General features: G+C 44.5%; 14 protein-coding genes and 1 non-coding gene across 16 annotated transcripts in view; 7 read left to right on the top strand and 8 right to left on the bottom strand.

Moving 5' to 3' along the window:
• LOC128712352 (kinesin-like protein KIF21A) overlaps positions 1–26,432 on the bottom strand; it is a 29,635-nt gene extending 3,203 nt beyond the window's left edge. The window contains exons 1-8 of the mRNA XM_053807246.1: positions 26,386–26,432; positions 7,420–7,558; positions 5,470–5,553; positions 5,161–5,397; positions 4,621–5,089; positions 4,348–4,550; positions 2,311–4,274; positions 933–1,406 (exon numbers count right to left, since the gene is read on the bottom strand). Coding sequence (XP_053663221.1) covers positions 933–1,406; positions 2,311–4,274; positions 4,348–4,550; positions 4,621–5,089; positions 5,161–5,397; positions 5,470–5,553; positions 7,420–7,558; positions 26,386–26,432 — 3,617 coding nt within the window. The remainder of the gene's footprint in view (positions 1–932; positions 1,407–2,310; positions 4,275–4,347; positions 4,551–4,620; positions 5,090–5,160; positions 5,398–5,469; positions 5,554–7,419; positions 7,559–26,385) is intronic.
• Positions 26,433–37,511: 11,079 nt separating this feature from the next.
• Positions 37,512–39,092, top strand: LOC128711775 (probable aminopeptidase NPEPL1). The gene has a single exon (XM_053806662.1). It carries the CDS (start codon positions 37,512–37,514, stop codon positions 39,090–39,092), a length of 1,581 nt encoding a protein of 526 aa, XP_053662637.1.
• A 474-nt stretch (positions 39,093–39,566) lies between these two features.
• Positions 39,567–40,397, bottom strand: LOC128714331 (ankyrin repeat domain-containing protein 49). The gene is made up of 2 exons (XM_053809207.1): positions 40,143–40,397; positions 39,567–40,078 (listed from the first exon to the last, which is right to left on the bottom strand). Exons 1-2 carry the CDS (start codon positions 40,333–40,335, stop codon positions 39,567–39,569), a joined length of 705 nt encoding a protein of 234 aa, XP_053665182.1. The 5' UTR covers positions 40,336–40,397.
• Positions 40,398–40,764: 367 nt separating this feature from the next.
• LOC128714987 (peroxisomal membrane protein 11A) lies at positions 40,765–41,565 on the bottom strand. Its single transcript, XM_053809869.1, has 3 exons — positions 41,510–41,565; positions 41,324–41,436; positions 40,765–41,258 (listed from the first exon to the last, which is right to left on the bottom strand). Exons 1-3 carry the CDS (start codon positions 41,563–41,565, stop codon positions 40,765–40,767), a joined length of 663 nt encoding a protein of 220 aa, XP_053665844.1.
• Positions 41,566–42,029: 464 nt separating this feature from the next.
• Positions 42,030–43,547, bottom strand: LOC128714690 (uncharacterized protein C19orf47). The gene is made up of 3 exons (XM_053809564.1): positions 43,529–43,547; positions 43,129–43,452; positions 42,030–43,066 (listed from the first exon to the last, which is right to left on the bottom strand). The coding sequence occupies exons 1-3, from the start codon at positions 43,545–43,547 to the stop codon at positions 42,030–42,032; spliced, it is 1,380 nt and encodes a 459-aa protein (XP_053665539.1).
• An 884-nt stretch (positions 43,548–44,431) lies between these two features.
• LOC128711032 (DNA-directed RNA polymerase II subunit RPB1) lies at positions 44,432–50,334 on the top strand. Its single transcript, XM_053805900.1, has 2 exons — positions 44,432–46,747; positions 46,996–50,334. The coding sequence occupies exons 1-2, from the start codon at positions 44,432–44,434 to the stop codon at positions 50,332–50,334; spliced, it is 5,655 nt and encodes a 1,884-aa protein (XP_053661875.1).
• Positions 50,335–58,486: 8,152 nt separating this feature from the next.
• On the top strand, positions 58,487–64,259 carry LOC128712350 (protein Gawky-like). Its single transcript, XM_053807245.1, has 7 exons — positions 58,487–61,549; positions 61,632–62,045; positions 62,264–62,796; positions 62,883–63,018; positions 63,100–63,588; positions 63,692–64,025; positions 64,114–64,259. Exons 1-7 carry the CDS (start codon positions 58,487–58,489, stop codon positions 64,257–64,259), a joined length of 5,115 nt encoding a protein of 1,704 aa, XP_053663220.1.
• A 14,520-nt stretch (positions 64,260–78,779) lies between these two features.
• On the top strand, positions 78,780–81,432 carry LOC128714227 (DDB1- and CUL4-associated factor 11). The gene is made up of 8 exons (XM_053809103.1): positions 78,780–78,967; positions 79,062–79,149; positions 79,230–79,665; positions 79,758–80,041; positions 80,245–80,479; positions 80,554–80,709; positions 80,804–80,910; positions 80,995–81,432. The coding sequence occupies exons 1-8, from the start codon at positions 78,780–78,782 to the stop codon at positions 81,430–81,432; spliced, it is 1,932 nt and encodes a 643-aa protein (XP_053665078.1).
• Positions 81,433–86,359: 4,927 nt separating this feature from the next.
• On the bottom strand, positions 86,360–89,927 carry LOC128711490 (F-box/LRR-repeat protein 20-like). Its single transcript, XM_053806368.1, has 10 exons — positions 89,721–89,927; positions 88,694–88,804; positions 88,525–88,608; positions 88,018–88,290; positions 87,814–87,916; positions 87,361–87,446; positions 87,091–87,282; positions 86,923–87,024; positions 86,635–86,847; positions 86,360–86,544 (listed from the first exon to the last, which is right to left on the bottom strand). Exons 1-10 carry the CDS (start codon positions 89,925–89,927, stop codon positions 86,437–86,439), a joined length of 1,479 nt encoding a protein of 492 aa, XP_053662343.1. The 3' UTR covers positions 86,360–86,436.
• A 6,430-nt stretch (positions 89,928–96,357) lies between these two features.
• On the top strand, positions 96,358–105,657 carry LOC128710886 (myosin-2 essential light chain). 2 transcript variants are annotated; one of them, XM_053805740.1, is made up of 4 exons: positions 96,358–96,381; positions 98,223–98,250; positions 105,154–105,482; positions 105,574–105,657. In XM_053805740.1, the coding sequence occupies exons 1-4, from the start codon at positions 96,358–96,360 to the stop codon at positions 105,655–105,657; spliced, it is 465 nt and encodes a 154-aa protein (XP_053661715.1). The 2 variants fall into 2 exon arrangements, with proteins under 2 accessions (XP_053661715.1, XP_053661716.1); XM_053805741.1 differs by lacking the exons at positions 96,358–96,381; positions 98,223–98,250 and adding an exon at positions 103,595–103,643.
• Positions 96,605–96,706, bottom strand: LOC128716566 (U6 spliceosomal RNA). Its single transcript, XR_008410049.1, has one exon. It is a non-coding gene; the product is annotated as a U6 spliceosomal RNA (small nuclear RNA).
• Positions 105,658–106,978: 1,321 nt separating the features above from the next.
• On the bottom strand, positions 106,979–108,179 carry LOC128714804 (STE20-related kinase adapter protein alpha). The gene is made up of 3 exons (XM_053809684.1): positions 107,332–108,179; positions 107,130–107,260; positions 106,979–107,064 (listed from the first exon to the last, which is right to left on the bottom strand). The coding sequence occupies exons 1-3, from the start codon at positions 108,177–108,179 to the stop codon at positions 106,979–106,981; spliced, it is 1,065 nt and encodes a 354-aa protein (XP_053665659.1).
• A 372-nt stretch (positions 108,180–108,551) lies between these two features.
• Positions 108,552–110,218, top strand: LOC128712349 (zinc finger protein OZF-like). Its single transcript, XM_053807244.1, is given in 4 exon segments — positions 108,552–108,665; positions 108,784–108,938; positions 108,976–109,056; positions 109,114–110,218. Coding segments are annotated over 4 exon segments (1,455 nt in total).
• A 1,024-nt stretch (positions 110,219–111,242) lies between these two features.
• LOC128715603 (protein Gawky-like) lies at positions 111,243–117,567 on the bottom strand. Its single transcript, XM_053810512.1, has 7 exons — positions 114,292–117,567; positions 113,485–113,901; positions 112,780–113,402; positions 112,521–112,680; positions 111,942–112,451; positions 111,558–111,870; positions 111,243–111,409 (listed from the first exon to the last, which is right to left on the bottom strand). Exons 1-7 carry the CDS (start codon positions 117,565–117,567, stop codon positions 111,243–111,245), a joined length of 5,466 nt encoding a protein of 1,821 aa, XP_053666487.1.
• A 15,507-nt stretch (positions 117,568–133,074) lies between these two features.
• Positions 133,075–138,809, top strand: LOC128715446 (protein Gawky-like). The gene is made up of 7 exons (XM_053810345.1): positions 133,075–135,876; positions 136,219–136,605; positions 136,677–137,338; positions 137,405–137,546; positions 137,626–138,171; positions 138,232–138,595; positions 138,670–138,809. Exons 1-7 carry the CDS (start codon positions 133,075–133,077, stop codon positions 138,807–138,809), a joined length of 5,043 nt encoding a protein of 1,680 aa, XP_053666320.1.
• The last annotated feature ends 3,089 nt before the right edge of the window (positions 138,810–141,898 follow it).

The raw sequence follows: 141,898 nt of genomic DNA, 5'->3' as shown, positions 1-141,898 counted from the left end.
ATTTTATTCAAATGGCAGTGGCGTGTGTGATCACATAAAATACCCAGCATTAAATATAACTCTACAAAAGATACCTCTAACTTAAAGCTTTGTGTGCAATCCCGACCTGAGAGACAACTTTCTGCAATGAAACAGTGGAAAATCAAAAAGGAAAGAGAAACAAAACAATACCAATTCCATCGGTTTGCAGTGGTAACGCTAATATTTGGCTGTAGTCTCCAATGGAAACGAGAATAAATTGAGCAAAAGCAAAAGGGCCAATAACATTGCTTCAAACAAACTCTAACAAATGTTAAACGGGAAGCTGCATAGAATGGTAGAAAGCACCTTACAAACATCCATACAAAGATGCTTTAATGTTTAGTAGACAATCCATTTTCTCTTTTGGTAGTGGTATGCTCTCGGTAGTGCAATGTTGCAGGGACGATATTGCTTCGGTCCTCCAGCAGTGCAACTGTTGGAGGAAGCAACTGTTCTCCGATGGTAGCCAAACTGCTCTCTAGCAGCCGTTTAAGCTCTTGAAAGGCCTGTATTGGTAGCAGACGATACAATATATCGATGGTGGCCAGCAGACGCAGCATAATTTTTCTAAAACAAAGGAAAACGATACATAATGGCTCTAGTGCGTCAAAGAGAGAGAAAGAAAAAACTGGCACCACGAAACGCAAACATGCGGATGAACAAACGGGAGAGAAAAAAAGCAGCATTCTGATTAGTGTCACATCGCACTCATTCCAGGCTCGGTGATCCTTGAATGAAAGTACTTCAAACAAACTCAAGCTACATTACCGTAGCAATAATACGGTGATAAACATCCCCGTATATCCATTTCCACGCACAAACACACAGTAACAGTAGTAAGGTTAACGTCAATACATAACAAAATTCCCATCATTCAAAATCAAAGAGTTTTACATTCCGCGACTACTTACTTAAGCGAACCGGGTGCACTTGGAACACGCGAAAGCGGTACAAACGTTCGAGCGGGAACGGGAACCACCGGCGGCGGTGGAGCAATTGGAAGACCGGCATTAGCAGCCGCGACCGGATCCATCGCCCCGTCCAGTATCGTGTACGAGCGGGTCATAACGTCCGACCTGTCGTGCCGGTCCTGCAGAGAGGGCGGGTGCTTCGTGTCATCTTCATCTGCGGAATCCTCGAGATAAATACAAATACCCACTTTCTCAAGCTTACTGCCGCCACCGCTCACTCCGTTGCTAGCAGCGGTGCAACCGATACCGGTGCTGGCATTACTATTCCTATCCGGCATGCCACCACCGTCACCGGCCGGACCGATGTAGCCGGAGCTGCTGCCGTACAGCAAGTCCTGAATGGCAGCCACCGAGGGCACCACGGCAGGGTTTCGTCTTTGTTTCGAGGAGTTCCTGTAGGTGACGATAGAATCGCTATTTTTTTTTCATTCAAACCCCCAAATGCATAATTAAAGGGCCGGGGACATAACAGACGGACGGAGCCGAGTGAAACGAAAATGGAACAAACACAAATTGGCGGGGATAGAGGTATGTGCATTTAGGCCAGGGAACGATAGAAAAAGCGAATTGAAGAACCCGAAAAGAAAAGAAAGAAAACATAAGAAATGGATACACAAAACTTAAAACTAAAAAAAATCGTAATGTAAAAATCTAACGTAAATTTTCAAACAAATCCAGAATTTCACTGAAAAGTACGTAAATGGAAACATAAACGAAAACATTGTTGCATCGCATATTGATCCTCGACCAATTTCTTCATAAACTAAATTTATCCAAAACATGTAAGCCACATATATCCTTTCTTAATATTCGTCTTCATCCGGCAAGATTATCGTGGAGTAAATCAGATTGAGACCTGTATTTGACAACTTCATAACCAATGTTCAAACGATTTCGGTACATTTGCGAATATCTTCGATATCTGTGAAAACATTAAAGCAAAATAGATGATGACATAGTCTGACAAACTCGAACTAATTCACTTTTTGGTTATAAAGAAGATTCACAAAGAGAGCGACGAGTAAGGGCTTAAGAGACACTTCGGTAGATGGAATATTCCGAGTAAAAACATTTACAAGAAGTTAGCAAAACCCAATCAGGACTCATTCAGGAGATAACAGCGCTTTTGCTAAAATACAAGACTATTGCGTCATTTTAAAAAGCCAAAAACTGATTGTGCAACACACTCGCTCACACATTTACACATCCATCGCACCAACTAAGAAATAAGCTTGCAGATGATGCGTGCGTGTGCGCGCTATTTGACGGATGGTAAACCGAATGGAGCAAACGCATTATTACGCATATTATTACTCACAGATTCGTGTTGCTGTTGCTTGGAGAAGGGCTTCGCGTCGTAGAATCAACAACGTGTGGCAAACGGTACTGCGATGAGGACGGTTGTGGTTCACCATTTTCCAACAAATTCGATTGCGATTGGCTCACGTACGAATTAGCCGATTGCGCGGAGCTGAAACTTGTTTCCGACGTTGAAGTTGCCGGTGCACGCGTCAAAATGTACTGCAGCAACTGCTCCTGAACGCTGGTATCACGCTGGAGTTCCGCAAGCAATGCCTCCCGTTCGCGTAGCTTAGATTGTGCCACACCTGCCTCACAGACATGCCCAACGGTAACGCTACACACTCGTTGCAACATAAACTTGGCCTCCTCAACGGTACCGATGTTATCCATTATGGTTTGCAGCATTGCGTGCTCTGTGTTCAAATCCTTGCCGTCTTCTATTTGGATGATGGACTTCTGCAATTCGGCGATCGTATCGTGCAGATAATTCATGTTTGCTATTAATGTGTCTTCCTCCGAAACTAGATCGTGCAGAGTTGACTCTGCATTATCCTTTCTGCGCTGCCGCAAATTATTTAAATCACGGCAAAGCATATCACGCTCCTGCATAACACGCTCTAGCTCCATTTCCAGCTCCAGTATTGCTTGACGCGAGCGGGCCGCTCGCATGATCGTACGCTGCAGCTCTTCCCAGCGCGTCTTGAACCGCTTGGTACCCTGCAGCATGCTATTTATGGAAGCAGTAGCCGGCACACGGCCAGCCGCCTTTAAGCTCATTACACCACGCTGTGATTTTCGTAGATTGAAAACCTCCTCAGTCTTTCGCTTCAGTACCTGATCCTTGGCGGCACCCTGCGCCTGCAAGGATTTTATCATATTCTTATGCTTTCTGGTTTCCTTTCGCAGTTGCGCGATTTCGCGCGTCTTTTTACTCTCCATTTCCTTGTGCCGGTTGCTTTCCTCCTGAATTTTCTTCATCAGTCGCGTTTTTACTTGCTTCAACTCTGCCAGCTCTCCCCGTAGTGTTTTAATCTTTGCATCCTGTGCCTGCATATTACGCTGTAGCCGTAGATGCTCTTTATTGGTCGCTTGGAAATGATTCAACTGGCGGCGCATCTCGTTCAGCTTTCGCTCGTAATCATCCTTAACGCGCTTAATAGCAGACTCATTGGTTGTGTTTTGTCCCTTGTTGTTATTAGCACCCATTCCACCGTTACCTATAGTGGCCAGTACTTCATCCCGTTCACGTTCGGTATTGGAAATTTTTTCCTTCATTAGGTTAAATTGCTTTTCGTATTGCTGGCGCATAATTTGCAGCCGCTGCTGAGATTCTTCGAGCTGTTCAATAAGGCGCACCTTCAGTTCAATGTCGGAGTTGACGTCAAACATTTCCGCACGCAATACTTCGGCCTTATCGTCGGATTCCGTATCGGAATCGCTGTCGGAATTTTGTTCCAAACTGCTCGATTCATTTTCCAGCCCCGGCAACGATCGAGACATCAGCGTTTCACGTTCTTTCTCCATTTCGTGTTTTAGCAGGTTGATCATCGTTTCCTGATTATCCTCGATAAACGGATATGCTTTCAGCCCTAGCTTGGACTGTGAGTTCTTTGCCTTTTTAAACTGTTGGAACATTTGTTCTGATTCGATTAATTTAGCCTTTAGCTTTTCTATCTCACTTATATAGCCAACAATCAGGTCCTGCATTGCTGATTCATTGCCACCTGCCGTCGAGGTCAGACTAGAGTCATTTGTCGCGTTTGACGGGTCAGCGCCATCACCGGCGGCAGAGGCCTTGTTCAGCGAAGAAATTGTCTGCTGTGCCTGCAGCGCAGCGTTCTTTTCCGTTAGCGCGTTTATTGTTTCTTGCATCGCCTTCACCCGTTGCTGCAGCCGCTTGTTGTCCTGCGAGAGCATCTCATTCTCAAGTGACACATCTGATATCGCTATATTACCATCTGCATCGATGCTACGTTTGCCCTGAAAGTTTAAAATAAAGCACGCTTTTATTAATTCCTATTCATATTACAGTGCGTTTACGCATTCTATGTACCTGTTTGTATTCGAGAATTTCGAGCTGTAGGTTGGCAATTTCACGCCGCAATAAAGATATGGTCCGCGAGCTTTGATCTTGGTTAATTTGTACTTTGTTTTTAATGTTTCGCGCTCGGTTGGCATACTTGAGCGTGTTAAGCGTTTCCATAAAATCTCTATCACTTGGCGATACGCAAGCGATCATTATTGTTTGACTGTTACCTGGGAAAAGATAATACGTTTGTCGATTGAAAAACATCCATTTTCAAATATCGAAATCTATCCTACTAACCCCCAAGCGAATCCTGCAACAATCGAGTCAACTTCGAATCACGATACGGTACATGGGACACCTTCTTAGTTTTATCTCCCAGCGCTGATATTACGTTGCCCAAAGCCAACAGACCACAGTTGATGGAGATTCCCTCGCGAGCCCGCTCGCCCGTGGCACCGGTCCGCTTCAGCCGTTCCGAACCAGCCAGATCGACGAAATGAAATTTTGAGGTAAGCGTTTCCGTATCACCATCCGCATTGCCGCACTGTTCTGCTGTCATGACACGCTGCCTTCGAATTAGTATTGTGAACAATGCGTGGCTTCGCGAAGATTGCTCATTCATCTGTGTGGACGCCGTCGTACGTGCCAGAGCGCCCTGCTGCAAACAGTTGAGCGCCTCTTGCGGACCGGCCAATGGTTTTATGGTAGCGCCCGCTACCGAAATGCCCCCAGATGAATCTTCAAAAATCTTAAACACACGTGCACCCTGTAAACGGAATCGAAAAGTTAAACCAACTGTATCACAAAACCACATATTCATCCCTAGTGACGACTTACTTTATTGTAAGGGTCGAGCAAATCTATAATTTCCTCGTTGTAAAGCTCCATAAACTGTGCGGCCACACTGAACGTTACGGAACCAAGATATGTCCCGTTTTCGTCGTATGGATTTTGCTGTAGCTGTGCAATACCTTCGAACAGATGTCGCACGGCCCGTGGGATGATACCTTCCTGTGCTTCCGGTACGGCACGTTCAAACCCAGTGCCCATCGTGTAGGTCTTGCCAGAGCCAGTCTGTTAAAATATAAAATAGGACATACATTACGATTAGTTTAAGCAATCATATCGTTTGAACGCTCAGCATACCTGTCCATATGCCAGCACTGTAGCATTATATCCTTGAAGAGCTCCATCTACCAATTTTTCGATGCAGTTATTGTACACTGATACCTGCAAAATAATCAATTTAGATAAATCAAATGTAATTTAAAACATAAAAAAAACGAATTCTTGCCATCCTATTCCATTTTATTTTTATTTTTCCATTCCTAACATAATCCTTATTTTTACTTCCTTGTGGACATTTTTCTCACACATAACGTCATATGACCTATATATTCTGATTCTGTAATGCTTAGAGATGTTTTTCCCTAGTCAGCACCATCTCATTCTGGTAATACATCCGACGAAATCTGCCATTTCATACCAAATAAGTAAAACCTGGATGGCTTTTTCCTAACCTTACTCCAGCTATGGTTTGATGTACAGTAAAGACAGCATTTTGTAATCATTTGCTTTGCATATTGTATGACGAAGCGTAGCAACAAATCACGTACACAGCACATACATCCCATTCACCCTGTGTTAGCGACATTCAACGTGTGGTTCCTACACCCAACATGGAACCTGGGAGGTCGTACACACTGGCTCGCTGCTAGCTAGCTGCTGTGTGTTGCTCCAAACACGACAGTTCCGTGCGTTCACAATTTGGTAATGTACAAAATGCCGTGGTTCCCTGCACAGTTGCCGGAAATAAACAAACCTCCCAAACTTACACTGCCACCGGCACATTTGCCACCACTGTCAAACGATATTTTGAACGTGGCAGCGATGCCTCATACTGCGAGCTGGAGTTGTTACTTTTTTTCCATAAATGCATCAACAATACCTACGGCCGACAAACGACGTCTCATTGCGGGCACATCCGTCGGCTGGGTAGTTTATAATGCCATGCTGGGCAACTACCTCCTCGCAGTATCTTGGCCGCTCTCACCCATCCCTATTCCTATTGTTAATATCTCTCTTACGCGAACGAATGAAATGAAATGTCGTGTCGAGTGAGACTCTTTGGATATACTTCTATCAGGCTGTAAGTAGGTTTTAGAACCATATACATCATGCACATCCCGGTGTTGTCTGGAAATGAACAACTCACATCAAGAGATTCATTTCAGACTGTTTCCTTTCAGTCGCGATGCTCCAGAATTTCCAGCGACTGTTCTCAGCCATCATTCGTCATTGCTGGATGATGGAGAAAAAAAACTACACGTGTGCCATTATACGGGCGCTATCTACAACTTCCATGCCCTTTTCCACCTTCAATTCAACTGTTCCTACCGAAGGCGTGGCATTTGTCACATAACAACAATGCGCAAAAGAATGGTTTCTGTATATTGTTAACAAGGTAGAGAACTTTTTGATCTTTTCTTCACAAACAGACACTAACGCGCCGCAAAAGATCACAAAAAGGATCAACAACTATAACGACAGGAGAGAAATGTAGTGTAAAAGTTAGAAAAACTAACATTCCGTTTTAACAAAGCTGTTTGCACCAATATTTGGATAAAGTAAACAAGATAAGATACATCTTTTATACGTTTCAATGCTCTCGACACTTTTAGTACAGGTAGTAAGTGCATTGTTATCGCTTATCGTCCAACATACACCTGTGCCCTACAACGATAACAACGTTCAACATCGATTGCAAAGTTCTCGCCGGCGATCGATTGGTCGTGTTAGCGCGTAACAAATCGTTCTCCCAATGGAATAGGACGCAGATTCAACGGCTCAGCTGATTTCTCTTCGCAGCTTATTGTAAAGAAGGCCAACCGCTACCTAAACCTGACCATGGTATGGAAGTGATCCGACGTCCTACGCAACCAGCAGAAGAAAGAACACCCCTCGCCACTACATCCACCACACACACAAGCTCATGGACAACGCCATGTCCTCTGCCCACTATCTTGGATATCTCGCGTACCTAGCACACCGTACAGTTTCCGCGCCGCCGTTGCGGCGCAGTATGTTAACACTTACCTGCGTCGTACTCATATCGAACACATAGTCGAAGGTAAAGGCCTTATCGGATCCGAGCAAAACTTGCGGCTCACCAGGCGTGACCTGCGTGCACACCCGGCACATATCGATTAGCTCACGCGGTATCTGTGGACGAATTCTGAAACGATGTCGAGCAAAGGGGAGAAAACATCAGTAAGCTGAAGGTACATGTTCGTGCGGGTAAGGTGAAATAGGTGAAATATGTTGTAACTGAGGCGCAAGAGGTACGCGACCGGGTGGACACCAAATGTTTGTACACTGATTAACGGTTAATTTTGCAATTCTCATGTTTATGTTCACACCACGGAGGGGGATGGGTTGGTTGTGGGAAGTTCAAAGATCATCAGTATAAAGGCACCATGGCTCACTGTGCCAGTGCCCGTGGAACAGCTGGTTTAGCAGGGTATTGCTACACCTCGTTGCCACGATGATTGGGGGTAACGTTTCCGCACGTATATGCAAATTAATTGAATTAGCGGTCAAAGTCATTGCAACGGGATGGTCACCTTTTTTTTTGGTCCGCCCGGCCACACATATGTCTACCATGTTTCGTGCATGTTGCAACCTGGTACCACTACTTCCTCTTTTGCCTACGTTTCTTTATGTGCAATTCATAAACGGGAAAAACTACTTGGGCAAAACGCTTCACGAAGACCCCTGTTAACAAAGGTGGCCAGTAGGAAATTCAAACCTACCCTCCCCCACTTTACGTATATGCACACAACGCGTATTTCAAGTTTGCATAAAACTCAGTCAGCCTTTGTCCGCTGCGCGATCGTTACATTGTGGGGGTCTTGACATAAACTTGACTGGCGGTTTGAGGAAGCAGACACAACGTCGCACTTCACATACCGGAAGATTAAAACGGCATCGACAGTCACAGGTTCTCATCCAGTGGTCCCCCATTGCCTTAGGGAACGCCCGCAGTAACAATTCAAAAGATATATCGAAAAGCGGTTGGTGCTGGTTGGTTGTTTCCAGTGCAGTTAATGGTGGACAACTCTGCCTCAGAATAAATAATAGCGGTTAGGCGAGACATTTTGCCGACGTAAAGGATTGTTGTTTGGGCTGGGAAGGAAATCTTACACACAGAGTTTGCGCCTTTATTGCCTCGGACTAATATCCGGATCATTTGGACCACTGTTTCTACCGTAAGATGTAGATTTTCCATTGATGAATACACTTTATGATTAGGACGTTATTTTGTTGAAATTGCCACATTTCACCATGTCGTGTATGGTCGATTACTCGACACATTGACAACCAATTTAAGTTCTTCAACTTGTTGCATACATTTCTTTTACTTTACTTTTACTTTTTCCCTTAGTTAGACGAAGACACGTATAGTGCCGACATAAGACTATTAAAATCTCATCAGAACTTCCATCACGGAGAGCCATCCATAAATAATGACGAGAACGTGATCGGTCGTGAACAGCGTGGTACGTGAGCCTCAATTTTCTCTCTCCCGACTTTTGCGATTAATTTGTGAAAGAATGCATTACGGTATGGATTAAAGCACAGAGCTAAGGTTAAAAGCTGCATCCCAAAAAGGAACGAAAGCCGAATATCGCATTGCGAATTTAAATCCGGTGCAAAACTCATTCTTCTAACCAGTAAGTGCCCAGTAGCACAAAGAATTGCAACTCCCATCCCAAACCACAAGTAATTTGAGATGCGGGATGGTAAAGGTAGCAATGCAGTCGGGATGGAATTCATAAGGGCATGACTTATGCACACCATTATCCACGAAAACACACGTTCGAGGTATTCGAAACGTAATTTAACCCGCGCCAGAGCACCTTTTGCTGATTAAGTTTTGCCAGCCACACGTGGCATCGGGGTCTAAATTTGCCACCCGCTCCACCCAATACCTCTAACACTATATCCTGATTACGGCTGATATCAAAAGATATTACGGCTGTGGTGAGCTGGAGCTGGGGTATCGAGTAACGCCATCCCCGTCGCCAAATGTCCGTTCGAATGAAGACAAAGTTTCATCTTCATCTGAACACGATACCGAAATATCATAACAGGAAATGTGAGGCAAGTTAAACGGAGTGTTATAGCCTTTGCTTGACATTTTTACCACAGTCTTCTCACCGTACGTGCGCGCCACATCGTCAGGGGACACATAACAAACGCGCGACTAGACGCCGGCAGGGGGGTTTTTGTCTTCTTTTAATGCAGTTGATAGTTTCACACCGAGAGCTTTGGTTGGTGCAACGGTGCAGTGCATGCATAAAACTGTATATCCCGCGATGCTCGTTTAGACTGTTGCCCTTTTCTATGCACATCTGTTTCCTTACCGGGTGATAGCGCCGTCTTAGCGGTCAAAAGTATCATAAACCGTTTGTTCAACCAGCAGCAGCAGCAGCAGCAACACCGTTCGCCTTTTTGGGAATTGCACACAGGAAACGAACTCCCCGTCAGATCCCAAAACTGGCAAAGGGTCTCTACGTAGCGAATAATTATTCTCCATTAGTTTGCTTCCACTGTACCTCACGATGGCAATGACATCACTGTTCAATCAACGTGCCACGCAAATTCTTGGTCTGTATCTTGGAGTCTTGGAGAGAAAAAAAACTGACATCTTTAAGACTGGATCTTTTGTTGCAAGCAACATTTTGAACTACCTAATTCCTTGAATGCTTTAAATATTTCTAGGGAGTGAGTTAATTCAAATCTCCAAGGAGAGTATTATTTATAACACTTTGCGATTTAACTCATTCACAAAGAATTAGATCATGCAAAATAATTAAGATTTAACTCTTCACCTTCAACTCATGATTTAAATCGTGAGTTAACTCTTGTGGAAGTTGACTGGCGATTTAATCATTCACGGCGACCTGTAACTCACGATTTTATAGACTCCCGTGGCTTATTTAAAATTATTGAAATCATGAAGAGTGAGTTTAAGAGTTAATTCTTCATTCCAACTCTTTAACTCTGATTTTAATTCTTGAAAAGAATTATATTTGACATCTCTTCTCAGGACGTCTAGAGGCCTACTATTTCTGATCTTCTTTGACATTATTTACACGTAGTTGGACAGTCAAGTCCTGCTTACGGGGGAATGGTCCGGATGAGATTTTGGTCCGGTCCTGTCGTGCGAAGACCGTCCCCAACATATCCACTACCTACGAAAATGCCTTCCTACCCCATCGCAAATTCGCAAATGATCGTAACAGCACACTTTCACAGAAAGCTTTCTTCGTCCATGTGAACGTAGCCAGGTTTCCCAACTCTAGGTGCACTGAACGCATAATGCATGCGTGACGAGGAATAGGATGATCTAGGTGCGCGATATGCAATCAACGAATGATGGCTCGTGATCCAATGTTCGCCACCACCCACAACCCATCGTTCGCGATTGCTGTACACCAAATTATCTATCGTTACCCATTTGGGCCGTGGGAAGTGAGCAAACAGTGAGGATTAATAAATTCACATGTAGTAAACAAAAACAAAAACGGCAAATGCGAAACAGAGCCACTTACATGATTCATAATGCTACTCAGGCTTAGGTGTTTATAGGGGGCTTCATAATCACGAGAAAGGTTTCGTTCCATCACGACGGTATGGAAACAAATACAATTGCATCCCGCAAGGAATTATTACACACGAAAGTTTAGAGTGAATCAACAAACGAGATTGGTTGTTACAAATCAACGAAACGATCCCAAATGCGATGAATAATTTCCGGTAGCCATGGGCCTAATCGTATGCTACATCAAAAGGGGTACACCTTGCACGTTTTTAGATAGACCGCACATGTTCGCCTTGAGCATTAGATAAGATGTGTTTTTATCAATACGCTAACGAAAAAAATGTCTGATAAATGAGCTCGTCGCTCAAATACTCTCCAGTCATTCCCTGAAGGAAGATGTACAGTCAGAAGCTCGGACTGCAGGTCATTGTCGTGGTCTCTTAAAGGAGAATTTTTATAACTGCGATATTTATTGGAAAAAACTTTTAGTTACAACGATGTTGTAGATTTGACAAAGTATGAGCATAGTTTATACTACATCCAAGAGGATTATAAGAAGCACAACGACTTTAATTGATTTAACATGTTCACATTCACATCGTCACAGTATTCAAACCAGTCGCTTGTTATTACGGAAAACAAATTTCCATTTATCCTCCCCACATTACTGACGTCACTGTTGAACATGGCACTTAGTTGCTCGTGTATTCCGTGCACGTTTGCCGTCCCATTACAGCGCCCCGCCAAAAAGATAGCTAAGTTGACAATGCATGTACAATGTCAAGGTTACAATGTGCCAATGTACGCGTGTGTTCCGCTTGTTTTACTCAATTGTCGATTACATTCGTGAGAAAATTAATTTCCTTTCCACACAAAACCCGCGGCATTTCCGGCAGTTCAACATTGACATTTTCTCGGCCAGCAATATTTCTGCCCCAAAAGCGGAAAGTTGTCTTCCCACCTTTAGCGTCACCCTGTTTAACGGAAAATTTTCTAGCAAAACTATCCAATTCCGCATGGCTTCTCCTACTCCCCCTTATACCCCCCTCGAATCGGGGATATTTATCCTAAAGCCCCAGGGCGCATTCACATTCCATCCACCCAGCAAATAAGTTTGATATTTGCATATATTTTTTTTTCCTCTCTCTCTCTCTCTCTTCGTCCACAGTTGCATAAATTATTCTCACGTCGCCAACCTTTTCCGCCAATTGCCCACACACGCGGCGGCATCGATTCTACGATTGCCGGCGAAGAAAACAGTGAAGGTGGAGCGAAAATAGAAAATAAAGCTGCTCCCACAATCGGCGTGTCAAACATGGAAATTTGTACCGATGAATTATGCATCGACAGCGAATGCACCTAAGTGGTACCGTTCGGCTACACGAACTCTATCAGTGTTGTATGTTTATATGGGTATGAATATGATTGTCTATTGGACACGGTTAATAAGCTTCCCCAAGCGCCGCGTATCGTCGTCGTTCCCGTCGAGACGCCTGGAGTGTTTCAATCCCAACTTTCCACGAAACCATTTCACCAAATTACCAACAAACGCAACAAAAGGGAAGCAAAAAAAATCTTTTCCACCTGCTAAAGCCATTTACCGAAGGAAGATATATCAGGGAAAATGATAACAAAAAGAATATCCGATTACACACTTATCCGATGCACGCAACTAACGGTCACAGCATTCATGTATTTTCCCCGGGTTTTCCACCTTCAAAAACAAAAAAAACGGTAGATTATGCACTCAAATCTAGATCGTGTAACCGTCACTCCCCAATTCACTCAAAAATCCACCCCCTCGTCGCAATGCAGGCGCGCTATAATTAATTGGCCATGCAACATAATTTAATCCGCGGAGTCAAGCAAGGGGAAGATTTTTCCCTTATTTTCCAACGAAAACTGTGATCTTTGGTCTGGCACAGCTTATCAGCAGCTTGCGGTTGTGACGAACTTAGCGAAAAAAAAAACAACGGTGGTAACCCCTTTCCGGGCTGTTGACCTCGGTGGGAACTATCGCACGAAATAGCATGCGATCTGGAGGAAGTCTTCTGGTGTTTTTTTTTCTTTATGTTCGGCGAAACGCATCTTCCCTGTAGATACGAAAATACATCCAAAATCTTGTGTCAGCAGCAATCAACGGCACTGAACACGGCCGGGGGTTTATCGTTTAATTCATTCACAGCATTATTCAGGTTCACATATAGGCTTTAGCAACTAATTGCCCATCAGTCAACGTCGGGAGAAAGAGATGTTTTATCGTGCAAACAGAAGGTAATTGAGATAATATCTTTTCAAATGTTTGATTCTCCTGTACGCGAGCCTAAAATACATTCCCGACACAGATTAATTAGCAGTTTTAAATGTTGGACGTATTGGGAAATTTCTCATTCATTAGAAAAGGCAGAAGAAAAGATAAAGCTCTTTTAATAAAATCATGTTTCATAAGCAGCACTAACAGTAGCCATCCATACCGGGAGGAAACGAAAACAAGGTTAATCGGTACAGGGAAACTCCTGCGTAGGTGCTTTCACGGCAATCCATTTCCATTCATAACGCAGCACAATGTCACTCAACCCTCTGATGTCGATCTGTGTCCACCGAAAAATTTACGTCCAAAGGGATGACGAACGAAAAACACCAATCCCACAACCTACAGCGAACAATCGACGACCGAAATATCACGCGCGCGCATGAATGAAACCATCTTGCACGTTTTACGGAGCACAGAACTTTACGCAACCCCTTCGGCTAGTGGCCGGTGCACCGAAGTCGTCGTAGTTTAACGTCGTACGTCGTAGGGGGGAGGAGAAAAAACCAGTCGTCCTTGACCAGACCATATGCACCAGGCCAGCCCACCGACGCGAACGAGACAGCAACTTCAGAGCACATGGTTGATACCGATCAAGCATGCGCCCGAGCAGTCACATGTCGTCTTCTGTGTTCCTTCCCAAATGGATCTTCATGCGAACAGCTGAGCATGAAAAAAAACAACAACATAGTGGAGAATGCCCAGTAGTAGATGAAGGGAGTGTGCGATTGGCGCCGAAGACGGTACGACAGTACGAAGGCAACGCGACACCAACGACCGACCGTCACCCAAGGAAGAAAAACGACGAGCGCTTCCTTCCTTTTGTGTGTCACTGTAACGCCCACGAATCGACAAATGATCGTTTATATTACGTCGTTTAATCGACCGCTCAACAGATGGCACTGTTCGATTCCGGCCGAGATGGCCGTGGATAATGTCGTTAAAGAAACCTGCTGCGAGCAAACGTGAGCAGAATATTGTTTATATTGCGCAATTAAGCTTCAACAGCTAATGGCTGTCCCAGTGACATAACTGATGTCTTCTTCAAGTGTCCGACAGAAGGTGTGCTTGTTCTACCCGTCATGGACATGCGTTCTTGGACGGACTACCTCAAGACATGTGGGATATTCAACTCAGCAAACAACTTCTTCAGCAAACCGAAATGGATTACCTCTTTAAAGCAAGGATAATTCTCCATTTAATATCGTTGAGGTAAAAATGTCAAGAGGCGTGAGCCAAACCAAGCACATCCTGATCTTTTGGTGAGGTACGAATATCTCATTCGAAAGTGCTCTTCCATACGTAAGGTCGTTTGCATGACCTCTCATACCTATTACCAGATATATCGAGTGGTTGCAACTCGAACTCTCAGTGCGCAAAAAGGTAAGCTTACCCGCCGTAATGCCTTATGCTAATCAATACACAATCCCACTGCAACTGCGGCGAATGCTGCTACGGTGCTGGAATCACATCAAGCAGTACCCCACACCTACGGCTGCACATTCCTGATGTGAGGCTACACAACACCCCAGAACGCAAGGTTTGTGGTGCGGCGGGTAGTCGGGTGGCAGAGTGTGCGTATATGTGGGCGAAAAAATCGATGCTTGGCCTGCTGCCAAAAACCGTCTGCCATCAATCGCACATTATGGTACCCCCACGGCACCCACCATCACGCTTCAACATTTTCTGGGGCGACTCCTGACATACACGCCCCTCTCTTCGGTACGGGGCATCGCAAAGACTGCCCTCGAGATTTGTGCACGTGCTTTATTTCTCGACGATGACGTGCAACACACACGGTCGCTTTTCGATCGGTGGGCCGTAAGCTAATTGGATCGATTGCATTGCGTGTCGCTTGCGAAGATGTGCTGAGAAATGCATCGCCAGAGAAATAGCACTGACGTCCGGTGGTTCGGGTATTGCTTGGTGTGTTGATTGAACGAACTAATGAAGGTTATTTGAGGCGCAATTGATGTCTGTTGCGTGCACTACATTTCATCATTAAGTATCTTTCTTCTTTTCGATGCTACAACTTCCGAGATCAAAGACCACAAGCCTTAGGTATAACTTTTTACGTGAGAAATCGACATCACAATCATTGTAACTTTCACATTCACTCTTTCGTCGAAACTGTATGCAGCTATCAAGCCTAACCACGTGGGAGATCCTGGACTAGATGGCAGAATAGTAGCATCAAGAGTTTTTTTAAACACAAAACAACCTAACCTAAATGGTGTCTGGGGGTCAGGGTCTTATGTTACCTGTCACATCTGTTGTATAAAGAGCTTGGTCAAGACATCGGCATTGATGTTGAGAAAGTGAATGGGATGCTGACTGTCACTTGGTCAGTGACAGGTTTGCAGAATCTTCCTCGTTCAAAACACCTGTCGCAACAGTCGAAACTGGGATTATAGTCTGATATGTGGCTGAGATATGGACCCTGTCGAAGTTCGATCAAAACCTCTTATCCCAAGGATTGTTGGTTCTTACTGTGAAATCACTCTCTGAGTTGTACGATGAATTGTAATCTGCAACGAATTAGTCTCCAAAAGTTCCAGTGAACTGATCAAGTCATTCAAATGTCACCGAAATACCCTGCCCGGAAAGCCTCGGAAGATCGTCCACCTGCACCGAACACCGCAGTCCAACCGGAATCAAAGTGATTGCATTGATGCGTCTGCTGGAAGAGACGCGATTGGATAACGACGACCCTCGAGGTTCAAACTCAAACTTCGGGAATAAAAATGCGCTTGAAGCGCTTGTTAAATAAGTAAATATGCGACAATTATAATGATAATAAGATAAAACGGTTACCAAAAGTTGCATCAAGTAGAGCAGAGTTTTAGATCCCACGAAGAAAATTTATATCTTAAAGCAAACAATGTCACATAAATAGTTTTGTAGGCAATTGAATAACTCTTGGGGTTCAGCATTCGAGAGCGACAGTAAGCAAAAAGAAAACAAAATTGTCAAAACTCATCGCTAATGATATTTATTTCCACAACATCAGCAACAATCCAGCGGCAAACAGTGAAGGTAAATGAAGAGTTTATTCCCTTCACTAATTGGAAATGCAAGAAGCAAACAGTAGCTAATTGGATCTTTAAGCAAATATCGTTTGATTACACCATAAACTAAGAAATACAATGTTGTTTTTTCTGTCAAAACAGATCTAATCACCGCAAATGCAACTGCCAACGAACTCCGCCTATTTGCGCAAGGGTTCGATAATCACTGGAGAAGAAACAAGGGAAAAACACACATAAAAATCCATGCCGGAAGCTACAACGCACTACTAGCGGCGGGTGGCCACAACGACACATTATCGGTCGGCTGGATGAAAAAAAAAAAATGCGTAATTTAATCATTCTGCTAATCAATTATCCCCTTTCAATTTAGATATCGCTCTAAAGAGCCCAACAATTTGTGCCGGCTCTTTAGGCTTAATCACAAGCTGACCCCAGGGGCCGTAACATTAGCATGATAAAGTGCACGTTACTTAACCTCCCTCGCTTCGCACCCTGCCGAATGGGTACCGGGGACGGGTCGATCAAAGCGACGACAAAGCGGGCAGGCTTTGGGCGACAACGGTAGCGATGTCTAACAAATTCGCTTACGTCGTTTAATTTATCGAACCGGTCGAACAAACGCGATGCCGCACATGTCTGCCCCAGCTGGATGTCGTCGCGATCCGCGGTTCATTTCGTTTTATTGACATAAGCCGACTTAAAACGACGCTTCCCCCTTCCCACTGGAATGCCAACCACCGATCGTTAAGTGAAGGCTTTCCTAACGAAGGGAGAGGAGTGTGTAGATCATAACCTCAAAGCATCAGACAACTTAACCTTGCCATCGATTACGTTTAGGTTGTGCTCGGAGATGACTTTGTATGGACACAAATTTAGTTTACGATTATTACAGCGAATTAAATCGAACGAAGGGTTCAGACATTTCGGGAGCAAAACATAATATTTTAGACAATATTCAAGTCTTCGAACATTAAAGCGTGCTGTCCTCGCTCTCGAAGTCTATTAATAGAACACAGAAGGTAGTGAGTAATTTATGGCGTTCAAGATTTTATCTGACACTTTCAAGCGCTTTCCAGTGCTGGAGTACATCTACCAGCAACGCTTTTTTTCTTAGTTTTTACAACTGCATCGCTAATGCGCCGCCAGAACCGGTCAGCAAAATGCCAATTAGTTATTTAATGGTTGCGTGAAAGGGGAAACAAATCATACACCATCGAACATCGCATGCAAACCGGCAAACCGTTAATCTATTAAATGCTCCTTAATGCCACTTAATCGTGCGCACCGCACTTATACGTGTGACTACAATTTGCATGCACATTAAGGGCCCCTCCCATAAGGTTTTGCACATCCCTCCCACTTGGGTGGGTTGCTTCCACTCGCTAGGAATGCAAACGCCTTCCGGTTTGAAGCTGATGCATCGGGCCACAACCATCCGCCATCACTCGAGTGTGCCCGGCCTTTCCAACCATTTCCTGTTCTGGATCGATTTTCCGCTTCCGTTTCTGTTTTTTTTGCCACCCAATCGAAGAAAATGCTGTTAAATCAGGCCATCCGACGCACGGCTGTTGGGTGGTACATTTTCACCGACATGCGAACTTGAGCTTCCCTGCATTTCCATCCCGGACACCCGAGGAAATTAATGGCCGCGCTGCTTGTTGGTTCAAGTGGCAGTGAGCAAAAACCACCTCAACAAAACGCGATCGATCATCGCACCCAACAGCCATATTGTGCGAACAGCACATTTTTCCGCGAGGAAAGTGAATAAATAGAACGTGTAGCAGCAAAAACAAAAGCACGTAGGTACGCGTAGGTGACCGTTCCCTTTTGTTTCCATGTGAAAGTGTTGCACGATTCAAGGGTCGATGAACCCAAGGGGGAGATGACGGAAAAACTCCAAATATGTTTTGCACAATCCGCTCCGTTTTTGCCAAATTCAGCGTGAAAAAAAAACGCCACGGTAAAGCTCACTCACCTTAACATGCCGTAAGCCTTAACAGCCGATCATTGATGGCCGACGGCGCCTTCGAAACGGCGGTGCCAAAACGGGGCGTTTAATTAATGCCCTCGGCTGTCCGCCCTTCAGCGTGAAACGATGATGGTAAAAATATTCGATAAATTCGTTGTTCAATGCGATCAACAACCAAAAAAAAAATTGCAATTAATTATAACTATCCTCTTAAGTCTGTTAGAAATCCCGAGCAAGCTGCAGGATCCTCGAAATAAATTCTTATGTCTACATAACCCAATGATTTATCATAAGACGCTGAGATTTTTTGATCTTAAAAAGCTCCCAAAAATAAAGGAACACTTTTCGACAATCAGTTGACCTTTAAGGTCAAATATTTACACAGCGATCAACCCTGGCCTGTACGTCCCAGACACCAAGCGGTAGATAAAGCCAAACCGATTGAACGTGGCTGCGGTACACGCCGTAACAAAGTGGACCCGCATTTCGGCGGGTTATGAAACGGTCACGGTGGTAATATTCCTCGTGTGGCCGCGACCGCACTCACTCACCCGACGACTAAGCAGCATGGGCCAATCCTATATTTACCAAGCATCATTGCCACACGCAAACATTACGCCTAAGCCTCCGTCCACTTGGGCAGCGCGCGCGGAACAACAGGCTCACTGTTTATGCGCGCACAAGAAAACACGTTCACTGGCTCACGCTTTGCTTTCCTTTCCGTTGCTTGCCTGCACACGGCCGACTTGAGATCTACATTAACTGGACGGTGTTGGGCTGACGAACGTGTCATACACCACCAACTGCGCGCACTGTGTCACCTACGGCTGCGCTCGACAAAAGCATAATCACCGACCCATTCCTGGGGTACACCTTGAAGATCTCCGATCTCCCAGCATCTTGTTGAAAGTGGTTTGTTTTGAGGGTGGAAAAACTAAAGAAACGAGCTAGATGACAATATTTAAAGAATCAATTGTCACTCGCACGCTACTGCGCGTCACCCTTGGGGCGCGTTTGTTTCAAGTGCCAAACAAATCCGGCACGGCAAGTGAACGTATGAAGGAGGAGCTATGTTTTTTTTGCAATTTTACTTAGAATGGATAAAGCGCAAATAGCCAAACGTAGTGAAAATGTCACGTAATGGGTGGTCTCTTGTCCACACTTCTCGAGCGGGGTGTCCAGGGTGCTCATCATTAGTTACGAATCGTTGCAGCTCAAGCATTAACGCAACTTATTAGACAAAAACCTTGAGCGTTCGCCAAAGAAGCACAGGTAGCAGCAACCAAGACAGAATGGGGCATCTCGCTCAGTGACTTATTTAAATACTTTAGGTGACATCTTCCATCGGCAACGTCTGTCCTGTTGGGCCGCAAATGCTTTAAGTGACGTAACCCAACGGTAGACACACACTTGGCGTTTTGTTTGGTGCGATTGAACGATTACTTACCACCAACCTCGTCTACCAACCCAGCTCTAAAACACCCCAAAAAGACAAAGCAGAACCGCAAAGGGTCACCCCAAAAACCTGCGCAGGAAGGTCGTGTGTGCGCAACTCACCGGGACGTCTCTTTGCTACGCGTAAATAATGATCTATTTTAATCCAAAAAACCTCATCACCACCGAAGAGAAGCACCACTGAGGCGAGCGGGGTGGGAAGGGTAGAAGACCCTGCGAGGGGTGTACGTGGTCAAAAAAGGCGGGATTTCGACGTAAACGGACGCTTATTTTCGGTGTTCCCACATGATTCAATCACACGCGGTTTGGTGGGGCGCGCGTTGAGCTACCAGGTTTCAATCCGACGGTTTTAGCGCAATCTGATGTGATGGCACACATGTGGCTGGGGGTAGAGATGCCGATGTGTTTGCTCTTGAAATTCTAGCCCTCCCCAAGGTCTGCCGACCTCGTCAACTAAGTGCGCTGGTGGTTACGCTCGTCGCGATTACACACACCGTTGGCCTGTGTACGCCATTTTATAGGTCGAAAGGGGTTTGAACTAGCGGGTAAATTAATAAAAAAGGAGAGGGTGCGACTCCAAACAACTGCTGTTGCCTATGCTGTTGAGCATTATTGTGCCTCTATACCTCACTTTATTGAAATTCGATCGCAGGCATTATTCGCGGTAACTCACAAAGTCCGGAAATTAGGAAGCCATTCAACCATCTGCTATAATCCATACACCTGTTACTCCCTCTCTCGGCAATGCAACATCGAAAAGGTATCATAAATCCCTCACAATGCCACGTACGAAATTCAACAGGTGCTACAGAAAGATCATCTGTGCTCCACTTTGAGCGTCTGACCTTAACATTGCACCATGACGGTAGCGTTCAAAGCACATCAAAGCTTGACATTTTCCGACAAACGGAACAGTTCAGCAATGGCGATAGAAGGGAGTGCACCTTCTCTAGTGTGCTATCGGCGCCTACCACCACAACGATTAAGCAAACATATCGTCGACAACTGGCAATCGGCAAGCGGAGATCTCCAAACCTCAAGCCAAACAAAACCGCAACGCATCGCTCTTTTGAGGTGACAATTATGCCGCCCGTATCAGCTACCGCATCAGCTCTCTCCTGCACAAATCGATCTGACGATATCAAAAGAAACCGCAAACGATTGATGTACGCCCAGTGCTGCCTACCGCAAAAATGACACCCGACAGGAAGACACGGATATTGGAAGTAAACGATTTCGCAAAGCAGTAGAATTGCTAATCGCCCATGGATCGCGTTACGTGCCGCAGTGTTGGAGGTATATGCGAGGTTCATTTGCATCCGGTCCCTTTGCGTCGTTCATTACTCCGATGCTGGTCGGTATGTCCAGCACCGACCAACAACCCGGCCAATTACAAACCATTCGTTCCCAACTGAACATTGCGTCCAGCGTTATGGTCTTGTTAAACCGTTCAGTTTTCCCAAACCCAAAACCGTTAGGAAATCGATAAGATTAAAGACATGCTCGTGGTGTACAGCTTTAAGGGTGCACATCCCAACACTGCAACCACTGCAACGTAACGTTGCGCATTGGTGCAATCGTTGGCAAATGCCGCACACCCGATGCGGCATCTTCAATCCCGGCGCACCAGCAATCTTCATTAAAACTCCAATAAAATACCTGCAATCGTGCACTTACAGCCTGCCTGCGTTTTTCTTTGCTGGACCCAACCGGGCGGAATCGAAATTCGATACAAACCGACCGCCTCCCGATGGCAATTCAATCTTTTATCTACCCCTATCACACGGCGAAAACGGTCCGTGCGCAGCAGCCAGCAGTGAAAGTACTTTCACCAGGGTTGCGAGTGGCTGCGTGCTGCGTGTTACTCGAAACATTGTCATTAGAGACGGTACAGCAACAACACACACACACAAAAAACGCCGATGAAAATGTCACCAAAATCGATTTGGAAAAATGTTGGCGACTTCTTTTTCCACTAGGGTGGATCAAATCGATTTTCTTTCCTCGACTGTGGCTTTCCACTTTCATCTGTTTGTCTGAAAGGACGGTGAAACTGTCACACTTGCTTTGGGACAAATGGTAGCGCAAGAGCCAGCGCCGACAGTTGAGCGTTAAATTGTCCACTTAACGTGGAGTTTATATGACTCATTTGAACGTCAACAGCTGTTCCACGTTGCCATTCCGATGAATAATGGGAGCATTTGATTTTGGGGCGAAACCATTCCTTACTAACTATGCGCCCCTCCATACCTATTGCCCACAGGTTGCCGGGCAGTGAGTGGGCTTGTGACGAAGGCACAATATCCAATTAACTCCCCCTTTATGTGCATGCACCTTGCTGTACCGGCCTCGTACAAGTGATCTTCATTCTGCAATGCTGGGCGCAATCTGCATCGTACCAGCAACGAACATGATTCATTGCACAAATGGACCCACCGAGTAATTGCGTTAGGTTTGCGGAGGTCACGCAAGATTGATGCCTAATTTTAGGAGCCGCTCGTAGACCAGACAATCTCCATTTTGCGTCGAGTCCTATTTTCATGTTCGTCTCGTTGGCCCGCAGACACAACCCCCAAACGCACACGTTTGGCGTTTGTGCTAGATACATTCGATGACCCGCTTGTGCACTCACTGTCAAAAGCGCAGCGTTTGCAACTCCTTGCCCTAAACGACTGTCCCACTTATGATCGTGTCGCTTAGAAAAATTATTCAAGATAAGGAAAGTGAGTGAGATTGTTCGGTGTAATTTAGTAACAACAGCCAACAAAACGGATGGCAACATAAATCTTGTTGCATGAACTTCATCCATCCGTCTTCTGTCAAGGAAGTTAATAAAAAAAGAAATCAAAAACTTAATTCCAGGCAAACAACGCTTTAAATCATCCCAAAGTAAAACAAACAAAACTTCACCGTACAGGTTCCCAAACGGCAAGGTGGAGGAAAACGGAAAACATGTTGATCCACTGCTCAGTTCACAACACCTGAGCAAAGCTCTGCGCAAAACAAAACGGCCTAATATTTGCTCAAATGTTTCCCAGCTTTTCTTTCCCCCCAAAAAAAAAGCCGACATCCATTACAGAACGGTACAGGGGGCGAGAGCACGATTGGGAAACAAACGAGCAGCCATATCCATTTACAAACGGTGCGCGCGTCCCGTCGATAGAACTTCAGCACGTCGAAGAGTCAACAACTCCATCAACGGATGTGCGCACCGTGTCTCACTGTGTCTTTCCAGTTCTTTCGATCGGTAAATCTACATTTATGGATACAACCGTCGGTTTCCTGCAGAGATATTGAAAGATCGACAAATGTTTTGGTACATTGACGAGACCAAACAAAAACCACCTCGGATCGTCATCGATCGAGCGAATACTTTGTTTGGCGGTCTCGCAGTCATCCAGACACCAGACGAGGCTCGATTTGCGTAGTGCGAAACGCTCACGTTCCGGCGCTCGATGTCAGACAGATGAGGTAATCGTCCAGTTCAATCCGTCGCCCTGGTCTCACCCTCTATCCCGGGACCCCGTCCTCAACGCCATGGAATTCGACATACGGTGCCGCGAATGTGATTGACGAAGTGTGATATGACCATGGGGCGTGAAATTTGCCGTGTGTAAAAGAAGCGTCTGTTACCGCACACGCACATCCATTACACATCCACAGCAACGGGGGGGGGGGGGGGGGATGTGCGGCTGAGGACCGCTTTGCAGGTTGATAATTCGAACCGAAATTTGGGCAAGGTTACAAAAGATAGCATTCCGTCCTTTCGTGGGAGATAAACTACAACCGTAGCGAAACTTCACTTCTGGGGCCGCGAATAAGCCGCGATGAGTCAGACCATACTGTCCCTGCATGAAGTCGACAGCTAAGTGACCTTAGTTGGTAAGGGTGTCTATCAGTTTATCGGCCGATGATACTGATCGCGCTGTTCTTCATCACGACGCAGTTTCAAGCAATTGAGCGATGTACGGCGAATGCGTGCTATGTACACCTACAGATACACAAAGGAAGGATCATTTCAACTTCAACTTCAGCATCCTTTTCACAGATACAAAATCCCAAAAAAAAAGGTCACCAACCGACCATCAAAGTGGAAGAGTCTATTTGATCTCGTGGGTTCAAAAATACATAGAAGAGGCGTTCGTTTAATTTGGTCAATGGTACGAAAATAAGCTTCGCAAACATCGCACGTCCTCCCACCGAACGGTCAAGGAAAGTTGGAAAAGTAAACAACTCGTCGACATGGTAGCGTAATATTGACGTAGACGAATATCTTCTCGCGAACGACCTTGAACATGATAATGTGTACTAGAATCGAGCATCGCGCGCAGTCGTAAATCGTAATGTCGTGATGGAGTGTTTTGATCTTATAAATTAGCGAAGTTCAGCAAGTGTGCTAGAAAGGGGAATGGCAAAAGTAAAAGGGAAATTACATACCAAACCCCCGGGGCGCATTACCATAATGTATGAGCTGAGCAGAAATTTCGTTACTTAAAAATCGCTATTCGAGGCACTTCTGGTGAAGCTGGGGAAGATATACGATTTAAAATGTAATACATTCTCCTTCTGCCAAGCGAAGCAACATTCACCTCCTCCAAACCGTAGCAGCTTCCGTTTGCTCTTTCCTAGTGAACGTTACCGGCTAGCATCGCGAGTCGCTCAATTGAAACATAATTTAACGTTTGAAAGTCCACCGCAAAAACGAATAGAAGTTATATGCAACGACGATGCCGCTGTTGCACTGCCAATTGCATCTGAAGGAAGCGGATCACACGACACGGCCCAAAGCGTACATCATCATTTTTATCAACATCATCATCACCAAGTCGTGAGCGTCACTGCAATCATGATCACTCCGGTACACAACAGAACATTATGGAGAATGGGCTGGTTGGTGGTTGCCTCCCGGAAGTGGCAATGAAAATGGACACCAGTTTCACTGTTACGGGTCGGTGCTGCGGCGACGGTACAATACACTCAAAACAGACAACCCGAACTTGCTGGCGAAGGACAAGACAAATATAGTGTGGGACCCAAGAATGGGACGGTTTGATGATGACGTATCTCCAAAGGCAGAAACATTAAAACACCAAATTAATATAGCCTGAATACAGCTACCCAAATCAATAAACTTCACCAATACATTGTTGTATTCCAGATAAGACCACCTCGCAGTCCTACAACATTGATTAAAAGATAAAAACGCAATATTTTAGTGTGTTATTTATTGTGTACAGCCAAGTTCCTGGAATCTCGTGGAATCCATTGAGGTTACTCGTATAGGGTTAGCACGCATTTTGCCCTATAAGCTACCTGGAGTAAACATGACAGACCTCAGACCGCAATTTCATGAAAGAATAACAACGACGCTTCCCACAATAGAACGTTTTGTGTATATCGCTAGTTCAATTTGATATGTTAATGGGGTAGATCACGGTCTAAGCCAGTTTTTTGTATGCGTTTTGACGTTTCCAGGCTTATCCGCTTACAGCTCGCCATACAAACGGCAAGCCAAGTTAAGCCTAGAAAAGAAGGATTAGATTGGTTTCTCAATGAAAGTACCCAAGTACCCAAAACCCAAACTCGACAAATGTCAAAACAAAGAATTTCGCTAGCTGGTCTGAGCCAGGTTAGGCCAAGTTTCCAGTGTGCGAAAAAGGTAAACAATTTTTTTTAACGAAAAGAGCTGAAAAATCATTATTTTGATAATCAGACTTGAATATTATTTCAAATACATTGAAATTAAAATCAAATTACTAAACTTAAATCAATTTTTCTCAAATTTTAGTTTTACAAAAATGATCCCTTGTGTCATTCTTTATGTCAAAATGCTATGTCCTGTACGAATCTGTACAGAATGATACCGCCCGGTACCTGGATTATTTGACAGATACAGGCTTAAAGCTTAAGCTTTCTAACTTTTGGGATGATCTTCCCCAATGATAGATGTCCGGGGGTGGCTCGGTGGTGTATTGGTAGCGGCGCCGGTCTTCACACGACAGGACCGGTCCAAAATCCCTTCCGGACCAAACCCCCGTACGCAGGTCTGACTATTCCGCTAGGGGCAAACAATATCAAAGAAAGCCAAAAATGCCAGGTTTACACCTCTTGAAGTTGTTGTGCCGAGGCAGAAGAAGAGAGATGTCCAAATATATAAATATGACTCATGAGATATGGCATTTCTGCCCGTAATGTTCCGGTAATGTTTTCTTAGACTTGTGGACTTAACTTGTGAACTAGTGTGGTGTTTAATGTATCTTTTGAGACGAGTCATTCGTATGTATCTTTAGTGAGGAGTCAGGAATAGAATCTCAAAAGTTTAATGAATCCTCAGAGCAAGAGCAGAGTGGCTGATCAAGCCGCTTGAAAGTCCAAAGCATGTTGTATATGACGAATGCGTCGAGGTCATAAATCTTGAATCATCAATGAATTTTATAAGATTCATAAATGTTCTATGAAATAGAGATTCAAATTGACGCAGATTCACCCAACATTATAGTGGACACAATCCTTCCAAAGCTTAGTCCGTTAAGAACAACCCTAGTCACTTGAGTACATTACATCAGCAAACGTTTGGTTATTGCCTTAAACGATAGGACCGAGCGAGTGAATTCCATTAGCATAGAACCTCATCGAAAAATCACACATTGGGAAGGTTTAACAGTTCTTAGACATGGTATGTTACGCTTACCTGAGGGCCACCCGTACAGAGGAGGATTCCTTATCCTCGTCCGGCATGTTTCCGTTTTTGTGAAACTTCCTTGAATGGTCGGAACAAAAATTGATTCTAGCTGGCTTCTGTAATGTTGGTGCCGCCTATGCACACTACCGTATATCAGTGGAGGGCAATGTTTCGTCCAACAGCGGCAGATACTCCAGCTGAATGGTAACTTGGTCTTCCTCCCGCCTAGCTATGCGTTGAATCGTAAACTTGCACCGTTGTGTCTCGCATTGATTTACGTTACTTTACAGCGCTCCGTGCCTTCCGCACTGATGGAATCTTTCCGGCAGTTGTGGTTGAATTGTGGCGCTGACACTTTACGGCAAAGGTAACTACGCGGCATAGGGTGGAACGTCTGTAAAAAAGAAAAAAATAACGCACATATTAGAAACTCGTCGCAGGCAATCAATGAACAAAAGGGAAAGCACTAGCCCCGGGTATAATTATCCTCCCGACACGACTTGTTTGAGAACACAAGTGTTCAAAATTCTAAACCCATCAGCCAACGATAACCGGTGGAAGAAGCGCATACACGCTCATGAATATTTACAACGACACCCGAAACCGCAACAAGCATCAGGGACTCAGGTGGGACTTGCTGTAACGGGTGCCGGTCGGTAAACTCTTCAATGTACCACACTTTTTCTGTCCGAAACCGAAACGATAGCTGCAACCAAAACATTGAGCTACTGCGGAAAACGAAGATCACACCCGCTGATAGTGACGGTGCGTCGGTGTTCGTCTCGGTAAAGGAAGGGAGAGCGTATGGGACTGCGTCATAAATTACCGCCATGTATTTTTACTTCCGATGGCAGCCAAAGGTGACAAGGGGTGAATGTTTTCAACGGCCGCGCCACAAGTAGTGTGGCCGTCGAGAGTAGCTATAACACATAATTTCTTTTGCTGAGCGTTTTGTTTCAGTCGTCTAAAATAGCAGTCCCGAAAAGCTAAGCGTACGCTCAGTTGACACGTCCGTTCCAAACAGTCTTTAAACAGACTGAAAACAGTGTTCACAGAACAGACGAAGCAGAGGACTTTTGAGACTTTCCACATTTCATACGACGGTGATCGACAGAAACTGTCTCTTTGGACGATCTCCATAATACGCACGAGATCTCTTTGATCCCAAGTTTGAGCGTAAAGCTCTTTTTGTTTTCTTGGAGATAAATTTGTACTTAAACGTAACGAATGGCGGCGTGTACCTTTGGAACACGCATAAACCCGATAAAAATGTTAATACATTTTCATTCAACAAATCCTTCTTCCCTACCCATGCCGGGGCTCTGTGTGTGTGCAATGTCATAAGCAGCATTAAAAAACATACAAAATAAAACAATTTTATCGATGCCGTAAATAAGGAGAAAATAAGTGACGTTTCTGTTATGCCCCTCTGGTGTGGACTGTTAATTGTACACGGCGAACGCAGTCCACGCATGACGGGACCCGTTGGTTTTATGAGTGGTACAGGTACGATGGGAACGGAACAAACGCAACGAATTAAAACGAACTCCCCATTGTGTGGTTTGCGCGTGCTGGGAAGATAATGGTAACATTTTTAAATTCAACTCTAGAAAAACCTTTTTTACTTTCTTACGAGCATTAACTTTTCGTTGCTGGATTAAAGCTGCCTGGGTAGTCTTATTATATTTTTAAGATGCTTACTTACTTATCCGGTGCAACAACCGTTTTGTGGTCTTGGACTACTGCAGGAGTCCTCTAAACCCAGCTCCGTTGTCTGCCAATCCATTATCCCGGTCTTTCTGACGGACATATCAACGCCATCACTCTATCTCAATTTAGGACTACCACGACTTCCTCTGTTCATGTGGACGATCTAAAAGGACTTTACGGGCTGGATTGTCCGGTGTCATTCTCATGGCGTGACCAACCCACCGGATCCTGGCGAGTCTAATCCGCTGTACGACTCGCTAAGCTCGCTCATAAAGATCGTCACTATAGTGGCTCCTCCATTGTCCTTTCATATATACGGGGCCACAAATCCATCTGAGCATCTACCTCTCGAACGCGGCCAAGAGGGTTTCGTCAGTTTTGAACAAAATCCATGTCTCAGAGGCGTATGTGAATACTGAAACTATATTGGGTCTATATAGTCCCTGCTTCGTACGTCCATATTATGTATTTTTTACATATTCAAAATGCCTCTTAAAAAAGGTGGATTCGAGAGCCTTTATAAGACAAATATATAACACCAGAACAAAACAAACGTCTCCACCACACTGCCCCCTACAGTAACATGCCGTATGCCCAAATAACAAAGTAAACAGCAAGAGAAGGATGTAAAAATACATATTTTACGATCATGTAGCTACCAGAAACGTATGCCAATACTTTCAAACAGAAAGTGTGGCTTAGAGCACACACTTCGGTGAGGGGGGAAACAATTCAAACCAGACTGACCAGCTCCTAATCAACCCATAAAACAATGATAAACCCATGAAACTAAATATCGGTTGAAAAGCGTGCCGCTTCATCGTTTATCTAACATATTGTTTCGTTCCAGCTCGTGTTACCCTTTTTCGACCCAAATGATGTGATGCTTCTTAATAGCTTCACCATATAGAGAGCGAAGTGCCTAAACGAAGGTAAAAGCAACTTCCCTGCTAATCGATGCGATAAACGTCAAGCGTAATGGGACGTAGAAAGCGTTTGCGTTTATTGCTATCTTTCCCCAATTCGATAGTTTTGTCCAGTGGATATAAAACACCCAAGACTGTCTGTACTCCCATTATTGAAGCTCTAAGTTGTATTCTAAAAAATGTTTCTAAATAATAAAATAAAAATCCTCCATAAATTAGACGACAAATTGATAAAATTGCTACCTCGTAACAGTTGTGATCAACAAGTTACAGATTTTCGCATCTTATTGTTTGAGGCAACATGGTATTCTACTTTTAGTCTAACTCATCACGTGTACCACCCTCCCCCCGGGTATGTTCCACGAAATATGGCACCGAAAGCAACCGAGAGTTGAACGAACTTTCCTCGCGGAATTCGTGACACAAGACGCGGAAAACGTAACATCTAACGTGCCCTAAACACTCACAGACCATCAAATTTGGACCAATCTCGTTTGTCACATGCGACGCTTTTTTTTTAACGTTGAAATTTGTTTCTTCCAAGGCGAGAAAACGAAGGGGGGAAAACCCCAAGCTCCAACCCGCATCGGACGTGATCCCGTCCCAGCCCTTAATCTTGCCAAACGAGTGTGTTTATAGTTTATTTTAGACGCACCATCCGTACAAGGCCCACTCCGGGTGTATACGAAGGAAGTGGAAGTAATCAACAGCTGTTGGGCGCTGTTTGATCTAAATCTCATCCGATCCCGACTGCAGCTGATTGATTGCCACTGTAGCAAATGCGAAGATCGTGTAGGGAAAATGCAAAGAAGGAAAAACTGTTATCTACATGTGGTTTTCTAATATTACATTTAGCAAATCAATTACATTGCCCATGATATAAATTGAATTAATTAAATACATTTCATAACCAACGCCAAATGAAACTAGCCCAATGAATAGATTAATTTGAACGATTGCATAGTTATGATAACCTTTTATTTAACATTTTTTAACACCATCCCTTATCGTGGCTCTCCTGTGGTGCGAAAGCAGCAACAACCACCCGAGCGGCAGATACGCTCGATAAAACATAACGCAAGCACAATGCGATGATGTAATTTCCAGTCGATTTCTCAATGTCGCCATTTTGCTAATTGGGCAGTGGCCCAATGCGTCGTCGACGTGTTGCAGTAAACATAATGAAATTTTATTGTTTAGTTGTTTTCAGCGATGTCGTAAAATATTGTACGCTATGTTTAGAGTGTTTTAGATTGCATAATAATAGAATGTACGTATTACCCCCCCCCCCCCCCCCCCCCCCCCCCCCCCCATACTGAAAAGGAAGGTAAGGTAATAAAATATTAACTACATACAACCCTCTACAAGTCACACTATGAGTATATAAATAGATTATTTTGAGTGGAAAAAAAAACCAAGAACAACCAATGTCCCATACGCTTATTCGCCGAAAGGGGCCATCACCATTAAAACATCATTACGAGCGGACATTGATCCATCACAATCCATCACATATTGTATGGATGATGGCTGATTGTGGGTGCTTTTAGAGTATTCTGCCGAGACCCAAGCAATCGATAAAAGGCAATTCAATCGGTAATTGCATAAATGAACAAATCGTCGTGAGACACACCAGGAATACTACGAAACAAGTGTTGATATTGCTTAATATTTTGATTGCTATTTTTTTTTTGTAAACTTTAAACAAATTCTATGATTTCATTTATATCACAAACAGCTTAACGTTGTAAATAAAATAGGACAGCATTGGTGGCATACTAACCACCTCCAGATTAACTCTAAATCTAGCTCAACTAGGTGCACAGCTTCGGTACACTGCATTTTCCACCGCATTTAAACCTACTTTTGCTTTGCAGTGAACTGGTTTCGTTCAGCATCTACCGGTGGCACGCATGCATCTCTTTCAGCCTTCGCTGCAAGTTACACCCACCAATACCACCACCAAGATTTCTCCAACGTCCCGCGGCTTTTCCAGTGCGGAAGTGCGGAAATGTACGAAAGTGACCGGCAGGGAAATGGCAAACGGCACGAATATTGCACCGAACGAAATTGATTCGATTTCCTACCCAATACCGCACCGTATACACCTAGACCCGTGTACAAGCAAAATTCTTCAGATAGTCTTTAAGCCTGCCAATGTTCCAAACGGGTGCTCCCAATAGGGGTTTGCATTGATTTAATTAACATTTAAAACGTGAAAGTTGGCCGGAGTTTGTCAGGAGCGAGATGTCTGATCTAAACAATACAAAGCTTACCCACAATAACAAAAGAAGCTATAAATATCATTTTTGCAAATATTCAAAACGAGAACCTCCTTAAATATTGGATTGGTAATCGATTTCATGGGAAGATATAACCTCAAAAGTATGAGTTTTTTTTAATAAAACTTTTAAAAAGTATAGTTTTTGTAGGACTTCCATTGGAACGCTGTAACAAAATGGAGTTTGAAGTATCTTCTAGAGTTTCATAGCCATAAAAATCTTAAAAATACTAATAAAGAAGGTGCATATAGTCACCAAGTGCTGGAAGTTCTTGAAATTCCTCTTCTTGGAGATCCCAAAGATAAAATAGCCTATCTTTGAAAACAGTTCAATAAACGGTTATTGACTAAAACTGACGCAGAGTTCTATCTGTAAAGCAAACAAAAATAGCAAAGAATGCCTGATGAACATTTCTAGACATTTCGGTTCTCAGGATTTTGAAGAATTCTAGGTACCGATTTGCAACACGTTGTTTATTATTTGTTGGTGTATTTTGTATTAATTTGATTTATTTGACAGGTGGTTATGAAAAATTAAAGCATCAAGAAAACATGCTGACAGTATATCTCCCCTTGAAAGTACACTAGGGCCAACAAATGCATCGCAATAAAGGTGTGAACACGATCCCTTCTCCCTTTGATCATTTTTTCTGTTATTTTTCGCTTAAAAAGTGAGTCAGAAATGAAGGGTACACTATGAAGAGGTGAAGAAAAAACATATTGAAGAGAGAGCAAAATTACCCCAGCAGCTTCCATTTCCTCATTTTAACGGTAAGCAGATCATATGGCTTAGGCTTAGACTGTATCGCAACCCTGGACCTGGGATGGCCGGCTGGTTGGTGCAAAGTAATGCAAAAACACACCGCCGCCTTCCATTCCCACCGTCATCGCCCGCATTAACGGCAATTTTAAGGCACAGTCAGCACACCAATGCGCTTTTCCAGCCAGATTCACCAATATGCGCACACAGGGACGGGGAAAACAGTATCACGCGTGAAGGAAATTTCGCGAAGCTCTTGCGCATACAGCCGTGATACGCATACAGCTCCACTTTTTGGAGCTTTTGCCATGCGCATTATTGCTGCATAGGTGTGTTTCCAATAGCCGGTACGCCATGTGGCTCGAGACTTCCCCCGCGCAAACGGTTTCGTTTCGAGGCAAGAAGGAAAAAGGAAATTTGAAACCGAAGCTTCGAACGGTGATCAAACAACGAAACAGCAGCAACAAACATTGAACACCAATAACACACAAAAAAACCATACACTCGTTTTGAAGGTCTTTGTGACTCCGAAATGCGCTGCGAAGCAACGATCCGTACGAATCCGTGATTTGAGAAACGACGAACCGTGTAAACACATTTACTGACCGTGGGGATTAGGAGCCGATTTTTCCCGTGCGGTAGTTACGGTTAGTATAATTTGATTCAAAATAGATGCAACAAAAAACATTATTGTTTGGCCCCTTTTTTTGAAAAGGCTTTCATGAGGTTTTTATATTGGTTGACCTTCAAAAATGTGCAGCAAATGATTTCCAATACGTAGACTGTGAAAGCTAACCAGAGAAACACAGAACAAATTACTAAAACAAAGTCATGTTTTTTTTTGTAAGTATTCGTTATACAATTCAAATAAGTTGTTTTTTTAACTTTAAATCCAATACAATAAAAAAAAAACATCCCGTTCGGACCGAACAAAAATATCGCGATAAAAGGTCCCAATCAATATGATGACGCTAAACAGAAATAAAAAAAAAACTCGCGTTTAACCGCGCACATCCGCCAGAACCGGTTTGCTGTTAGCATGATTTTGCCGATTATTTGATTCAGCTGTAGTGTTATTGTTTTTCTTCGCTTGTTTTTCATTTCGCCGAGATGCCAAAGCTCACCACAGCGATGAGTTTTAAAGTTGTTTAATGTTTAATGTAGTTTTTGTTGATATCGTCCACCTGCATATTCAATGAATGTAATCCAGGTTTTGTGTTAATACATTTCTTTAAAACATTTCCCTAAATAACAAATCACAAATAACGAATGCGACAAAATGGAATATTGCAACCGCGCGCACCTTACCTTGGCAACCTGCTGATCGGCGGACATCATATAGGTCGCAACGTTTTTTTATTGTGTTTTCGTTAAAACGGCCTGGTCGTATCGACTTATTTTACCCCTTGCTACGGGAGATTGGTCCGGAAGGGAGTTTGGTCTGGTCCGTGAAGAACGGCGCCGCTACCATCATTCCACCATTTTTATTATATTATTATATGCCTCATGAAGTTGGGATGAAATTTATAAAACACACACTACAAAGAATTCTTAAAATCAGATCAATTTCTATCTTCAAAAGGTCTTAACCTTAGAATCTTAGTATTTGTCTGAAAGGTAAACTTTTCTGGAATGGACCGAGTGTTTATTAAATCACCAACAAGCTAAAATAAGTCTTGAAAACGACATGCACGTTGACGCATAGAAACGTGATTAACAGATCCTTTTCTTTACTCACTGTGTACTCCCAAATCTGCAGACAAATATTTTATTTAGAGAGCCGCTTTTGGGGGAATTCTTTCCTCGAGATCTCGTCTAAAATCTTGAACAAAAAAAAACTTTTTTGGCAGATAGTGATTCCGCCCTGATTTGCTTAGCCAACTCTAGAAACCGATGCCGCTTATATTGCCACGTTGCCAAGGATGTGCCCTTGAAAATGTATCCCATTCCATAATAAACACACTCCCCCATTATTAGTTCAGCAGAACAGCAGAAACTCTCAAGAACATCCAAAAACTTGGGAGACTTGCAACGTCCGAAAAATGAACGAATCACAAACGTATCTTCCCTTCAAGTTTGGCCACTGTTCCCCGAGGATTTTGCTCACGCTTTGTGCACACTGCGCAGCACCCAAACCACTTCATCGCACCCTCTCGCCTAACTGGGGTACACATTGAAAGCGAATCAACCCCCGCAAAAATCAGGCGAAACTACTCAATGAAATACAGGCAGGCACGGCGGTTCAGTGTTTATGTAATGGCGAACACCGTACCGGACCCTCAAACGCCCGCTTGTATGGGCCAGCCCGCGCTTACGACAGACAGAACACGCGGCGGACTGGGTTCGGATCTTTTGTCATCCACGTACAACCCTGCCGGAGATAGCGGATTCTGCACATTCCGTATTTTACAGGGTGATGTAGGGTGTTAAACACCCCATCCCTATTTTACCACCGAATGTTCGTTTCTATACCGAACGAGAGACGACACAACCCACACACGCAGAAGAACATCAGGTAGTGTCACGTACAGTACATAAACCGGACCAGCAAAGTGGGCAGCTTATCTGCTGTGATCAATAAATGTGCTAAGCTTAACTTGTGATGCAAGCGAACAATAACTCTAAAAGATGTTGAATTTGGCGAGAAGAACCATATAAGCGTTAAGCTGGAAGATATATCTATTCTCGAAAAAAAGAAACAAATTCCAAGTTCCAAGCATGGAAATGTGGTCAGCTAACGGAACATTGGTTAGGATAATCCATAAAGCAATGTTTTTGTAACACATGAAATAAAAATACTTTCTCATCAAACAACAACGCATTGCTAACATCAACCCATACAGCGTCGATGTAACTTGGAAACGTTACAAAAACCCCCTACCCATTTGGTTGTCATGGAATATTTTGCACGGTCCCCTGTTTTTTTTTTACAAACACATAGACGAAATCACATACACACAGAGAGGTTACAATTAACACACGCACACGCCATATGTAAAATGTGCGGAGGAAGGCCCATTCAAGACGACGATCCACCTCCCGACCCACGGTCGATTGGAGGTTTCCGCGGAGGAGGACAAAACAACCCTTCACACCGACCCACCCCTTTTGGCAAAAAAGCTGACCGGCCGACAAGCTTCACAACTTACCCGGTGCTGGTTCTGCTGGTGGTCGTTGCGCGTCGTTTCCACTTCCGGTTTTGGTTCACCGAAATTTCCTTCTATTTCGAACTTTCGGCTTTCCCGAATGGGGTTTACTTCTTTTTTTTTATTTGAAACAAAATAACTCACGGTTTTCTCGACATTTAGATTATGCACACGTACACACGAGCGTTGTGAATTGATGAATATTCTTTCTTTTACAGCAGCAACAACATGAAACTTCTTCAATCAATCACAAAACGGCTCAATCACCCACACCACACGGCTACTTTAATGGGACGAGAGGATAGCACGTTAGGCACCAAATTCTATTAAAACTGCAACCAAAACATGACCCACAGACTTTGCAAACACATATTTCGTTCACCTCGCGTACAGAGACTTGTTGCGATTGCTACTAACTTGAATTTATTTTCCTAACATCTTTTTTCTTATTACCGGTTCTGGTCGCATTATCAAGTTGGCGTAGAAAACAGTTCTCTAGATTACGATTGCATCCTTCAAACACGCTGCAATGTATGAAAATCTGGATCCCTGGAATAAAAGTTCTGGAACAACGTAGAGCCCCAGGAACGTCTATTGTTCCTAACTTCTTTTTTTAGAACTGTGTTATACTGTAGTGCCCGAAAACACACACACACAAAAACGAATAAAACGACACGGCAGCCAAGTTAGGTGGCAGAAAAACAAGACTCTCAATCACCTATCCATCAAAAACCTGTTTCATTACGGCGTCCAGCATCCGAAAGATGCAGTAATGGGTTTAATGCACGGGCGAAACTTACCGATAAAACGTTGCAGAACTCACCCCATTCGCAAACAAGTTTTATGTGCTTGTAACAAACGGACAAAAATGCAACACACCAAATGTTTGGCATGCAAAAAAAGCTCGGAAAACGATTTGCATTTTTTATTTTTCTTTTTTTTTTGCTGAGGGCTGCGACATAAAGATATTCTTGTGGGCCCACAGTGCATTATGCGTTGTAAATAGAGGGGTGAGATTATAAAGCCATGTACACCTAAAATCCAATATGTCCCTTCAATGTTCAGCGAATTCATTTGTTTTAGCAGATTGGCTATTCAAGATCGTTAGCTCTTGGAAGTTTCTTGTGGTGCCTTATGTCGAGACAAAGCAAGTAACGAAAAGGTACCTAAAAAGAATCGGGAAAAAGCTATGTTATTATTGTTACAGAAACTCCACGCTTCTATCGAAGCATATCCGGCAAAGTGGGAGTTTTTCCAAATTCATCTTTTTGATGGCTTTCGCTTGCCCCTTCGTTGTTATTGATTTTTACGCGTACCCGAATGTTCAATATCCCGTTGCGCTTGCCTACACTTGCATTTCGCTTCTAATTTGAAGTTTTCGAGGTGTATGCATTAATTTTCACACGCAAAACATTTAACCAACAGCTTTCTTTTTCACTGCACATTCACATTTTTCACAAGCTTTTCGTACAATAGCTGAATCTTCGGTGAAATAGCGAAGCTAAGGCTGTTGCAGACCGACAAAAAAAAAACACAAAGCTATCGAATATTTGAAACATCAACGAACGATTGGACACTAACTCCACTATGCAAGCAGCTGATCCGCAATGGAAACCCATTTGATTGTGGCCGTATTAAAAGAAAAAAAACACACACACAACACATAAAAAGCTCACTTCGATAACAATAGAAAATCCACCGCGGTATAACGACGGTGGACGGTGAGAAGCGGAAAAAAAAGCACGCACGAATACGACCGACATCCACACACTTACGCGGTCGCTTTTGTTTTGGGCACACTACGGAGAAATACAATCGAGAACGGTTCAAATAGAGAACGTGCGGCAGGTTGTACAGTGTGACCGTGATGGCTGCAGTACGTCAGTTTGATAGATGCCGACCATTTATGTTTCGAAACATGTGGAATTATCGAGGTTTTGGTTTATTTACTTGGAAAAACTTGACTATTATTCTATTTTTTGAATGCCCTAATCAAATTTCAAGCAAATTTGATTGAAAGAAAAGATTTTAATTTCAACGTTTCGATAATTTCGTGGCCTATCGTCAAACCCGGTAACGGCTGCCAATCGGGAAAGTACGCAGCCGTTTGCGGCGCGTGCTTGACAGCCCGAAATTTTGACAGTTTAGTTGAACCACCGACAGTAGGGGTTCATGTATTTTTTGCCTGGTTTCTTTTTTCTTCTGCTTAAGTACCCCTCCCGAACGAATCTGCAGCACTTGAACGAGATTATACCATTGTTGCACCGTTTCTAAGGGACCCACCCACACTTCAGTGTAAGAGTGTGGTAACGATGAGCCTGCTCAAGTTTCACCGGACGTTGCAAACGACCGATCCGCACGTCGTGCCGGTACTGATCATCGGTCAGCTTCGCCACCTCACGGAGCTACCGTTCGAGCGGATCAGCCCGAAGCTGGAACCGCGCGTCGAACGGGAAACCTATGCAAAGGCAGTCTCCAATCTGCATCCGGCACCGACTGACACGTGTTCACTGTACCTCGATCTGGCCCGTGTTGCCGTACTGCCGTTAAAAGCGTCCCGGCACAATACGGCCTCCAGGGCACATTCGATCACGAAGCTAATTCAATCGAACACAACCGGAGTCAGTGAATCGATTGTAATCGTGTGTGAAAAGCAAGATTTACTAGCGTCGGCCTGTGCTGTGGCGAGAGCTTTTCCGCTTTATAGTAGGAAGACATCGAAGGGCGCTAATGCGGAACCACCTCCGACGGTTCACATTGAGTTTGTGCTGGTGGGCGGAGATAATCCAACCGAGGCAGAGATTACGGAAGAAGATGTCCTGGTGCTTGCTAACGTAACTGTTGGTATTCGGCTTACGGCACGCATCGTTGATGCACCGTGCAATGAAATGAACGTGTCCGGATTCCTGTCCGAGGTGGAAGCAATTGCGTTCGAGCTTGGACTCAAATCGAAGATCATCCGGGGGGAAGAGCTGCAAGAAAAGGGCTTCGGGGGAATCTACGGCGTCGGTAAGGCAGCTCTCGATCCTCCTGCACTGGCCGTACTGTCTTACGAACCGAAGGGTGCTACCGAGACGGTGGCCTGGGTAGGCAAGGGCATCGTATTCGATACGGGCGGCCTTAGCATCAAGGGCAAGACGGCAATGCCGGGCATGAAGCGGGATTGTGGCGGTGCCGCTGCTATTTTGGGCGGTTTCTACACTGCCGTCAAGAGTGGCTTCCGTGAGAATCTGCATGCAGTTTTCTGTTTGGCGGAAAACTCCGTTGGACCCTTGGCGACCCGCCCGGACGATATCCACCGGTTGTATTCGGGCTGTACGGTGGAAATTAACAACACTGACGCAGAAGGACGGCTGGTGCTGGCCGACGGTGTGGTATACGCGGACCGTGATCTCAAGGCAAATGTTATCCTCGATATGGCCACCCTTACTGGGGCGCAGGGTATTGCAACGGGCAAGTATCACGGTGCCATCCTTACAAATAGTGACGAGTGGGAAGACAAGGCATTAGAGATTGGACGCCGCACCGGTGATATGCTATCCCCGGTACCGTACTGTCCAGAGTTACACTTCAACGAGTTCAATTCGGCCGTAGCCGATATGAAAAACTCCGTCATGGATCGGGGCAATGCACAGGTCAGCTGTGCCGGACTTTTTATCGGAGCGCATCTGGGTTTCGAGTACAGCGGCACCTGGATGCATGTCGATATGGCCGCACCGGTACACAATGGGGAACGTGCGACCGGATATGGTGTGGCACTGTTGGCTGGTCTATTCGGAGAGCACAGCAAGGCAGCAATCCTTCGCGACATTGCCAACCAACCGACAGTGCTGAGAAATAAGGCGGCTGGGAACGGGACGGAACCACCGCTCAAAAAAGCCTGCTTGGATTGAACAACGATTGAATTGAGCAAAAGAGCCTGCTTGGATTCGTCTCGCATTTAGAAAAGGCTTTCGCATCACAGGCCCCTACGATTGATTCAGGACGCAGATAAGCCAGGGAAACTGAACTGATAAACGATCTTTCTTAATTTACCTTTTTTGTTTTCATTCAATGCATTTTTCGGTCGATACATTGCAATTGAGTTGAGTTTAGAGTTTCTTTCCAATAAATGAAATAAATTTCATTAGTAATGGTTCATCTGCATTTTGTTGACATGAAACGTATGATTACAAAAAAAATCTATATTTTATAATAATTTACATGATATCACTTTCGAGGAAGGAATTTCATGCCATGATAATGGCATAATGATTGAAAGAAACAATACACACCTGCTTCGATAACACTTTGTTTTACCAATCAACTTGTGTTAAACCGTAGCATCGAAATTATATTGTCCTGACAGCTACTGAAGCGACCTCTCGTTAATCGATCACGCCAGTTTCGACTGTAAAGGCGGAATGAGCCATTGCAAACATTGGAAAACAATCACCACTACGTTTCGCTATCTGCTCAGCCTTTTCATCCGAATTGTTCCGCTGCTCCGGATCACACCGTCCATTCATGAGAAGTGTTAGCAAAGTTGACCGACAGCTCGATACCGTAACGGCAATGTGTAGTGGCGTTTGATCACCATCTGAACGAGCATTCACTTCGGCTCCGTGCTGTAGCATTAACGCTGCACACGCCGCATTATTCCATTTGCAGGCCGAATGCAATGGTGTCCATCCCATTTGCGTGCGAGCATTCGGATCGGCTCCATATCGCAGCAGAAACAGGGCCATTTCCCGGTTATTATTGTAGCAAGCCTTATGAAGCGGTGTGTAACCATCGCTGTCGACCGCATGCACCACGGACGGATTACGGCTTACGATGTCTTCTACAATGTCCTGCTTGTTTTCACCGGCCGCCCACAGCACGTGTCTTACGAAACTGGCTAAACATAAGTGAACAAATCTGTAGTATAAGTTTCTTGTATGTAAAGAAAACAAACTATCTACCTTTGGGATCTTTGTCTTCTTCGATCAAATCGTCCGGATCATCCCATCCGCTCACAAACATGCCGCGGGGAACTTTGCTCATCTTAGCCTCCAGTGCTTCGAGTGTGTCCATCTCCTCGTCCTCCTCGGCGGCGTCATCCTGCGTTAGTGTGTTTGCGATTGCTTCCCAATCTTCTAACGTACGGTTGGACATTTTAACGAGATAAGTAAACCGTGCACTATGCGGAACGCACCATTCGTTGCTTGTTTGTTTGTTTTGATGAAATGTTGGGTAGTTTAGCGAAATGTCAAAAATTCCCCGTAAACTGGCTGCGTACTTATTACCGGTACAAACCTACTTTTGTACGTTGTGCAGGGATTATTCCGTTTGTTTTTCTCTTGTCCCTTTTCTATCAGTGGTGTTATTGAACTAATAAAATATGATTTCTCTATACAATGTCTGGTCAAAAACATTCTCTCTTGTACATCGGTATCAAATTATGTATTTGTCCGTGAAAAATAGTTTTACAAAAAAGTCCCACGCCTGAGTAAATATTTATCCCTGCAGCTGCAAATAGATTTCAAACTTTACTGCACCAGATTGCGCACCTTTCACCAATTTCAATGTTTCTAACTCTTATCGCTAAAACTTTAATCTTGGGTACAGTAACGGTAACAGTCCCATTATGGAAGAAATTGCTCCTAGCATGCCAATGGTTTCATTCGACACAAGCACGATTCCGAGCCCGTTCAGTGGAATAAATACGTCACAAACGTTCTTGAGCGTGTCGACAAGCAGCGGTTGGTTTTCGCGGTAGAATGCATACAGTGTCCTTTGTAGATTCCGAACGTTTGATCTGCTGTAATACACGAACTGCCGGTACAGTTGCTGCGCGTCCCGGCAAAGATTGAACAGGATTGAAATCAACCAAAAGCGATTCGAACGATCGACCCATTGAGCTGTGTTGATGTCTTTGCTTATTCCGGACCGTGATAGCCATACGACATGGTCGGCTAGCAGAAAAAATCCCGACGCTAACTTTCCAAGCACAATAAACAGTTGGTCGCAATGCTCTTTGGACTTCAGACTTCCGATTGCAGCGTACAGCACTTCAAAGCCTTTTCCGAAGCGTAGCACTAAGCACAGAAGGAATGGTAGGAATTAGAACGTAAGCCTTTATCTGGTTGAGGTTTATACGTACATTTGCGGAATGAACTTAAAATGCTTTCAATGTGTTTCAACAATTTAATCGTTTCGAGCGATTCCGATCCTTCTTTGCTGGCCCATAATGCTCGGCAGGAATATTGACACAGCCTGGAAGATGATATTCAGTTTTGTTTTGGATTAGTGAACAGTTCTGACACGTAGGTACGCATTATTGTTTTACCTTGCGATTTTGTCTTTTCCTACCGTTTGGCTGTTCAATTTAATCACGATATCCATTATCTAGTTTTTGCGACTGTTTAGCCTCAAATGATCAAAGACGCAAATTACACACTAACTAAGAATGCAACTACCGTGCACAGAGGCGCAAACGATGAGCGATCGTCGCTACTAACATGCCGTTACAAAGTTCAACGCAATCAACTGGAACGGAGTAGCAAATCGTCACAATCTTCAGCAATAAAGTAATTTTGGAATTTGCCGATAACGAAGATAACAACAGCAATGTACACAACAATCCAGGAAAGCAAGCGGAAGCTCTGACAATGGGACTTTGGATTTATACGTTACGGTTGAAGGTTTGGATTAGAACTGCCTATCAGATCCATAGATCTGGTTCCTTATTATAATAATTCTTTCCCATTACATCCCACGGAGTCAAGCAAACGTGAAACCGACTTATCAAGTATTAAATGTTGATTCATTTATTTGAGGGGAAATTAAAACAACACTGATGTATCTGCTCATTTACGGTTATATCCTAGTCGATCAAACACGGTTCCGCTGCTGTTGCCAGCCGGTGCACTACGTCTATTGTTGGTTGCCTTAGAATCGAGGCTAAATCTATCCATCCGCTTCACAATGCTGAGCTTCGATTCGTTGACGGCAGTCTGAGAGCTTAGGTTGAGCCGAGCTTTAATCGGTTGCTTACTACGCGCCGCTCCGATCGAATCTGACTTCAGTCCACTTCTTACAGGAGATACCTTGGGTTGTGGTTTCATGTGCACCACCTTCTTCGTACCGCGGAAGGACGGTACTCGATTCACAGGACCGGCAGTAGAATTGGCTCCCTTTCTAGCTACACCTCCGAGGCGCTGTTTCACAGAGACTTCCTGCTCGTTGAACTTCAACCGGCTCCCGGGTGTGCTGGCGCTAGATTTGTGGGGTTTTCTAGGAGCAATTTCGAGCACTTCGTCCTCCCCGGAAAACTTGACAGTCTTTATGCCGCTTCCACCGAATGCTGGATAAGCGCATATTTCATCCTCGTCCGATGATGTTGGTAAAGCCGCTTTGGCGGGCATCTTTTTAATCAGAATAACCTTCTGCTGTGATGGAGGGATATTCGTGACAGCTGATGTTGTGCCGTTGTTGGTGATGGAAGTCTTCAAAATGCTCGATGCTGTGCTCCGTACTGTGGAGGAACTTCCGTTGGCATCTGCTTGTCGATCGCCCAACCGGGAAAAGATGGAGCTCGATACGACGACGGATGATGTTACGTGTTGGAGTGATGGTGCTCTCGGGGTCACTTTGCTCGGTGGTTCGCTGTCATTATTGAGTCGGTCAAAGATGCTGCTACGCTTGGTACCTACTTTTGAGGTAGCGCCAACAGCCACGCTGCTATTCGGTGTATGCTTAGTTTCCTGTGTCTTTTTTTGCAGGATCTCGCGACTTCGTGGAGTGTTACCGGAAGGGAGTGTGATTTTATACTTTCCTTCGTGTTCCGGCAGTACGCGTCGCGCTTTCGATTCGCTCTTCGCTGGTATGGTTGCTGACACGGTTCCTAAAAGGGATATGGTTAATCAAAACAAGCCTTGCAAACATCATTCTATCTCGGTCGCTTACTAGTCATCCCAGCTTTTTCCGTCTTTTTCCCATTGCTAACTGAGCTTGTACTCTGTGTTGCAGAAACCGTGGCCACCGGTAAGGTTATTTCCGAATCCGGTACGCATAAAACCCTATCTCTTGCACTCTGTTCGTGAACTTTTTTAGCGTGGCGCAATATCGCTATAATGTCGCCCATCGTCGTTATGCCCATCTCCCGAAGGTATTCCTTGTTTAGATCCATCAGCATATCCATCTGAATGCGATTTTCGACAAATACGTGCGCATACGTAGCTGCTGCAGGCGACGGAATGTTCGCATTCGTGAAGAATTTTACCCATGTTGCTGGAGGAAAATCCAAATTACCAAAATTAGACAACATTCACCAGAAACAACAAAAACAAATGGCCTTGCAACAAACCTGCCGTAGGTGTCGGCATTGTATTCGTTAATTCGTTGCGTCCTTCGGCTGCTCGCGAACCGCTTACATCCGCCGTGTTTATCAGCTCAGTTCGGGAACAACCAATTCCAGCCAAACGCTAAAATCACAAATTTTCACCGAATTTGATGCAAAAATAAAAATTCTTGGCTTGGAAAAATGACACTTGTCAAATCGCACGCAGCGGCAAACATCAGCGCATGCTGTCAGTTGGAGCCAATGCTGTCTGCTGGAACGGCCAGTTGGGGTTATTATTTAGTTTCTCTTGGTTTATATCAATGACCCTATTGTCAAAATATGTGAATTTTACCTAAAATGATCGTTTCTAGTGGGTTTTCTGTATTAAAACGTAGAGCGGTAAAGAATTAACCATACCATATCTCGTCAATTTGATACAAAATCATCGACCACTGTGCGTTTTGCTGTGCTTTGAAAGCTGTCAGTTGCGTGGCGGTGTGCGTGCGTATGAGCGGAAGTGTGTGTGTGCGGCGCAATTTCACATCAAATGGACGCGTGTATTTCATCACAGGCAGCTTGTCTTTCTCAGTGAAATTTTCTTTTCTACGCGCTGCAAACTGTTCAGATCGGCCCAAAACAACTGACAACAGCCTTCCGAGCACTCCGGGCACGGAGTAGTGCTAAAGGCAGCTCGGGAAACAGTGGATTCTACGCAAGCGGAGTCTTTTTCTACTGGCTGTTCCTTGGCTAGCTGCTGTACCCCGTCGTTGTTGCTGTGCGGCGAAGAAGAAAAAGAAAACACAATGTGAGTATTTCCCTGTGTTTGTGGTTGACCTTAGTCATGGTTTTGTCGTTGTCACAAGATTCCGCTTTTTTCTAACAGAAAAAAACTTCCATTCGGTGCAAAACGTATAAAACGGCGTTAAAATGAGTGGAGATTCGAAGGCGCCATTGCGCACGGTGAAGCGCGTACAGTTCGGCATCCTGTCGCCCGATGAAATCCGTCGGATGTCGGTAACGGAAGGCGGTATACAGTACGCGGAAACGATGGAAGGTGGTCGGCCGAAACTGTGCGGTCTAATGGACCCACGGCAGGGTGTGATTGAGCGTACGTCACGCTGTCAGACGTGTGCAGGCAACATGACCGAATGCCCGGGACATTTCGGACACATCGATCTTGCCAAACCGGTGTTTCACATTGGGTTCATCACGAAGACGATTAAAATTTTGCGTTGTGTATGCTTCTACTGCTCCAAAATGCTCGTTTCGCCGCAGAATCCTAAGATCAAAGAGATTGTCCTGAAGTCGAAAGGCCAACCTCGCAAGCGCCTTGCATATGTGTATGATCTGTGCAAGGGAAAGAAAATTTGCGAAGGTGGTGAAGATATGGACATGACCAAGGAACCCTTACCCGAAGGCACCAAAAAGCAGGGCCACGGAGGTTGTGGTCACTATCAGCCATCCATTCGGCGTACCGGACTGGACTTAATGGCCGAGTGGAAAGAAGTTAACGATGAGAACCAGGAGAAAAAGATCCAGGTGTCGGCAGAACGGGTGTACGAAATTTTGAAGCACATCACCGACGACGAATGCTTCGTGCTCGGTATGGATCCAAAGTTCGCTCGTCCCGATTGGATGATAATCACGGTACTGCCGGTTCCACCGTTGGCCGTACGACCGGCTGTCGTTATGTTCGGTGCCACGAAGAATCAGGACGATTTAACACACAAGCTGTCCGACATCATCAAAGCAAACAACGAGCTGAAGAAAAACGAATCAACCGGTGCGGCAGCACACGTCATTGCGGAAAATATCAAAATGCTACAGTTCCACGTAGCAACGCTGGTTGACAACGATATGCCCGGCATGCCAAAAGCGATGCAAAAGAGTGGCAAACCGCTGAAAGCGATCAAAGCACGTCTGAAGGGTAAGGAAGGCCGTATTCGTGGTAACTTGATGGGAAAGCGTGTGGATTTTTCGGCCCGTACTGTCATTACGCCCGATCCGAATCTGCGTATCGATCAGGTCGGTGTGCCCCGATCCGTTGCGCAAAACATGACCTTCCCGGAGCTGGTGACACCGTTCAACATCGATCGGATGCAGGAGCTGGTGCGCCGTGGTAACTCACAGTACCCGGGCGCCAAGTACATTGTGCGCGACAATGGCGAACGTATCGATTTACGTTTTCACCCGAAATCATCTGATCTGCATTTGCAGTGCGGTTACAAAGTAGAGCGTCATTTGCGCGATGACGATCTGGTCATTTTCAACCGTCAGCCTACGCTGCACAAAATGAGTATGATGGGGCATCGTGTGAAGGTGCTGCCGTGGTCCACCTTCCGGATGAATCTTAGCTGTACCTCACCGTACAATGCCGATTTCGATGGTGATGAGATGAATCTGCACGTGCCGCAGTCAATGGAAACGCGTGCAGAGATCGAGAATATTCACATTACTCCACGACAGATCATTACGCCGCAGGCCAACAAACCCGTCATGGGTATTGTGCAGGATACGTTGACGGCGGTCCGTAAAATGACCAAGCGTGATGTGTTCATCGAAAAGGAGCAGATGATGAATTTGCTCATGTTCTTACCAACGTGGGACGGCAAAATGCCACAGCCTTGCATTCTGAAGCCGAAACCATTGTGGACGGGTAAACAGATCTTTACACTGATCATTCCGGGCAACGTGAACATGATTCGTACGCATTCCACACACCCGGACGAGGAGGACGATGGTCCGTACAAGTGGATTTCGCCGGGTGACACGAAAGTCATGGTCGAACATGGTGATCTGATAATGGGCATTCTCTGCAAGAAGACACTCGGTACATCGGCGGGATCGCTGCTGCATATTGTGTTTCTCGAGCTGGGACACGAAATAGCTGGTCGGTTTTATGGCAACATTCAAACGGTCGTTAACAACTGGTTGCTGCTGGAGGGTCACAGCATTGGTATTGGTGACACGATTGCTGATCCGCAGACCTACGCCGAAATTCAGCGCGCTATCAAGAAAGCCAAGGAGGACGTGATAGGCGTGATCCAGAAGGCGCACAACATGGAATTGGAACCGACGCCGGGTAATACGTTGCGTCAGACGTTCGAAAATCAGGTGAACCGTATTCTGAACGATGCTCGTGACAAAACTGGTGGCTCGGCCAAGAAGTCCCTTACGGAGTACAACAATCTGAAAGCTATGGTCGTTTCCGGTTCCAAGGGTTCCAACATTAACATTTCTCAGGTAGGTTTTCAGATGAATATTTTCTTCTAATATATGTCACTAAATCGAACGGCCCGGTGGCATGATGGTAGCGGCGCCATTCTGCACACGAACGAACCGGACTTAAGTTGGACTCATCCCGACCAATCTCCCGTAGCAAGGACGGACTATCCGGCTACGTGTTAAAAATAGGTCGAAACGACCTGGCCGTTCTAATGACAAAACAAAAAAAAAAATATCACTAAATCGCAAAAAAATTCTTCCAACAGGTTATTGCTTGTGTCGGACAGCAGAACGTTGAAGGTAAGCGTATTCCATTCGGTTTCCGCAAACGCACACTTCCCCACTTCATCAAAGACGATTACGGTCCCGAATCACGAGGTTTCGTGGAAAATTCGTACCTTGCTGGTTTGACACCCACCGAGTTCTACTTCCACGCTATGGGTGGTCGTGAAGGTCTGATCGATACTGCTGTCAAAACGGCCGAAACCGGTTACATCCAGCGTCGTTTGATAAAGGCTATGGAGTCAGTGATGGTAAATTACGACGGAACTGTGCGTAATTCGGTTGGACAGCTTATCCAGTTGCGTTACGGAGAGGATGGACTGTGCGGCGAGACGGTCGAGTTCCAGAATTTACCCACCATCAAGCTCTCGAACAAAGTGTTTGAGAAACGGTATCGATTCGACCCGACCAATGAACGTACGTTGAGGCGAATCTTTAATGAGGATGTCATCAAGGAGCTCACCGAATCTTCCTCCGTCATCCAGGAGATCGAAGCCGAATATGAGCAGTTGCTGCGCGATCGAGAGGCACTACGGCAAATCTTCCCGAACGGCGATTCGAAAGTTGTGTTGCCCTGCAACTTGCAACGCATGATATGGAATGTGCAGAAAATTTTCCACATCAACAAACGTTTGCCAACGGATCTGTCCCCGCTGAAGGTAATTCAGGGCGTGCGTGATCTGCTGCAGCGCTGTGTGATTGTGGCCGGTACGGATCGTTTATCGAAACAGGCAAACGAAAACGCCACCTTGCTGTTCCAATGTCTCGTCCGCTCGACGCTCTGCACAAAGTACGTGGCTGAAGAGTTCCGACTGAACAACGAAGCGTTCGAGTGGTTGATTGGTGAAATTGAGACACGCTTCCAACAGGCACAGGTCAACCCGGGTGAGATGGTGGGTGCCTTAGCTGCCCAATCGCTCGGTGAACCGGCCACACAGATGACGCTCAACACGTTCCACTTTGCCGGTGTGTCGTCCAAAAACGTAACGCTCGGTGTGCCGCGTCTGAAGGAAATTATCAACATTTCCAAGCGTCCCAAGGCACCTTCACTTACCGTCTTTCTCACGGGCGGTGCTGCTCGCGATGCAGAAAAGGCCAAGAACGTGCTTTGCCGACTGGAACATACGACATTGCGCAAGGTAACGGCCAACACGGCAATCTACTACGATCCCGACCCACAAAGGACGGTTATTGCGGAAGATCAGGAATTCGTGAACGTGTACTACGAGATGCCGGACTTCGACCCGACGCGCATCTCACCCTGGCTGTTGCGTATTGAGCTTGACCGTAAGCGCATGACGGATAAAAAACTCACTATGGAGCAAATTGCCGAAAAGATTAATGCCGGCTTTGGGGATGATTTGAACTGTATTTTCAACGATGACAACGCGGACAAGCTCGTGCTGCGCATCCGTATCATGAACGAGGACAACAAGTTCCAGGAAAGTGAGGAAGAAAATATGGACAAAATGGAGGACGACATGTTCCTGCGGTGTATCGAGGCGAACATGCTTTCGGACATGACGCTACAGGGTATCGAAGCGATCGGTAAGGTATACATGCATCTGCCACAAACGGATGCAAAGAAGCGCATCGTCATTACACCGGAAGGTGAGTTTAAACCGATAGGCGAATGGTTGCTGGAAACGGACGGTACCTCTATGATGAAGGTGTTGAGCGAGCGGGACGTCGACCCGGTGCGCACGTACAGTAACGACATCTGTGAGATCTTCTCCGTGTTGGGCATTGAGGCGGTACGAAAGTCGGTCGAAAAGGAAATGAACAACGTGCTGCAGTTCTACGGACTGTACGTGAACTATCGCCATCTGGCGCTGTTGTGTGACGTTATGACAGCGAAGGGTCATCTGATGGCCATCACTCGTCACGGTATTAACCGACAAGATACGGGCGCATTGATGAGATGTTCATTCGAGGAAACGGTGGACGTGTTGAATGATGCGGCGGCCCACGCAGAGGTAGACCCGATGCGCGGTGTGTCGGAGAACATCATTCTTGGTCAGTTACCCCGAATGGGCACGGGTTGTTTCGATTTGTTGCTTGACGCGGAAAAGTGTAAGCTTGGTATGGAAATTCCGCACACATCGATCCTGGGTGGAACGGGCATGTTCTTCGGTTCGGCAGCGACACCGAGCATGACGCCTTGGCAACAGTCCGCCACTCCGGGCTACGGAGGATGGTCTCCATCGGGGCCGGCTAGTGGCATGACTCCCGGTGGTCCAAGCTTCTCGCCATCGGCACAATCGGACGCTTCCGGAATGTCACCATCGTCGTGGTCACCAATCCGTGGATCACCGAGCTCACCTGGTCCATCGATGTCGCCGTATCCACCATCGTCTCCGTCAATGTCTCCGTCATACTCACCAAGCAGTCCGAACTACGCACAAAACTCACCCGGTGGAGCTTCACCGTCATACTCGCCGACCAGCCCTCATTATTCGCCACCGAGCCCACAGTATTCGCCGGGAAGCTCAAACTACTCGCCGAGCAGTCCAAATATCCATTCTGCCACGCAAAACTATTCACCGACATCGCCAGGGTATTCTCCAATGTCTCCGATGCATCAGACGAGCACGTCCAACTTTCCCAGCCCGGGTTATTCTCCGACGAGTCCCAACTACTCGCCAACCTCCCCCAGCTATTCACCATCATCGCCCGTCTTTTCGCCAACCAGCCCATCATATTCGCCGTCGAGTCCTTCGTACTCTCCAACAAGTCCCTCGTATTCACCGACGAGCCCGTCCTATTCTCCAACAACGCCCAAATTCACACCCGTCACTCCATCCTATTCCCCATCCAGCCCGAATTTTTCGCCCACTTCTCCGCGCTATTCGCCCACTTCTCCGCGCTATTCGCCCACTTCCCCCAGCTATTCTCCTTCATCGCCGAACTATTCGCCCACATCGCCAAGCTATTCGCCGACCTCTCCTTCGTACATCGGAAGTCCACACTACACTCCGGCCAGCCCACAGTACGGTCAAACCAGTCCGAACTATTCGCCTACGTCGCCCAGCTATTCGCCGTCATCGCCGCAACATTCACCGGGCAGCAGCAGCAATCACTACAGCATCGGATCGTCGTCGTACTCGCAAACGCCGGCACCGTATTCGCCCAACATGTCTTCGTACTCACCCAGCAGTCCGAGGTATTCGCCAACAAGTCCGGTCTACACTTCCAGCTCACCAACTTATTCACCCTCATCACCGGCCTACTCACCAACGCCACAAGGATATAGCCCTTCGAGTCCAGCCAGTCCTACCTATTCACCGACCAGTCCCTCATACGATGATAGTAACGAGGATTAAGGGTAAGCTCGTAATCGAACCACAAAAAACCGGTTTTAATCGAACGTATTTGTCATGTTTTAGATTTCTTAAAGGAGGATAACGGCAACGTTGATAACAGATTAACAGTTTCCATGTCTTTTCGGCTGTTAAGGATGTCCTTCGTAATCTGAGTAGCAGGCATATTACGAACACAAGTCATTTCATATCTGTGGCGAATATGTTACATCAAGGGGTTTTAGTAATTCTATAATAATTATTATTTAATCAATATGTTTACTTTCGTAAGATTATGAAGAAAACGAATGCAGCACGAGTTTTGATTTCAATACAGATGTAAATGGTATCGAATAGGTGAATCCGCTATTAGACAAGGCACTGATTAGAGTGTCCACACTAGGCAATGGTGCACATCTCTGATCATGCAATATATGAAAGATAGGTGTGTTCGGTACGGTAATCAGAGAAAATACTGGTACGAAGTAGAAAGAATCATATGTAAATGGTATTTGTAAGCATTTTATAACCATAGTACTAAATGCCCAATACATTATTTCAATAAAAATCGAAAAACACGATCTGTAAACTTCTCTTGTACCGCTCACAGTTGAACAAGTTGTGCTGACATAGCCAATGACATATCCAATCCGATCCAGGGCTACTCTTCTCCATCCCGGGTTGCATCCTGCTCTACATCAGGTTAAGCTACACTTGATGAAGTCAACGAGTTCGTTATGCTCCTTCATACCTTGTGCCGTCGGAGGTCGTGGACGAGCCTTCCTGCAGGAAGCATATTTTCCTGGTAGGATATGCTTCCCTTTTCTGAAACACCCCAACCGGACCGGACGTTCCAGAATACAACATATGCTATATTTAGTGTCCTTACGGTGTCTTCTGAATTGCAGAAGTTTGTGATGGTATCACGAGTAAGTACGATTCCCCATATCTATGTTGCCCACCGATATTCTGCTCCTCAGGGAGTCCTGAGACGGTCAGAATCTCCGGTAAATTGGTACTTTGTATGTTTCTTAATCCTACAGGCCTGACGTTTCCGTCGGATGTGCAACAGTATTTTTCAAATTGAAAATGTAACAAAATGAAAAAAACACGAGTAACGGAGAACAGGCAACAAATGTCAGCAAGTGTTGAAGCGGTCAACCCACCGTTAACAACGGAACGGTCTGCAAACGAGCGAGAAACGGTCAGAACGATATTTGCAAATGGCCAATCGTCGAGAAATGGCTACAGTATATGTGAAGTATTTTTCCTTCTCAAAAATCGACGATAAATAGTAGTCTAATCGGGCGAAAGTTATTCGCAAGTGATACACTGACTGATTGTGCGTAAGCGTAAGGTGTTATTTAGCGTATCCGCGTCGAGGCCAGTGCGTAAAAAGCTGGCAGCAAAAAGGTATAATTTTCCTCAGGCAAGAGAGCGAGCCAGGCTGTTACCAACACGCATACACACACACACACACAAAAACGCACTTACCTTTCTCGGGGTGGCCTACGGTCTTTTAAGGTGTGTGTGTTCTGTGAACGAAGATAGATAGTGTGTGGGGATACACGGCGTGCGAGCGAGCCAGCGACGATGGTGTGCTGCGCGGTTTGTGAATGAGATGTGCAGGGCGTGCGATAGTGTGTGTGTGACGATCGCCTGCTAGGCAAGTAGAAAAAGAAGAAGACGTAGACGGTGGGTCAGTAGCAATAGTATTGGCCGCAGAAAAAGCACCAGGAGCAGCGGAACATAATCAGAAGAAGCCACAGAGAGAAGAGCAAAGCTAATAGCAAGGGCGAAACGAAGACGTTAAAGAAAACGCGCAAAATAAGCTCGCCAAACAGCAGCGCAAAATTTGCTCCGAACTCCCCCCGTGTGTGTGCGCTCGGAGAAGAAGCGAAAGAAGAAGTCGTTCGTTGTGTGTGTGCCTACGGTGTATACGGTGGTCGTCGACGTTGTCGAACAAAATTCTAGTGACACCCAGCTCCTTCCAACACCGTGGTCTTCATTGAAGCCGCTCGTCACTTCCGCCCGCGTTAGGTAGCGACAGAGTGGGACTGCTGGAGTCCAACAAACGTGTGACGACTGTGATTGCATTTTGCTGAGGTAACACAAACACACATCATATTTCGGAACACCGATTTTCGTCCAGCTTCAAATTCTTCGGGTTGCGAAACTGCGCAAACATCGCACACAGAACGTTTTTTTTTCGCAAAAAAACTAGCTAGAAAACCAACATCATCAACAGCAACGAGTGTGTGTGTGGTAAGTGTTCCAATTGTACCATGGTAGTGTGATTTGATTTTTATCTGCATAGTTTTCTTGTAGCAACGCGATGGGGCTGATGTCGAAAACAAGTTAGTAAAGACAGTTAGCCGTGAGAGCGACAAACGAGTCTTCGAAGGTGCCAAATATGTTGGTTCACCGCGTGATCAGTTTTGTTCTCGACGCTCGACAACAGAGAAGTCGCCCAACCCCCCTCCCAGAGCAGAGCAGAGAAATTCCCGACCTAATCGAGCGTACCTTGCACAGTCCAGTTTGAAGTTTCTAACCATCGCTAGTAAATCCATCCATCCCAAATCTCTCTTCGAATTCGCTGCTGCCTTCACTCCCCATCGGTCGCTCTTTTGGGCACACGGCCAGATTTGTACGCACGGGATCATCTCATTACTGAGCGAGCGGGGAAGGTTTTTTTTTGACAATCTGGCTGTTTCTGTCCCGTTTTAGTGATTCATGCTCTTGCTCGCTCTCGAAAAAAAAAATCGTGCAAAGTGTCCCCAAAATAGAAATTTCAATACGGTGATGATGCACTCCGACACACGCAGTACGGTGCTGTTTTCGATAAAAAATAAAAACCTTTGCAAGTGATCCGGTTGCGGGCCCGTGTTGTCAACGTCGGGTCTTCCTTGGTGTACAGAGCACCGCAAAGGTCGGCACGCTTTGCGGTGGTAGAAAGAGTAGGGAAAATTAGATCGTATACGTTTTGCGAGAACGCGGAAAACCAGGAGCAAAAGAACCTCGAAAACCAAAACGATCCTCCTCTGGTCCGGTGTGGTGTTTTGTGTCGGTCAAAATCATCAATATATTGCGCGCCCGCAGTCTTTCTATCAAACAGCGCGAAAAGAGAGAAATAAAAAGACAGAGATAGACTGAGAAAGAAGTTAGAATGAGAGCGACAATAGAGAGTGCCAGAGCTAGAGAGAGAGAACAGTAGGCGAAAAGATTTTTTAAGGGTCACCCGAAAAAATCAGCAATGTTGTTGATTATTCGTGCTGGTGTACCGTATTCGTAGAAGGCTCATCAGGATTCTGCTAAAAGGAAAATTAACTTATTTTCATTTCTTTTAAGTGCGGAATAATTTTCCAGCGCCAGGAACGTGAAATTTATTAGCATTCTGACTTGTTCCAGAACGGTATTGAAATGTACAATGTGCATAGTAGGGTGAACATTATCATGGTGGTTGTGTAGTGTTCCACGATGATACGGTGAAATTGAAAGCACTTCCTGTTAGGTACTGATAGCTTGTTCTGGATATTCTACAAATAATGTTCACAATTCGGAGTTCTATTTTTCACGACTCCAAACCCTATGTCGTTCGAGTGGGCAAGAGAGAAAAGTTGTATGCTCTAGAAGTATGCACACTACTGTTTGGTGCCATCGTGTGCGTGAACTACATCGATAGATTGGTGTAGTGGTATTGCGCGGCCATGTAAACATCGCAATACTCCCTTACTGTTTTTGAAGAAATACTTATCATTTCACTGTAGAAAACGCGGTACAAAATGTAATACCAGATTTACTGATATATCTTTTTGTTAATTGCTTTCTTTTCAGAATCACTCGAATCGATCACTCAAAGTATTGCAAACGACGTAAATCTGTCATCTCAACTTCCGACTAAAGTGAGCTGTGAATAATCTCCCCGTCCCCACTCACTGTACGGTTTTCAAACCAACACGCAAACACAGCGACGCGCTAGAGTAATACGGAGCGCTTACCGTTTGCACACTCGTCTCAGCTGTCAGCCAGAAGGAGGGGGTTGCATAATTGCAGCGCGATTTGTTCGACGCGCAAAGAAACTGAGTTCGTTGCGCGGAGCAGCTGTACATTTTAGCAGACACAAAATCACCAGCGCAAAGTAAATGAACAACGCAGAATAATCATACATTGCAAAAAAAAACAACACTCAGAGTATACCCCCAACATCGAAAACCGTTTCTCGATCGATCTATTTGGTGCCCGTACATTTGTCCTGCTCAAGTGGTTCCCGAATATGTCCTGTGCCGGTAGGACAAACGAAAACATTTGACCGAAAAATCATATAATAACGTCCCGAAAAATCATATTATAACGTCGTCTCTAACCGTTCCCCGGTGTCGTGTGAAGGAATTTTAATCGCGATCGAGATAATAGTGAACCTTTATCATTTACCTAGTCTCTCGTGAATGGTGTTTGCAAAGTGGGGGGAGGTACAGAAAAATTGTTTGTGAAAGTGAGTACAGGCGTGATTTCACTACGCGCTGTAAAAGCTATACATATTGCACTGTGCTGGTGTGAAAGTGGACGTTCTGCGGTACGCACAAATCGGGAAATCACATCCCCCGAATCCAGAACAAGCTATCTGAGCAACCTCGCCAATTTCGTATATATCTAAAAACAAAACAAATCACAAGTGCGTTTAACACTGAAGACAAATAATACTACCAAGTGCAGAACAGCTGAATCGAATGGACATAAGAACGAATGAGCTACGCATGCATGTAGTCCTTCGGGAAGCGAAAGAGCTCTAGTTAAAAACAAATCAACCAAATCATCGATCCTACCTAATACGCAACTCGTACTCAGAACCAAATTTTGTTGGAACAACTAAAGAAACTTACATCTAGATATAATATACAGTGTGTTATATCTAGGACGGTTAGTGGAGAAAAGCAACAACAACAAAAATAAGGAAGGAAAAGCGCAACAGCGCAAAAAATACCCTACTACCAAGCACAGAATCCGCGTCGATAATAACACCAAAAGAGCACATCAACAACAACGGTCCTTTGTGAAAGGAAACAAAATCATACTGCAATTCCGAGTGAAACTAAAACAAAGATCGAATAATACAAAATACTAGTAGGCTGCAGGAAGGCGGCAAACAGGGCTTTTCCGTAGTGGAAAGTTCGTTCCACACATTTTTCGTGATCTTGACAATATATCTTGGTAGTGCTTAAAAGCTAATAATTCTAAACACTAGCAAGTACACGGAATACGTTCGTAACGTGTGTCACTCATATATAGCAAGTATAAAACCACCGACTAGAGTAGCGCGTATCACGGAATATCTCACGCGATTAGCAAACGGAAAACATCTCCTGCGAGTGTGTGTAATTTGGCGATCTTGCGATCTCACCAGCAAACAAAAGCGACAGTGTTTCGGTCTCGGAGGAGTCTGTGGGCTAAGCAACGCGATTTGAACCGGGATCTTAATAAACTCCACCAGCACAAATTTATATCGCCATCCAGCAGTGCAGCACACCCAACTCCTATCATCATCATAATCATCATCTTTTTGAAAGGTAAATTTTGGATGTTTTAAATGAATAGTATGATTGCACTTCATTCGTTACGTTTTTAGGCCATTCTCAAATGCGCAGTTTTCTCGGGTTGAATAATGAAAAAAAGAGCAAAAAACCATGACTTATTGTGCAATGTGCATAGATGAAACTCTCATCGTCTGGAAATAACAGGGCTACAGCGCTACAATGCTGTTTTTTTTTTGTTTCTCTGAAAAGATAGCAAAAACATTCGTGTGGTTTCAGTAAGAGAGAAGTGTGTTGCTTTTTGGTAGAAGTGCCGCTGTATCTCAGTATCTGGTTGATAAGGGTAGATCTACTACAACGTTCACTATCGAAACCGCTTCGTTATCACGCACGGTGCTAACGCTGGCACGGTGGCGATGGTAGTGTACATCAACATGACAACTGTATGAAGACAAATTTGCTTTTAAAATGTAATGTTTCAACAAAAAAAGAACGGAAAGACGATCGTTACTAAGTTTGAGAAGATCGAAAAGGTCAAGAGGATGGCGATACATTTTAAAGCATTACGCACTGATACGCACCATCATTAATTATTTGGCAGAGTTGATGAAGGTCCTATTCCTATAAACGAAATAAAAGTGTGCTTTAGATAAGATTAGCGTTAGCAGACGGGTATCATGTTAATAATTTTCGATAATTTCAACATGGATTTGAGATAAGCACATTTGGGAGTGACTCCATCAAAATTGCAATCGTTTATCATTTCTTGTTTGTTATAGAACTGTTTCTCGGCTTGGCTAGCCTAATGACTGGTTATCTGTGGCTCTAGTTAAGAGATCTTGAGGTATAATTAAGTTTATGCTTGATATTGGATCGATTTGCTTTGTATGAAACATTACAACACGAATAATAGGTTTTACTTACAATCTAATCATTTTTGTTTGTGTATTTGCAGATATTCTTTGAAAATTTATGCCGTTCAGTTCAACAATATCATGATTTAACGATTACAAACGACTTTTAAGAATCTGACGTGTAAGTAATCGTGAATGAGCGTATAATCACATTATTATTTTGCATCTTATATTTTCTTCACAACTCTGCTCCACAGAACACAGTACAGCGCAAACAATAAGTTACATAGCAAATAGGATTGAAAGTGATACGTTAAGCAATCCCTCTCTCCGTAAGCAAACATCCCTGCGTAGGATCTAGTACAACAGCGTGTAACAGAGCAGTTGGAAAATCATAAGTAAGGAACGTTGTGCATTCTCTAGATTCGAAAGACGACGAAACGCGACGAACGAAGCAAAATAACACTATCCAGCCTGCCAAGCAATAGGTTTAGCTCTCCCAGCAGCAACCTCCCATTGCTCTTGGCACAGTGTGGCGTGAAGCGTATAAAGTCAACCAAAAACTCCAATAGAATTACGATTCCTAGCAGTATTGCCAAGTTTCTTGTCGGTTGTTTGTTGTAAAAACACTCCGTGGTAAAACAAAACAAACAAAAAAACGCTTAGCAGGCTGTAGCGCACTGCAATTGATCTTATTACTAGTACACTACCGCAACTATATTACTATTACTTCTAATACCTTCTACTACAACCAACCACCAGCAGCATATATAGTCGAACGTAGCATAATAATTGTTGCTGTGTTGCCATTACTCAACACTACTTCACCAACAAGTCTGAATACGCTTTTATGAATTTACTTAAACAAAAAAGGAAAACAAATTATTGCTCGATGTTACAATACTGCATCAAACTCAACCAGCATCACCACTATTGACGACTTACTGGTCGTTGTTGAACGGGTTGGAAAAAAACGGAATACTATTGTAGCAAAAGTCCAGCAGTAGTGTGAAGGAATCGGTAGCAGTTACGACGATAACATACGTCACAAAAAAGAAGGAGTAGAACCACATCGGGAACTGCTATACCAAACCTATTATCCATTATTACTACTACTATTACTACTACCACACAATCGATCTATGAGTCTGAAATCACACACAATCAGGGATTGTTGCATCGACATCATCCTCTCTTAAAGTAGCTAACTGTTTTGATCGTGGTTAACAACCGCCAAGCCAGGGCGTTGGGCACCAATTGGTCCTCTTTCCAAGCTTTGGCATTAAACTTTGCTCATCTCTCCATCGCCAAAACCATTCATTGCGTGCGTGTGGCTATCCTGCTGGAAGAAGCGTAAGGCAAGCAGGCGAAAGATAGAGAAAAGGTGATATTAATTTCCTTTATTATGTGCCAGTGTTCCTTAGCGGACGCACAAATCCACGTGAAACCAGCCACTAGACTAAAACCGTTCAGACAGTTTTTCGCATCGCCCGGTGGTTTCTGCGTGACGAAGGACGCACACACGATCGACAACGCCGGCCTTTGTGGTATTTAAAAAAAAGTTCTTTCGGAGAAAGACACAAACTCATCACAACAAAACATACAACATCCTCCCGTCGTTCGAGGGAAGTACAAGAGTCCGTAACGTTATTATCATTGGAAGCAGTGCGGCAGTAAGGGGATAGCCGCAGCAACGCTGTTATACTGTGTGTGCACGTGTGTAGTATCATTTGAAGTTAATCATCAACGTCATCATCAGGCGTATCAACAGCATCCCCCGTGTTCAGAAGAACGATGGCGATTGGCGATCAGAAGGGCGAGGAAGAGATGCAGAATAACGAAAATGACACTGTGAATATGAAATGTGATTTATCTCATTACCTGATAGCTGTAAACAAAACTAAACTTAGCGTAATTTGTGAAGCGGAAGATAAGAAGCTAGAGCAGATGATGCCAGAGATGGAGAAGAAAGCACAGCAGCTGGGTGATGACCAAATTATAGCAATTAAGAATTCCATACGCGAACCACCACTGAAACACAAGGATAATAATGATAATGTAACGGAAAAGACGGAATCAGAACAGAAGCTGCAGCAAAGCAGCAGCAGGATCAAAGAGAAAGATCAATATCAGCTGCAAGCTCGACTGAAAGTTGCAAGCAGCAATTTCGTACAGTTTGCAGAACTGGTGCGTTTGACGCAGCTGGAATCGTCCATTCGCCAACTGGTATCACCGCGTTGCATACGGCTAAGGTTGGTAGGCGGTGGGGAAGATTCCATTAACAATGGTACAAGTGCCTGGGGTACGCCTGCTGCTACGAATAATCCAACCGGTAGCACCTGGGGACCGATTGGTGGTGGTGGCGGCTCTGCGCAACAATCGAATGCGGCTGTCGGTGCACCCGGAGGTCCGCAGCAGCAAGGTGCGGGTGTGGGTGTACCACCCACCACCGGTGCATGGGGTGGTGCAGGCCAGCAGAATGGACCAGGCCCAGGCGGACAGACATTGAAAAACAACGCACCATCGGGAAATCCGAATAGCGGTGCTCCGGAAGGAAGTGGTAGCAGTGGAGGTAATGGCGGTAACGGAGGCGCCGGAGGTTCTTGGAATGGACCGGGAGGAAACGCACAAGCTCCATCGGCTTCGCAAGGTGTACCAGGTGCGGGAGTAGCAGGCAATGGAAACAATGCTGGCGCAGGTCCTCAGCAAGATCAGCAAGGCGTTGCAGCAGCGGTGTCGCAGCAACAGCAAGTTGGAGCAGCAGCACAAGTTGCTGGGCAGCCGGGACAACCGGACGCAGGAAGTGCTGGTGCATCTGGATCTGCAGCGGCAGCTGCTGGCGGTGCAGGCGGTGCCGTGGTGCAGTCGAGCGCCGCCAAAAACCAGCTAGAGCATTTGAACTCCCTGCGCGAGTCACTGTTCGCCCAGGATGGATGGGGCTCGGAGAACGTGGATCAGGACACACTATGGGAGGTGCCATTATCCCCGGAACCCGGCAGTAAAACGGACCCAAACAGTGCCACCAGTGGTCCGATGGCAGGCATTCCCATGTGGAAGACAAACACGGGTACGGAGCTTTGGGAAGCGAATCTACGCAACGGTGGGCAGCTGCCGCAACAACAGCCACCCGTCCAAAAGACACCCTGGGGCCCAGCAAACAACTACGGCGGCACCTGGGGCGAGGATGATGAAGCCAACGAACCGGCGTCCGGATGGAACGGATCGATGGGTGCAGCAGCTGGTCCGGGTGGGCCAGGTGTTGGCATGCGCGATCAGCCTCCGGGACCGCAGCAATCGCAACAGCTTGCCGGCCAGCAGCAATCACAGCAACCACCGTGGAACTCAGGTGGAGTGGGTGGAGCTGGAGTGGGAGCTGGTGCCGCCGGTATGTGGAGCGGTACCGGAGGTGGCGCACCCGGTGGTGTCGGTGCGATGGCACCAAATGTAGCGGCCGGACTGAAGAAGGATAACGAGTGGGGCTCAGGAATTGGTGCCGGTGCAGGGGCTGCCGGTGGTAGCGGTGCATGGGGAGCGACTGGAGGCGGTGGTGGTAGTGCCGGTGGTGCCGGTGGTGCAGCAGATGGTCGCGTTGGCGGTAATCCGGTAGCAGCTGGAGGTCTCGATCCTACCGGGCTCGATATGCGCAACATACGCATCGCCAGCGCTATGGACAGTAACCGCGAGATCCGTGGTGACCCGCGCGGCATATCTGGCCGGCTGAACGGAAACGTTGGTCTATGGGATCAGCACCAGATGTCGAGCATGCAGCAGAAGATGCCACCGACGGCCACCACACCGGGAACACCGACCGGTGGCGTGGGTGGACAGGGCGGCAGTAATCAGTGGCCTTCGAATAATCCGCTCGGCTCGGTTAATAATGGTGTGGCTGGTGGGGTTGGTGGCGGCGCCAAGCTGATTGCCGGCTCGGGATGGGACGATCCAAATGCGGGTGGTGGACCACCGGTGGTTGGAGGCGTGCGTCGCAACAACATGGATGACGGTACTGCCCTATGGGGTCAGAATGCGCTCAACAGACAAAATTCCGGCAACGTATCGGGCTGGAATGATAACAGTGGCGGTGGTCTTGGTGGTCCACCGGGTGCGGACGGTGGCATGGGTCGCAATCTGATGCACCGGAATGCGATGGTCGGTGGTGGTGGTAACCTGCCCGGCAACGGTGGACTGGTTGGTCGTGGCGTCGGACCGGGCGGCCCAATGAAACCGGACAGCCTGTGGGGTCAGAACCCGGCAGCCGCACTCGGAGCTGGACCGCGTGGTGGAGCGGGCAACTGGGGCGCGGATGATGTACCGTCCGGAGCGGGAGGAAACAATTGGGGAGACGAAAAACCGCCTGGTGGTGGAATGGGCGGAAATTCCCTGTGGAACGACGGTAACAATTGGAACAACAAAGGAAAAATGTCCTCCGGAGGTGGTGGCGGCGGTGGCAGTGGGTGGAACGATGGTGCTCCCGGTGGTGCTAATAGTGGCCCGGGTGGAATGGATATGGGCAACTCGGACTGGGGAATGCCACCGCAGAGCAAATTACCCCCGAACGGTAACAAAATGAATACGCTCGAGATCATACGGTGCAGCAAGCCCTATCGGCAGTTGTGCGATATGGGTTTCAAAAAGGAAGACGTGGAGAGTGTTCTGCGTATGACGAACATGAACGTGGAGGAATCGTTGGAGTTTCTGCATCGCAGCAGCGGTGGCGGCGGCGGTGGTTCGGATTGGTCCCGGCGTCCGGATGGTGGTCACGGTGGATTCGGCGCGGGTGATCAGTTTGTGGGCGGCGGTGGCGTAAGCGGGCGTTTTGCTGCAGCTGCGGCCGGTGTTGGTCCCATGGCGTTCCCACAGGTATAACGATACCCTTGGGGCAATCCCCATTTTATTGTGTGTTCAAATTGTGACCTTTTTGTTGTGTATCCTACATTTGCAGAACAATCAGAATCTTGGTGGTGGCGTTTTCGGGGGCGGAAATGGATCTGCAGCCGGTGGCGGTTCCTTCAACAGCATGAAGTTTGGTGGTGGCGCCGGTCATGGGGGTGCTGGTGGTAACGGCGGTGGTCCCGTTGGTGGTGGTGGTCCTCCAGGTGCAGGTGCAGGAGTGTTTGGAGGGCAACAACAGCAGCAGCAGCAGCAACAACCGGGAGCACTCGGCAGCGGTGGTGGTGGCGGTGGATTGAATCAGTCGAATGCACAATCGCAACAAATATCGAACCACCATTTGCGCCTGTTGGTTCAACAAATACAGCTGGCCGTCCAGAACGGGTACCTGGAGAATCAGATTCTCAACCAACCGTTAGCGCCTCAGACGCTGATGCTTCTTAATCAGTTGCTGACTCACATTAAGGTAAGGCACAAACCGCTTGTAGCTGACCTGGACGAATTAAATCGCGAAGCAGCGAACAGATTTTAACGATCGTATGGTATTTATTTAGAATGAACGGAATTCATCCTTTGCTCATCTTAATTAATCTCAATCCAAGTTAATTATTGACTAGAATCCTGCTAATATTCAATGATTAACTAAATTTTTTACGTTATCTATTTGACACCATCCAATTTTAGCAATTGAATGTTATGCAAAACAATCTGAGTCGTACCGGTGGCGGTGGTGGTGTGAACGCCGTACAAATGTCCATTGCCATTAACAAGCTGAAGTCACAGATAGCGAGCTTGCAGAATCAAATCAACATGCAGCAGGCAAATTATTTGAAGCAACAGCAGCAACAGCAACAACATCAGCAACACCAACAGCAACCGCCTCATCCGGGCAGTCTGAATGCGGCCAATGTGAACGTGTCAGCGATTGCAGCCGGTGGTGGCGGTAATCATCCCGGCACCGATCTCTTCCGCGGACCGTCCGATCTAACCGGGCTACCGGGTAGCTTCGCCGAGATGGCACTGAAAGAGAGCGGCGGTGTGCCATTCCCATCCAGCGGTAATACTAGTCAACAGTCGCGGTTGCAGAAATGGAAACTTCCGCCGAATAGCGCCTCTGCCGGCGGTCTCGACAAGGATGCTTCGGATCTGACAGATTTTGTCCGCGCGCCAGGTGCAAGCTCCAAATCTGGTCCGTCCGGATCGGGCATCGATGACGGGTAATTAAGCAGCGACGGTGGTTAAATGTAAATTTGTGGCTTCAACTCACAACTTGTTGTTTCTTTTTGCGTATGCGATCGATTAGAACTTGGTCGAACGGGCGTAACAATCTAGGGGATGGTTGGCCGGACTCGAGCTCACAGGACAACAAGGATTGGCCCGGAGGTAACGATGCGTTCAGTGATCTGGTGCCCGAATTCGAACCTGGTAAACCATGGAAGGTAATGCAATGCGCGTCCTTTACCCTTGTTCTTGGAACTTTTGATTAAGTTTATTCATGACTTCACTCCCTGCTCCTATAGGGCACACAAGCGACGCGAATTGAGGATGATCCAACAATAACACCGGGTAGTGTTGCACGCAATCCGCTATCGATTGCTGCCGCCAAGGAGTCGAATCTGTTCGGTGGTGGTTCTGGTAGTGGCGCAAACAACAGTAAATCATCACCAACTGAATCTCCCTGGAGCTTCAATCCATCCAGTGGTAGCGTACAGGGCGGCAATTATGGCGGCAAGGTGCAGAAGAACCCTTGGCAAGACCCAAACACACCGACCATGCCTCCGGCGGACTTGTGGGAAACGCCGCTCGGTGGTGGTGGAAACGGTGCTAAAGCACGCGGTGTCGGTATGATGGGAGGCATTGGTAAAGCAGGCGCCGGCGGTAAGATGGATACGAACGGTTGGAATACACCGAGCACCCAAGCCAGTGGCAGCAATACGTGGAACAGTGGCGGACCATCAGCTAACTCGTGGTCATCGACATGGATTATGCTCAAAAATCTTACCGCACAAGTATGTTTTTGTTGTTTTGAAAGCACGTTTGCGTGTGTTGTAGTCGTTTTAATGTTTTGAAATAATCATTTTGTAATATTTTACCTTTTTTCTACATCTACAGATTGAGGGCTCAACTTTGCGCACATTGTGCTTGCAGCACGGTCCGGTCATAAATTTCCAACTCTTCTTGAACCACGGTATTGCACTGTGCAAATATGGCACCCGAGAGGAGGCGCAGAAAGCTCAGCTGGCACTCAACAACTGTCAGTTGGGCAACACGACCATCTGTGCGGAAATACCCAACGAAAGTGACATACAGTACATCCTGCCCCATCTCGTAGGTACCAGCAATGGTATGGCGAACGGACTGACCGGTGGCGGTGGACAGAATTGGCGCCTCAGTGCTGCAGCACAATCACAACCCATGGTTGGACGTTCCAATTCCGTCGTTCAGGGTAAGTAGGGGATAAAATGATACGGATTTTTTTTTGCAGATCAATTTCAGTGTTATTAATGTTTAAATCTCAATGCGATTTTGCACAGATACGTGGAGCTCGAACTCTTGGGGCACGGGCAACACTAGCTCTAACCTGTGGAACACGCTTGACGGTGGTCCCGGTGATCGGGGCACACAGGCAAGCCTGAATTCGCTGCTTCCGGAGAGCTTGCTCGGGACGGAATTGAACTGATGATTGCGAAACAGCACCATTGCTGCTGAGCGCAACTAACCAACTAAACTGGCTCGAAATCCAACACTGCTGCTACTCCACCTCTCCGAACGGAAGAAGTAACGAACGTTTTAACACTGCACATGCATATAGGTGATAAAAGTATGATGAATACGGCGTTAAGAGCTCAGCTCCCTCTCCTCATCGTCGTCGTCGTCATTGTTTCCTGCGCGCGCATTGAAGAAGCCAGATGACACATCCCAAAAAAGTAATACATTGATCTTAAGATAGTTAAGGTAAGCTATAATGATCAAAATTTGATGCCTCCTCCCGTAGTGATAGTGGTAGATGTTATAAAGCAGATGAAACTTGTTCGCTTGTTCACTATTACCATATTTTAATTTGTTCAACCAACAACACCATTTGCCTATACCCAATTGAGTTACATTAATCGTACGACACGCAACGGCTTAACGTTTACATTAAGATACGAACATTCTTTTCCCATCCTATTTCTCTCGCAGAATTTAAATAGTTTTAAAGCTGCGCTGCTGGCTGTTTGTGCAAACAAGAAATATGGCAAGTCAACACACATTCGTAAATCCAAACAAAATATTGTGTTGCGGATGAAGTACGTTCATCAATGGTTTAAAAATGATGGTGTGGGTAGCTGAAGACAAAAGCGCAAAACCTGCGAAATTAACACTGGAAAGCGATAAACAGACGAGAAAGGGGAAATGATGGCGTAAAACAAAAAGCAAAAAAAAAGAAACCTAAAAAGTGTCTTTTGAAAGTCAGCGGTTTCGCGTCTGGCGTAGTATTAAGGTGTTGTGAATGTTTTTATCATTTTTTAAACAATATAATCTTATACAATTTAAATAATATATTATATATATTTGAGAAGAATGGACGACATGAGATGGAATAATTAATTGGATAGAAAGCAAAACAAAAAAAAAAACAAACAAGACATTTTGAGCAAGAACGCGAAAGCACATTAATAATACAACAAAATGGTCTTGTCAAAAATACAAAAAAAAAACAGCAAAAATCGAGACAAAACTTAAAGAATGCTATGTACGTGTGTATGTACGTAGGTTCCAAATGACTCGAGCCCGCAAGATACATTTCAAGTCAAAGAGAAAAATCTAGTTCTAGTAAGTCTAGCAAGCGAGTTAGGTCGAAGCCAATTTGTTTTGTTGATTTTTGTTTAACGAAAAATACAAACTCTTCCCCACCCCTTTTTCTCTCCCAAGCGAGAACTATTTTCCTTCCGCCTCATCATGAGAAAATCTCAAACGATGATTTAGTAGTGAAACACAGGGTGTGATATGAATAAGGTACATGTAGCGGCGAGCGGTTAGTGAGAAGTTGACCAAAATTTGCTTCTCCTGCATTGTTGGTGAAATGAAGTAATATAATACAAACGGAAGTGTGCTACAAATGAAATCGAAAGCTAATAATGTTATTATTGCTATAAGTTATTGAGTACTCGATGCATATACAGATTGTAGATATTTAGCATTTGTCTTAAGTGATTTTTCTCCTTTCTATTTTTGTTTTAACATAAATTATATCCATCCACTTTCTTCCTTGTACGGAGAGTAGTCCCTCTTCTTTTTATTTCTGTTTCGAAGTAATGGGAAAGTCGGAAGAAACAGTACTAGCTCTAAATAGTGGAGGAAGAATAATGCGAAGAACAGAGCTGTGGAATAATGAAATACATAAACATATATCTACATATACAATACAATATGGATATATCAAAAGCAACAACAAAAAAAACATTTCCTTTTATGACGCTTGTAGAATCGGCTGTTTTGTGAATAGAAGAGACACAGACATTGCATACACTCAGCCAAACAAAGCAAATTAATAAAGTGTAGTACACTAAGTAACCAATACCCCCTGCCCCTTCCCCCCCTCGGACCTGATGTGAGGTCATAAATCACATACGTAGCGCGTGCATAAGAATAGTTTCTAAGGAAGAGAAGTGTACCGTAATGAATAAGAACAACAAAACAAACAAACAAAAAGCAAAAAAAACGTAAAACCAAAACAGGAAAATGATGAAATCAAAAACTAAAAAAAAAGGAAACATAGAATTAAGAAATTAGTCAAGAAAATGAGTAGTAGAATGATTCATTCTATCATTTTCTATTTCAATGTGCACCTTATTTCGCGCTCCCATCGCACAAGCGCGCCATATGCGACGTGCCGTTGCCTAGTTCTACCCGTGCCGTGCGTCCTACTTACCTTCGTTTTATATTTGCGCACGGAAGTCATGGGTACTTCAGTGGGCAGCAACAGCCGGCAGGTGTGTGTCTGCAGTGGACGTCGTGTGTCGACTGTCTCTCGCGTTTTTGATGCATCAACGGCCAACGGTCCTAACCAAATGACAGCTAAGCCAGTAGCTAATGTAGCTGATTCACATTCGCGCTTTCCATAGACTTACACAGCACCGGTAAGAATCGCCGCTCGCAAATCTCCGTACCTCGTCGTCCAAGGTTCTCTATTTGTTTTTTTTTAATGTTTACTGTTTTGCTCGGTTTTAGCTATGACTGTTTTGTTTCTGAAATAACAATGTGAGATTAAAAAGACCTGCAGAGAGAGAGAGAGAAAGAAAGAGAGCGAACGAATTAATAATTTAACGTAATACATAAGATATTGAAAGTATGCACCACTGAGTGAATGGATGAGTGTATGGAATTTAAAAAAAACACACGAACATAATAATAAAATTGAGGAACATAGAGAGAGAGAGAGAGTGAGAGAGAAAGAGGAAGAGGAAGAGGAAGAGGAAGAGAAATAATCACATATGCCTATCGTGTTAGTAGGACAAGGAAACAGAAGAAAATAAAATAAAGATGCACTTATGATAAGCAAAATCAAAAACAAACTCAACAACAAAACCAAATCGACCAGGAAAGACATTGAGCAATTAGTGTAAAACAAAAAAAAACGAAAACAGAAAAAAACAAACAAACGGTTTTTACCAGTTGGAATGTATGAGACAAAAAAGAGAGTGGGAACGAGAGAGAGAGAAAAAAAGCAGAGTAACAAAAAAGTCACGAACCTCTAGTTCATTAATGATTGATTTCGTTTTCCAATACGTTGTTAAGTCACACTTGCGCTTCTAGCCATATAGGGATTTTGTTTTGTTTATTTTTTGTTTTGTGTTTTTTGTGTTCAAAATCGAAAAGTGTTGTGCAACGAACGAAAAAAAATTGTTTGATTTGTGGATTAAGAGAAAAAAAAACACATACGTGAGGAAACAATAACTAACAAACGGGAAACGCTTGATGATAACTTTGTCGGAAGCCATTGTAGTCCATTATTTGAAAAAAAAAACCAGATGAAAACGATAGTGAAGTTTAGAGAATAAAGCACAGAATCAAGCTAGGGAGAGAGAAGGAGTAGTGCTAGTAGATTGCTTAACGGATTAGTAAACCAAATTTTTGTTCCTATTGTGAAATATTCATGGATGTAGCGAGGGTGCACTTGACACAATTCAGGCAGCAGCAAGTAATATCATGCGATTCCATCTGCTCGAGACATTTCAGAATACCATAACACCCCCCCCCCCCCCCAAGCATGTGATACGTGCGTGTATGTGTGTGTGTTTCGAAAAAATCAAGTCAAAAGCCTTATGTTGTCTCCGTAACGCTTTCAATAGCAGGGTGAAAACATATTAAGTTAGCCAGTCCAGGGAATGTGAGGCGCAACCGTTTACTAAACTTAATATGTCGTGGGTATGTGAGCAGGGTTTGTTAGTAAAGATGTGTTTAAGCTTTGCCTTTCCTTAAGGTGTATGTGTGTGTGTGTGTGTGCTATAATATTTGCTCTGTCGTGTCGCTGCAATCTAACGTGACCACGTTTATGTCCTTACTACTCCGGTAACGTTCGTTTAGAGACTGAATCACAGGAAACATAAGTAACGAAGCGAACGAGTTCGTTCAGCACTGTATGAACCTTGTTTTTATTAAGCATATATGCCGTGTGCATGTGTGGGCACATGCCTTGTTATGTTGCAAGCTATCAGAAGGATTATAAATTATTTAACCATTGTACTTTGTATTTGCATTCCGCGATTAATTAACTATGTAGCTGTACTTGCTGTTTTGCTGTTATGTGCTAAGCCATACGAAATGCAATAACACCTGTGTGCTGTCTCAATTATGTGCTATGCATATATTTACATATGTATTGTGCCGTGGACGGGAGGGGGCATGGAAGAAAGCAGGAACTAGAAGGCAAACGAAACAAACAAACAAAAAACCAATCTCAACCAAAGTACGAACGCCAAGACAGCACCAGGGGATTGTGTGTAATGCAGGGAGCGAGTTGTAGTGAGAGTAGAAAAAATTGAAGGAAAGATTTCACTTTTGCAAAGCCGTACTTTCCAAAAAAATATATATGTATATACATATATGTATATGTAGAAATATCCGGAGTCTCTTTCTCAAAAATAAAAAAAAACACCGGCAAAGCAATGTATAAAGTGCCTATAACAGGGAATAGCGATGTAAACTCACTATTCCCCTTGTGCATATTATGCACAAAACGAGAGATCGTGATCGAGGATATTTTTGTGCATTTGATTTGAACCGGTTGTGTGTGGGGTTTTTGTTGTTGTTCTTGTTGTTGCAAATAAAACAATCAGCTAGAAGAGGAATACAAAAATTAGCACACTCACACAACCTAAAAAAGCCATTTTGTTGTTAATTATATTATCTAGTTCAGTTGTACGCGGAAGGGCAAAGAGTGCAATTGTGGTGTGGCAAAGCACAATGATTATAGTTGCGTAAGACAACGATCTTCTTCTTTTTTCATAAGTATTCGATACATCGGCACACATCATCACAACCATTAACACCGCAACGCAGGATTAGTTACGATTATAAGTCTTTGTTTTTTTTTCGTGTGTGTGTAATACAATACTCTTTTTCTATGCTGAACAAATAGGCAAAAGACACAAGTCGCACAATGAGACGCATCAGAGCAGGACACACACACACATACACAGAACACAGAATTCCAAGAAGGATTACTTAGCTGAATGGTCATATCATAGGGGTGATCAAACGGGCCGATACTGTGCGCATTCTACGCAGCCCCCCCGAACCCCCTCCCGGGTCGGTTAGGTTTTGTAAGATTAAAATGCTATATTGTTGTACGCTAATGTCAGCTTCATGTCATACACACTCCGCAAAATACACTCCGGGAACGCTAGTTTTCTATAAGAGAAGCAAAGAGCTAAACTACAAACACGAAACGGAAAAATAATGAATCTTATGCACTTTCCGCTAAATGCGCGCGAACAAAACATTATAAGTAAAAACAAAAAAGCACGGGAATGGATTGTATTACCAGTGAAATTAAGTTAATGTCGCGGCGGCAGCACAGTGAGCGGTGAATTGAATTCGAATGGAGGAGAGCAAAGCATCAAAGATGGGAGCACAAAGCAAAAGTGTACGTGTGCGTTATTTCGATATTCCAGTTTTCGGTATCTCTATCGTCTATCGCAAGGCAATATAAGCGTATTGTAAAACATGTACAAGCCGTGCTCAAAAGTATCGTCTTCTCCCCGACTCAAATGTGTCCCCCCAACACATTTGTCCCGAAAAACAAATGTATCCCCCAACGCCCCTTCCCTTTCCCTCATTTATAGGTGTAGGTTGGGCCCGTTGAACCTCTATGACCGTATATAATATATATTTAGCTGATAAGCATACCTTTGTAAGCATCTGCCACCAATCAAATGTGAGAGAATTAAAGTGTAAGACGAAAGTAGTGCGTAAAGTACATAAAGGAATTCAGCAGCAGTAGTATTTAAAAGAGAAAGGAGTGGTATTTTTTTTTTTTTTTTTTGGGTAATGTCTGTTAGGACAACTCCCTCCTCCCCCCCCAAACTTACAACTGAATGCAAAATATCATCCTTATCACTACAACTACTATTACTACACAACAACAACTACTATTACTATTACCATGCTTGTGTGGGGAGGGTGTGTGAAGTCAACAAAACTCCCAAAGTGCCCAGTTCAGGAAAGAGTGCAAACACAGAAAGGAAGAATTATTGCAAGTATGGAAACACTTATCTATGATGATAAATTTGTGATATACTATTTTTCCATACACAAACACACACACACACACACACATACCGAGACACACAAGCGGAATAACTTCGCACACATATTTGATTCTTAAATAAAACGTCCCAAATAGAAGAAAGATGATACAAAAAAAAACACGAGCTGTATAACTAGTACATTTACCTCGTAGGTGGTTTTGTTTTGCCGTGTGTGTTGTGTGTGATGGAGCAGAGAAACAGATGATGATTTATGGGAAGAAGGACGGTAAATCAGACTGGCAGATGTAGACCCTTACCAGGTAAGAAGGTTAGAATTGGAGGAGGGATTGCAGCAAATGGAGGATAGGGAAATGGACAACAAAATTATGTGGTGCTTTACATTTGTAAACCATTAATGCAAAAAAATGTGCTCAATGGGCAACAAAAACGTCTGGTGAAGGTGCCGTCTTGTATTGTTTTTAGCAATGTCAAGTAAACATACACGAATAAGAGACATATTTGAACCATTACAAAATGAAGAAACAAACTAATTAATGTTGTAACATTCAAATGCAATCACACACCAGGCACACACACTCTCTCTGTCTGTCTCTCTCTCTCTTTCTCTTGCTCTGTGTGTCCTTCTGTTCCTTTTTCTGCAATGAAGCTGAGTTATTCATGAGGAGTTATGTCTCTTAGTGATAAGATTAAAGCCACCGACATTTGTGTTCCACAGTACCTCTCGGTTTGGATGAGTTGTGAACGGAGAGGCTCCCCCGATTTTGTCTGTGTTTTCTGTGTATTCCTTATATAGCAAGGAAAGGAGATCCTGACTTTCGTCTTCCAGTACAGTTTTGTGTAGTCCTTCCAGTATCTACTAATTCCTTCTTGATACATTTTGAACCTAAAACAAAAAAGTAAACTTTATTGAAGTAAACGGCAAAAAGAGGCATATTTTATTCGTCTATCGGCGCTATTAGCTCGCGTATACTAACCTTAAGCTGGTACTGGGAAGAGATTGGGGAATTGCCTTGGTCTTCGATGGGATAACGTGATGGATTTAGATTATTTTCTGTTTATACGCCAGTTCTATTCTGTTCTGTTCAGTTTAGTGCCAAACACCTTTTGCCAATCGTGAACCTTGAACGTTTCCCTTCAAACGGACGCGTCCTGCCTATAGGACATTATATGCGGCAATAGTAGTTTCTGTGTTCGGTTCCTCTTGAGCTTGTGACCATCCCAAATCCGGAAATGATTACCATTTCGTTTTTTTGTTCCTTATGAAACACAAAGCCCCATCTCAGTATAACTCAGTATACATCTTAGCATATGTGTGATGCGGATGACTCTACACTAGTGCAATACTTATATGTTGTGTAATGTAAATTGGTGGCAGTAGGCGCTGAACAGCGAAAGGGGCTGTCGACTAGCATGAAAGCTGGCGCATATGTTAACGGTTGTTTACCATACCATCCTCTTAGAGCACCTCGTGGCTCGCAGTAGGCTGTTGAAAACGTATTTATGTTTATTGGCGTTTGTGTTTCACGTTTTCCGCAGATGAACGGTTTAACAAACAACAAACCCTCCGCATAAACAGGGATTGAAGATTTTTTTTTTAATTTCAAGTCAGTTAAGAAAATAAGATCCACAAACACACAAATGTACCACATTCAACGATTATAAAGGAGTTAGCTCCTCACGAACGATCTTGTGTGATAATAAGTTGTTAAATTACTGCAAAAACAATGCGATTAGGTTTCAAATGAAATGGCGAACTGCTGTTGCATCTACTAAATCTTGTGTAAACAAAAAACGAAGGTAAAACAAAATGGCCATACCCCACACACAACAACAGCAATTACGATTAGAACAAAATGGTGGCAAACCAAGGCACAACGAGAATAGTAAACGGAGCGATTGAGTTGAAGCAATTTTGATTAAGTTTTTTGCACAATTAGTTTTGTTTTATTTGAAGGCAACATGTGTAGGCTTAAAATGTAGGCTTTCTTGCAATGGAATAAGATGGAACCTTTAAAACGCAGGCTGTTTGTAAACCACTTTGCTCATAATTATTAGTGTTTTTTTTTAAATTACATTTATCTTTTTTGTTGTTGCTGTCTACATTTCGTTCTCTCTCCTCCAGGTAATTGCAAAATATTACACATTAAAACAAGTACTAGTGAAACACATTCCAAATAACATCATCCAGTCACAAAGTAGTATACTTATGGAAAAGGAAGGAGCATCATAAAGGCAGGAAAAATAGTTACGTTTTGTTGTAAAAACAATTATTAAAATACAATAAAAAAAAATACGTGTCATGATACTCAAAGGCTGTCAAAATTAACAATTACGATACAAAGAATAGAATTTGCAAACTGTGTTCTTTGCGATTATGTTTTTGCCCTTATGCGCTCTAATGCGCATTGCTGCACTGTAACAGATTACTTTCGGTATACAATGAATTGAATTATTAAAAATAACAGAGAGAGATGGTACAGAGCATGAACAGAGTAACAGAAGTCGATAGAAGAAACCAGTAAACATTAAAGGAGGAAAATACAGTAAGATAAGACAGTGTATAATAATCAAAAAATGGCAGAAAAAATTCATACAAAAGTGATGCTTAAACCGAAAAACACAAACAAATTCCATCACATTTTCTCTCTCTCTCTCTCTTTATTTCTCTCTCTCTCACACACACACTCTCTCTCTCTGATGCGGCTTTATCCTTCCTTTGGGCACTCTGAATAGAAAAACACCACATAGGGCGCATACTAAAATGCAATGCAATTACGTTTATATTAGTATACTTTTTTTGTATGCACACGTGGTAACCTGCTCTGGGCCTTATGAATCTTTATTTTTGCGTAACTGCTTAGCGTGCGAAGTTTACAGACTGGTTAAAGTCTCAACAAACAACAATCAGTTATTAGTCTGTTGTTTTCCTTGATTTACCCATCACCGTTATTAGCAAATGGAAGGTGCGGATGGAAGTCACCATCACCACTCTTATGTGCTTTTGAATGTTTTTCTTATTTTCTTTTTTAAGTATTGAAATATTGTTAAACAGAAAAGATTCCTTTTTTTTTGGGGGGGTGTGCGTCCATAGTATTCGGACGAAAATCAAACATACATACAATTTATACTAAGAACACACACTCAGTTGAATGTTACTTTTACGATGGGTAGATGGAAAACCGTATGTACTTGAGAATGATGTGCAACCTATGAAATAGCTTTAGCTTTAATTTATTTAGTCTACAGTGAAAACAGCGATTGAATAAAGCTCAACATACGCACACACACACACACACACACACACACACACGCATACATGCATTACTCACATCATAATAAATTCCTTCTTTCCTCTTGGAGGTTGTGATTATTATTTACTACAATTTATTGTATCCTTCGTATTTAAATTACGTTCCGTTCCTACAAAAAACAAATCAGTCTCTTAGTGGGAAGAAGGAAAGTGTTTGTGCAAGAAAAAAAAAAACAAGTGTGTTGTAATAGAAAAAAAAGAAAAACCAGGATAAAAAATAAGCAACAAAAAACAACTAAACAAAATGCAAACAAAAGCAAACAAGAGTGAAACACTTTATTAACTTGTAACAAAAAAAAAAACAATGACATCCAACCAAAAAACGGTGTGCGAATCGATGGGCAACGGTGTGTGTGTACAACAGCGAACACAAAATAATCTGCGCGATCCTCTGCATATCCGTTTTTAACTTTATCCGCCGTTACCGCACGGACGCTAATCCACTATGTGGTAACTTGTTCCACAGAGAAATTGATCTGTTTTTTTTTTCTTTTCTTCTGGGAGGGCCGAATTGTATTTCTTTGTTTCGTTTGATTAACAAGCGTCTCTGCACAACGCGTATTTACCTTGTGCTCATCAGCTATTGGTTTTAGCCCTTTAAACCAGGAAAAAGCAATTTTAGCAAGTAAAACAAAATGGGAAGAATTTATTTATACACCATATCTTTGTAGAAATATTCCATCGTTAAGAGGTGAACGAAAGTAAAAAAAACACACACAAAAGAAAGAGAGTAGGAGGAAACACGCAATGCCAAGATCAATCAAATCGCGAATATTATTAAGCATGAGAACTGTGTCTTATTAAACCTAACAAACCACACAATTTGCTCATTAATTTCGTTGTCCTTTCTTTTTACGTACCAATATTATTACTTTTCCCATTGGTACACAATTTTCTACATTCTGTGTAGCTGTAGTTGTGAATCTACAGTGTTATAGCGGAGTATATTTTTGCTTCTCTTTTTGTACCAGGAGGTTTGTTTTTTTTTACGGTGGTGGGCTCGATAAAGATAGTACAGTAAATCAGGAGGTAGTAAGTGGCCAGAAATCAGTCAGGATTGTTAAGCGTAACAGCAAGGTAGAAAACTGCGTAGCGTCCCTTCAGCAACAAAAAAAAAAACAAGATAAGATCTCACTACCGTCTACACTATGAGAACGATCACTGCTAGAGCAAATGGCAATACATAATGAATGCTTGTCCATTAGTAGTAGAAACGGATACGCGCCATCTGGTGGTAAATTACCTTTTTTTCAACGAAGTCACAGATACAGATGGTGCGCATGTGAATGTTTTTTCCGTCATCATGAAGGAATAATTTACCTATTTCTTCAATTTCTACCTTCCCACGAGTGTGTTACTAGCAACTGTAGGAGGAGTTTTCCTCTCCGTTGTAGATCGTACATCTCTTCTTATCTCTGCTTACGTTTTGAGATTGAGATCCTGTTAACACAATCATTCATCGCACTTGGTGTTGCTGTAAGTCAATGAAAAAGTGGTGCCATTACGTTTATTATATTTACTGCGTATGTTTCCGGTTTAGTGCATTACTGCTCCTGCATATTAGTTAGTAGAATTGAAGAAAACAGAAACGAAAAAAAGAAAAAAAGAGTTAGAAGTAAGTAAATCGAACCGGGGGCACACCTGATAAGCGCCACCTGGTGGTGGATTCGGTGCCGTGTGATTCGCTCAAACTGCCTAGCTGCACAACATATGAAGGGAATGCCCCATAGAATCCCATAATAGAGAAAAGTGATGAAGAGAATTTTTTTGTGAAAGGCTCTATATATATTTTCATGTTTTCTTAGCAAATGGAGAAAAGTGTGGACTCGAGTGAAAAAAATGAACCGAACGTGTATACATGCTGATACTCACATACACTACTACTACTAATACTACTAAACTCATCTAGAGAGAGAATCACACAAACATACACACACACATACAAATGCAGCAACCAAAACCAGATGGAACAATACAATAATGATAATGATAACGAAACAGTGATTACTACAAACGCTAATCGATCTAAGCAATGAAACTTAAAAAACTGAGTAAAAATATAGTAAAACAAGAAGAAGAAAAAAAAGGTGGAATACTGGTGAAAATCATTAGCTGTGTAATGAATTATGTAGAGCAAGGCATATGTGTGCAAGAAAGAAGGAATGTGTAGGGATAAATCTGTATCTTTGTGTATTTTGTTTCTGGTAGGCATGCTGCTGTCCCTAAACAACGGCAACATCATGGACGAATAACAAAAGAAAGGACAATGTTAGACAAATATAAAGACGGCACACACGGATTTACCTGCCTGATTCTACACTATTTGTGTTGTTCTTCTGTTTATTTGTTTGTTTTATCTAAGTAATTTGATACCCCAAATAACAAAACGGTAGTGAGAGGAATTAATAAGCAAATGAATCAACAAAACAAACAAACAAGTTGACAAAAAAAACGGAAAACCGAACAAAACTCCTTTGCAAAAAAAAAAGAAACACACAAAAAAAACCCCAAAGCGAAATAGAGAGATCACTGTATTATCAACAACCACACTCAAGACAAAACAAAAAAACAAACATACAACTAATGGTGCATATTTAGCTGAGGAATCATGTTTTTACATAATATACACAGAATGAAGATGATACTACACCCTCCCCCCAGCGGGAAGAAGTGAAAGATGGTGGGTGGGTGGTGGTAGAGATGTTAGGGAAAGTGGCTTGTTTGAAATGTGTAGTGAGCGTTTGCGCACAAGAAGCCCGCACACTAATAAACATGAATAGAGAAAAGAGGAAGACAAAATGTGCAAAACCCCCCCTGTATAGGAAAATTTGCAAATCGTTGGAAATCTGGATGAAAAAATGAGAGCAAACAAATAAAGAAGAAAAAGGTTCAAGCACGATAAAGAAAATGAAACAACAAGAAAAAATGTGGGAGAAGAAAACAAGAAAACACGAACTTCAAATGCGCATACAAATTTCACATTGAAGAGACTGAAATGCCAAATTAATCATACCTTATAGAAAAAAAAAGAAAAAAAAACATTGTAGAAAACAAACAAACACAAAAAAACAACAAGCGGCGAAAGAAAACTAGCGACAAATGAACTAAACTCTAAACAAGAACGAACAACAATTAAGCACGCACACACGTACACATACACAATCTCTCGCACCACACCATACCCCACGAACATACACACTTACACATGATCATGATATAAGAAAAAACACTTACAAAACGCGTGGCCAGAGGGAATTTACGTGCTTATGTGGTTATTGATGGAAGGCCGGTCGAACAGGAATGCAATCCGGCGTAAAAAAGAAACGATAAAACGAGTGGATGAATACAGCAAAGTGTGGATCAAGCGTCGGATTTTAAAGAAACACTGAAAATGCAACGTACAGAGCAACGCAAGCGAACTAAGAAATGAAAAAGTCGTATATTTATGATGATTGCATATACTCTCCGTGTTGCATAGGGTGTATGACAAAGTATGGAAGATAAGGAAACAAATCAATCCAGTACGCGGAAAGCAACGCAAAATCTGGAACGAAAGAATGAAATGATATAAGTAAAGAAAACATCAACAAAGGCTACTAAACCAAGTAGGCTATTACTAAAAAGATAAAAAAAGAGTGGACAGGAAGAAGCAAATGTCGTTAAGAAGAAAGTGAGGGAAAAACAACAACAAAAAACAGTAATAATGATTATTGATAGCAAAAGTAAGACTTTTTCTGCATACCCGACTCTGATAGAGGAAGAGTTACATTTATAAGGTTCTTAATGTTCAATAAACGGTCAAAATAGTGCACACACGGGTGATTTTTTTCTTCTTTTGGTTACATGTTTTATGGATACTTTTTTTGGATTAGAAAGAAAAAAAGGTAAGTTCCTGCTTATTATAGCTATTTACCCAGAGACATCGTCTGGAAGTTCCTTTCCCGCAACAGCAGCTGGTTGTATATATTATTGGTGATGATTGTTGTTTAGTTGTCTTGATTGTTATCTTTTTGTGGTGTGGACAAACAGTTTAGTTCGTATTACGCCTAGCTTAAGCTACATCTCATTTCAGATCACCAAAACACCAAAAGATCTGGATGCTTTTATCATCATATCTAATATGTCGATGTTTAATATGGTTATGGTTATTTATAACATTTTATAATTTTCGAACAAAACTTGAAATAAACCTTGGCAAACTTTGAGATTCATTATGAAATATGCAATTTTCATCGAAATAACGAACATACAATGAATTTAAAATTTTCCACTCGTAATCATGCAGCGCCATCTGACGGATTACGCAAGCGCCAAACTCAGCCGTACATTCAATTCAGCGATGTGCTGAATGACATCTGCTGTCAAAATTGTGCTCACTGGGCAGCCGTACGAGCTTACAATTTATACTGCGTCAAAGCATCGGGAGTGTATTTTGTCGGGATTAATTTCACGTTCCATCGTAGTTTTCTAATTCATTTGCTGTTTATCTTTGTGTAACCTTTGTAATTAGACGTCGGCGCTAGTCGATATTCGCTGTGTTGTTGTCTGCATTCGTAGGATAAAGATAAATTGCCAGTGTACGAGCGGACCGAGGGGGTCTGCACAAAAACAAAGGAAGAAGACAACAGATGTGAAATGGCTCGATTGTTACTGTGAAAAGTTACATCGGCACGATAGAGGAACGATTATTCAGTTGATATCATTACGATAAGCACCTTCTGAATAAGCAAGAACCGCTTCCTCTACGTTTAGCTTTTTGGTATCAACACGTTCGGGGTATTTTGGGTGTAATTCCCATCACAGAACGGAGCGAGAGCGAGAAGGAAAACAATCACGGGAAACGGGAAACTTGTTTTAACAAGTTAAAGTAGGCAGTGACAAACAGGTACGAATATGTTGTTCTGTCATTTGGCGAATCACGAGGATAGAGTCCAATTTGCGACGGATTGCTTCATATTGCTTAACACCAGCATTCACAGGATATGTTCTTTTGCAGCGGTAAGTGAAGAAGCAGAAGTCCCAAAACACCTCCCTGCTAGCTGTACAAACACGACACAATTTGGAACGGCGTTTGTGTCTGTGTGCTACACGGTTAGCTAAGAGGCTGGCGGCGTAATTCCAGTGTTTCGTTTTTATGGGCAATATCGTCCTGCGGAACCGTATCTTGGAGAATATGAACAATCTCGATGGTGATGATGGCGGCGGAGATATTGAAATGCTGCGTGAACGGTTGTTCAACGGTATCCAACCGCAAGAGGACGAAGATGATTTGCCCGCGTCACAGAGCGAATTTGCGTCCATCCTGCGTCACCTTATACGGAGGTGAGTTTACTGTACCGGGTTGTTTGCCGCTTGGATCCCTTTATGGTAACACAAAAGGATAGTGGAATTGATGATAATTGTTTCTTCATTCAAGCGGTGAAATAATGGTGCTTAACTACGAAAGCTACACGCATCTTCCACTACCAGTGATAAAGAAGAAACCGAATCTGCAGAAACTGATGGTGAGGAAGTATGGCGAGAGGCAAACACCGTGCAACCCGTTATAACACGTGTATTCTTTCCTCCTGAAAATGTTTCACAGCGTAATGACATCTATCACTCCACCAAGAGTGCTTCGGGACAGAACGAAATGACGAGCGTTGGTGAGAATTCGAATACGCCTACTACACCGTTTTCTCTGATGGACATGGTTACCAAGCGACAGCAAGGACTTGGAAAACGCAAGGGTGCGTTCATGCAGAGTGATAAATGCAAGATCATGAACCACTTCCGGCCGAATACCTGCACCGAAACGGTTAGTTCGTGCGATTCGAAGGTGTTCTGCGGCAGGTTCACCACCAACGGGAATCGTTTTGTAACGGCTAGCCAGGACGCGCTGGTACGCGTGTACGATTCGTCCGGCAGCCAGTACAAGCTGATGCGCGTACTGGAGACGAAGCATGTGGCTTGGTCTATACTGGACATCGATTTCAGTCCCGATGGTAACTCGTTCGTCTACAGTACCTGGGCCGACGCATGTTAGTATAGTTCTGTTTGAGTCGTGTGACTGTTGTACTTTTGTTTACCTTTATTGAATTTCTTTTTTTGGCCTCTGTTTGCGTGTGCAAAGTGTTTATTTCCAGCATGGATCGTGGCATGTCGGACAGCATACATTCGCTTTACTTGAGGCCGAACAACCGGAAGCTTGGCGTATTTACGGTGTGCTACTCGAGCTGTGGCAAGCACATTTTGTGCGGTGCCAACGATGGCAGGCTGTACGCGTACGATATCGAGGCCAATCGGCGTACGCTTATGACGCCCGTTGCACGCGTCGATACGGACGTCAACTCGGTTGGGTTCGTCGATGAGCTGTCGAACATATTCTTCAGCGGTAGTGACGATAGCGTTATTAAGGTAAATGTTTCAACAAAATTGAATCTACACAGTGTGTTGACCACTTGGATGTGTTGGTTTGCAAGCACTTTGCTTAGAAAATGGGGATTGCATTGATAACTGTTTAACAATTGATTGAACGCGTCACCTGCAATTAGAACAGCTCAGCAACATACACATTAACATAATGTTTTGTTTTGTTTTTTTTTTTCATTCTTTGCTAGCTATGGGATCGTCGATGCATGAACGAAACGAACCCGGAAGCGGTAGGCCGGTTGATTGGCCATTACGACGGCATAACGTATATCAATTCGCGCAATGACGGTAGGTACATCATTTCGAACTCGAAGGACCAAAGCATTAAGCTGTGGGATCTGCGCAAAATGTCACCGTCCAACATCCGACGCGAACAACCCCATAGCCTGTGGGATTACCGATGGGACGACGTACCGAAACGCTGTAAGTATCCGCAGCATCGTTTTGTTATTTTGTGATTTCTAATTGTGGGTAATTTATATATCTCTCATGCACAGTCTTCAACTTTACGAAATCGATGAAGGGCGACACCAGTATAATGACCTACCGTGGACACAAAGTGCAGAAGAGCTTAATACGCGCCAAATTCTCCCCTGCAAGCACTACCGGCCAGCGCTACATCTATACAGGTTGCGGTACTGGTCGTCTAATAAGTAAGGATGCACTTTTGCTTTCGGATGTGGATCGTCGGATAAGTTGCTGTTAATGCTAATCGTGTACTGTTTTCTTGTTCTGCTACCCATCTAGTTTATGACGTATTGACCGGCGCGATAGTGGAAGCGATTGAAGGGCATCATGATATTGTGCGCGACGTGGACTGGCATCCACACAGACCTGAAATTATGACTTGTTCGGTAAGCACAACAACAAAAAACTCCCATTTAGTGGATGAAGTGTAAACGAGAATCCATTTTGTCCCCTGGCTATCGTTTCTTTAGTGGGACTGCAGCGTACATCGGCATATGCATTGTAGCTCGATCGAGAAACAGGAGCTCCGGGAAAGGGAGTCAGCATTGAAGGCCGGTCAGCAGCGTTTACGTCGACGCCTGTATAATCCGAATCTTTCCAACGATACTGGTTCCGATGATGATGATGACGATGAGGTGCCGGAACAGCCACCGGTTCGACGATCGCGTCGTTTGGCTGAACGGTACAGTAACGATGGCGGCCGGCACAGTGCAAGCAGTAGTAGTAGCAGCAGCAGCAGTAGCAACGCTAGCACTAGCAGCGCTCGCAGTAGCAGCAGCAGCAGCAGTGGCCGCAGCTCCAGCTCGGGACGAATCAGCCGTAATGGAAACTTTTCCGCTTCGCGATCAATGCCCTCGTTCGAATCATCTATCCGTTCTTTGCGCCGACGACTACGCGACAGTCCGTGATAAACATGATCCCTCGTGTTTTACGGGTGGGAGCTGCCGTCACTGTTGATGACGACAATGGCGCAAGATAAGTAAACAAATAAAACATGGAATAGCATGATGCAGCGATCTATCCTTACCTACGCGCCACTGCTACAGGTCTTCAACCACGTTCGTGTGTGGTAAATCTGTGACGCTACATGAAGAATAGAATTATTTAAATCAGGATTTAGTGTTACAATGTTCAATTGCTACAGACAGAGAGAGATCGCGATACACTGGATATGCAGATTATTTTCAGTTTTGTTTTCAATGCAACGTTTAGAAATCTATTAATAAAACTTCGGGAAGATATGGTTACAATAGCGTACAGAAGATGCAAATTATTTTCGTGATCTTGCTTGGGAAAAGTTTTAGGGGTTTCCCATTTGCACAACTTTTGCGTTTAATGAAAAAAGTTGAAGTTCGGGGTCATGTAAAACCTGTACGACTTTTTTGAAGATGAATGATCCCAGATTTAATGTATGATGATGATCGTGATGATCGACCTAGATGAGGGTGTAGGACCATTCGTAATTAATTAATTAACGATAATTTTTCCATCTTCTTGTTTCTTTCTTGTTTATTTAAGATATTTTCACATTATCAAATCTGCAATAAAAACTCCCAAAAACCCCATCGTAGGAGCAAAACAAAAAAAACCTTCTCCGCGCGCGTACATATGTGCGTGTAACAGCTATTGATTATTACACTCCTTTTTATCAGGGCTGCCAAATTGTGGAGAGGCGAAATGGGCGCAGAAGGGGGGGTATCAAATGTAGTAGGAGTACATTAATCATTCTACTGTACATTTTATGTAATGTTATATATTCGATGGACTGATTTTTGTATTCAATTATTCAACTGTTATAAAAGGGGCGGAAGACCGTGGACATATTTCAGTAAAATCGAATAAAGTTAAAATAATCGATAATGATTAAGTGTTTGTGTAATGACAATCAAACGTGACGATCGCCAACTTACTGAGAAACGTACTCGTTGCTCCAATGAGCGATTTACCTCCGAGTACCATTTTCAATCTATTTTATATGTTTATTCAGCAAATGAAAGAAAAGCATACTTAGACATCTTTCTACAATCATGATTCTTCACAGATTAATAAATCGTTAGAGAGTCTACATGCATCTTTTTCGGCTGTTATCATTGATCATGCTTGTAGGAAGATCCTCTACCGTGGGTTATCAGTACCATTGTATTATCAGTACACGCAGAAGAGCAAGCGATGGTACAACACTTATCGCTTATCGCGCCAAGTAACACAGTGCGTAACGTAATTATACGACAGTTCGTCATTTGTTTCAGAATTAAACAAAGCAAAGTGAATCAAATAGAATTAAAAAATAACCACACAAAAGGAAATTAAATGTACAAAAACAATACTCCATACTAATTTACTTCTATTTCTCGCTGTTACATTATTTATTTTTCGCTGTTTCATCTCTCGTTCTCTCCCGCTCACTTGCTCATCCGACGGTCTACAGTCATTGCAACGTTGAACAAAAACTGTCAAATTGCATGGAAAATGACGGATTTTCAGTTTTCGAAATAGCAATTTGACAGTGTTTGCTCATGGTTCACCAAATGTATAGACCGGCGGGTCACTAATTAGGTCCGTGCCGTTGTTCATGGGGTGGAGGATCCCATCGTGGACGTCGCCACCACCACCACCACCAAACTTTCTGCTCCTTTCGTTCAGTATAACGACGATTATGACGTAGATTATTCTTAGCATATGGTAGTGGATGACGTACGAAAGCCTAGTGCGCGTGGGTTAATGTAGTAATGATGACAATGTATGCTAACGTTTCGTTTTTTTTTTGTCGGGCAATTTATGCGTCTTACTCCCTGTTCGTATCATTACCATTTAAGAAAAAAACGTATACGAATAACTATTACTTAGCTGAACCTTCATACACACACGAAAACGCTGACGCTTCTTACAAAAGTTCCTGTTTTGTAGTTTGCTCCTATGCACAAAAATCCCTATCTAGGACAGAATGAACATTACACAACGTCACTTAAAGCTATAGGCTGTTGCTGCGTGGTATAAAACATTTGCCTTTAATTTTTCTCGTGTGATTAAAACAACATTCAACGGAATCGTCAATGACACAAAAACACAAAGTTTAAAGTAACAAGTCAACGTTAAAAATGCAATCCGAGCAAAAGAAAGACGCATTACGGGTAATCATCGAAAGAGGGTGGTGATCCTTTACGGGTGTAGCACAATATGTACCTTGATGCTCTCTAGCACACGTATTCGATTCCATTTTTCTATGGATGTCGTTAGCCTTGTGTATATTCCCTTGTTGAGATATTTGCAGAGAGAATATCTTGTGTAGGCGCAAATAGGGGGAAAATTAGCTTATGCTTTCCTCACTGCTACTTAATGCAACAGAGTGTCCTACACATCACAACAGTTTCCATGTAGTTATGGTTCCCGGTTCGCTTTACAACACGCGTCTCTATCCCCGTGTTGTCTTGTTTCCATTTCATGCTACATCACACGATGCCACCATGTATAATGTATAAAATATGTTCATGTAAAGATCACAATCAAATTTAAACGCTTCCTCTCCCTCATTCCAATTGTTCCAGTTCTTTGCGCCACCTGCGTCATCTGCATTGAAGATGATCATGCGACACATGTGCTGCAAGGTCGTACTTTCTACTTTCTGCGAACCAGCCGCAGGGCCGTTAAAAAACCACATTCTTTGCAAACCTCGTGTCCCCGCTTACCTACTCAAATCACATTCCTGAAGCTCAATCACACAGAATACGCTACCATACAGCATTCACTCCAGGCCCTAGTACACTAACATCACGCATAATTACACTCACACAACCATGGTAAAGGAGGAAGGATACAGCGAGGCCAGATTTGTAGCAGAATTCCAACACAACAATTTGTTTGAAACGAGATAATTGATAAGAAGAGTCATTCATATGGAACGTTAGAGAGGAGTAATTTTAATCATGAATCGACTATCAAAATATTCATGACTCGTCAACGGTTCATGAATCTCTAATGGTTAGCGATCTTACGCTCTTCTCAGTTTTAAGAATTTTATGCAAATAAAATAATCCAAGTACAGCTAGTGGTCGCTTCCGTAGAGCAATTGAACTTGTAAATCTTTGTGAACCTATGATGATTCATGAATCTTCAAAATGAAGGTTTAGAATCATTCATTCAGTTCAAAGACTCATTTAAATTCATCAATCTTAGTTAGATCATGGAAAAAAAGAATAAACAATGCTGTATGCTGTGCGTTCGATCAGCGCCGATCGACAATAAGCGACCGGAAATAACCTAGAATCGATCTCCTTCCTAATGTAAGAAATTTTTGACACAATCCGCCTCTATGTATCCTTCATTCTTAACACCGTTTGTGTGTGGTCATTCCTTCCACACACTATCACACACCGTTGTTTACAATGATTTCCTGCCGGTACCGTATTAAAAATATATGCTTTTATAACTGTTGCGCTCTATCAAACAGTGTCTCTCGCTTTTCTCCCTCATACCCACCCCACTTATCTCCTCACAAAACACCGAGTACAAAAAGCTTATGTGTTACAGTAGTAGTTGCTACATAGTGCTTTGACCAACAAAAAAAACCCACTTGATGACACGATTCATTCGCACAATGGCGGTGTGTTGTGTGTTTTTCGCACCTCACTGTGAACATTGCGAGTAGAGTGCGCGGTTTTCATCTCTTTTCTCCTTATGTCATATTTTATCCATTTGTTTACCTACATTAATGGCTTATTTTTTATGTTTTCCGTAAATTTTTACACTCATGCACACACGTTGTTGTAAAGTATTGTAGCTAATAGCAGATGCTAAATATTTTAAAATGTGAGTTTTTTTTTTCGGGGCATGATTTTTGAGTTGTGTTCTCTACTGGCGTGTGGTTGTGAGGTTTGTCGTATTGTTTAAGTATTCGCCTACTAGCACTGGGATATTGGTTGTTTTTTTTCGGTTCTGCTTTTCTCGGTATGCCTTTTACTGTTTCTAAATGATTCATTTACATATGAACGTGATGATTGGGTTGCCTATTGTTTTGTTTGTTCTCTTTACTTCATTCATCGATAAGTTCTAATATGTTAAGGATAGTTTTTTTTACCACTGGCCGCTCTCTAATTATGCTTTGAACACATGTGATAGCTGGTTTTTCGTCGTTTATCGATCCAATCTCTTGTTTTTTTTTTGGTATTTGGTTTATGCTTTACTTTACTTCCGGGCGGGCTTATTAATCAATCTTCACCACTCTGGCATTACACGGTACAACAAGCTGCATTACTATTTGGTGTGATATTCTGAGTTGGTTGTGTTGCAAATGTACGTACGTTATTAAACATGTGTTGTTTATTTTGGTTTTCTATGTTGTTTGTTGTTGTCTTCTGTTGATTGGTGCCCTCTCAATCGCCAATCAAACCGCCTGGTAAGGGGAAATGCTTACACACCCACAAGGCTACTAACGTACGAGAAACATTCATTAAGCTATTGCCGGCCAAACGATTGGATACGTTTTTGTTTGGCAATAAAATACTTATCGAACCAGCAACAGTGCAAGCCATATCTTAAAATCCGTGCCCTAGGCCGTGCACCACCATATCACCAACCAACCTATTTTGCGTAGTTTTCAGTCCAGGCCTGCAAAGCCAGCTACATTAGAGGCTAGTAAATCAACTGCCAATAACAAACGGTGTGATGCCCCACAACCCGCATGAAGGCATGAATGATGTGAAGAAACATTCCTAATCGGTTCGAGCTCAGAAATGATTCGGTGCGGTTTTCTCCCGTCTCGAAGCCGTGGTTTTTGGTGCTGTGGCCATGGTGGTTTAGTTGAGTAGTCAGACGTACGTACGACGAGTGGTATGTGTATGTTACGGTTACAAATATAAATATCAGTCGTCTCTACTCCTACAGAGCACTTTTCTGGCTAAGCCAATCGCCTGATCTCAGAGAATTTCGCAACAGCGGCAGTACCTCGGGCGCGGACCGTTTATTGTTGGTGGAGGTGTGACCGGTGCAAAGTACGCGTGTACTTTTATGTTTGGAAGGTGATTCTGGGATTTGTTCAAGTAAAAAAATATTATTTTCATCCAACATCCTAACAGAAGACTTTTAATGGGTTGTTGAAACAACCCACCACTTACCCTTAAACGACGGATCGCGTTCCGCGATATGAGTTGGCAGTCGTACAGCTCTATCCGCTGTAGATTGTGACAGGTTATAAGATGCTCTAGCGTGGCGTCCGTGATCAGTGGACAGTTGTCTAGCTCTAGGACGGAAAGACTTTCGGCCGCACAACCCCCACCGGCCAGCTGTCGGATACCTTCGTCCGTTATTAGTTCGCAGTGTGATAAAGTCTAAAATGGCCGATTAAAAAACAATTGCGTTGAGTTTGAGGTGTGTTGGAAGAGAATCGTTGAGAATCATTTTACCAATTTCTCAAGACTAGGACAGCCCAATGCGAGGTTCTGCAATGTCGCATCGGTGATCAGACTACACTCTTCCAGATCCATTCGCTCCAGATATTTACAGTTCTGCAAACAAACATACAGACAAATGTGAAATTAGATACATAAAGAAAGGAACACGCAAAAAATTACCTTGGCCAGAGCGATGAAGCCACTGTCGGTGAATTGTGCGCAACCGGCCACCTCGAGCGTGTTGAGATACTGATTATTCATCGCTAGGGCAGTGAGTGACTGATCGGTAAGCTCGGTACACTTGGACACGCACATCTGCTTTAAATTGCAGCACTTTTCCGCGATCTTCGATATCGATGCATCCGTTATGCTCTGTGAATACAACAAACAAGATAAGGCGTTAGTTCCATATGCACCAACAAACCCAGAAGCAATGTGTTCATTACTCACATCACAACTATGTAGATTTAAAACTTCGATGCCTGGACAATATATGGCGAGCGAGATAACAGCCCTGTCGTTCACCTGCTTGCATCCTGCAACCCAACAGCAACAGTGACCGGCGAGCATTCGAGAAAGAAAAAAAGAAAAGATAAGCAGCACGTTGAACACATATTTGCGGCATGCATTTTAACGAACGGGGTTCTACACTATCGCCCACTACACTCGGCTATCCACGTTACGTGGTGTATTATGTGCAAACAGCCATCTGTTGACAAACGCGCTTGCTTAAAGGGCAACAACATTTGGTCGCCTTAAGACATGAGAGATTAACATTTGCTTACAACGCAAAGAATTGTTACACATTGCAACCGTGTTTTCATCAACAAAGATGCACTCCAGCAGCTTTGTGTCACATGTTTGAATAACTTTGCCCTGAATGTTCCCTTTGAAGTGTCTTACCTTTACTGCTAAACTTTTTAATCTTATTGCACCCCCTGGCGAGTGCCTCCACCCCATTCTCCGTAATTAGATTGCACCAGGACACATTGATTTCGGTCAAATTCTACGGCGAAAAAGGAAAAAAATAAAATTATAGCGGAATGTTTTTACACCAGATGTCGCAATGAAGCTATATCACAAGCTCCGGACGCATGCTGTACCCACCGGACACCCATCGGAGAGTGCCTTAAGGCTACTGTCGGATATCTGCGAGCACGATTCCAAGTTGATGGCGGTCAGCTTGGCACAGTTCTTGCTGAGCTGTTGTATGGCAACGTCACTGATCTTTTTGCACTCGGACAGATCGAGATGCTCGATGTTATGGCAGTAGTTGGCGAGGGTACGAATAGAGTGGCTACCGACCGATTGACATCCGCGCAGCCTTAGATACTTCAGAAAGCCGCCACAACGCTGGGAAATGTTTTCGATCACCGGACCCTGCGATAAGAGAGCGACATCGATATTAGTATTAGTGCTTAATGAAGCTATTAAGCCGAGTCATTCATATGAATCTTTAGTGAGGATTCATTCAAATCAGGAATCGATTCTCAAAAGAGATGGGAGGAGAGTCATAAATATTAGATGATTCATGAATCTTCAAGGATTCATTTGAAATAGGGAATCAGATTCATATTCATGAATCTGAACGCCATGTCGGTCCAACCACCATACCTCAATATCACGTTGAAAATCGAAAAGATCTATCTTCTGCCAGTTGGAACCGTCCAGCGCAAGCATGTTCCAGTACCGGGAAACCTGACAAAGAAAAAAAAAACCCAAACAAAATATTGTTAGCGAATGGAATTTCTTGGTGGGCATTGTCGCTTCAGGAGATACCAACCTGTCCACAGCGGCACAGCGAAGTTACGTCGAGGTATGACAAAATGCGAAGCAATATTTCCTTTGGTAGTTTCCGCGAGATCTCATCATCCGGGAGTGTTATGCCTGATTTCTGAAAAAAGCGAACAAAAATCACAAAAAAGATGTATTTAGTAAGGTTGTTAAAGTTTAAAAGCTTAGTTAATCAGATAGTATTACTAAAATAGTGAATTGAAGAATTCTAAAAAAAATACACAAACTTCAGCACAGCCTTCGAAAGCAACAAATCAAACCCCAAATCGTCGTTCAATTTTGAAGCATTCCAACGCATTGGACTTCCCCTTCAATGTTAATCGCATTCCTGCTGGAAGGTTTACAAAATTCCACCGCTTGCTGACACGTTCTCGCAGTACCCCGTTTGCCTTTGCAGCGGGTAAACGTAAATGCAAAATACTCACTCCACTGGAACATTTTTTTTTCTCCCCACATTCGGTCCGCAGTCGAAAGCAAATGGGGGCCCCGGATTGAGCGAAGGAACGATTTCAGCTCCCTAACCTTAGCACCTCTTAAAGCGGGTCAAGCAAAGTAACGTTACCGGAGGTCAAGGTTTATAGAGATGCAAAGGACCGGGAGGACGGGCAAAGCGATATCGCGCACGGTCACGAACCGAACCAACATGGGAATAGCGAGCATGTTCCAAAAGAAAGAAAAACAATAAAGAACGAGTATAAAATGTCGGCTCCGTGTAGTAAATGTTGGCCCAGGTCAGTACCGCTGTGGTATCATTTGGAACCGAATATATTGAGGTTAGTCGTCACCTCGCATGGTGAACGACAAAGAGAGGCGGCTACTTACAGCACGACCACAAGGGTCTCCTCTTAAGGAAACCATTTTTGTCCTCATGAGCTAACCTTATGCATCGAACAGTAGTGAAGTTTAGCCCTAAAGTTTAGCCCTAAAGTTTCGTCCTTGTGACACACACACACAAAGAACTCCAAAACGGATCGTAAAAGAAAGAAAAAGGCTGTCCGAAGTCCTGTTTAGCAAACCTGGTGCTGCACTCGTCGGCTGTACACTTCGTAACTGCGCTGGCTTTGATACTGTTCCTGGTATTGGTGGTATTGGGGCGGCTGCTGGTAGTACTGCAGCTGCTGTTGCTGCGTCCCACGAGCACCGTTACCATGGTGATGATGGTGATGGTGGTAATGGTGATGATGATTGTGGTGTGAATAATGGCTGGGCTGATATCGATTCATCTTCGTGGCGGATCACACTTTTGCGACGGGGAGGCGTGAAGATCACTTTAATTCGAGACTTGCTTTAAAAAGGTTTGGACCTACACAATTTCCCACACACACAAACACACGGATATAGTACAAAGAAGGCACAGCAAGGTAGTAGTCAGCAGTACCGCTTGCTTAACTTGCACCAGAAGTAGAAAAAAAAGCTGTTGCTGAGTACAATTCCCTGAGTGTTTCGCGGATAGCAATATAAATGTTCGACTTGTATAAAGAACACTAATTGTTAAGCACTTTAGCACACACGCAAGATCGTTGCTGCACTTGCGAACGCGAAGGAAGCACTGAACTAATCCGGAAAAACTGTTCCGACGCTTGTTGTTCCTCAACCCCCAGTTACACACTGCGGGCAAGGATTCTGCTCCGGTGGGCGATCTTCTTTGTCTGGTGCCGTCGTGCTGGTTGCAAGAAAGAACCAGCAAAACTGGAACCGCGATGGTCGGTGATTTGCTTTCCCGGTTTCGGGTCGTCTCCCGCTGGATGTGTGTATCCTCTGGCCAGTCGCCGAGACAACGCAAGCTAGTTTAATAATGCAAACGGTGGAAGGATTCGGTAGAACGGATCGGGCACTCCGTAGCCGTCGTCGTAAAGGGGTAAACCAAAGACCCACACCGAGAGACGAAGAAGAAATTGAGAGCAGCGCTACGTATTCGCCAAACGCCACGAAAGACGTGGCAGAGAAACCTAATACATGGCCGCGCAGGACCTACTACAACATGAAGAAGTGCTGGTGGTAAGTTCCAGCAAAATGGGGATTTCCCGTCATTTTTTTTTTCGGAATGAGCTTTAAAACACGCGGAAAGAGGAAGGGATTCGGTTTGTGGGGAGCGGTGGTTTCGGTAAAATGAACAGCAGTACCACCAGACACGCAGGACTACCCATCGGGGGCTTGAGCAGTAAAAGCAGTTGGCGAATGCACACGTTTTACACACAAAGAGACCCGAACATCCGAATCCGGTTGCAGCCGAAGGTGCATTATTGTAAAAGCGGACGGCACGGGGATCTTTCCCTACAACAAACCTGTTGGCACGGTGCGGAGGGATGTGCCACGTCAGATGTGTTGATCGGAACGAAAAGGACACGAAAACCACCGAAGACGAAACGAACCGTTAAGGATCTGGGACCAACACGCAGAGTTGGTGGTACCGGCAGCAGGTCCATCCTTACGATGGGAAGAGACGTGGGAGGAGGGGCAGAACTTTATGCGGAGTAGTGCCACCGCCATCATCGCCATCGTCAACCCCTAAGCAGCCAGACAACGCTTCGCAAACAAAAAAAAAAAAAACATTCGGAACAGTGTTGCGCGACGACGCGACCGAGAAAGATGGAGCAAAAACTGCAGCGTAAAAAGAGGATCCAGACGACAGACACAGACGTGCATGTATCGTGCGCGGTCCTTTTGTTGTTGTCGTCCCGCTAACTATCCCTGGAGCATCATATCAGACACAAGGTCTGCGTGACAACGCCCGAGACACTATTCCGGACGAACCTACTTCCGATGGGGCGCAACGTAGAGCAACAGTCGTTCGAGTCATGAAAGGAGCCATAGATTAGGACGCAGGTAGAAAGGATTTTAAAAAGAGCTACTCCAAGGGTTTAAAATTAACGCATTCTGTAGTACAGGGTTTTTACAGGGGCTACCCGATGGCATGATGGTAGCGGCGGCGGTCTTCACACGAACGGACCGGACCAAAATCCCATCCGGAGCAATCCCCCGTACGCAGGATTGACTATCCGGCTACGGGTAAATAAAGACACAGAAAGGCAGAAATGACAGGCCCTAGACCTCTTGAGGTTGTTGTAACAATAAATAAGAAGAAGTAGTACAAAGTTTTACGATAGATAGGATATGGTTTGCCTAATTTACAGACTTACAGAAAAAAAACACTCAACTGAATCGCAAAAAAAGTATAATGGAATCGCATGCATAATTTAGTGAATTCAAGTGTTAAGATATATAATATTATATAATATCTTAACACTTGAATTCACTAAATTGTGCACGCGATTCATTTTGCGTTTTGGGTTACTGTGATTTCGAATCATGAATCTGAATAAATCTTTGAACTGAATCTGAATCTCTTCTGCAAGGATACTGCATGAAAGTATTTTTGAAAGTTTTTGGAAGAATTTTCCAAGATCCATAAATCATACCAGATCATACCCCTGTCAGTCAACACCTCCCAGTCATCTTTTGGCAAAAATGGGCCCCAACTACCATTCCAGCTAAGACCTATAAGGAACGTGATCCGCCACCGCTCTGTGGATTCTTGATTTGAATGACTCTTCACTCTTCAAATCTTTAATTTTCCCCTTTATTTTATTCGCCTTCGCGATACAGTAAGATGAGCTCTGTTCTATCTTAAAACCCTGTATAATTGAAATCACACTATAAACAATACAAACAAAAGTTATATTAGGCATTGTAAACTAAAGCATTAGTGTGCGTGTTAAGCGAAAATGCACGTGTCAAAAATGCGTTCTGTGTAAAGACGTATTTTCTTGTAACGTCTGGCAATTCCTGGCATCGTTAGACAGAACACTACAAAAGCACAATTGCGGACGAAGAAAGCAGACAAGCTGAAGAAAGCAAACACTTTGCTAAAGCGCATGTTTCTTCACAGTTGAACAAATGAAACAAGGAACAGGAATTCCAGCCCATTTGGCTGCGAAAATGCAACTGGTTCGTATTTGTATGAACAGAACAGCAAAAGCAGATGCTTAATGCTCATGTTTTCCGCCATCATTTCTGGTTACAATGTGCTTTAAGAACCTTAGGAATGTTTAAAAAATTGACTAGTGTGGGTTGTCTGCTGAAGTCCGAAGACTCAATCAAGCAGAAACGATATTGAACAGCTAGACAAGCCCGTTGATGTTAATTACCTGTACATTTTCTGGCAAATTATTAATAGATGCTATTGCTAAGGATATTCTTTACCAACTTCTCCATGGTAGGTCTTCGGGGTATTTCACGATTTGACTACCATACGAACTGACGACATTTAACCTGACCTAAATTCATCCCGTCTCCCGTCCTGCCCTCCAAACACACCCGAGCTCCGTACGAGCTCCGAAACCCCGGTGGACGGGAGTCACTGGCTGGGTGTTATCTGCAGCCACCCGAGAGTGCATCAGGCAAGATTTGTTTACTTTACGAAACTGCGCACTAACCGGTGTGTGTGTGCGCGTTCTCTCGTTTCGTCCTACATTTTACAAGTCCCAGTTGCTGTGGAAGGTTGGGTCTCCCTTCGTTCAGCTGCGTTATATACTACTGCCAATTATGTCCGAAACTGTGGGGGAAACAAGAGGCAAAGGGGATTAAAATGATTCCTCCATCCTCTTTTGCACACCGCATGATCACAACGGACGGCTTATCTTACTTTCTCCTTCTGCGAGACATCTTTCCAATAGCAAAAATCGGGTCCAGGAGGGGGAAGTTTTTATCATGTTTACAATTTTTTGTGTCTGAAAATGCAGCGAGCAAAAAGTTGACCTACATTTCGCGAGGAAAACGTAACAGAAGAACTTCAAAGCAGCCTACAAAATCGTTATCTTTGGTTTATGTGCAGTACAAAGTAATTTAAATCGATTTAATGCTTCTTAGGATCATTCGACACACCAGAAATCGGGACATATCGTGAATGAGATCATTTGCGCAATTGTTTTTTTTATTAATTTGATCTACCAACCGATCGAGCTTTTATATTTTGTAATAAACATCTTCAGTAATGTGATTCAAACTAGGCATCTTTTAAACAATTTGCTGTATGCCTCGGCTGGATTGATCTTCAGTTCCTTGAGTGATTTTTGCATAATTGCATTAATTATCTCACGGTTAATCAAATCTTTTTGAAGCGGATAGTTCAGTTGAGGAAACAAAAATAATATGGGGACCAAATCGAATACGTTGACCAAACAACCTGATTCTTCCGTTTCGTTCTTGAGGTTTTTTAACAACCACTTATCGGTCACAATTACATGTAGAAGATTAAGATCTTGTACTGCGAAGAAGTGTCGCATTGATGCGCCTAATACTTCTTCTTCTCTTCTTTATCAGCACAACAACCTCAAGAAGTTTAAGGCCTGCCATTTCTGGCTTTCTGTATTATAGTCGTTAACGCATATATTTGGATGTGCGACTCACACGAGGCAAATTTTCAATGACTTCACAATCTTCTTTTGCCATTCAAATATTCGCGTTAGGCAAAGACACCCCAAAACAAGCACTTCTGCAACCTTATCAACAATTCCGTGAAGCCGCGAATCCATTGTCAAACGCAACATTCATCGACAGATGGCGTGCAAAGTTGAAGCAAATGAAGCAAAAGGTTTTGCTAATCTAGCGGAAAAAGATAACCGATTCGATTTACGCACGTTGTTTAAACGGACCAGCGGACCAGATGGTGTATGATGCACCATCATGCACCTCCAATGTCAAACGCATACTGTCACTCACATCAACGGTCTAAACCGATCAGGGTTGCCGGGCGACTGAACAACTTGAAGAACGTTTAAGCCCCTCTCACATTGTTGTTGGAAGCATCTACAACACAAATAGTGAAAGAAGAACCGTGACCGTGATCTAAACATCGAAGGTTGAAGGAATTCTACTTGAATTCAGTTTTCTCTTTCGAATTCCACAATTTGGTGTAATGAGCCGAGCCGAGTACGTGAGACATAGCAGACATACTTTTTGCCATACTTGTTGACAGGCCCCAATGGAACACCAACATCCATCCACACCGGAAGTGTGTCTGCATATGAATAGCGTAGGTTGGCTGTGTGCATAGGCATCCAAAATTTGTTTCACGCTCCTCTTAGAATCCACCGTTTCCCTATTAGCACCTTCGAGCTTCCTACAAAAATAACATATCATCATCATCTGTTTGAGGCATGGACAAACTTACCTCAAATCGGTTGCGAACCAGCTGGCTGTGGTTCGTCTTGTCGTTGGGCTCCTTCCCGGAGCCCTTCTCCCTTTCCCCGTTCCGCGCCGTCATTGTCCGTGTTCGGACTCACTTGCTACGACGGAACTTTGTTGGTTGGAATGTCGTTGTTGTCGTTTGTTATCTTCGTTGTTGCACGTAGGCTTTCCTTTTCACTGTGATGACTTCCTTCTCTGTTCTCCCTTCACTCTGGTCGACATACGAAATCTAAACAATAATATTCGTAACTTCGTTTTCCGGCACTTCTCTCCAGCGGAGGGCAGCTAAGCTAAGGAACTACGCACTAGAAACGTCTCGCCTAACCAACAAAGAGGCAACAAACGTCACGGCACAGCACCAACCAACACAAACAAGAGCACCACTACTCGATCGGCCAGAAGGTTCAAGGGAAAAGGTGAACTCCACGGCAATCGGGAGGGGGGCAGGGTTAGGAGAGACACTGCATGTGTGATGATGGAGATTCAATCCAACTGTTGAAAAAAGGCGAACGAACGTTACCAACAGCCAAGGCTGGATTTGGACGCCCTCTTCCTAGACACCCTTCCAATCGACTGGGGCTGGATTCGTCCCCAGTATATAATTGAGAACGCACACGAGCGATTCCAATTCCGGCGTGGTGTTGGTGGGGCTTTTTACCGGAACGGGGATGCCTCTACCGAGTATCGACACTTCGGGAGCACTTTCCTTTGTTTGTCCGCGGCTTCGAACGGATGATGCACGCGCGCCTCACGCACACGTATGCACACACACACGCGCACACCCTTCACACTTATTCCCGATACACACGTATACACAATGCCGATGCACACTAGATGGTCAATTTCACTATCAAACTATTCCTGGCCTGCACACCAGTGTTTGACAATTAACAAGTGGATCAAACAGTCCTCTGCTGCATTTCGTATACTGTTGGGAAGAACCGCGCCACTCGCATCAGTATCTCAATCTTCACTGGAAAAAAACGACAATAACTTAGTAATCATTTAAGTAAGAAATAAATATAGGAATTCACCAAATTAACACAACCGATCACTTGCTTCAGATCCGAGCTAACTCTTCCAACGTGCCGGAATGAACCTGCAGCAGTATAGTGTCTTCCGTTCCTTCCTGATTGTCGCGGTACACTAACCAGACACTGCACACATTCCGGACATGCAGCGCTAATGGGGATGCCCCAAGGTTTGGAACAGAATGACACCACTTCAAGGGCTGCAAGCACTGTTGGGGCTAATGTGATGCGAATTGTATTCTGATCAAACGAACAGAAAAGCGGTAGTAGGCCATCATCTGTTTCATGATTAGCAATAACAACAAAAAATGTACCTGTTATACGCACACCGTGCTAAACAACACAATGACACACTATCAACTGCACATACACATTCGCAACGGAACAGCCCCTATTTGTTTCCCGTGCGTAGTTGTCCAATTCCTGATTCAATATGGCGACGATTTCTTTTGCTATCGTTCTTTATGCTGCTGTGTTGCACATTGTTTTGCTGTTGTTTTTCTTTCCTGCTTAATGATGTTGTGTGCGTTCCATTTTAACTTGTTGTTTTGCGAGACGAGATTCTTCGCTCTCGCTCTCTCTCGGTGGTCAATTACTTTATTCGCTCAATTTGTTCTAAACGTTACCAAGGCATTGCTTAAATAATTCCACGAGTTAGTAGGTTTCCGGGATGGAAATCTAAGAATTTACAATATTTTTTTTTTTGAGTTCTTCAGCTAGCGGCCGAGCTATCGTTCTCTGTATCGTTCCAATTTTAGTATATGTCTTGCCGAAGCAAAGACTCAGCTAGCGGCCGTAAAAGCATCAGTAATCTAAGCAACTGTCTAATGCGCCTATAATATTATTATTATCAATCAGCTGTTCAGGCAGTGTGTTTGACACCCGGAAAAACGATTTGTATTTGGAGTGGGGTAGCAAGAAGAAGGGAGAGAATGGTACCCTTCGCTTCGCTTCCGTCAACACCCCTGCCTTGACACACAAAAGCGCTTTTATTTACTTTAACCTTTGACAACAGTGGCCTGCGCGCCGTATTGCATGGGGGGGAAGCTGTGATGATTGGTATGCGGGATTTGTTTTGTAGAACGAAAAACCAAACTACACTAGCAACAATAGAGAGGGCGGTGTACGGTTATTGATTTTCACCTCGCACTTTAAGCCATACACTCATTCCAGCGTAGTTACTAATTGGATAAAACTTTGTGCACTGCATGTTTTAGTCGTTCTTCTGCCCTGCGCTGTTCCGCGCACACCCTCCGCGTTCACTCTTTCTTTACAAAACAAACGCACACAAACACATGCACACAAACACACTCTTTCCCAGATTTTTGCTTTTTGAAGGTAAATTCTTTCAGGTCGCTTTTCCCTGATCGCACTATATTAACAATTTATGTAACACACTCGATCACATACCTCAGCACACATCCTGCATGCACCCTTATACGCCCTTTGCGCTAACAATATTGCAGGCAGGCAACCGAGAGATCAACATTTTGCTGCCTGAAATGCTACGCAATGGCACTTGCACTTGCACAGGAAGAGTGCGAACTGCCTCACACAGCATCGGTGGGAGTTGGAAAACAAACATGAAGAAAAAAGGGTATTCAGGCACTGTACCGCATCATAAATAAAACCTGGAGAATGTGCTTTAAAAATGATCCACACGGAAATAATCGGACAAACTACCGTTCAGTTTTTCGCAAACAATTTTTGCTCCTGTTGTGTGTCAATTCCACAAATTGGAAAATTCGTTTTTTTCCTCGAAACATTTGCACTGACAGTGTGACCCGCTCTCAAAAAAGGGCCAAGGTGAGTGTAGAAAACAAACCATGGAAGGTAGGTAATAATTACCGCAAATAAGCATGGAAATACTTGTTTGATAATAGTTCATTTACTTCTATTTCTATACTTTGTGTAGCGAAGATTGGGGCCATTGGAATTTGGATTCTTTTCGATAAATACTGTTTTTTGTTAAACTCCTACACATACCTTGGGCATCAGACTGTCAACAAAAGCGTTAGCAAGCGTTACCCGTAGAAGAGCAACGATTGAGCTGTCAGACTGTCCAGTGTTTGTCGCATTCGATATTCATTCCGCGAGTGTTGTGGGAATTTATTAAAATTCTAGATTTGTTGCGCTTTGCATTCCTGGTTATTTTCTTTCAATAGCTTCCACACATCCCAAGCACCAGAATGGTAAGTATTTCTTGGCCAATCGTTACCTGTAAATGGCCGGAATAAGTCGTATACAGTACTGATGTTTTGTGTTTTTTTTCTCCTTTGTCAACGCTTGTTCCGCCAGACTAATCTTACCGAAGATCAATTGGCTGGTAAGTAAAGAAATATTTTGCAGTTAAAGAGTGTTGTTCCGGTACCAAAAAGGTAAATGGAGTCGAATTCATTTACGCGACGGAAAGACATCGTTTTTGCTAACGTATCCAAACTGGTCGCTAGTTCCTGGTACGATGCTGGAATTCCATAACAGTGACGTCATGATCGGGGCATATTGGGTACGGTCCGAGTTGTCATGTAGGCGAATCTTTCCGCTCGAACGGAAAATGGGACGGGAAGCAGGAACGGGGCGGGAAAAGTCGCAAACCGATGACAAATCACGATTTTCAAATCGTGTATGAATGTGCATCCGTAGCGAACGTGATAACCGGCGGCGTATATTTGTTTAACGTTAATGGTGCCCGTAGAGCAGACAGTTTTATGGCGTGTAATGTGCGAAAAAGACTTCCCAACTTGAGCTGATTTCCAATGGTCATATGCTTTGTGACACACGTTGATGATATTCTCAGACATGGATGACGCACGCCCGAGAGATCAAATGCTTCAGCTGTTAATTTGTGATCTTTCTATAATTATGATACCATTTTTCAAATCACAGCTGCAACACTATTTTGGGTGATTTTATTGGATGGCATAAACTGATTTGAAGAGGATTTTGTTGCCATATGGCCATTAGCCCCGATGAGTCACGGAGAAGAAAGTGAATTTAACGTTCAAACGAAAGGTGCAGTTGGGCACCACACAAACCAAATCAGTATTTCACCTGCAATGGTTGATAACTTATCAGTTTGAAGCAGTGTAGTTTGTCCCCATTGAACATACTGATAATGTGTTGTCTGCAGTACTTTTGACTCCTGTTTCATCAAAACTATGTTGAAACTGCTCATACGTGCAGTGTGACCCGTGTGTTCGATTAATTTCTTTAGAGAATATTTAACAAAAGCTTCTCAAATGTATGTCCGCTATTACGGTTTGTTGCATGGCCACGTTCTGCTTGATTGAACTTGCACGGATCAGCAGTCCTCAGAGTGTTAATGGACACCGATCTTTGAAGTATCGATTTCCTAAGGGCAAACACATTTTCCTTTAGAATAGGAAATCATTAGATAATTCTTTCACTATTTGCTTTATTCATGGTTTGACTGTAAGTGCCCAATGTTATCGGCTTCTTGTTTTGGGTGAATCAACAGGTCAATGGTGCCGAGCGTTTAGATAACGTCAGCCATATGTGTATAAACGATCAATTTATTAATTGGTTCGTCACTTGAAGAATTTCAATCAGAGAAGTCTCAAATCATCTGTGAGTGATAAACTGATTAGTCTCGTAATTTGTGGACACTGTTGGTCAGTGTAGATCACGCGAAAATCGATGCGAAGGTATCGCCGAAGTTGTCCTATTTATATCCCAAAAGCGCGCATATTACCGACATACCAGTGCCAGAGAGCCCACACGCATACCACCTCGGTTCGGCTGTACAATTGCTGCCTTAAGTATGTGGTTCTGCTCTGTAGGCTCTTTTCTCTGTGTACCTTTTGCTAAAAGAAGAAACGAGGTCAACTCATTTGCGACGCGTTCCTTAAAAGGAAAACAAGTTGCCGCACCGTGGTGGAGTGACCTCGCAAAAACTGAACACCTATCCTTCCACACTGCCACCCTACCAACCCCCAATGGGGGTGAGTGAAGTTGTTCTTTATGTGTCCCTAGCGCACGGCCACGGTAACGTGCCCCCCTCCCGTTTAGCCTGGTGCAAATGAATGGAAGGGGATGATGGCAACATGTTGACCCTTGAGCATACAATGAGAGTGAATACGTTTATTGTTGTCTTCCACGATGGATGCGGTCGTGGTCTAGGTTCTACCGCACGGGAAAGCATTATCGTGTGCGGATTACGCACTGATGATGGGTGTGTTTGATGCTCACGATCATGCATACTATGCTGTAATGCTGCAGCACAGTTACCAAGACTGGAATTGGCCACCTGTCCTTGCCGCTGATGTACATTTGCTTTTTCTTCAGCTCAATCCCATTGATCGACGATTATTTCATTTTCAGCTCACGACATATTTGGACTTCCACGGAAGGTGAACAATTACGAACAGCGATTTATAATGGACACATACACACACGCCCAATATTTGGGGTTTTAAAAGCCAGATGTATTTTGGGACCAATTTGTCAGCATAAAGATGTACCGAATATGGATCTCTGGGTGATCCGGAGCGGATATACCCTTAGAAAGGATTGTACATGGATAAGCTATGTGCTTTGAATCTGGCATTGTGAACGTGAAGTGAGAGAGGTCCTAAGAAAAAAAAAACGAATTCTCTACTATATGTGCATCAGTGTTTGCCATTCACGATCTACGTAGCGATCGCACGGAGAAGGGAGATCTTTGCCGAGCAGAAAACAGATTATTCAATTTTCTTCCATAAATGGTGCTGTGTGTGTTGCCGTGGTTTATACTGTGGCTGCCTTCGTTTGGTCAGCCCTTGGACGGGTGCGGGTACTTCCACCACCATGCTCATTCCGAGCCGAACCCGTACGGATGCAGTTTTTTTTTCTTCAAAAGCGACTCACATGTATGCAAGGATAGAGGTTGGCAAAGTTTTGTATTTGGTAAAAACGAGTGTCGTTTTTTTTTGTCTCTCCCCCCGTGTTGCGATGGTTTATTGTTTTCTTGCCATTTTCGATATAAATGTAGAACTGTGTGTATGCGTCACCTTTTATAGACGAAACAAGTTGGTGACTTATTTTGTTAGTCCGATAGGGGGAGAGGGTTCACCGAATCGTGAAGGGAAAGAGGTTGTCCCATTTCGATGCTATGGCGAATCTTTTGGTCGACGACAACTTAATTTTGGCAAGCTTTATGCGAGTGGATGTAGCTGTTGAATGTTTATAAACACAACATACAATCATTACTGTTGTCTCCAATAGGTTGTTTTTGATAAAAAAAATTGTGTCGCAATGGGAGTTGCGTGTGACAATTGGGAGAAATTATAAGGAGACGAATTCTTTATTTGTGGATCAATAATCATATATGCAATACATTTAATTGATAGCTTGGGAAGTCGCCAGGGCTCTCGGTAATGTTGTGGAAGATCAGATGATCTTTCATGCCCCAAGCTGATGCTTTGTCCCAGCGTAGTATTATTAATGATAATTGTGTTGTTAAAATGACTTTCCCCTTTATTTTTAAAAACCAAATTTCCCCTGTCAATAAGGCACAGGAAGACAAACTAAAGGAAGGTTCTATCTTCACTTTTTGATGAATTCCATCTCTTTTGGACTAGATGAGAACATCATAACATAATGTATCTTGACGCTTTTGATATACGATCGGTTCGAAGATCAATTGCTCCATTGTCATCTATTTGAATAATAAACAGATTGGGAACAGAATTTGTGATGTGCTTTAGAATGAATGAGTAAGTAACATCTGGCTAGTGAGTGAGTTAATTTGATGTGTTGCGTAAAGTTTTGATGACTTACTTGAGATTTAGTTCATGGAGTACAGGGTACAGGGAGTTGCCGAAGGAGGTAACTCTTCTCGTTGTGAATATCAATTCACTCACGAGTTACAACTCTTTGAAAGATAATTCGCTATCCCTCCACAATCCGTGGATCCGCAAATCCTTCAACAAGCACATGATTTCGATACTTCTGAAGATAGTAAAGGTAGCTTGTTAAGTATCCCAAAAGATTGTTAATAATAGAGCATTATCTTTGGTTGTCTTCCAGGTCTTGCTGTAACTACATAGATCTTTGCATCATTTTAGTAGAGTGCGGCTACCAATCTATCGAATAATCTATCTATCCTCTTTTGGACAGTGTATTTAGGATTAACCTAGCTCTGCAATTATAACCCAGTGATCCTTGTCTAAGATGCACCATCCGTCCAGACAAATGTACCAGATGTCCGTGTGCATATGACACACTTCAGCCTTATCTTATCGGTAATGATCGACGATCTTACCGGGTTTGTTGGTAGATTCATCCAAGGCTTTGCGGGTGTATATGTGAGTGTGTCTGCGTTTGTTTTTTGCGTGTACAGTAATTCATCCGACCGTACTGGGAGGGAATGTGTGGCCTTCTTTTTGCTTCGGATGGCAGTGCGACTTGCGTATCCAATTGCACACACATGAAAACCCTGCAGTTGTCGTTACAGTTGCATATTTTGCGCTATTTTATTGTTGCTGCTGTTATTGCCTCTGTCCCTTACCAACTATTCCCACCACCTATTAGGTTCGGTGGTGTTTTACTCTCGTGTCTGCTGTGTGAAGCGAAAAGAGCCTTTCGAACTGCCGTCCCTGTTGTTTCTGAGCTCTCCCCTTCGGCAGGGTTGTTCACACAGATAGTGAAGTTCACGTTCCGCGGTCTTCCATCCGATCGCAGCACCGATCCACGATCATCTCGCAAACCGAGAGTCGTACGGCAGGGTGAAGGGGGTGAAGCAACAGCATCCTCCCCCCACCCTCCCCCCCATTCTCTCTTTCTCTCTCTCTCTCTCTCTCTATGTCTGCGTATGCTCTATATGGTTATGGACGGAATGTTGCAGTTGAACTGGGGAGGGGGATAGTAAACTTGCGGCTTCGGTTGACAGACGTGGCTGGTATCTTTTGGATCGTTGCCGCCACCGCCAGTTGTCAACATACTATCCGATCGTCGACACACGCGTGGTTTTTGCACGCACGCACCACAGCGCGGTCCTATTTGTGTATTCTCCGTGCGCAACCGTGAAACTTAATCCAGCTGATCGTACGATCGTCATTCCGTCCTGTCACAGGTTCGTCTGGCATTGATCAAGTGACGATCGTGAGTGAGAAGAGAGCGAGAGAGAGAGAGAAAGGGAGAACGATAAACGTGCGTCAAAGTGAAGCGATCATTTGTGGGGAAAACGCGACACACTTTAGTTAATTGTTGTGAAAGGAGTCTCACGTTTTCTGTTAGCGGAGTTTTCCCTTCATCCAACCTTAGCTTGCAGTTTTCTAGCGGCGCAGTGTATTTTTTCCAGCAAGAGGTATTAACGTTTGTTGGTGACTGTTTTTTTGGGACTGTGTTTGGTAAAAGCGCATAAAACAATAGCGACCAGTAAAGCTCCGTGGCAGCAAGAGAGAGAGAGAAAGAGAGCGACATCCTGTGTGTGTACGTGTGGGTAACAGAAAAACCGCCAACTGCACCAAACGAGCAAAAGTGTGGCCGTGAAATTGTTGTGAAAATCAAGCTCTTTTGTTGCTGCTTGCTAGAGGCAGCGAAAGCTCCGGTGTGATTGAGTTTGGTGTTGTAAAGAGGTATTAAAACGAGTGTGTAAAGTGGAGCTCGATCGTTCAAGATTTTCTTCCTGCTGAGCAGCAACAAATATATAGTCCAACAATTGCCCAACTATGTACATGTACGATCCACCGAAGAAAAACAACTTCACATCCGTTGAAGGTAAGATCGAGGTGTGGGTTGTGATGAATCGTTCTATAAAGTAGGAAAGGAGTCGTGTGCGGTGAACTGTGATAGTAAAACAAATTGTAATCTTTGTAACTAGTGTTGGATGAATCTGAAATAATCTTTGAACTGGATGATCGAACCGGAATCTCTTACAGATTCATGGATCATCCAAGATTCCTCTGTGAGGGCTGAGATTTCATTAATCTATTGAGAACCGATCCCTGATGTGAATGACTCTTCTCGAAAGATTCATTAAGCACAATAATATTATTTTGAAGTCTCACAATACGAAGAAGTCTTCAATTATCTCAACGCTTGTTTCATCACGGCACAAGCGATGTTCCGGATCTCAGTGCATCCGGCGTTAACTTTAAACGACATTCCAGTGCTGTGCAAACCATCTATTCACTTGATCGTCGGAAAAAGGAAATAACTGGTTAATTAAACTGTTCCGCGCATTGATAATGAACCATGGTTGGCTTACCGGGTGTGTGGGAATAGTGGAACTCACGGAAGGGACAAGCTATTGCCATGTACGGCGAATTGTTTGAGCAACTGGGCTTGCTGGGTTGCAATTGCAAAGAGAGATGTGAATACATCCATAATTTTTGCATCTTCTTTCCACTGTGCTCAACCTGTGTGTTGACTAGTGATAATAGGTAATTGATTCTAACCGGTGATGAAACTTCGATGATACTCCGAGACACACCTGAGTGGATCAAGGATGAACTACAAACAGTTTTCTAAATTGTAACGACTTACGGTGACTGACCGGAGTAGGGAGGCTCTGAAGTGTATACGCTAGTGTTGGGTGAATCAGATTCAGCTGGATGAATCTAAATGAATCTTTGCACTGAATGAATGAGCCTGAATCTCTATTGCAAAGACTCATGAATCATTTCAGATTTATGATCTCCGTCATTGAATGATTCGTTGCTACTTTGAGGATTTATGATTCTTTTGAGAGTCGATTCCTGATTTAATGACTCTCTTAACACTTAAGATCCATATGAAAGACTCTTCTCAAAAGATTCATTAAACACAACACTAGAATACCCACCATTCGGTTCCGTCTCACTATGCATTTGAATCCGGATTCAACTCCACATTTTACTCTGTATTGTACTCCGTATTAGATTCTGGATACTGCTCCAAATTCAACTCCGTATTTAATTCTGGACTCGATTACAAAATTAGTTTAATCAAAGCCGATTTAAACTCCGGATTCAACTCCTCATTAGCCTCTGTATTCTAGTCCACATTTGAACTCTAAATTCAACTCCGAAATCAACTCTGGGTTTGTCTCCTAAATTCAACTCGGAAATAGTCTTCGTAATTGGAGTCAATTTAGAATTGCTGTTGGAATCGAATCCGAATTTTCAGTTTCAAGAATTCACGAGAAAATGTTTACTTATTAGAATGCAATGTAATAAAATCATATAAAATAATGGAAATATGAATGGTTTATTAATATCTGGCCCTATATATTTCTATCTCTGAACAGAATTCCAGGAGGCGTTCAACCTGTTCGATAATCGTGGCGATGGTAAGATCCAGCAGCAACAGATCGGTGAGTGCCTGCGAGCACTTGGCCAAAACCCGACCGAATCGGACGTGAAGAAGTTCACCATGCAGCTGAAACCGGACGAGCGCGTATCGTTCGAAGTGTTCCTGCCAATCTACCAGGCCATCTCGAAGCAGCGCACGGCCGAAACGGCGGACGATTTCATTGAGGGTTTGCGTCACTTCGACAAGGACGCCAGTGGTTTCATTTCGTCTGCCGAACTGCGCCACCTATTGACAACGCTCGGCGAGAAGTTGGGCGATGATGAGGTAAAAATTGTGCGGCAAGAAATAAATATTTGCCCGTACCGTGTATGGACCGTGTTGCAGAAGTAATGATTCTGTTTTCGTTGTGTTTTAGGTGGAGCAGCTGCTCCAAAACCAGGAGGACTCGCAAGGAAACGTCAACTACGAAGAGTTCGTTCGGATGGTGATGAGCGGCTAGAATGATCATTCCCAAACGCATTTGTGGTGATGTTTTGCGACGGTACCATTCTGTGTTGTCAACAGCCCGTCAGTAGCGGGAAATCTGGCCAAACACACCAAAATGCGAACCACTCACACACCAACCACACATACTAATCAGAGATAGACTTACGGAAGAGTATCGTTTACTTAAGCTACTTATGTTTCCATTCCGGCAACGTTCGTTCATGACGATGTGTTTTGTATCCCCGGAGTGTGTGTGTGTATGTTGGAACGCGTACGCATGACGAACCGCGCTTAGCAGACATTGCATTTTTCCTTTCGACACTTTTACTACAAGTGCACAGAACTACTGTAGGGTCAGAATTGAGAAAAAATGAACAATATTTTTGTTTTTCTTTAACCATGATCGTAACAACTGGAACCTTTTCGTTTTTTTGCTGTTTTTAAGCTGTGTATGTGTGATAATGCACAAAACAAGGGGAGGAAATTGCGTACGTTTCGAATTGACTTCCTTTGACGCAAGCTTTTCGTTACGTCCCAAAAATTTGCCAGATAATATGAGCTAAACACGAGCCTAGTATATAGTGGACGGTAAGGGAAGGATCTAGTGCAGGATTAAACGTCCGTTGCCGTGAGTATACAAGAATGTGTTTACTACGCGAGCGAACCGTTGAGGCGCGTGTATCAAAGTATTAAGCCAATCTTTCCTTTCCCGATGGACAACTACAGTATATACTTGAGCCATCCCTTTTGTTTGTTTCGAATTTAGGTGTATGTGTAATCAAGCACTAGGATCTTCTCTTTAATCAATAAATATGCTCCAGTTTAGGAGACATCTAAAGGATTGTTTTCTTCTGTTTCTGTGTTTTTAAATTGTTTTTATTAATTGTTCATAATTTTTTCTTCACTTATATAATGCGGAACTATGCAACGAGTTATAAAGCCGATAAAAAGAAACTTAATTATAGTAGTAACACCACGAAACAAAAGAACGCGCACATGTGCCGCATTGGTGAGATTATGGTTGTTTGTTCATGGGGTTACTTCTCCTTCTCCGATGGTTAGATGACTTCTTCTCGATCTTCTGTTTGCAGATAGTAATCGAATTAAATGTTTGATGTAAAAACACCCGAAGCATTTTGTTTTATTCCTTTCTTTTCGATTAGCTTGTCTGTGTCCTCTGCGCCGTGTCACAATATTTGTAGGAATCGAAGAAGTTTTCCTAATTATCTACTTATTCCACTGCTTTTAATGTTTTTTCTTCTATTCATATAAGATCCAGGCCAGGCCACTCTTTTTTAAAACGGATGGAACTTTTGTTTGTTTGTGTTCCATCGTTACGATTCATCAAAATCCCACTCGAAGGAACCCCCTGCTTCCATGCGCATCTGCGAGAAGCTTTCGGTCAGATTGATGTCGGAATCTGTACGATATCGTAGAACACATGTATGAAATATTTCCATCAAAGCAACCGTAGTAAAATCTTACCTTGAATTGAATCAAAATCGACGGTTTGTATACAGTGCAGTGCAAATTGTTCTCTAATGTTGGTGTGAGTAACCAGCTTGAATACGGGGTGTGATAATAAGGCGGATGTATTGGGTCGATTCGTCGGATCCCTGTGTAATAGTGGAATGTATAATATTAGTGCTTTGCTACTGTGCTTGTGGCACATAAACAGATCCCTCACCTTTCCGAACATTGCTCGGCAAAATTGTGCAACGCATCGGAGAACTGTCTGGAGGCATAGATTTGTCTCAATGGAGTGGCCGCTTCATTCGGCTGTGTCGCGTCTTCGCTTGGTACGGTCGTAGCATCCAGCAGCATCGGTAGGTAGACGCCTCCCTTCAATTTCTCCGCCAGTATGAGAGTGGCCGTAATGTTGAAGTACGGTTCCACACCGTTCGCCAGCTCATACGCCGTCATCGCCAGACTGTACACGTCCGATTTCTCAGTGTAGCCGGTCAGATTCTGTGCCAGAACTTCCGGCGCTAGCCAGTTTAGTGATTTCACCGAGTGTGGCGGCAACTCGTGCAGGTTACGTATTCGTTTACCTTCGCCGAGGAAGCTGGTGCATACGCGGAAGCCTCCCAGTACGGCACGCGTTTCGTTAAGAAAGACGTGGCTTGCTCGAATCGATCGATGGATATAACCTTTCCAATGCAAGTACACCAGCCCCTGTAGGATGTCTCGCAGAATGCACACCAGAATCGGTTCGGGGAAACCTATTTCGAAGTAGTTATTCATCGTATCCCTACAGGAGCCGTAACACATGAGCGGCAGGACAAAGTACAGATCGAGGTTGTGTACGAATGCGGTGTGGTAGCTGAGGATGTTCGGATGGTCGAACTCACGCAGATGCTTTGCCTCATCCATTACGTACGTAATGTCGTTCTTCAGATCCTCCACTAGGAACTTTTTCACGGCTACGTGCTGCCGGGTGGGCCGATGCTGTGCCAGATAAACCGTCCCAAGATTGCCGAAACATTTCGCCAACTCTACCTTCAGCACGTAATTGTTGATGTTATTGTCGAACATTCTGGTTGTTCCGTTCCTGCAGTACAGCTGAGATGTGGGGAAGTTACTTCCGTTCTGGGGTTTCTTACACGCACAACATCGATGAATTAGGAAGAAGCTTTCGTTTGATGTTAATCACTGTTTTTAATTTAATTTCACAGTACCTATTGGAGGGGTAAAATTGTAAGTACTTTTGCGGTGCACACCCCGCTCTATCTTCGTAATGTTTGTTTGGGATTTTTTTTTGTGACGCAAGCTCATGACGTTTCGGCATGTTGACAAACACGGCAAGAGATGTCAGTTGGGACGTAAACAAAAAATTACAAGCAAACCGCAGAAGACAAGTTATTTCTATCGCTGTAAAATTATCTAAATTGATGTCCAAGCCCCACGATGAGTCTGCAATGTCGTGTTTGTATGGAATATTCTGAAAACTGTACTTTTCTGTTCACCGAGCGTCATGGTTTAACACTAGCAGAAATCATACAATTCTGCGCGGATGTAAAGGTAAGCGAACGGTTCAGCCTCCGGATAACAAATGTGAGATGTGAGCTGAGTTTGGTGGTATCTATATTTGAGTAGATTGTGTGAAGATGGTTAATATTAATTTTAAATATCTTTGTAGATAGCTGATGATGACGATTTACCGTCCCACGTGTGTTTAACATGCAGCAAAGATGCTATGGTAGCCTACACGTTTGTGCAAAAATGCCAGAACTCAGATCATGAACTGCAAACACAGAAAAACCTTAGGATTCCGTAAGCTACCTCTAGTAAATAGTCGATAAAAGTTTGACTGCTCATTATTCTGTTTTAGCGTGCAAACCACTAAAACTCAGGGTGAAACGCAAGAATTGCTGGTAGAATTGATATCGGAATCCCCCCCAATAGACCATCAGTTGCTCTCGGATGAAATGGTGGAACGAAATGTTAGTACCACAAAAAGTGACGACAGTTTTACAAAGGATGGACCACCTACCGACGACATTTACGTTACTGAGTACCTTGATGAGGACGAAATCCAGAATTCGGGCCAAGAATTCCAAGATCAAAACATTGAGGAAGATACGGATTTAACTACGTTGAATGACCAGGCTGAAAACGATTCAAGCTATTGCTGTTGTCATAGCGACTGCACAATGACTTTCCACACTAAACATGAACTGAAAGAGCACATCAATGTGCTGCACGTACTAGATAATGGAGAGCAAGATATTCCAGATACACTTCACTGCTGCAATAACTGTGATCACACGTTTTCCACTGAGAAGGAACTTATTAGCCACGAATTGCTTTTACAGCTGAAAAAAGCCCTAATTAATTCTGTGAGCAGAGGGCGTCCTAAAACTTATCCATGTTTGTTTAATGCGGAGCAAAAAAAGTGCTGCGATTGTTACGCATCGTTCCCTACGATTGAGTCACTTGTGGAGCATACCATGCAGAGGCATTCGATACGCAAAACGGTTCTCGATCCTACACGGTCAGTTCGATGCGAAGTATGCTTCAAGCTGTTCCGCAGTAAATCGAGCCTCCATAGTCACCAAAACGCGCCCTACAAACCGCGCAACTACGGCTGCAATACGTGCGGTGCTTCTTTTCTGACGCCTTCCCGACTCGCGGTCCACGAAGCCGTGCACAGCGCGGAACGGAAGTTTAGGTGTGGGGAGTGTGGGGCAAGCTTTAAGAACGAGCAAAACCTGAACACCCATGCCTTACTGCACCGCGAGAAGAAAGAGGTGTGCAGTACGTGCGGGTTGAGATTTCATCGGAAGTCCAATCTGCGGATGCATCAACGTGTCCACTCCGATGCTTACTATACCGTGTGTCCGCATTGCGATAAGAAGTACAAAAACCAATCACAACTGAAGGAGCATCTCAAGGTGCACACGAAGGAAAAAACGTTGGGATGTCGGTACTGTGCGAAACGATTTATGTACACGAGCGATCGGAAGCGACACGAGATGATACACACTGGAAAATATCCTTTTACATGTGGTTGTTCGAAAAAGTTCAGCCGTAATCGTCTTTATATGCGGCACATTGAGAAATGTGAAGCGTAGCGTGAAGCGAGGTGATCGATCTTTTGAGACTTGTGGTATAGTTTGCGTATTTGCGGCAACGACGATGAAAGCTCTTCGGCAAGAATCGGTGCAAACAAAGCGAATATGGCTTTCTCATTCACAAGTAAGCAAATTATGACGCACTACATTCGCTAGATCATTTAATGGTTTCATTTATTTATCGCTCCATTATATCTAAATAATGTCAAAAATAATTCAATAACATTTATGTATACCTTTCATAATATAGTAAATCTAATGCGTTTCATATTATTATTCATTTTCCTCATAATCGTTTGATCGGCTCTGATCATCATTTGCTGCGCTGTTTTCGCATGATGTGTATATTAAAATTAATAAATATTTCCACTTTGTCTTCTTACTGGGCTGGCCCCACCATCCACCCATTCCCAACCACTTTGTCCCAGTCGGAGGGCCCCATGGCGGTGGCGTGTCCGGACGACAGTCGGAGTTCTGGAGATGCATCTTTCCAAGTTTCGTTATCAAATACCAATTTGCCAGACGTTTTGCTTGGATTTTGGATGTTTGTTTGAACTGCAGGCAACAGTTGATTTTGTGTTTTTTTAAGCTGGAAAAGATCCAGTTGAGACAGGTTGCAGCATCTGGTTTTTGAATTGACGTCATAGTGGCAATGCAACATACACACACATACACTCTTTCCGATGTTTGGTGATGCTTTCAATTTAAACAAAAATGCTTTATTTTCGAGCAGACAACATTGCATGCACAAACAAATAAAATTGATTTTTAAAACAACATAAGAAAAAGCTATATCGTGTAATAAATCCGACATGAATAGTAGCTTCCATCAGTGCACAATGCTGTGTGTACTTTGAACAGGGTGGAAAATAATATCATTGTTGGAGGGTATAAACCGACACAGATAAAAAACTCAAAAATAGAACAAAAATACAAGAATATCCTCCATCTGGGATACCTATTAAAAATTGCCGCTTTAGATTTGACGCCTCAAACGGTGATGCGTGTTTGTTGTTGCTGGTGTTTAGTTCAACTCCGGTCCGAGCAAACTGTCTGGTAGGAACGAATTCAAACTGGTTGGAGTTCCGTTGTCGGTACCCGCGTCCAACGGTGCCCAGAGATTAGCTGCCGTTCCGGTGCCACTACTACCGGAACCTCCGATGGCCCACCCAGCACCCCACGTGTCAGCGCCTGGTTGAGAAAGATATGATAACAAAATATGTATATGAGTAACTTCAATTAAGAACCGGAACGACGAGAGATTCGTACTGTTACAGGGGTTCGAGATGTTAAAGTGAATTACAAGGTTTTACAATAATAGCATAATGACAATAATCACCTGAACCGCTCGGAGTACGCTCCTGTCTCCAGGAGGGGGACGTTAGGCTAGAGGCGCTACTGCTAACCGCGACACTGGTAGTAGCTGCACCACCCAGCTGTTGCAGATACGTTTGCACCTCCGACTCGCTGCCCGGACACTCGGCACTGATCGTGCTCGAACCGAGCGTACAATTGTTGAGCGCTTGTTGAGCTTTCGCTGCTTCCTCGCGAGTTGCGTACCGGCACAGGGCTAGCCCGTGAGCCGGGAACGAGTGGAAGTTTAGGATCGGACCGTGCTGCATGCACAGCGTGCGGAGTGTTGATGCATCAATCTGAAGAAAAAAAAAACACAAAGAACAGTTTGAATAACGTGCAGTCTGGGAAAGATTCATTCACGGCATACCTGGGAAGTAAGATTTTTTAACAGAAGCCATGATGTGCCACCACCGCTAGACCAACCAGCACCGGTGCGCTGTTGTGTACTGGCGATCGATCCTCCGTTCCCGTTCTTGTTGGCCGTGGCCCCTCCCAAACCGGGTGGAGGGCCACGTGTAGCGGATGGTTTCACAATCGGTGCGCACCAAACATCAACGCCAGCCGAACTGCTTACTGCCACGTTACTGCCACCGCCGGCAGACGAACTGTCGGACCAGACGGATTTACCGGCCATTGGCTTGTTGCCACCGGTACCGCCAGCTACCGAGGTAAGCGATGCAGTGTTGAAGCTCCAAGCGGAAGACGTAAGATTCAGACCTCCGCCGTCGGCTGGGATGGGGGACGTCTTCTCAGCAACGGATGTACCACCAACACCACCGAATAGCTCCGAGTCTTTGGCGGTGGCAATGGAGAGCGGTGAGCGGGCTACACTGCCCGGTGTAATACTAGGATCGTCTTCAATCTTAAGTTGCGTTCCCTGCGTTTAGATGATAAGGATTTCTAGGTTGTAAAGAGCATTCGGTCGTTGCGTCGGCTCGTTGCTTACCTTCCACGGTTTTCCCGGTTCAAACTCAGGTACTAGGTCGGTGAAAGCGGAACTGTCCTGCGGAGAGGTGTTGGTGGTGGTGGTCCAGTCTTTGCTATCGGTATCACCCGTTTGCTCCGGCCATCCATCTGCCAGATTTGTACGACCGGTTGTCCAGGTTCTAGTGTGACATTCGGAAAGAAAATGCAGCACAGACCCAGCGCAGAGTATTAAAATTAGTGTTCTGTCCGGGCACGGAATAGCTGTATAGTATACGTACCCATCTTGCACGAGACCTAGAGAGCTTATATTAGTATTGGTAGTGGTAGTAGTTAACGCTGATTTTGCCGTCGAGGGGCCGGGAGCGCGTGAAAAATCGGTGAGATCATCTTTGCTAGCGGTCGGGTCCTTCTCGAGCGATGGAAGCTTCCACTGATTTAAGCGAGACTGCTGACTAGTACTGCCACCACTGACAATGACGTTGCCGGGGGCTGCCGAAACTACGGCGTGTTGCGGTTGCTGCTGCTGTTGCTGCAGGGGAACGACCGGCGGCGGGAAGACGCTTCCGGTGGACGTTATAATTGAATCCTTTCCGAGCGCCATCTCTCCGAAGGTGCTCTGCAGTGCCATGAGATCTTGCTGTTGCTGGCGCATAAAGTCCATACCGAGGCCGGCGTTTGGATTCGATTGCATTAGTGGTGGCGGTGGCCCCATCGATCCCTGATGGCCTTGCTGCTGTTGCTGCTGCTGCTGTTTCAAGTAAATGCTCTGCTGGGCGGCAATCTGCTGCTGTAGCTGCGCAATCTGCGTTTTATGCTTGTTGATGGCCAGCGACAACTGCACGGCACTAACACCACCCGTTGTACCGCTGCGTGCCAGGTTGCTTTGAGTCAATTGCATTTGCTGGAATATGGGAGGAAAAAAGAAGCATTCGAGCCGTTTCAACTACACAATCGAAATGAGCTTTTGTGTTTGCGTCACTTACCTTGATGTGAGTGAGCAACTGGTTCAGTAGAACGAAGGTTTGCGGCGCGAGCGGTTGGTTGAGGATCTGATGGTTTAGGAAACCGTTCTGCACCGCCAGTTGGATTTGCTGCACCAGCACACGGAGCTGCTGGTTGGTGGGTTGTGCTGCGGCTGCTGCCGCCAACTGTTGCTGCTGCTGTTGTTGATGGGCTGGTGGTTGTTGGTTTAGTCCACGACCACCGGGCGGTAACAGTGAGCTATGGTTAAAAGACGGATGGGCCGCACCAGCTCCACCACCACCACCACCACCACCTGCGCCCTGTGAGAGATATTTCAGATTGTTGAGCGCCACGAGATTGGCTGGTCCGGTACCGTCGAGACCCAGTCCGCCAACCGGACCACCCCCAGGTATGTTGTTAAGCATGTTTTGATTGTTCTGCGAATGGACAAAACGTACGTAAGTGATGCTGTGTATATTGTGTATGAATTGAATATGATTCAGATTCATTAATATCTTTTGGAAAATTTGGAAGATGATTGGAATCCAGATTGATTTTCGATTCCCTAGAGGTTGCTGCAAAAATTCACAAAATCGTTTAACGAAACTTAAACAATCGACGAATCATTCTGAAGATTCGTGACTCTCTGAAGTGCTATAAAGTGGATTCTTAAACTTTCACGAAAAGTTTTATGAATATCTAAACATTTCTGAATCTTTTGATTAATAATTATGAGTGAGCATCGTTTCATGATTTGAATGAAGCTTCGCTAAAGATTCGTATGAATGATCGTTTTAAAAAAAATTCACTATCATCACGCAACTTACCTGTGAGTAAGACAATCCACTGGTCGCATGATTCAGCGGTGGTATTCGACCCGAGTATGTGCCATCAAAACCCATCCCGAGTCCACCACCGGTATGATCCTCGGACAGTGCGCGACGCCATCCGGTCGTCAAACCTGCTACGGCAGCTCCATGACGCAACAGTTCCATGGCCTCTTCGATGTTCATGCTGGTAGTGCGGAGGGCAAACTCTACGTCCTCCTTTTTGTGACCCATTTCACACAGCAACCGGTACTCTTTGCTCGCACGTATAAATTCCAGCGGATTGGTCAGCGGTTGCGATTTGTTCGATCCGGTTCCGGTTGAAGGTTTACCGCCAAGTCCCCAATCCATGCCAGCACCAGTCGCGTTCAGTTCACCCGGATCCGGCCATCCGATACCGGCCGATTTCGGCGTGTTTGGTGTTTTGTTCCATCCACCCGCCATACCACCGGCACCATTCGATGCGAGATCCACATTCCAAGGAGCGCCACCGCCACTCTTTTCATCGCCCCAGCCACCGCCACCGGGTGTCTGATCTTCCCAGGAACCGTTCCTTACGATACCTTGCACCTGGCCACCCCACATGCCGTCCTTACCGAGCGAAAGGCCACCACCCGTTCCGGCACCGACGCGTACTCCACTGGCGGCACCAGCTGGTACGGGTACGGGCCCAAACTGTCCAGTTCCTCCACCCTGCACGGTTGGCGCATGCTGTTGATTGCGTTGCATTGGACCACCGCTGGCTCCACCACCGGGGCGCATCATAACATCCGAAACATCTTTCCAGCCGGTCGAGTTCTGTCTTGACAGTCCTCCGGCACTGCCCTGACCCCAGAGCGCTCCACCAGAGGCGTCATCGAGTGCGGATGGTCTTCCATCGTCCCAGTTTGTGGGAAGCTTGTTTGGTCCTCCATTACCGTTCCCACCCCATTGTTGTCCACCAACTCCAGCGCCCGGCAGTACAACGCCTCCCGTCGCACCGGATGTTCCCGATCGTTGGTCCGGAACAGCAGCACCCCACATACTATTGGCCGCTGCACCATTCAGCCGGCCAGAAATGCCCCGTGGATCGCCGCGAAGGTCACCACCGCCGATCCGATTGCCAAGCCCATCCGAAGCAGCACCACCAATCGTGGCGTTTAGATTGAAACCACCGGCCGATTGTCCATTGACTGCACCAGTGGCCATCGGTAAGGTTCCCGCCGTCGATGCTGATCGTGCATCCCAACCGACTTGCGTGGGCATGCCAGGACCACCGGGGACTCCAACCGCGCCCGAACCAAGCGAACCGATCGGTCCAACGCCACCGCCCCATTCGTTCAGATCTTTCTTCACACCGATCGCACCCATTTGTGGATTGTTCATGGATCCGGTCGTGGTTGGCGGGCCGGCTGTGGTGATGGCCGGTGTATTGCCGCCCGATGGCCACATACCGCCCCCAACCGTGCCAGCACCTCCGGCAGTCGGAGGAGCCGTAACTACATTCCCATTGTTGAGCGCACCCCAACCAGGTGCCTGACCAACGCCCGCAGGTCCTCCGGCAGGTCCCAGTGGTACAGCACCGGCGACAATTGCTGCCGCACTACCGTTCCATACGTTGGCCGCTGTTTCGGGAACACCGCCCGGGTGACCACCCGCACTGTCGTCATCTTCCATCCAGGTCCCGCCGAGATTGTTAGCTGGAACCCATGGTGTGGTCTTTGCTTGTGCCAGATGCTGTTGAGCTTGCTGTTGCTGCTGCTGAAGATGGACGGGTCCACCGCCACCGTTGCGTAGGTTTGTCTCCCACAGCTCAGTACCATTGTTCATGGTTTGTGCCTTCCAGCTTCCGTTCGGCCCTGCGCCATGTGATCCGACTCCGTCGGGTTTAGCACCAACACCACCCGTTCCACCGCCGGCACCGCCAGCGTTGGCAGCACCCTGCGGTTCCGGCGAACCCGGTACCTCCCAGTTCGTGTCCTGGTTGACATGCTGACAGCCCCAACCGTCCTGACTGAATAGTGCATCGCGCATTGTGTTAAGCACCTCTAGCTGCTTCGTGGCGGTCCCATTGCCGGCGCCATTATTCATTCCAGCACCCATATTAGCTGCCTGTTGTTGCTGCTGCTGCTGCTGCTGATTGTTATTATGACCGTGATGATGATTGCCGTTGTTGTTAGCAACATTCGCCGTTGCATTTGTTCCACCCGAAGCACCATGGCGTCCATGGTTGACCGTTGCGTTCCAAGCGTTCGGCGCGGAAGTCGATTGAGTGTTCACCTTGTTGGAATTAGGGTCTGCGGCCGATGGTCCACCAACTCGCTGCCCAACGCTTGCTCCACTATTGGCTGTGCTTCCGTTGCCATTCGCCGCATTGCCGGTGGATCCGACACTGGCGCCGTTGTTGTTGTTGTTGTTGGTGCTGTTACCTGCGTTACTATTGTTGATGCTACCCCAAGCGGACGGTGGTAATGACTGTTGCTGCGGTTGCTGTTGCTGATTGGGCAGTACGCCCCACGCACTGAGCGATCCGTTGCCTGAAGCGCCCGGGGGTGTACCCCACGCACTGGTGCCATTGTTGATAGAATCTTCGCCACCACCGCACAACCTTAGTCGGTACATTCTGTGCGGAAATACCCCACACCGTACCCATTCGCGCTCACGCTCGGTACAGCGCACCAGCTCATCGAAGCATGTGTACGTTGACAGGCCAAGCTTACGCTCCGCCGGGTGATAGCTGATGTCCCGACTGCTCTTCGTTTGTGACGGGCTGATATCGGTGTGCGGCTGAGAAACGTTCGGAGCGGTGTTTGTCTGTGCTAAACTACATCTAATATTTGTAAGGTTAATCAGGTAATCATTTAAATCACATTTCAATGTCACAGAATCAATATGGGTCGGCTCTTTGTCGTCGGTATGGCTAGTGCGGGTCGCCTTCGATGGCTGGCTATCCGGACAGGTTCGACAGATGGATGCCATCCGGGTATTAGATGCACCTTCACCACCATCAGCCGCAACATTCCCCTGCATTGGAGGTGTTGAAATCATAACAATGGCTTTGGGACTGTTGTTTGCGAACGGATCGATCTGTGGACGGCACGTGTCTACCGCTGGTGCGGTATGTCGATCGTCCTGTTCGCTGACGGCCCACTCATCGGTTCGCGTTGGGACCGGTGGTTGGCGATCGATAGCAGTGTTGGCTTCCACTGCAGTCAACGATATGCTTTGCCCGATCAACTCCAGCGATGCTGGATGTTCGTCCATGAACTGGAGCTGTCTTCCGTTAATATCATTCATCTCAGCAACGGTCAAGTTGTGGAGATAAAATCACTGGCGTAAGTAACGCTGGTGCGCGCACCTGCTGCGTTGCCTAACACTGCGCGGAGCAATGCAGATAACGCAACGTGAAAGGGATTATAATAAATCTCGTACGCTAGAGTTCCTCAGTTTCCTGCTATCATCATCGCGTCGTGCTGAGCTATACTGTCCACAAGCATCTTGTACGATGGCACTACACTTTGATTAATGACGGGCAACAGGAAAACGAAGACCGCTACGGTTTGATACGTATATCAAAACGCTCCTTTGATGCGGTGATCAAAGGAACCTTGGTTTTTGGTTTCACTGTACTTTATGCTGCGAGGACGGAGCACCAGGCTCTGAAACAAAACAAAACGAAAAACAGTGGTTAATGCAAAAAAAAACTAAACACACTTCTCGAGCGCAATTTTAATACCTTTCGCGGTGGACGGAACTGTCCAGCTTTATACGTCAAGTTCTGGAATGAATGTCACTAATAGAAATCAGCAAACTGATCACACGACCGGAAATGATGGTTTCCCGTGCAGGACTTGAAGCTTAGCCTACAATGTATCACAGATCTTCCGCAGGAATGAATCGTTTCGGTGGGCGTGAAACGATTATCCGGCAGCACAATTTAAACTAAAACAAATCAAGCACTACCGCACTTTCGTCGTCGTTGTTTGTCGGTACGCTGAATTTCGAGAATTGATGTTTTTGGAAGGAGTACTTTACTGGATTCTGTAAAAAGGGGAAGACCATTGCGGAAGGTTTTGTTATGATGCAGTTCAACCAATCGTGTTTAATGTGGATTAAAGGCAGTCAAGGCAGGTAATTGAGAACGGACGAGCCTCGCTCTTGAGGCTTGCCGATAGGCAGTTCATGATGGAGAAAAGTCAATGGTAACACTGGAAATAGCATAACACCGAAGGGTTTTCCACTCTAGTTCGATGATTTCTTCAACTTTATGCTCTGCAAGAGCAAATATCAACACAGAGCGGGCTCGTTCTCTCACTTTCATTTTTTATGTGATCGCATTCTTGCTCCCTCTCTTACTCTCTCTCTATTTCTCTTTGCATAACACTTTAGCATTACACCGTATCCTTTCAAGAAGCATAACGAAGAAGATCGGTTTGATTTCTTTGTTTTGTTACGGCGCGCGCTTGTGTGCGTGTACGCCATGAGCGGGTGGTTATGTTTGTTTTGTCTGCTCTTTCGTGTGTCGTTTATTGATGTTTTTTTTTTTATCTTCCATTATGCCAACATAACTTTTCACTTGTTTGGTGTTGCCCGTACCACGTAGAGGTGCTTTTTTAATATGTGTGTATGTGTGCGTAAATACGAACGCATATATGTTGGAGAGAGCGAGAGAGAGAATTCGTGCTAGAGGAAAACGTAAAAAAACCACTTGTACAGTTCTCACCCAACGCTAATAGAATCGCCCTATTTAGCAATTGGAAAATTTGCTTTTCTATATTCATTAATGCAAAAGGACTTTCACATAGCTTTGCAGTCCAGCGAGCAGCACTACAGCTGACATAAAAATTTACATATTCCTATCAAAAAGATACACAGGATGCACTCTTAAATCTGACAATACACAGTTTCACGGGTAGGGTATTGTTAATTAAACAGTCATGAACTATTTTTTTGTCATGTCTTCTTTCATACTACACTTTGACGCAATTGGCACAGGTAATCCTACCACACTTTCTACAGTTCTAATGCTGCACAGTCTATGCACAAGTTTTCCTAAACAAAAACACACAAGTATTTACTTTTCATTGATATATACATGCAATAGCAGCATAACAGATCACATTAGAGCACTTTTGGTGTACCATTTGCGCCACTCCCTGAAGCTAACTCCGACACTTCGTAGCATCTAGGCTTCACGATACAATCCCGTCACTGTTTCTAGCGCACTGGCAAGGCCCAATATTCACAATATACGGCGCTGCGTTTTGAACTTAGTATCCCCTACCAAAAAAAAACTGCAGCCACAGTCCAAGTGCATAGCAGCATTAGGTTCGCGGCCGCCATATTAGATATCGGGATATGGCGAGATGAGATTCTTCACAGCATTACACACATTTGCATCGCTGTTCACGACCCTATATCGGTCGCACTGTGTGCACCGTTACTTCCGAGAGTGATATTATGCGGTAAGAACACGGCCCGATAACGTTAAACTATGAAACTAACGAGCAACATAACTCTACCTTTCTGCACCGAGAGTGGTTGCCCTTTTTTCCCTCAGTGGCGAAATATGTTCTACATCTACATCTACATGCGCTGCAATACTGTTGGGCGTGTGTGGGTAATGCGTGCGTGTGAAGCGCTTGCTTGACAATCGTTCGCAAGCGACGAACTTTCTTGCGGTTGTACCGAACAAGCGATGATATTTTGGTCCGAACCCAGTCTGCAAATGTAGCTGAAAAGACGTCGTAAAGTGGTCTAACGGACACTCGTAAGACTGCCGTAAGACTTCTCATCAAACGAGAGTTATGGGGTTATTAGACTTGTCCGATTCTACCAAACGATTTTGTCGTTTCCAAACAATTTTTTTTCCGTGGAATTTTTTATTCCCTTTTTTTGATCTCCCTTTGTCTAAATCAACAGCGTTCCTAACGTATTATCGAATTGTCCTATGTGTCTCTGTTGGTAGTAGGTCGCACTTAGTGCAATACAAGCTAGGATTGTATATGAAGTGTAAAACCTACAACTGTTGTATTTAATTGACAACAATTATCGCAGAATTCCCGAAATTGATGCTGCATGTAAAGCAGGTAAATGTTTAAGTAGCGTTTAAGCCATGACCACGGTAAAAAGTGTTTTAGTGTAATTTGAGATGATTACAGTGTATAATTGTAAATCTTTTCAGAAACGGAATATGATTCCGATTATGCAAAAAAAAACTTAAACCTTCCGAAAAGACTCCAGAGTTATATTTTATTTGAGAATACATATGTGTTTTAAGATTTAACCAATAAAAACGCGTTTATTTATGAGCTCGCATCTCTTGTTGTTGTTTAAACGCTTTTCTTTTTCTTTTTCTTCAAATTTTATGTGACATGACAGCCAAACCAACGTAAAAGGTACCAACATAAACAAAAGTAAAACCCGCTGGTTGCTGGTCTTAAATAGAAAATCGTTGGTAGCTCGAATGATTGTCAATAAAACCTACGTGTAAAATTGTACAATAAGTTGTAAATATAATTTCATGGTGAACTTACGCGTAATATGCATGAAAATTATGTTCAAAACATGTGAACTCGATACCCAGTAATGTAAACACAACGCACCAGTCTTTTCGTGGGTACTTTGCAGATTGGGTGACTGCACCAGTGCCCGTGTGCGGTACGGTGCGTGCGTGTGCGCTAGTTGGGCCAGAAGTGTAGCAAATGGTGTGTGTGTCGGTCGTTCGTTCCAGGGCACGGTGAAGTGAAATGATTTATAAAATATTTATGGCCGTACAGAACGCAAGGGCCGAAACCGGAATTGTGGCTGCAAAAATCAAGTTCCTTGCCTGGGCTGGTGCAGCAAGTTGCTTAGCGTCGTCCGTACGGTCGAAGGTTGGATCGTAAGCAGCCGTGTTGTACGCGTCTCCCCGCGAAAGGTTGAGCGAAAAAAAGAAATAGTGAAAAACGGGCTCCCCCCCCCCCCAAACGGTGGAGAACGTAACGGTATGCGTACGCTAGAGCGCAAGTGGCGTGTGAGTGAGTGTGTGTAGCCGCTGCTCGGAATGATTGGCGTTCAGTTTTCGTCAATTCCATCCAATCGGTGAAGCAAAAAGGAAAGAAAAATAAAAAGGTCATCGTGCACAAAATCGCCAGTGTTGTGTGTGCTAGGCTCCCCGACATAGTGAGTTGCTGCTTCGCGAGAAAGCTCGCGGCTCTCGGCGTTGTATGAATGATCTGGGGCCCTGTCGATAAGCTCTCTGCCTGGAAAAACACCGAACGAAAAACGGTGTGCTCTGCATGTGTGCGTACATGTGTGACTACCTGTGCCAATAATCATAATAATATAAAAAGGAAAAAAAAAAAACATTTCGAGTGCAAAATTTACTACGGTCCGGGAGACACTAGTGGCGACGTGTACAACTGAAAGAGTTTCCGTGAGTTCACCATCGAGGCACTCTGTCGTCTTCGTTGGATGAAATAGAACATCCGCATCCATCGTTCCGTGTGTGTTATTTTTTATTTGCCACATTGCCTGGAAAAGCAGAGATGCAGTGTGTGTTGGGATGCGGCTGGAAATAGTGAGAAAGTGTGCAATTGGATAAGAAAGGAGAAACCAGAAACTTGTGCACAAAAAAAAAGAAAATCCTCCCGACAGCGAAATAGTCTGCTAAATCGAGCACTATTTTCAGCCTACTACGATTTTTCATACCTAAACATACACTCAAACACTCACATACACACACACCGGCAAAAGGCATGCATACATCCATATAACTGCCCGTTATCCGTGATGTTTCTGGCCGAACCTGCAGACTCCAACTGACCCCATCGTCATCGTGCTCTAGTCACCGACAGAAAAAAAAAAATCCCCAACACGCCAACGGAATCGTCATCGAGAAGAAGCATTCGCCTGGCCAATTTAATATTCGTTCAGTGGAGAAACACAAACGAAGAAGATAAAAAAAAAACTACACAACATACATACGACTCTAAACGCAGATCAGCGCAATGCAGCAACAGTGTGATAAGTAAGTGTGTGGTATCGGTTCTTGGGGATTTGGGGTAAGCAAACATAGGTGGTCTCTTGGGGGGCGATGTGAAAGTGGGGGTGAGTTTTTACTAAGCGACGAACGACCAAATTTCGACCTTGGTTTCGATTGAGGTGCTGTATGTACACACACACACACACACACACACACACATGCAGTCACGTATACGAATTGGGGTATAGAGGTGTGAGAGGGCTTCAATATTGGTCAGGTTTCTTAATACCGTATGCGTCCTTTGCGTATGGGAGGCGTAGTGTGTTATGTCGTGATTACTGTTGCGTGTAGCATAAACATGCTCGGAAAAGGTACTGGGGAAAAGGAACGGAAGGAAGAAAAGAAAATAAGTTGTTGCTGCACGATTGACCAGCAAAAATCCCATGCATCGGCCATAGCAAAAACATCGTGCTACTGCATCATTGAAAGAGATGAAATGGTGTAATGGAAAAAAAGCTGCTGCGAAAAAAGCTTTAAATAGCTAAACCGAGCTGTTATCTACCATCACTATCGATCATCGTTCAGCAAAACATTCAATGCCTATTCATCTCCAAAATATCCAAGGCGAATCCACGAATCTCGAACATCCGCTTAAACCGCTTAAGTGTCCTTTAAAACGTCGTCGTACACATTAAGCACATTAGAAATTGACATTTCTAGGTTTATTTCGTGAATTATTGCATTTAATTTAATGAAAGTCGAGTATCCTAACCACTAGACAATATGGGAAAGAGGCGATCCGGTGGTATGTTGGTAGCGGCGCCGGTCTTACACCGGTCCCGTCGTGTTAAATCGGTGTCGCTACCAAATACACCATCCGGTTCACCCCATCAATAACATCTTCGCACCGAACGCAGAACGTTACCGAACGCAGGACTTGACTAGCCATCTGCGGGTAAATAAAGTCAAAGAAAGCCAAAAACGGTAGGCCTAGACCCCTTGAGGTTGTTGTGCCGACAAAGAAAAAGAAGAAGCTTTAGTTTAATATTTTTTTTACAGAAAGTTGCGCTGGTCTATTGTAAATTAGTTGCGAATTCTTAATTTCTAAGCCTTAATGTAAGCAGTACCTTAATTTTGGTACAATAACGCACAAAACATACAATTATGTGAGTGTAATTGCCATAGTTTCTTCGGAATTACACAACAATTACTGAATGGAGTCGCACATTAAGAGCCACGCTAAACGTTCCTTTCGTTTGATTCCCTTTTGCACAAAAGTAATTATATCCTCTCAATGTTTACTACCCCTTTTGCCAACGTGGTGACAATGCATATCTTCTTCAGGGAATTGCACACTGCCACCTGCAATTACTCCGCATGCGACGTGTTACACAATTGCTATGCACCGTTGCAATGCACACAATGCAATGCAGAGCCAGTGTAAAGCTTACATTTTCATTGGAGGATCCTACTAAAAAACTTACATTTGAAGTAAATATTAGAAAACGCCATTACAAAATCAATAAACTTGTCTATAAAAGTTTCGTTCATTCTTATTTGTCAGAGTTCAGTAGGCAAATGAAATGTAAAATGCGTGGAGTAGCGAGATTCGTAGTTTGTATTTCTGATGCATTTGTCCTTGACTTTGGCTGGTTGCTATCAAACCTACAATGTAACCAATTAATGTGTAAAGAGTAATTGCAATTCGTTACAAAGCCAATTATCTGCCCCAATATGCCCCGCAGCAATATTCGTTTCGGGCCGTCTTCCTGTGTACAAATTGCATCCCAGGCAGCGTAATAGGCATAATAAAGTTAACATGACAACTGCATTCAAACTGTACAGAGCGTCAAATGTAGAGTAGCGATTCCATAGGAGCATTCGTGGCTGGCCCGTGTAATATATCGCGCAACCCATCCCCCATACCACGAGGGGACAATTTTTTCTGGGCTACGAACGCTTACTACCAACGTGACGTCAGCAAGGTGTGAGATAGATGGAGCTTTCGCAGTTGTGCTGTGGAATGTAATGTTACAACGGTTTGTTAAGGGCGTGCGAGCGAGATAGGGAGGCGAGAGAAAGATGGCGTGATGGTTAGTCCTTGTTCGGGATGGTTCTGTACATCCGTCGCCTCCATTCGAAGGGAATTTTCCAGCCGAAATCTGACTATACGGCGTTGCAGATTTTTAGTTTTCGGGAAGGCCACCTAACAATCCTGGGGCAACAGAAAGAGAGCTTGGCGCGCTTGTATGGACGAGCTTTTCGAAGGATAATGATAATCGTAGGCATGCGCAGTTACCTTTCCCATTTCTTGTTACTGCTGCTGGTAAATGTTTTTTTATCTGTCAGGTCTTTTTTTTTGGTCTATTTTAGGAGGGAAATGCTCTGTGGGTGAGTTCTTGATTTCGAGCAGGGAGAGAAGCGGTGGGAAGTAAACGTAAATCCTTAACGGACACACAAACACACACATACACATACACAGCGTGGGTTAGTAGATACAGAGAGTTCAGGCTGCTTTATTTATCCTGCTGCCCGAGTCCGGGACCAGGCGCCTCCATTCGTGTCGATTTCGGCGCTGGTGCATACATTTCCTCGCGAAGAACCCGAAGTGCTGTTACAGCGCAACCAAACCGAACCGGAAACGGAGGGCAAAATTTGCACCAAAATATTGGTTAAATGTCAAAGGTAGCAAGCACGAACACGCAGGGAAAAATGGTTGCAGCATTGTTGGTTGCTGCAGCACAGGTTCGGCACAGCATCACGGTGGAGCTTCGTTTTTAGTTTGGTTGTTTGCCTTGTCATTTTGATTGGTACGCTGATGGGCAGTAACATTGCTGAGCTATTCCATTTATTGGGTGTAATAATGGTGTGACGGGGTAGATTTTATGTTCCAGCATCATTTGCACTTGCAGAGCATAGATATAGATGTGTTCTGTTCTGTACTCATTCCACCGCTGCTTGTTGGGGGGAGATCGTCATCGTGAGAGACTGCGTCATCTACCAGGCTGACCTTGAGTTCGTAAAACGGTACCATTAGGCCATCGGCTAATCGCGTTTGTTACCGACAGACACGCAATTGCGTTTGCCCTGGGATGCAATGGGCAGCATATGGATTTGATTTGGTCAGATAGGTGTAACCGGGTGGTGGTCACACATAAAACTGTCTCATGATGGTTCCGAATTGTGGAAGATGGCAGAGTTTTTGTTTTGTGTTGTTGTGAATGTTTTCCAAACATTTGGTTGATTTACTGTTGAGCAATGGCATTTTTTTCATATGGTCGTAAATCAATATGGCGCCTTGGTATAATGGGTAATTGTGTTTTGCCTTCCTTTCTTTATCTCTCCCTTTTAAGTTAATCTGTAGTATACACAGGTGCACTCCTGGCAGCAGGGCTATCACACACTGTACCTGTGCTATAAAATCGTGGTATGTGCAAAACAAACGTACACGTAATTCGACACTGGCGCAGGCTAAATTGTAAGAATGCCATGGTAATGATGCACGTCCCGGGCAGCGTGTTGCTTGTCAACGGTGAAATGAGTTCACCCCTGCTTGGAGGGATGATTAACATGCGCAACTGGAAATCGCTACCATGACAAGTGCGACTTGTTATACGACCATTGTTTTGGTACGAAACGGTGAGCTATTCCATTACGCAGTTAGAGCGCCCAGTAAAGAAAGATGATGTTCGTGAATTTTTAGGACATAATTTTAAATGCTTGTCCATATTGGAATGAATAGGTCTATACTTCTTTTATCTAGCTAGGAGTTTTGTTTGGGCTATGTTCTGTAATTCCTGTAGACATTACACAAGGTGCAGCGTGAAGCCTTATATGCCAATTTGCTGATCAACGGACAGCAAATAAAAAAAAAGGCATATAGGCTGCATCGTTGTAACTAGAACGAAATGATTTTTCTCCTTAATATTCTATAAATTACATGTTGTATTGCGTAGGATTATTTAATTAAGTTGCAAAATAAAAAAAAAATGACAACGGTTTGATAATTCAAAATCAAGTTGTTGGACCTAAATTGGGAAAAAAACATAAAAGCTCATACTGACAGCTTTTTGTGGTTAAACAAAACATAAGTTGTATAAGAATAATAGGAAAATATTTGCAATATGTTTGGAGATTTTTGTAGCCATTTCTTCTTCAGCAACCACCTCTGTCAGGGTAAAACGATCATAGCTGTTCCGGCTGGCAGCTCACCCTCACCATCGTGAGCTATGGGGCATACGCTTTCCGCTTTACTGCAACGCTTCACGTGATGATCGTCTCGCTTTTGAAGATAGACATGATCACGAAGGCATGTCGGGTGGGTACGACGATGGCCATGCTATTCGCTCGTTATAATTAAAGGCAAATATTTTTTCTTTTACTTTTTCGTCAGAATTGATATAAAAAACCAATTAATGCCAGGTGGTTCTATTAAATAAATTCTTTTTTTTTATAATTGGTAAGTCGTTTCAAACCATATACATTTTGAGCTGGCATAATAATGGACACCTTCAACGACAGAAAAACAATACTAGACTAAATTATGTAATACTAACATACAGCCGGCGATCATATTGTTGTTAATAGACGGGGTTAATGGTGAGCAGTAAGGGTAACACCAACCCTGGCAGTCCGATCACTCTCACGTGCGATCTCTCTCTCTCTCTCTCTCTCTCTCTCTCTATCTCTCTTACCCTCTTTTTGATGAGGTTCAACTACCTCGGCGTCATGTTTTCTGTGGAACGCGAATCATGCTCGCAATGGCCTCATTCAAAGTGGTACGGAATGCAGCCGCACACACAGTGATTCTCTCCATTTTGCGTTTGTGTGTGAGCGAGGGCGCGCACGATTGTTTGCATTTGCGATCGCGATCAGCGGTTAGTACTGCGATGTGAGGTGAGCTTTCGTGCGCGCACTAAGAAAGCTCCCAGCAAAATTGGGACGCTCGAACCGAAACGAACGATTGTGTTGGGGCAAATAAAGATTTGGAATTTGATTAATTCTACATTAGCTAAAAGGTAGAATATTATGTAATGTTTTGATCAAAACTATGCTTAAAGTTAGCTCTTAGCTCAGAGGGGAAGATCACGGAGTTTTGATTTTTTTATTAATTAATAAGTAGATTGTACACTCAGCAAGTCATGGATTAAACTTCATGGAGTTCTGTTAAAATTCTTTTAAAAAATCAATAGAGTATCTAGTTCTTGAAGCTAATGAACCATTCGGCTTCTAAGTTCCAAAACTACAAACTTGATTATCTCAAAAACCAGATTTTCAAAGTTGGTAGACATCATAACTTGAATTAAGAATTTACGTTGTAAATGTTTAATTTTTCTACCTAGCCAACAAATCCTAACTACGATGACAGAATACCAATCAATGATTAGTGGAAAAATATTATCTCCGTTCTAACTCCAACAGTGCGGCCTCTATAATGTCCGCCGATCAACAGGTTGCTGTCGAAGCGGACAGTGCACCTTGTCGCAAGTGCTTGAATTTTATTTTTCTTTTCATTTTGTTCAATAATAACCATATATTATACATATATTGTACATATATTGCCATTTTTGTATGGCACGGTATCCCTTGTGGTAGATTATTGGAAGGCATGGTCCAAATTTTCCGCTCGTTTATTAGCAACGGTGCGTTTTTGTTGCGCTGTTTAATGAAAAAGATTCGATCGCTGACATAAAAAGGAACCCCTCACCCCCGTCCCCCTCAGCAGATCAATGATCGCTGCTTCGTCCCTGAGGTGATCCGTAGCGGTCTGCTCAATCACGTTACTGTTATGTTTCACAGGCGCTGGTGAATGGTCGCGCGCGCACAGAACTTCACGGCGGCCCATTCGCGGTGATTCAAAAATTCCGTGTGTCAAATCCGAACGATTCGTTTTTGCGTTTCATCGGTTCCGTTTTTGTCTGCTCGAACCGTCAACAATCCCACCACCCACCCCCACCCCACCCTCAGATCTTCGGCCAATGCACTCGTTGCTGTTGCGAGTGCAACCTTGCTTTCGCAGCTTTTGAGAGTTGCGGGGTTGCGCTTATGCCATTTGATGTATCTCTGACGCGAACAGAACACGATTCGGTGTGGAAAGGGAACCGGGGCAAGGCTTTGCGTAATAGTTTATTGAACCGAAACCGTTTGTTTTTAGTGCCCTTTGCTTTGTGTGTGCTTTGGAGTTTTTGGGAAGGGGGACGGGGGTTGGGATCGCAGACACACTTGGTGTTCCACAAACACATACATATTGGCGCCCAACCGGCAATCCGATCATCGAACGTTGGGACTGACCATTGGCGTGATCCGGCGTAATGTGTGTGCCTGTGGAACCTTTGCTTACCTTCGTACGGATCGTTCCACGTTCGAAACACACGATCAAAGTTTGTAATGGTGCGATAGTCGGCAGTATGCCGGATTTGTATTGGTTTTCGTTGTTGCTTGTCTTTTGATGTCGAGTCGCAATTTCAAATGCCTCCTCTACGTCTAGCAGTGGGGTTAAAATGGTGTTTTTGCTGCCGTGCATGACCCTACCTTAATTTTAATCTAAATATAGAACAATGTGTACAATGTAAGAAACAACATTTTCTGTCATATTGCTTATTGTTCTCTGACTTCCAAACAAAACAACTTTACGTTCTGAAAGCTTTACGGCTCTACTTAAAGGGGAAGTACACTCTAGACAGCGTAACTCTTCTGACTAACCAACCTGCTCTGATAGGAGGACATTATAATCTCCGCACCCTAAAAGCTATTATAAAATTGAAGTAGTTATCGCTTATTATCCGACTAATTTCCTGTCACAGTACGTAGTATTTGTTATTGGGTAAAAACAAAAAAGTTTCTCGTTGGCGTCTTGGAAAAATTAGGTTTGCCACGCAAAACTGAACATAAAAGCTTCCTTCAAAGCACAATTGTTCAAGATCAAGTCGTATCATGACAGAAAATAATGTATAAACTACAAAAATTCTAACCCGTGTTCCTATTGGGCGACTCGTGTTTAAGTTATGACGTTCGCCAATTTTGAAATAATTTCATTTCGAAAACAGCACGATTGAAATTTCAAGTCCTGTTCGGAGCACTTGGACATTACTTCGCATTTCGGTCTGTCCGTATAGAACGGAGATGTTTCATAAACTTCGCGGTTAAACATCTAAAAGAATAAGAACTCGCTACCTCCTTAACTGATGTTTCGAAATGAATCGAACCCTTATCCAACTTTTCCCTATGTCCAAAGCATCCTCTGCGAGAAGAGAAACACCCAAAAAGGTCATACAAAACTAGACGAATCGCAACGTCTGTATCAAGCTTGAATTACTCGATCGAAGCTTGATTCTCGGTGACCTTAAAAACCATCTACCCCATCGGTAAAGGGGCATTCGTTGATGTAAAATTTCTCAGCAGCGAGAATAAATTGCGTCTTTCCATGTTAATATTTGCTTTGCTATAAAAATCGGTATGAATATTAATGGATCGCGTGCAGACTGGCAGGAGAGCGAACGCAAATGCTACCGGTTGTGCGTGTGTATTGGAATGGAATTTGTTTTGATTTTTGGCACTATCCCCCCCATTCACGAGTTCGCAGCCGTGTGCGTGGAAAAAAAAACTGCTAGCTGATGGTCGCGCCGATTGCGCCGAAGAAGTTGTATGTTCTCGGAAGAAATAAACAACAAGAAAACGTCAGAATAGATAAAGTTAATGGGAGTGTACGAACGCGGGGTTGAAGATGCGAAGGCAGAGATGGGAAGCGCGATGATGTTTATGTATTGCAGCATCGCGATCGTGTAACGGTATCCGTCTGTCCGTCTTACCGACGAGCTTTTCTGCTTCACATTGTGGTGAGTCTTTTTTTTTTTTTGCGTACCACAATTTCGACCAGAGCAATGAATTCTGTAGTTGGCCTTCAACATGCCGCGTGGCATGATTCTATGGGAAAGAGACATCAAAACGCTGGCGCAACGCCAGTCCCGGGGGAGAAATGTGAAGAGAGATGATGAATTAATAAAAAACCCAACGGCATCGGAAGAAATTGTTTATTGCGTCCCGAAACCTGAACCTGTGCCGATCCCACGGGTGCCTAACGGGGGAGCGATAAAGCTCGCTCTTTAACGGCGCCGGCTCGAGCGAAGATTGGGGCCTGCACGAGATCGTTTTACCGGTAGTCGCTGTGGGAAGAAATGAATAATTTGTGACTTTAAATAGGTTCATTCATTAGGTTTGAATGGGGTGAAATTGTTTGGCTTTGATTGGCGTATGGTGTGATTTGATACTAACTGCTAGTGGTGATAGACTTATTCTCATGATAAGATTACACGTTTAGTTAAGATAGTAATAGTAAGGAAAGTTAGCGTATTTAATACATGTAGTCTTTGGCCATTTCATTGAGAAATTAATATCCGATCGCTTAGGAGATTAAGCGCTTGTTGGGGATCACACAATAATACTTGGCTCATGAAATATATTAATTATTAAACATTTTCTTAAGCAAATATTCGTTTTTTGGTCTAATCATCTCTCTGTTTCTTGTTTTATTTTTAGGTGCTAAAACAAATAAAACTAAAACACACACCACCGAGTTAAGAAAATCAGACGAAACGAAACTGGATCACTGGATCAATCGGTACAATGGTATAGATGAATGAAGAAAATTTTGGAGAGCCAGCATTAGCAGCTACCATCTCCTGTTCGGTCACCATTACATACCATTAAGGAAAATCTGTGATATATCCCACTCTCTGGGAACACCCTTCCCATTGGACAGGAGTGTTTTGGGGACCCGACGTGGTGTGTGCCTCCGGGCGTTAAAACTCCGTCCTAAGTGGTAAATGATTCGATAGATAGATTAAACGATTCGACAACTAGATCATAATACTAAGCGCTTCTTTTTCATTTCTCTTTTCTACCTTGTCACAGGGTGTAAAGGTGCTTCATCTCCCTGCCAACAAAAACAAAACTTAAGTTTAGGTTTGATTATATGTTAACGTTAACACGTTGGAGAGAATAGCGGTGTTGATCGCAGCAGCTGGATCGTCACCGTGTTGTACCTGTCACCGGCCATAGCCGTGTGTAAAGGAAACATTCCTAACCAAGGACATGTTGTGTGCATCGTGTTCCCGGGTGGCAGTATTGTACGAGCAAGGGAAGACCACCACAAGATAATAATTTACTATACACACACCCTTGCGAAACCATCGCCTAGTACAATAAAACGGGGAAACAAAAGGAACTACTAGCAAAAGCTTAAAAAAGCTGAGGAAGGTTGTGTCACATCTTCCATGTTGTAGGGTTTTTTTTTTGGTTTAAAACACAAATGCAAACAACTACTCGACATTAACAATCAACCAGTGTGAATGTACCGTAGTCTTTTAGTGCAATACGAACTGATTAGTACCATTTAGGGGCAAAAAGGGGCCCGCAGTAATCATTCGCGTGTGGGGTGTGATTCTCGCATTTAAAACACAACAAACAAATGTCATCAGTTCATCTAATTCATGTCGTGTATCGGTGTGGCTGAATGTGCGTACTACGGGGTGTATTTGAGCAATATTGTGTGACGGCAACAAACTACTACTTACAAAAAGTACGCTTTATTTACCGAGTGATGTACACGTGGTGCAATTGAATGTGAGTTCCAGGTTGGAAGATTTTGCGAGTAGCAAAAGCCCCTAGCTTTAATGTAAATTCGTGTTTCAAGTTATCGTATGCGTTCAGCGCCCCGTGATAAGTGTGATCAGTGATTAGTCGCTCTCGCCGAACCATTTCGAAGTGGCTCGCTGAAGAACGGATCGAAAACAATCGGAATCAGTTGCTCCACCGAAAACAAAAAAAAACAAAAAACAAAACAAACAAACACAACAGAGAACAAGGCTGTTTTCTACCGTTAAAGACAGGTTTGAATGTTCTTGGTGATTTCACGTTCACAACAAAAAAGTATAACGTCCTAGACATATCCTAAGGCCCCGCGTCCCGCGACTACACAAACTCCGGCAATGTGTTGTTTTGGTGTTTTTGGGAGAAATTGAACAGTCTGCGGACAAATCGTTACCCAATCGTTGACGTGAATGCTGTTGTTTCTCTGCAAAACATTCCCAAAGTCGAAACAGTATTTCACAAACACGCGGGTCAAACACGACGGCACAAAGGAGAGGATTGTCCTGTATCAGCGCGGAACCACTTATTCAAAGGCACAAATTGTGGCAGCAAAATCGGCAGAGCAGTTTATGTTCGAGGCACCAAGTGGACCAAGGCGCGAGTAGCAGATATTGGTGTCATTTTAAATGAGCCCCAAACAAACAATGTTACTCAGCAGAACGGACCGAAGTCTGACAGGATAGCTTTCCATGTGTGGTTGGTGGCACCAAAAACGAAAACAAGTGGGACAATTCATTCTTGGCTGGTTTGTTAAGTAAGAAGGGAAAGCTATATTAAAGGCCCGAACGCAAGCGTGCTAAAGATTGTTTTTCCAGTGACGAAAACAACAAACATGCGCGCGTGAACACGAATAACAAAACAACAACAAAATAACCCCGAAATTAACGAAAGCCATACGTCCTGCGCCAAAAAACACACGAACGAAAAAAAAAAAATTACGCCGTTACTATGAGATGTGATTTTCTTGATTACCTGACTAACCGACTTACGTGTTAGCATTTATTTTAAAAGTATTTGTACCGGACCGTGAGCGCGTGATAGGGGGAAGGCGTGTAATCATTTCCTTGAGAGGTACTTGGAAGCAACGCCGTCTCTAATAAATTTCGATTGTGGTACGGCTCGAGACATTTGTACGATCGCACAAGTGGGATCGGTTTGAATTTCGTGGATAAAACAACACACACCACAGAATGATCCCTACGGACCAAACCGTAGAACATATGCTATATCGGGAATTATCATTCGCTGCGAAGGATGAATTGATGAAGCAACCGCACACTCATATGCTGATGCAGAAGCAAATGGATCGTCACGATCAGTACACACCGTTCGACAAACTTGTACGATTGACAGAAAGAATGCGTAAACTGGAAGCGCAAGGTTGGATCGGTTCCGGCCGACTGCGGGGTGGTGGGGAAAGTTCCCTGAACGGAGGAGCCTGGGGTTCACCGCCCGGTGTCGGCGGTGCTGCAGTTGGTGCGGCTGGAGTTTCCGGCTGGAGTGCGTCATCCGTAGGAGGCTCGCAGCCGGGACAGCAGCAACAGTCCTGGAACAGTGGACAGGCGAGTATGCCGCCGCCCGTTGGTCCACCGGGCAGCGGTACGAGACAGGATCTGTTGGGCAAATCGTCCGGTGGCAATGGTGGATCAGCGATGGTTGTGGGAGGTAATGCTAGCGGTGGACAGAGCGGTACCGGCGGTTGGAACCAAGTGGTCAATCCGAACAAACCAGCCTCACAGGCAATGGTTGGACAGGTTCAGCAGCAGCAACAGGTTCCCGGTTCCAATCAGCAAAATTCCGGCCCAGGCTCTAATCTACCACAGGCAGGGAATGGTAATTCGCAATCTGCTGCTGGAGCTGCTGGTGGCAGCGGTGGTGCTGCTGCTGCTGCTGCCATAGCTGCGGGTAGTGGTGTTGCTGCAGGCAGCGGCATGGCCACTACATCCTCCGCCAAGCTCGAACATCTTAACTCGATGCGTGAGGCACTTTTCGCACAGGATGGTTGGGGTTGCCAGCACGTCAATCAAGACACACAGTGGGATGTACCGATCTCTCCGGAACCTGCCACCAAACCAGATCCTTCCCTGAAGGCAACGGTCAACAATGGAACTGAGCTGTGGGAAACAAATCTTCGCAACGGCGGTCAACCTCCCGTGCAGGCACCGTCGCAGAAAACACCCTGGGGCCCGCAAAGCCATCACGGTGGAACATGGGGTGTGGACGATGAGAGCAGCGGTGAGGCAAACAACGTATGGACAGGAGCACCGGGTGCTCCTGGTGGCGGAGGCAGCATTGTTGCTAACGCGCTGGCCGGTACTGCTGGACCACCGCCAGTCGGTGGTAATCCTGGTGCGCTCGTAGGTGGACAAGTAGGAGCGGTTGGTGGTGGCGGTGGTTGGCAACAGGGTGCAACGGCTGGTCCAGCCGGAGTTGGTGGCGGTGCAGGCGGACCCGTCGGCGGTGGTAATGGTATGTGGCAAGCAGGCGCAGGCCTTCCCGGTACTGCTGGTATTGCCCCACCGAAAAAGAATGATAACGATTGGGGTAGCGGTGCGGGTGTCGGTATTGGAGCGGCAGGCGGTGGCAATGGTGGCTGGGGTGAAACGCGTGGTAATGTCGGTGCGGGCGCGGTTGGTGGAACTGGACCGAACACGGGCGTTCCACCGCATCTGGCTTCCCAACTGGATGGATTACCGAACGTGGACATCCGAAGCATGCGCCCACCGGGTGCCGGTGGTATTGATCAGAGCCGTGAATTTCGGGGTGATCCTCGCGGTATTTCTGGCCGCTTGAGTGGTTCAACCTCCGGAATGCTGGAACATTATCCGATGGGAAAAATGCCACCACCGGGCGCGATGTCTTCGGGAGGATCAACCGTCGGAACGGGTAACAATCAGTGGCCGCTAGGTGGTGTCGGTGCCGGCGGAGGACCGGTTGGTGGAGGAATTCCGTCAAGTATGCCACCAACAAATAAAGCAGTTACGGGCGGTTGGGATGACAACTCACCCCCGGCCGTACGTCGCAATCCCAACATCGATGATGGTACCGCGATGTGGGCAGCCGGAGGAGGTCCCGGTGGAGGTCGATCATCCGGGGTACCCGATAGCAGTCAGATAGTAGGCCGCAGTGCGCGCAATGGTCCGCTGGGCGGATTAAACGCTGGTCCCATTGGCGGTGGTGGAGGTCCCTCGGCTGGCCCAGGTGGAATGGGTGGCCCAGGTCAAAGAATGGTCGGTTCTGGACCGGGTGGAAACCCGCTGAAAGCGGACAACAGCAGCATGTGGATAGGTGGGGGACACGGAGCAGGCGGTGCCGGAGCATCCCGCAATGGATCGTGGGATGATCCGTCGATCGGTGGTACAGGCGCGAACAACTGGGATGATAAGCCGGCCGGTGGAACTGGTGGACCGCTCGGGGGAGGTTCTTGGATGGATGGAGCCGCACCCGGTGCAGGAATTCCCGGTGTGGGCAATCAGTCGTGGAACGCGAACAAAAAACCGCTCGGCGGTGCTGGTGGAGCCGTTTGGCCGGATGCATCGTCTGGGGCGGATTTGATGGGCAACGACTGGAACGTCGGTGGTCCGGGTGTCGGTGGAGGCAAAATGACGAGCAAACCACCCCATGGACCGTTGGAAATCATTCGAAGCAGCAAGCAGTATCGCATTCTATGCGAGATGGGCTACAAGAAGGAAGATGTTGAGTTTGCCCTACGCGCTACCAATATGGTGATCGAGGAAGCTCTTGAATTGCTGCAACGGAACGGTTCACTGCCGAATGCAGCCGGTATGGGTAATGCTTCGTCGGGAGGTGATTGGAGAAGAGATGATGCACATGCCCAGCTCGGTGGAGGCGCTGGTACGGGAGGTGGCAACGTTGGTGGTGGTAGCGGTGTGTTCGAACCACCGTTCGGTAACCGTTATTTGGGTGGTGGTGCAGGCAATGGAGGTGGCAATGGTGGAGGCGGCAGTGGACACTCTCTGCATTTCCAACAGGTAAGTTTACGCAGATGGTAACACATGGTTGACGTTAGAGATAGGACTGAGAACTGAGTGAAGTGAATCAAATCCGAGTTAGTGAATTATTACAATCCGTTAATTCATTGACTCACTTCAAGAACTTCCACGTGAGATTTATAACTTACAACTATTTGCACTTAATGTGTATAAGTTCAATTGGATATTTGCAATACAAATTCAATTTATCTCACACTGGATTAATGACACAGAGATTCGAAGTTATTTACTCGTTAGTAAGATTCAACTCAATCATTTATTCTGATTCAGTTCGGCACATTAACAGTGTACATGGTATTAACGAATGTTTCTTCCGTACAGGGTAATCAGAATGGAATGCCAGGAGGCGGTTCTGGGGCCTTAGGAGGAGCCGGTGGAAATCCGAATCTATCCGGTTTGCACGGTCTGTCGTCTAAGTCACTGGGTAGCTATTTGAATCAGGCCCCACCACCCATGGGTGGATTGGGCGGACAGGGTAGCTCCATGGCTCCATTCAATCAAGGCGGTGGAGCTGGCGGTGGAAATAACGCCGTCGGAGGCGGTGGTGGCGGTGGGCAGAACTCGGTCCAACCGAGCACTCAACTGCGCTCGCTCGTGCAGCAGATCCAGATGGCCGTACAGACCGGGTATCTTAACCCGCAGATACTTAACCAACCGTTGGCTCCACAGACGTTCCTGCTGTTGAATCAGCTATTGAGTAGCATTAAGGTATGAACACGCTCCGCATTCAGGAGACGAATTTATAATAATATTTTTATGATATATTTCGCTCGTTTTAGCAATTACAAGTGACCCAGAGTAATTTGCAGCGTGGTGGTGCCGGTTCCAACAATCAAATAGCGATGATTTCCAAGATCAAACAACAGATAGCCAGCTTGCAGAATCAAATTGCTACACAGCAAACGTTGTATGTAAAACAACAGCAGCAACAGCAGCAGCAACAACAACAGCAGCAGCAGCAGCAACAACAACATCCTCACCAACAACAACAGCATCAGCAACATCAGCAGCAGCAGCACCAGCAACACCAGCAACATCATCAGCATTCGTCCGTTGGTAATCCATCTGGGTCCCATTTGGGCGGTGGTGGACATCTTGGCGGAAACTTCCATCGCAATGATCCCAACGAGCTGAGCGCACTGCAGAACAGTCTGTCGGAAATGACACTGGGCAAAGAGCACAATGGTCCGTACTTGTCGGGACCACCGGTCAGCGGTGGTGGTGGAGGTGCAGGCACCGGATCTGGTGGAGCTGGTCCAACCAGCCAGCAGTCGCGCCTAAATCAGTGGAAGCTACCGTCGATGATGGATAAGGATAATAATCACGATTTAACTGATTTTTCGCGCGCTCCTGGATCTACGGCCAAATCGGTTGGACTGGGTGGAAACGGTGGTGGTGGCTCCGGTGGTATGGCGGGGCTGGGTGGATTACAAAACGACGGGTAGGTGTTATTCGTGGGCATCTCGTTGTAGACTACGCGTTACGATATATTATTTGCTACTTGCAGCACCTGGTCATCAGGCCGCGCTGGCATGACGGATGGCTGGCCGGATAATGCATCCTCCGATCTGACTAGCAAAGATTGGCCCTCGAATCAGGATTCGTTCTCTGATTTAGTGCCAGAATTTGAACCCGGCAAACCATGGAAGGTAAGAACGTGGAATGTTGGTGCTGTTTCGCAACCGGGCCTAGTTTGTTTCATTTATTAAATATTGATTCATTTTCCAGGGCACCCAGATGAAGATTGAGGAAGATCCCACCATCACACCGGGTAGTATTGCCCGCAGTCCTATCGCATCGATTTCGGTCGGTTCAACGAAGGATTCAGAGCTGTTTGCGTCCAGCAGCAAACCGTCTCCGACGGATTCGATCAGTCTGTCCTCGTCGACCTGGAGCTTCAACGCGAGCAGCAATAATTATTCGTCGTCGACCAGTGCTGGTGGTATGGGTAAACTCGGCGGCCCATCTAAGAACACATGGTCCGATAGTGGTGTTTCTGGGGCGTCATCCGATGTTTGGGGAGCCGGACTTAGCGGTGGCTCCGGAGGGCCTGGTGCCAATAGTGCGTCCAAAACTCCGCGAGGTCCTCCTCCGGGTCTATCTTCTGGAAAAGCAACAGGCAGTGGTGGTGGTGGTGGTGGTGGTGGCGGTCCGGGCAGTAATGGTTGGATCCAAAGAACGGGTCACAGCCAGGGAGGAAATTGGTCGGGCGGTGGTGGAACATCCGGAACCTGGTACTCTACCTGGTTGTTGCTGAAGAATCTTACCGCACAGGTGCACTGACATTGTTGGCGTTGTTAATGGCGGAATTGTACAATGTTTAATTCGTTTCAGATTGATGGGTCCACCTTGCGGACACTTTGCATGCAGCATGGTCCGCTGCAAAACTTCCATTTGTATCTCAACCACGGTATTGCACTGTGCAAATATTTGACCCGTGAGGAAGCGAACAAAGCACAGCTGGCGCTGAATAATTGCGTTCTCGGCAATACGACCATCTGTGCTGAATCGCCTACAGACAGCGAGGTACAGACGATCTTGCAACACCTAGGACTGCCGGGACAAAATGGTGGCAACGTTGGCGGTAGCACTGCTGGTGGCGGAGGTCAAAACTCAACCACTGGTAGTGGTGGTATTGGTAATTCCAACATGGCACAAACATGGCGTTCAAATGGGCCAATCTCTGGACGTGTCACTGGTAAGGATCTATTACAGTCGAATTAAACGTTCGATGGGAAGTAACAATTGAAAACACACGTTTTGTGTTCACAGATACTTGGGGCCCGTCGTGGTCTTCTTCCGGTGGAGGCAGTAATCTGTGGACCCCGCTGGATGGTCCGACTGAAAGGGGAACTCCATCGAATTTGCACTCATTCCTTCCGGAGAATTTACTCGTTGGCGAGCTTAACTGAACTGTGAACCAGCAACACCAGCAATATGAGAACTACGGTTTGAAAAGTGATGTGCTTTCGTCACCCGTCAAGCGTGGTAACCCGATGAATACGGAACGGAAGTAGTGGTAAGTTTTTAAAGCAAAGTTTTATGCGGAACAATCCGACGAGACGAGCAAGGGGATCCCAAATGGATGCTGTGTTCGGGAATTTAGTTTTAACTTTGTAACGTAAAGTATTGTGATGCGCTATAAAGCGCCACTCAAACAAACGGGTGGTTGTACACTACACACAATCCTTCGAGGTACACATATGCGTCGGTGCGTTGTAATGTTATGGAACATAACTAGTTAAGACGGACGCAACCATAATCAAACGCTTAGACCAATCAGTAAGTGTTATTTCCCGTTACAGACAAAGAAAGGTACAAATGGTTTTGTTGATTAATTTTTAATTTTCACACCGCTTTTTATGTAAATGCAAATAAGCAATGCTTTTTGAAGTAGAAGAAAATCAGTAGAGAATCAAGAGCACGCAGATGTGGACAGAGCGGAAGTGGCAAAAAAAACCTATCACGAAGTGCGCTCTGTAGAGCATTAAGCTATATATTCCAAGCAGACAAATACTTTTCGCATTCGAAATCATCACAAACTGGCGTTGGAGTCAGGCAAACAGAACTATGATTGAACACAAAAAATACAAGAAAAACCAAACGATCGAATGATCGTTGAAAATGTAAAACAACCTACCTAAGTAGTAACGGATATATACCGCGCGTTTCAGGTACATATAATACATATGATATGACGTATACTTTAAGGCAACATATGAACCTGTTAGTTTACACCGAGAAAAACCAGATTTACTAGTAGGGTGGAATTATTACAAAACCTTGCTACCTTTTTCACAAGGTGGGTAGGAAAAGCAGTGCATTATGCGGTGAACATTATACGCTTTCTTTGATGTTTCCATTTGTTTTTTTTTTTAAATGCCTTACCTATTTATTTGTTACTGTTTTAGTTTCATTATTTAGTTAATTTTATGCTCGACCAATGACGAGCTAAGTAATGGATGTTAAGAATAATTTAATTGTTGAATAACCAATGCTACCGGTGAGGAGAATTGATATACGAAAACGCTTATGTTTGTAGAGAAATCTTACCTCCCCCCCTCCCTTCCCCACCTACCTTCATCTTTTCGCCATTTTTGTCCTCATCCCCCCAAAACTTCGTATAATGTGCATTTACTACGGCAGTGAGGATAGTAAAAACAGGGAACAAATTCTATACAATTATTGGAAGGATCACTAAATTTGAAGCTCACCTCGTTTAGTTGTTTAGAGATCTGAATTATCAAACAAAATGGTAGCTCATAAAATCGGATGTAGCGGGGCTCGGTGGTGTATTTGGTAACGGTACCGGTCTCACACGACAGGACCGAATCAAAGTCCCATCCGGATCTTTCCCTCGTAGCAAGTGGTGAATATGAGTCGAGCAAGCCAGAAATGGCAGGCATGAGTTAATAGGTCGTTATGCCAATAAGTAGAGCTCGTGAAAAATGGGTTCGATAAAGTCACAATCTAAAACAAAACAAAACAAACAGAAAAATAACTAACACCGGAGACTGTTGATCTCATGTTAAGGGAGGGCTTCCGTTCATAAACCACAGTTTGCGCGAATTGGTGCAACCGTAATCCATTATTCACACGGCCACAACATAGCCAACACACATGCATGCAGATTTCCATGATTGTATTCTAAACGATTCATTCGCTGACGAATGTAAAGCCATTATTAATACGTCCACTTTGTTCGTATTTTGTTCCTGTTCGACTGTAAGAAACGGCGGAATGGTTGGATGGACATGTGGAGTTAACGAATGTGGGACCGCGACATTGACGCGCGGCAGTCGTCGAATCAAATGCTATCTGCCATTGAGCGTATATCAGATACACAGTGAGCGTACTTTAAACGTTGGCAAGGTTGTGATTTTCTAAACCAGGCTTACGGGCAATGAATGTAGTAGTGATCGTTATACACGCAAAATCTAGGTTTATTTTCTGCAGTCTTGTGCAAACATGACTCACCAAGCACTTACGCTACCGCATGCATATTTAAGTGTCTGGTGCACTGCAAACTATTGTCACCGGTAGATTTTAATACGCTTTGTTTGAAGTTACGAATGATATCCCGTGAATCTATGTCTCACTAAATTTAAAATAATCTCCAATCGCTGCCTTTATAAGTTTTGCAACGTACCGGGTAGAAAAAGTGCATATATTATTTTTAATTATTAACCTTCTAATAATGCTCTACCACATTCCTACTATGAATTTACGATGAACTTATTCTGTATCTTTAAGTATCGTTTATATACGAAAACATAATTTGATATGTTATCCTCCAAATGTTGTATGTGATTAAGATATCGTAAGACGCGCACATTTGTTTTCCCCTCAACACATCTCCCAACGCACACCGAATCAGCGTTTGATTAAAGTAATGCTTTAGAAGGGATGCTTCCTTGCAGTTCGTTCTCGGGCAAGTGTAGTATTATACGCACAGGAGGATTATTGTCATAGCACAAATGATTGTGAAAGAGCTAAACGTTCACTCATCTCACTACACGTCATGTGTAAGTAATCTAAAGCAATATTTCACGTTAGAAAATAATAAGAATCACAGTGCACAGAGCCGAGCATTAACGTAAAATGATCATTAATATTATGTTTCTTGTGGCGAAGTTTGCTCTGTTCCACAAACGAGGGCTTAGATGTGGATATCGTTAACACGGTACTGCTTAAGGATCAGATTCAGATTCAGAGCGATTCAAACCAATGCTTGTTGTTAGTGTCTTTGTTTTGCAAATGCAAATGAATCCGAAGCTATATAAAAGGATATTGGCCAAACATGTGATAACAAAATTAAAGAATGGTTGCAAACCAAACACAACAAATAGCTTTCACCGTAATGAATGAAGTGAAACAAGCGTACGGTACAGAGAAACAAATATTGAAGGATGGATTATTTACTGAACAAACGTGAACATTGGTACGGTAATGGGTACACGATCGAATTACGGGAAAATTTCAAATGATATGCCACCCGAAC

The sequence above is a fragment of the Anopheles marshallii genome, chromosome 3 (genome assembly GCF_943734725.1).
Source record: "Anopheles marshallii chromosome 3, idAnoMarsDA_429_01, whole genome shotgun sequence".
Classification (NCBI taxonomy): Eukaryota; Metazoa; Arthropoda; class Insecta; order Diptera; family Culicidae; genus Anopheles; species Anopheles marshallii.
This window is presented reverse-complemented; position numbering and strand designations above follow the sequence as displayed.

Bases quoted from the DNA above. Each gene is read 5' to 3' on its own strand.
- LOC128711775 (XM_053806662.1), top strand. From the start codon at position 37,512: ATGAGCCTGCTCAAGTTTCACCGGACGTTGCAAACGACCGATCCGCAC.
- LOC128714331 (XM_053809207.1), bottom strand. From the start codon at position 40,335: ATGTCCAACCGTACGTTAGAAGATTGGGAAGCAATCGCAAACACACTA. The intron at 40,079-40,142 runs GTAGATAGTTTG...ACTTATGTTTAG, and splicing joins AGAAGACAAAGATCCCAAAG to CCAGTTTCGTAAGACACGTG.
- LOC128714987 (XM_053809869.1), bottom strand. From the start codon at position 41,565: ATGGATATCGTGATTAAATTGAACAGCCAAACGGTAGGAAAAGACAAA. The intron at 41,437-41,509 runs GTAAAACAATAA...ATCATCTTCCAG, and splicing joins GGAAAAGACAAAATCGCAAG to GCTGTGTCAATATTCCTGCC. The intron at 41,259-41,323 runs GTACGTATAAAC...TTCTGTGCTTAG, and splicing joins TTTAAGTTCATTCCGCAAAT to TGCTACGCTTCGGAAAAGGC.
- LOC128714690 (XM_053809564.1), bottom strand. The intron at 43,067-43,128 runs GTAAGCGACCGA...TATCCCTTTTAG, and splicing joins GGAAAAAGCTGGGATGACTA to GAACCGTGTCAGCAACCATA.
- LOC128711032 (XM_053805900.1), top strand. From the start codon at position 44,432: ATGAGTGGAGATTCGAAGGCGCCATTGCGCACGGTGAAGCGCGTACAG. The intron at 46,748-46,995 runs GTAGGTTTTCAG...TTCTTCCAACAG, and splicing joins CCAACATTAACATTTCTCAG to GTTATTGCTTGTGTCGGACA.
- LOC128712350 (XM_053807245.1), top strand. From the start codon at position 58,487: ATGGCGATTGGCGATCAGAAGGGCGAGGAAGAGATGCAGAATAACGAA. The intron at 61,550-61,631 runs GTATAACGATAC...CTACATTTGCAG, and splicing joins GTCCCATGGCGTTCCCACAG to AACAATCAGAATCTTGGTGG. The intron at 63,589-63,691 runs GTATGTTTTTGT...CTACATCTACAG, and splicing joins TCAAAAATCTTACCGCACAA to ATTGAGGGCTCAACTTTGCG.
- LOC128714227 (XM_053809103.1), top strand. From the start codon at position 78,780: ATGGGCAATATCGTCCTGCGGAACCGTATCTTGGAGAATATGAACAAT. The intron at 80,480-80,553 runs GTAAGTATCCGC...TCTCATGCACAG, and splicing joins GGACGACGTACCGAAACGCT to TCTTCAACTTTACGAAATCG. The intron at 80,710-80,803 runs GTAAGGATGCAC...CTACCCATCTAG, and splicing joins CGGTACTGGTCGTCTAATAA to TTTATGACGTATTGACCGGC.
- LOC128711490 (XM_053806368.1), bottom strand. From the start codon at position 89,927: ATGAATCGATATCAGCCCAGCCATTATTCACACCACAATCATCATCAC. The intron at 87,283-87,360 runs GTGAGTAATGAA...TTGTATTCACAG, and splicing joins TAAATCTACATAGTTGTGAT to AGCATAACGGATGCATCGAT. The intron at 87,025-87,090 runs GTAATTTTTTGC...GTTTGTTTGCAG, and splicing joins GCTTCATCGCTCTGGCCAAG to AACTGTAAATATCTGGAGCG.
- LOC128710886 (XM_053805740.1), top strand. From the start codon at position 96,358: ATGGCGACGATTTCTTTTGCTATC. The intron at 96,382-98,222 runs GTTCTTTATGCT...TTGTTCCGCCAG, and splicing joins CGACGATTTCTTTTGCTATC to ACTAATCTTACCGAAGATCA. The intron at 98,251-105,153 runs GTAAGTAAAGAA...ATCTCTGAACAG, and splicing joins TACCGAAGATCAATTGGCTG to AATTCCAGGAGGCGTTCAAC.
- LOC128714804 (XM_053809684.1), bottom strand. From the start codon at position 108,179: ATGTTCGACAATAACATCAACAATTACGTGCTGAAGGTAGAGTTGGCG. The intron at 107,261-107,331 runs GTGAGGGATCTG...ACTATTACACAG, and splicing joins GCCGAGCAATGTTCGGAAAG to GGATCCGACGAATCGACCCA. The intron at 107,065-107,129 runs GTAAGATTTTAC...GATATCGTACAG, and splicing joins CGATTTTGATTCAATTCAAG to ATTCCGACATCAATCTGACC.
- LOC128715603 (XM_053810512.1), bottom strand. From the start codon at position 117,567: ATGAATGATATTAACGGAAGACAGCTCCAGTTCATGGACGAACATCCA. The intron at 113,403-113,484 runs GTAAGTGACGCA...CCCATATTCCAG, and splicing joins AGTTGCTCACTCACATCAAG to CAAATGCAATTGACTCAAAG. The intron at 112,452-112,520 runs GTAAGCAACGAG...ATCTAAACGCAG, and splicing joins AACCGGGAAAACCGTGGAAG to GGAACGCAACTTAAGATTGA.
- LOC128715446 (XM_053810345.1), top strand. From the start codon at position 133,075: ATGATCCCTACGGACCAAACCGTAGAACATATGCTATATCGGGAATTA. The intron at 137,339-137,404 runs GTAGGTGTTATT...TGCTACTTGCAG, and splicing joins GGTGGATTACAAAACGACGG to CACCTGGTCATCAGGCCGCG. The intron at 137,547-137,625 runs GTAAGAACGTGG...TTCATTTTCCAG, and splicing joins AACCCGGCAAACCATGGAAG to GGCACCCAGATGAAGATTGA.